The sequence below is a fragment of the Lycium barbarum genome, chromosome 3, assembly GCF_019175385.1.
Source record: "Lycium barbarum isolate Lr01 chromosome 3, ASM1917538v2, whole genome shotgun sequence".
Taxonomy (NCBI): domain Eukaryota; kingdom Viridiplantae; phylum Streptophyta; class Magnoliopsida; order Solanales; family Solanaceae; genus Lycium; species Lycium barbarum.
The window spans coordinates 94,211,378-94,333,660 of NC_083339.1; the positions used below are offsets into that span (position 1 = coordinate 94,211,378).

A 122,283-nucleotide genomic window follows, 5' to 3' on the forward strand; every position below is an offset into this window, starting at 1 on the left:
TGCTGACATCTAGGGAGTTTTCCCTACCAGGTGCACTGAGGAAGAACAAACTGCTGAACCTGTAGGCTAAACCCCAACTCAACCACTCATCGACGGGCAATCTCTCATCATGTGCCCAACTTGGCCATAAGTATAACAAGCATCCGAACCCTGGCGACACTGTCTGGAATGTAATCTACCGCACTGGCTGCATCGCGATACTGGGGGTCTCCTCTAGCTATAATCTTCCCAGAACTGGGAATCTGAGGCCCTCGAACTCTGGCCCTATCCTGAACGGAAGGAGCGATCAAATCTCCCACCTGCGAATCGATGAGGTGCACTGGTCACCGACTGGCCTGAGTTTCTAGAATATGTCTGCCTTGATCCCCCTCTATAATCACTGCCTGCTCCCATAGATCTAGCCCTCTTGCTTTGCCTCCTATCAATGTCGCGATCACTCCCTTGTGGTTACCGTCACCCCTCTAAGTTCTGGGCATGGGCTTGTATCCGGGAAATATCCATTCCATCTTGTAGCGAAGCTGTCAAGTAATCTTTGAATAAATGTGGCCCTAAGCCACTCACGAATCTCTGTACCCGGTCTCCCATGTCGGCCACCATAGTCGGGGCATACCTAGCCAATGAATTAAATCGAAGACTATATTCCCGGGCACTCACATTTCCTTGCCTCAAATTTAGAAATCTATCCGCTCTAGCTCGGCGGACTTCGGGTGGCAAATAGTGACAAATAAAAGCACCCACGAATTCTTGCCAAACCGGAGGAGGCAATTTTCTCCTCTCGATAATACCAGTTATTATACCATAAGACTTCCATGTCCCGGAGTCTATAAGATGCCAACTCCACGGATTCAGTTTCGGAGGCATGGACAATTTTTAATGTCCTCAACATCTCATCTATGAAACCTTGCGGGTCTTTATCCGGCTTTGACCAGAAAAACTCTGGAGGATTTAGACTCATAAAATCGCGGGCTCTAGTACTAGCCGACCGATCACTTGGGCTCGTATTCTGCCGCTGTGCCTGAGCGGCAACCAAATGTGTCAATAGATGTATAGCCTCGGTCATTTGTTGACCCGAAGCAACCGGTGGAGGAATTGAAGCTGGAGCTCCTCCTTGTCCTTCCACATTAGGCGGGGCGGAGGAAGTATTAGATAGGGCCTCATTGTGTGACTCGTCCTCTTCCACATTCATCGGAGGCTCTCTTTCCACCCGCCTCTTTGTCGTAGTCTTGCCCTTCTGGGCGGCTGTAGCTTTTCCCTTCAGCGGCATTTCTGGAATCACAACACACTATTAGAGGGGAAAAATCTTATACATGGCTCTATCGCACGATCTCATAAGAAGAAAGATGGTCATTTTTCCTAAATGCCCTGTAGCCTCTCGTTTATTGATGTGGCGCGCAACACACCATAAACAAGACTCTACTAGACACGGCTCGTAGACACTTCCTAGGACTGAACTGCTCTCTTATACCACTTTTTGTCACGACCCAGCTAGGGGCCGCAACGGGTACCCGGGGGCTAACCACCGAGCACCGCTCATTCTATTACCCATCTTACTCATTTAATGCTCTGCTATCACATTTATACTCAAATCGTAGGAAAATCATATTTCATATGGAACATAAATACTTATATATATACATATGCCTCACGGCCATCAAAATAATATATATATATATATATATATATATATATATATATACATAGTAACAATCTCGTGAGACCATCTAACCCACACTGCGTATCTACGAGCCTCTACTGGAATGCTAAACATAAAGACGGGACAAGACCCCGTCATGCCCAAAATACATATACATGAATATACACAAAAGAATAATCAAGCACCTCCGGAAAAAAGGAGTGCTTTCAATCGGCTGACAGCTACTACGAATCTGGGTCAAGCTCTCATCCCTGTCTACCTGTGGGCATGAACACAGTGTCCAAGGAAAACGGACGTCAGTACGAACATTGTACTGAGTATGAAAGGCATAAACAATGAAATAAGACAATGATATAAAGGAAAATATCGATATGAAACATCTAAATCTGATTGTCAAGTGCAAAGGAAACAATGCATGCTGGCTTACATCATAATCATCATCATGTCATGTATGCATAAATATATAAGCTGCCTATCCAAATAGGTACGGTGTGATACTGCATAAGCTGCCCGTCCGTATCGGATCGGTGTGATAGTCATAACATTAGCCTGCGTCCAGGCCTCCCGCGTCCGGGGTACCATCTCATGCCGCCCACCAGTGGTGTCTGCCCATGCCCTTTGGCCATGGTGTATAGTTGTCCGCCTTAGCGGTGCCTGCCCGGCCATATAGGCGCGGTGTTATGTCATCGTCATACATGCTCATCATAGTATGCTTATCATTATATACTTATCATAATATGTTTATCATAGTACGTACATAGGGCTCAAGAACAACTACACTTTATCGGGGTGACGTAAGGTTCTGATCCTCCGATTTCATTATGGAACATTCATCAATATCCTGCCTCACCTTGAAGGAATTAGTATATAAGGTGAGTTTAAGCAACAATTAACATTATTAAAATTATAGGATCTCTAACATATCTCTCATCTTATATAGCTATTCATGGATATAGACTTGTAGCTTTCCGGAATGTAGGAACTCATGAAGAAAATAGGAAGTCATGCTTTAGGATTCATGCCATTAGAAGGAAAGGACTAGCCTCACATACCTTTTACGTTTAACTAAGTTGTCATTTGCTTGTTCTCCTTCAATGTCACGTTTCTACCTTCAAGAGAATTTGTATCGACATTAGTTAACAGTTATAAAAACGGCTTACTAATGCTAGAGGAAATTGGACAACATTTCCTTCATTTATGCAACTCTTCCCATATTCTATATCAACTCTCAAATGTTCATAACAACATTCTCAATATGATAGACAACACTCATCGTTCGTTTACAATATCCGTATTTCATAATTGTCTTCAATTTCTCCATAATCATGGCCATGGTTCATTGTTGCATTTTTTTCTCACATAGGATACTTATTCCATGTTCTAAATGTCATTCATAACATTTTCATAATCACAAATTATCAATGATCATGGATCAATTCAAACCTTTACTCAACAATGTTACTATTCACACTTTCATGACCCCTTTCTTACATCCTCCTACAATCCAAGTGTTTCAACTCTTCCATACCCTAAATAACATGTCAATGCCGTAAAACTTATCGTAGATGTTGTAGGAACGAGCCTTGAGTGGTATTAATCTTCTTGCACCAAAACCCTAGTTTACTTCTCTTGAAATTTCTTAACTTGGATGAACTTTGATGGGTTTCATACACTTGATTCACTTGGATTCTTGATGTTGACCTTTGATTTCATTTGTTTTCTTGTAGATGAAGAGTAGAGAATATTCTAGAGGTTTCTAGAGAGAAGTAACGTGGAAATGAAATGAATTAATGAGCTTGAGTCCCCTTTTTAATGACTTAAAATCTGATCCGAAATGAACAGTAGTTGAAGTGCACAGTGGTCGTAAACCCAGTTTACGGTCCGTATTCTGTGGGCGTATTAAAGGATGACAGAACCAGAAAGTCAGGCTGAGGACATAGTGATTTACGAACTCAGTTTGTATTTCAGTTTACGGTCCGTATTTCAAGTCGTATTTAACCATTCAAGTCTTTGGCAAAAAATTGAAGTTTGGGGTTTGAAATATGACATGGCGGTTTACGGGCCGTATACCACTTTACGGTCCGTATTTAATCGACGAGACCCAAGTGCAAATCTGCAACGTTTCACATTTTCAGAACCTATAAATAGTCGTTGGGCTCATAACCTACCTCTTATTCCCATTGCCTTTTAAATTTTACTTAGGGTCATCAAACGTCATTCCCTTCTGATTAAAACATCGTATACTCGTATTCTTCGTTAGTCTATTCATTGTACGAGATTGGAAATTTCCAAGGTGTAACAGAGTGGAGCATCCAGCTCGAGTGGTCCTCAGCACCGCGTGTATGCATTGGCTGGTAGACAGGATCGGGAGACGACTCCTGATGTTGTTACAGGTATATTATCAGTTTCCTCCTATGAAGTTTATGCACTGATTGATCCAGGTTTCACTTTATCATATGTTACGCCCTTTTTTGCCGGCAAGTTTGGGATAGAGCTCGAGTTGATTAAACCTTTTGAGGTGTCTACGCCAGTTGGTGATCCGGTTATAGCTAGGCGAGTATACCGGGACTGTGTTGTTATAGTTTGTGACCGCCACACTGTAGCAGATTTGACTGAGATAGATAGATTGATTTTGATATTATTATGGGCATGGACTGGTTGGCTTCTTGTTATGCTAATGTTGATTGCAGAGCTAAGATGGTTCGATTTCAGTTTCCAGGCGAGCCAGTCCTAGAGTTGAAGGGCAATGCTGCTTCGCCTAGAGGTAGGTTCATTTCCTACCTTAAGACAGAAAAGATGATCAGAAAAGGTTATATTTTTCACCTAATTCGAGTTCAAGATGTGCAAGCAGAGTCGCCGACTCCTCAGTCTGTTCCTGTGGTTAATGAGTTCCCAGAAGTGTTTCCAGACGAGCTTCCAGGCATTCCCCTAGAGAGAAAGAGGATTTCACTATTGACCTATCGCTAGACACTCAGCCAATATCTATCCCTCCTTATAGGATGGCATCTGCGGAGTTGAAAGAATTGAAGGAGCAGTTGAAGGACTTGCTCGAGAAGGGTTTTATCAGGCCTAGTACATCGCCGTAGGGAGCGCCGGTGTTATTTCTAAGAAGGAAGGATGGCTCTTTGCGAATGTGTATTGATTATAGGCAATTGAATAAAGTGACTGTAAAGAATAAGTATCTGCTCCCGAGGATCGATGATTTATTCGATCAGTTGCAAGGCGCTAAATATTTCTCGAAGATAGACTTGAGATCAGGATATCACCAAGTCAGGGTCAAGGAAGAGGACATTCCAAAGATAGCATTCCGGACTAGATATGGCCACTATGAGTTTCGTGTTATGTCGTTCGGGCTAAATGATGCCCCAGTCGTATTCATGGATTTGATGAATCGTGTATTCAGGCCCTTTCTAGATTTGTTCGTGATTGTGTTCATAGATGATATTCTGGTTTATTCGTCGTCAAAGGCTGATCATGCAAAACATCTACGAACAGTGCTTGGAATTCTTCGAGGTAAAGAGTTGTATACCAAGTTTTCTAAGTGTGAGTTTTGGTTGAACTCTGTGGCTTTTCTAGGTCACATTATTTCGGAGGAAGGAATTAGAGTGGATGCCTAAAAGATTGAGGCTGTGAAGAATTGGCCAAGGCCCACGACACCAACAGAGATATGTAGTTTCTTGGGCTTGGCAGGTTATTATAGAAGGTTTGTAGAAGGATTTTCCTCTCTTTCAGCTCCATTGACTAAGTTGCCTCAGAAATCAGCCAAGTTCCAATGGACAGATGCTTGTGAGTAGAGTTTTCAGACGCTGAAGGATAAGTTGACTTCAGCACCAGTTTTGACTCTTCCAGAAGGAGCAGATGGCTATGTGGTATATTCTGATGCTTCAGGTGTTGGATTGGGCTGTGTGTTGATGTAGCACGATAAGGTTGTCACTTATGCTTCTAGATAGTTGAAGATGCACGAGAAAAATTATCCAACCCATGATCTTGAGTTAGCGGCAGTGATTCATGCCTTGAAGATACGGAGGCACTACTTATACGGTGTCCATGTCGATATCTATACTGATCATAAGAGTCTCCAGCACATCTTTAAGCAAAAGGATTTGAACTTGCACCAGAGGCGATGGTTAGAGTGGTTAAAAGACTATTATGTGGATATTCTGTACCATCCTGGGAAGGCTAACGTAGTAGCCGATGCCCTCAGTCGTAAATCTATGGGTAGCTTGTCACACGTGCCACTAGAGAGAAGAGAAATGATTCGTGAGGCTCATCGATTAGCTAGCCTCGGGGTTCGATTGATAGATTCAGGCGATGCAGAAGTTACTGTTCAAGACACAGCGGTGTCATCCTTGGTAGTAGAGATAAAAGAGCGCCAGTATGAGGATCCTGTTTTAGTCCATTACTGAGATACAGCACCTCAGAAATAAAAGACACCCTTTGTGATTACAGGCGATGGAGTACTCAGGAATCGAGGTAGATTATGTGTCCCTAATGTTGCAGGGCTCCGTCAGCAGGTTATTGGGGAGGCACATTACTCCCGCTATTCTATTCATTCAGGCTCAACAAAGATGTACCATGATCTCAAAGAAGTTTATTGGTGGGATGGTATAAAAAGAGATGTAGCAGAATTTGTTGCTCAGTGTCCAAATTGTCAGCAGGTCAAAATAGAGCACCAGAAGCCCGGAGGTCTGTTGCAGGCTATGAAGATTTCGACATGGAAGTGGGAGGTGATTAATATGGAATTTATTACAGGGTTGCCCCGTACTCAGTGGAAGTGTGATTCGATATGGGTCATAGTTGATAAGATTACAAAGTCAGCTCACTTTCTGCCTGTCAGAACTACTTATGCAGCCGAGGATTATGCAAAGCTTTATCTTAAGGAGATTGTATGACTTCATGGTGTTTCTGCAACCATTATTTCAGATAGGGGAGCATAGTTCACAGCCAAATTCTGGAAGTCTTTTCAGCAAGGATTGGGGACTCAGGTGAGTCTTAGTACTGCGTTTCACCCCCAGACAGATGGACAGGCAGAGCGTATTATACAGACCCTTAAGGATATGCTTAGAGCTTGTGTACTTGACTTTCAAGGCAGTTGGGATGATCATTTGTCTCTTATCGAGTTTGCATATAACAACAGTTACCATTCCAGTATTCAGATAGCTCCTTATGAGGCCTTATATAGGCGGAGATGCAGATCGCCCATAGGATGGTTCGATGTCGGGGAGAATCAGTTAGTAGGCCCAGACTTAATTCAGCAAGCAGTTGATAAGGTGAAAGTGATTAGAGGGAGATTGCTAACAGCTCAGAGTCGATAGAAATCCTATGCGGATAATCGGCGACGTAAGCTAGAGTTTGAGATAGGCGATTATGTGTTCCTGAAAGTTTCGCCTATGAAGGGAGTGATGAGGTTTGGCAAGAAGGATAAGTTGAGCCCTCGATATATTGGCCATATAAGATCATTCGTACAGCGGGCACGGTGGCATATGAGCTAGAATTGCCTTCTGAGTTAGAGTCGGTGCATCCAGTATTTCATGTATCTATGCGTCGTAAATGTATCGGAGATCCTTCAAGAGTGGTACCAGTAGATGATATCCAAGTGACCGAGCAGTTATCATACGAAGAGGTATTGACGTGTGGCATCGACAGGGTCCCGCAGCCTTACATCTGCAGGCGTAGTTCGACTGAGCAAGTCGACGGGCCGTCGACCCGCTCATCGAACCGGACCGCTGTAGCCTTTTTAATTTTGAGTATAAATAGGCGGTTCACGACCCTATTTCATATTTTCCTCCATTCCAAATCAGAAAAACCCTAATATTTTCTCTCCCAATATTTCCATCATATTAGTAAAGATTTGACAAGACCCGAACCCCGTAAACCCGAGCTTGTGAAGAAGAAGGTTGCTTCTAGGGTTTCTTCAAGGTTGTAAAGCTAGGGAAGTTGGAGTTGAAGTGATTCTTGGAATCTCAAACCCCTTAAGGTATGTAAATGATTTCTACCCTTGTATTTAAGTTGATTATCAAGAGTTTTAGTGATTCTAAGTAAAGAGAGGGTATTTATGAAAGTGGTAAGTTGATGAAGGGTAAGATAATGATTTGAGGCTATTTTAAGAGATGATTGGGGATGGATTTAAGTATATTTTAATATATATATATATATATATATATATATGTGTGTGTGTGTGTGTGTGTGTGTGTGTGTGTGTGTGTGTGTGTGTGTGTGTGTGTGTGTTTTCATTGTGTTGTGGGTATTGTGGTTGATGTTGGATCGAATGAGACGTTGAAGAGTTGTTAAGCTTATAAGGAAAATGTTGCCCATAAATTGTCAAGCTCTATTCGTGTTTAAAATGATTAGTAAGCGAGGTAAATAGTCTAATTGAGGCCTATGTTATTTTAATTGTAGACTTGCAAGTTCGAGAGGTAGAAATTGGACGATTTGATATACGTCAAGGTATGTTAAGGCCACCCTTTCTTTCCCTTGGCATGTTCCTATGGTATGATCCAACAAGTGAGTAAGCGAGCTTCCATATTACTCTATTCCTAGAAGCATTATGAGTACTTCAGTCTTTGATGTTCATGTACCCTATTTATGAGTGATTCTTCTGTTCATGGGTCTAGTCTTATGTAGCCAGTTCCATGCATACAGTTTATCCATGCATTACATTCTTTATATATTTATGGACATTGACCCGTGACCAGAAGGCGTTATATATGCGAATATTAGATATATGTAAAGTATGAGAAGAGATAGAGGCGTTATATACGCATTACCATTATGATGATGATATGAGAATCAGGCTGCAAGTACCGCAGCAATGTATATGATGATAGCTGCAGAGAGGCCGATATGATATGAGAAAGTAGACAGGCGTTATATATGCACATATATCAGGCGTTATATACACGCATGCAAATATAGATGTATGACATTCATTGATAGGCATGAGCATGCATATTATGCGCCCACAGTGGCATTGTCAGTTACACAGATTTATGCAGATACAGGTAGATACTAGTTCATACAAGTACATACAGATAGTCATTTCAGCTTATAAGTTCAGATCTTATTCATGATTTTTGTATACATATATACATATGTTGTTCCTATGCCTTACATACTCAGTACATTATTCGTACTGACTCCTCGTTGCTCGGAGGACTGCGTTCATGCCCGCAGGTACAAGTAGACAGATAGGTGGTCCAGCTCAGTAGGACCTCTAGATCTAGCAGTGGTTAGTGCGCTCCATTTGATCCGGAGCTACAGTCAGTTTTGGTATGCCCCTTTTGAGATGTGTATGCATATGGGAATGACGGGACCTTGTCTCGTCCTTTCTAGAGCTTTCATTCCAGTAGAGGTCTGTAGACAGTTGTATGTAGTAGTCAGATGATATAGCCTTGTCGGCTTCTATTCTTTTGTGTACAGTATATGTAGCAGCCTAGCTGGCTCGCACTGTTCTTCCGCATGTTGCGTATATATGCAGATTGTACAGAGTTTTGATGTTTCCCTTTTATGAGATCAGTTTATGCCATTATGGGCCCTGGATGTTTAGTAAGATTCGGATATGAGTATAGGGGTGTTTGGTCGCTAGAGGTCAGGCACTCATCACGACTCATCGGTTTGGGTCGTGACAATACTAAGGCTCTCCCACTTAAAATGTTTTACTCATGTTATATATATTCATGTCAGATATGCTTATGTTCATGCTCAGCTTTCAGTTTCAGTTTTAGTTCTATTATTTATGTGCCATGCTTTATTTCATTCAGTTGCTTTACATACCAGTACAATTCAAGTATACTGACGTTCCCTTTGTTTGCCCGGGGGCCTGCATTTCACAATGCAGATTTACAGGACGATGGATCAGCACGTTAGGACTTGCTTGTATCAGCTTTTGGTGAGCCCTATTCTATTCGGGGTGTTATCTTTATTTATGTTTATTTCAGTCATGCAGTTAAGGTATGTCGGGGGCCTTGTCTCGGTAAATAGTTTAGTAGTCAGACTCATGTCAGAGGTTTCATAGACTAGTCAGTTATGTTATGTCAGATGCTCAGAGTCGTATAACCACTGTTGACTCAGTATTTATCATGTTTATTCCGACTATTTTCGCATCATGTTTTTAACCAGTATTTTCATTACTATTATGAGATTTCAAGCTTAATCAGATCATCCGTGTTTTATATTATATTCTGCATCAGCTCATGCCCCATGTTGATTCAGCAAGCCATGTGGTTCGCTCGGTCACATGCAACAAGGCACCGAGTGTTGTGTTACGCTCAGGCCAGGGTTCGGGGCGTGACAATAGGGTTATATTTATAGATCATCCAAAACTTTAAAACCAAATCTTACAAGAATTGAGACTTTCTATTTTACATGTCTTCAATAAATCGATCATAACCATTTTTACAAACCTCATATTAACCTGAGGGCTACAACTTTGATGTTTTACGTTTCCCCAGATTCCTCACAGATTTTAAATTATACTCGTTCGAAGTCAGGTCGAGAGAGCTACCTGTATTTACGAATTTGTGTCACCACATGCAGCTGATATGCGACACGTAAGTGAAATCTATGGTCCGCAAGTGGCTCAATAAGTCAACTTCATAGACTTGAAATTTCCAATTTGTGGGGTTCCAACATAAGATTCACATAAATGAAATATGTGGTTTGCAAGTGCTCGGTAATTCAACTTCAATGACTTAAAATTTCCACTTTTTGGGGTTTCAACATACGGTCCACATGTGACCCGTAAGTGAAATCTATAGTCCGTAAGTGGTTTCATAAGTCCATTTCAGAGACTTAAAATTTCCCCAACCTTTGATGGATTTTTAGGACCCCACATACGGCTCGACATGCAGCGGCCCGTATGTTAAACATATGGTAAGTCAGTGTCACGACCCGACTAGGGGCCGTGACGGGTACCCGGGGCTAACCACCGAGCACCACTCGTTCTACTACTCATCATACTCATTAAGCGTTCTTTTATCAAATTCATACTCAAATCATAAGAAAATCATTTTTCATTCGAGAGCATATATACTTTTATATACATAAGCCTTTCGGCTATCAAAATGAATATATGTATATAGTAGTAACATCGTGAGACCATATAACCCACACCTGCGTATCTACGAGCCTCCACTAGAGTGCTAGACATATGGACGGGACAAGACCCCGTCGTGTCCAAAATACATATACATATCTACCCAAAAGAATAAACCAAGTAGCACCTCCGGAATAATGGAATGCTCCCGTAAATCTACTGGTGGCTCCTATGGATCTGCACCGTCTCCCTGTCTACCTGTGGGCATGAACACAGCGTCCAAAGAAAACGGACGTCAGTACGAATATTGTACTGAGTATGTAAGACATGAATGAAATAAGCATAATAGAAGAATCATAAACCATAGGAGGAAGATATAACCTGCATGAGATTTATAGGTGAATACATTTCATACATATATCGTATACTTATATAATCATAGTACAGGTATCATCATAGCATATATATATATATATATATATATCATCGCGTCATCATCATCATTGTTAACCCGCGTCTGGGTAACCATCATAAGCAGTCCGCTTTAGCGGTGACATGTCCGGCCATTTCGGCATGGTGGAATCATAAGCAGCCTGCATTAGCGGTGACATGTCCGGCCATCTAGGCACGGTGTAATCATAAGCAGCCCGCATTAGCGGTGACATGTCTGGCCATCTAGGCACGGTGTAATCATATCGTCATATACCCTTCGTAACTCAACATTTTCATACATGGCATAGGCATATTATAAACTTACATTATTAATCATCTCATAGACATATCATGACTAAACATCATTATACATTTATCATTAAAAACATACATTAGAACTTGAAGGCAACTATGGCTATGTCGGGGTGACATAAGGTCGTGAACCCCCGATTCCATTATGGACGTTTATAAGTATTCAGCCTCACCTTAAAGGAAATAGTGTATAAGGTGAGTGTATACAATAAACAACATCATTAACTATATAGGAACATCATACCATGAACTCTAGGATCTTTAGACTTAAGCTCATTATCATCATTATTGGGCTCGTAATGTATCTCTTATCTCATGTAGCTATTCATGAACATAGACTCTTAGCTTTCCAGGGTATAGAGGACTCATGGAGAAGAAGGAAAAATCATGCCATCGGATTCATGCCATATAAATAAAGGACTAGTCTCACATACCTTTTCCGTTTAACTAATCTATCGCCTACTTGTTCTCCTTCATTGCCCACGTTTTTACCTTTATGAGAATTCACATTAGCATTAGCTAATCGATTACTTAAACGTGCTTACTATTTCTAGGGAAAATTGGGCAGCATTGCCTTTGTTTATACAACTTTCCCTATTTTCCATATCAACTCCCAAACATCGATAACAACATTCACAATATCACAAGCAACAATCATCATTCATTTACATTACCAACATTTCGTAGTTTCATTCCAATTTCTCCATAATCATGATCATAGTTCATTATTGCATTTTCTTACATATAATACTTATTCCATGTTCTAAATGTCATTCACAACATACTTACAATCACGACATACCAATATTCGTAATCAACCCCAAACTACTACTCAACAATGACACTATTCACGCATTCATGACCCATTTTCTACCTCTTTCTACAATCCAAGTGTTTCAACCTTTCAATACTTTAAATAACATGAATTGATCATAAAACTTACCTTTGATAGTGTAGGAATGGGTTTTGGATAGCAATACTCCACTTGAAGAAAAACCCTAGCTTCAATATCCAAAGAATTCTTAGAGCTTATTAACCCTAGCAAAACCTCTAGCACATGGGTATCTTGATTTTTGCTTATTGATATTTAATCTCTCTTGGATTTCGGCTTGGATTAGTTTATGGAGTGGAAGAGAGGGTTTTTAGAGAGCTTTTGGATCTGATTTGGTAAGATGAAATGTCCAAATGAAGTGGACTAAATTATATAAAGCGGAACTTAAAATCCCGTCGGGCAATTCTGCGCCAATTTTGACGGGCCGTCAAAATTCCTACGGACCGTCAAAATGGTCCGTAGAACTGCCCAGTCAAATATGGGTCACTGTGACCATTTGACACTGGGCTGTGTCAATTTGACGGACTACAGAATTTTCTGCGGGGCGTCAAAATTCCTGCGGGCCGTCAAATGGTCCGTAGAAATGTTCTGCTCAAACAGTCTGTCGTAGAATGGCCATAACCTTTTACTTAGACGTCACATTGACAAGCGGTTTGTTGCGTTAGAAACTAGACTCGATGAACTTCAATTTGGACAAAATAAACTCACCAAAACTACTCATATTCTAGGAGATATGCCCCCACCAATTTGGACCAAAATTCTGTCCGAAAAGTTTGTCAAGTTTTACCAAAGTTCCCACAAACTCCATTCCTTTATTTGTTTGCTCTTAAATCCTTCCATAGCTCATTTCATGGGCTTAAACCCATATAACCATAATATGGGAACATGTAATCTCATATATCCTAAGGTAACTCCCGTTTCCGCGATTAGGACAACTAACGCCTAACGAATCTCAACGGACGAAACTACGAGGTGTAACAGTCAGTTGTATCTTGACCCAGTTTTTCCAACTTTAATTCTTTTCCATTTTTATCAACTCCAATCTCTTGTACACTTGGTATATGTCCCGATATTGACTTCCACACATAAATACACATAATTTATCATCGTTCGGGTCTAACCACGAGCATTCAATGAGCTCAAACCTAATCCAAATTTTGTGAGGTGTTACAAACGTGATTCGTCACCAAAGGTTCAACGTACTTCTATTTTATCATATACTATGATTTTGGTGAGTTGAATGAGTCGGTGATCAAAACGTGGGTTATCAATAAAAGTATATTAGATCTAATAATTCACTATGGGGTGCGATGTGTATTACTAATTATTAGGTAATTATTGGGTATAAATGAGGTAATGATTGCGGCAAATTATTGGGAAAAGGTTATATACTTAGTGGAAACATGGTAGGGGAATTCCAGAAAATCCAATTGCTTAAGGGATTCATAGTTGCTGCTTTATTTTCATCACTGCCACTTACCGGGATGCATCAATTGTTCTCTATGTTTAGCAACTTTGGAATGTAATTGTTAATCGATTGGGTATCATATTCACAAATTGAGTTTGAGTGGTGATACTAGTATGTATTCACCTTTAAAATCATGAATTTAGATGTAGAATATTGAGATTTAGCCTCAAGCTTGGAATTTAAGGAAAATTCAGATTTAACTCGTCAATTGATATAAAGATTGAAACTTGATTGTAGATTAAAACTCTATGACTTTATGAGTAGCGCGTGCATGAAACCAATTTTGAATTTCGAACCATTGACTGGAGGGGGTTTGAGTTGACCAAAAGTTGACTTTGACCCCAAGATGTCCTAAACTTATGGGACTAGATTCACTAAGACTAATTTGGATCCATTATTTGTATTTTTGAATAGATTGAGGCTATTGGAGGTTGTTGGGAGGCCTTTTACCATTTTCAAGAGAGATTTTCGTACTGGTAATAAGGCAGGTGCGACTTTAACTTCTTGATTACTCACTTTTCGAAATCTAGAAATTGCATTATTTGACTTCCAAACACCTTGTACGGTGTGGGGCGAGCGCGTACTAGGTCATGTGTACTATGTTATGATAAATCATGTGATGTTATTATGTTTATTCTATGAAATCATTCTGATTGCTTTTAACATTTGATACGATGAACTCTATAATATTCAAGCATGACCTTTGAATGATTTCGTATAAACTGCGCATGGTATCCTAGAAATTTAACTGCTATATCATGCTAGGGATATTTGACATTCTTATATGCATGTCTTGACTGGTCTTTCATGTCACTATTTAATGAAATGATTACTTGTACCACATATTGTACATGTTAGTTGATATCTGGTTGTTTGGTCTATCAGATCTTTAGTATCCCTGAGGGCCTATGGATGTTTGGACTATCAGATCTAGTATTGGTGAGGGCCTATGGATGTTTGTTCTAATCGGATCCGAGTATCTGTCAGGGCCTATATGGATCGGTCGAGTGGATCACTTGGAATCCACTAGGACATATGGTTTATAAGTATTGTTCTAGAGAGCTTAAATTCCGAGGGACTATGATTTACACGTGATGCGATTGCCTTGTGCCTATGTGCTGCATGTCTTATATGTCGCTTTAGTACAATATTAAATGGATACACACACACACCCTTTGTTGCTCTCATGCATTGTCTTTTTAAAACTTGCTCTACGGGGTATGACAGCGGGGCGAGTTGATGATCTTGTTGGGCTTTTTCTCACCCTTGTTGTTTCTATTTGTATAGATCCTAGCTTTAGTATCACAGTGGTTCCTCTCTGATCTGGTTTAATACTATTTTCAGTTGACGTGGGCCAACCACATTCCGATCGTGGTGGCACCTTTACTCTAACCTTCTTTTTTCTTTTTGTTATTATAGAGTTGTGTCCCTAGACTCTGGTATTCAAATTTGTATTAGATACTCCTTGATTAATCCGTGGGAGGTGGATTTCAAGATTGGGGTATTTATTGACTTCGAGGTATTTTCTTATTAGTATTGATAGTTGTGGATATTATATATTGGCTGGATTGCCGTTTACTTGACTACAAAGATTATTGAGATGCTCCTGTTGTAGGAGAAACTTTGCCAATTTTTATTTTATTTTTATATGTGGTCCTTTGATAGGATGAATATGGGTTCACTTGACATTGTTAGTTGCTCGCTAGGTGTCAATCACAACCCTTAAATTTGGACTGCGACATTTTTTGACCAAATCTTGAAAGGCTAGTATGAAAGAAGAAGAAGCGCATAAGAAGACAACAATGAAGGTGATAAATTTTAAAACATTGTGAATTGTGGTTATAATTTAGATAGCACCATTAAAGTGGCTACCTAGTGTCATTTCAACAGAAATGTTATTTGGTTAGTTTGTTATGGGCCACACTTTACAAAGTTGAGATCCCAATGGGCTTGAGTGCACAAGTAACCACTTTTAGGGTCATTTAGAATGTAACTAGTATTTGCAATATATATAAAATATAGCCACAACTTCTTCAAACTATCATGAAGTTCATTTCTTGCAATTCAACTTCAAGGCAGTATTCTGAAGTTCATTTCTTGCGGCTCAAACTTTCAGAACATTGTCTGAACTTCAAGATATTAATTTGTTTATTTTTACAATTTCTACCTTGTCTCTCCGTAGACAAAAATGAAGCAGCATTTCGAGAAAGAATCTACTAGAAACTCAAGAGAATCAAACTCAATAGTATCACTTATTAACGCTCCTAAGTATCAATTTCCTCAAAAATAGAATTATTACAACAACATACGTATCAATTAATTTTTACATGTACGTACTCAAGATATCTCACTATATGCTTGCGTATTTATGTTCCTTTCTTCTATATCCAAGAAAATGAGTTTCCAAAGGAGAGGGGTTGTAGAGAAAGCGAGAGAGTGGGAGGGTCCAAATTTTTATTTTTGAAGAGTGACTTAGAATTACAGGGTCATTCGCACAAATGCCCTTATTCGGGGGTGGTCTTTAATTTTTGTCCCTCAAATTGCTTGTCTTTAATTTTTTTCCCTTCGGCACTTTGTGGCCGAAAATACCTCGAGATTTTAAGTTCGAATCCCAGCAGAGTATAAAAAAATTCACAAAGCAGAATTTCGCAGCAAATTAGGCCTATTCGGGCAAAAGTTAGGCCTTAGCCTAACTTCTATAGAATCCCAACAGAGTAAAAAAATAAAAAAATTATAAGGCATAGTTTCTATATAAAAGTTATGTCTTAGAACTATAGAAGTTATGCAACTATAGAAGTTATGCCTTAGAACTATTTTAGTTAGGCCTTATCTAACTTGGAAGTACATCATAACTAAGTCTTTCGCAAAATCTTGCCTTACAAAATTATTTATTCTTTTTATTAAGTGATCCCAAAATTCGTGATATTTGCGATCACTTTTTTAGGCGAACAAGACAAATATTAAAGTCGAGCAATTTGATTTGAGGGACAAAAATTAAAGGACCACGGCGCTCGAAGGACAATCCGCGCAAGAAAATGGCTTTAAACGGCAGGCCTAAAAATGGCTATTTCTGCACTTCACCCCAGCTTATGATACTGAGCCGCTAAACCCAAAAAAAGAAGAAGAAGCTAATCTGAGAGAAATGGCGCTTCAGATACTGAAGCTACCAATATCTCGCTGTTGCAGCAATACCTTCTTTTTCTCCTCCAAATCTAGCCCAAACCTCTCTGGTATTACTTTCTTTCTCTTCTTTTACATAACATGACCTCAAGACTTTGTAAATTTGGAAGTTTCTTTGAAAAGATTGCAGTTTTTGACTCTTTAAGTCCAGGGGGGCTTAAATTCTTTATCCGTCTTGTATTGAGCTGATATGTATTTAACTTCTTCATTGTGGGTTTATACATTTATGTGAACTATATCTTTATTAATCGGTGCCAAAAAGAATGACCCTTTCTATATTGGGAAATTTTAATAGCTTATTTGGTTGGCCACCTGAATTTTCACCTTGTTGGTGAGGTTCATTCCCACCTTGTAATACCTTCCTCCATTTCCCCTTTCCCTATATACTAAAAATATTTTTTTAAAAAACCCCATCTATATTTGAAAACAATTTTTCAATGATTTATAGTCACACAAAATATATGTGACTCATTTAACCCTACAAGTTCAAAAGTCATTAACTCTATGCCCAGTCAATGAGTATTAATTATTTTTGTTACTTGTATTGATCAGCGAGATGGTTGGAGTTCAAAATGCGCAATCATCTATCTGTAAGAACCTTTGCTTCCATGACTACAGACAAGGACCAACCAAAGAAAAAGTAATCTCTCTTTCTTGCTTTGTGGTTATCATATCAATTTATGCTTTGACCAAAATTTGCATTCGTTTGAACTTACAGTAGTGTGCAATTTCTCAATGAAAAAAAATATCAAAAACATGAAAAAAGCATACTTGTAATTCGATTTGAATACTGACACACCAACTAAACATAATGGATGTTTGGAGGATAGAATTAAAGACAAATCAGTTGAGATAAATAGGTTTTATTGAACTCATATTTTTTAGAATGGTGACATTTTACTAGATGCATTTGTGTTTTACTATTTTGTGCAGATGCCATTCCCTGAAATTGTACTAAAGGCAGTTCATTACAATTATGTTTTACATGACACATGCCAGGCAACTTGTCTTAATTAGATGTCTCTTCAACCATTCAATTGCACAATTCTCATATTCTTTCCAGAGCATTATTGTACTTTAGTCATGCTTACTGTATGCATTTTTATATTAGAGATGTGATTTGCTATGTTCAATTGTACAAATGTTGTCTCGTGAACGACATAGTATTATGTAAAAGTTGCACATGACGAATGAGGTTTGCATAGAAGGATGATATCCACTTCATTAACTAGAGTCGTCGCATCCTGTCTTTTAACCTTCAACATTGAAGTAATACCACATTTTGCCTTTCCAATTTTACTTAAAGCTATAAAATTTAGCCAACATTTGCTTAACCTGTACATCTGGTTAGACTTGTTTATGGTTACAAGAACCTTCCTAGTTTTCACATTCTAAAAAACACACTTGTGCACATATGTACTACACAAATCTCACACATTCTGGTCAAAGATTTAATTAAAAATATTAAATAACTATGTCTCAATTCCGAACAAGTTAGAGTTTGCTATATGAATCCTCACTGGCCATGTTACTCCATATAAACTCATCACATGCTAATATTATAAAAATAAAATAAAAAGTACTAGAAGTTCTTTATATCTTCTACTGAGATAAAAATCTCTGAAAGGCTAAAAAACTCCTAAAGAAGCATATCCTGTAAAGTAAAAGTGCTAATATGACTGAAACGTATTCTCAACTAATAGGTATAGCCTATATATATCTTTTTCTTCCAATGTGGCTCTTTCTTTTACTACGTCTGCATGAATCCCAAGAGATTGTAGGTCCTTCGAGACAACTTCCTTCCAAGTGATTTAAGATCTACATCGTCCCATTTTGGTAGGCATCCTTCTATCACATAACACCCCGGTACCAAGTCTCCATTTCAACCTTCTGATTTTGATTCTTGTCTTGGAATAACGAGCCTTTCAGATAGAATTGTTTGCATTCATGCATCACAATCCCATTTAATCTCACCTTAGTTTCGGTCTTCCTATGTGGGCTAAACTTGCAGTGCATATATTTAGTTTTACTTCTACTTATCCTAAAAGCCTTGCTCTCTGGAGTGCTTTTCCATAGTTCAAGATTTTGGTTGACAACCTCGCTGGTATCGTCAATTAGCACAATATCGTCAGCAAATAGCATACACTATGAGACCTCATCTAATTTTGATTCTTCTCTTGGAATAACGAGCCTAGATATCTGAATTGTTTGCATTCAGGCATCACAATCCCATTTAATCTCACTTTAGTTTCAATCTTCTTATGTTGGCTAAACTTGCAGTGTATATATTTAGTTTTACTTCTACTTATCCTAAAAGCCTTGCTCTCTGGAGTGCTTTTCCATAGTTCAAGATTTTGGTTGACAAACTCGCTGGTTTCGTCAATTAGCACAATATCGTCAGCAAATAGCATACACTATGAGACCTCATCGGATTTTGATTCTTCTCTTGGAATAACGAGCCTAGATTTCTGAATTGTTTGCATTCAGGCATCACAATCCCATTTAATCTCACCTTAGTTTCGCTCTTCTTATGTTGGCTAAACTTGCAGTGCATATATTTAGTTTTACTTCTACTTATCTTAAAAGCCTTACTCTTTGGAGTGCTTTTCCATAGTTCAAGGTTTTGGTTGACACCGTCGCTGGTTTCATTAATTAGCACAATATTGTCAGCAAATAGCATACACTATGAGACCTCTCCAATTTTGATTCTTCTCTTGCAATGACGAACCTAGATATCTGAATTGTTTGCATTTAGGCATCACAATCCTGTTTAATCTCACTTAGTTTCGCTTTTGTTATGTTGGCTAAACTTGCGGTGCATATATTTAGTTTTATTTCTACTTATCCTAAAAGCTTACTCTCCGGAGTGCTTTTCCATAGTTCAAGATTTTGGTTGACACCCTCGGTGGTTTCGTCAATTAGCACAATATCGCCAGCAAATAGCATACACTATGTGACCTCATCTTGTATTGTATTGGTTAGTTCATCGATAACAAGGGTAAACAATTATGGTCTCAATATCGATCCCTAGTGCGAACTCACAGTCATTGGAAGCTCTTTTCTATCTCCTCAACTGTTCTCACGCTAGTGACGACTTCTTTATACATGTCCTTTATTTCATTTGTATTTTTAATATGAATTACTTTTTCCTCCAACACCCCCAAAGGACCTTTTTAGGTACTCTATTATATGGTTTCTTTAGGTCAATGAACCCAAGTGCAGATCTTTGTTCCTCTCGCGACAAACTTCTATCAATCTCCTTAGCAAAATTATAGTCTCCGTTGTAGATTTATTGGGCATAAATCTAAATTGGTTCTTTATCACTCTTGTAGCGTTCCTAAGGCTACACTCTATCTCTTTCAGAGTTTCGTCGTATGACTCATGAGTTTAATACCACGATAGTTTGCACAACTTTGAATGACTCCGTTGTTTTTATAAATTCGAGTGGTACTCTTTCTCCTCTTATCGGGTACCCTACCACTTCTCAATATAGCATTAAATGGTGTGCTAAGCTATCATACTCCAACCTCTCCAAGCCACTTCCAATTTCCAAACCTCCGTGGGGTTACCTTCTGGACTACATGCCTTTCTAATTCTTGTACTTTTTGTGACATCCTTTACCTCTGCCAGCCTAATTCTAATTGGAGTGGAGAAAAGGCCCAAAATCATCCACCATCTTTGAGTTTAGGTTCAAAATCATCCACATAGTTTCAAGTGGAGCACTAATAATACACAATACTTGCAAAAGTGGTGGACTTTTGCACACAACCCAAACAGCTGGTTAAGTTTTAATAGATTTGTTGTAATCTGCTCATCAAATGACTACTTCACCAAACAAAACAAAATAATAGTATTAGTTTTACAAGTACAAAGGGAAAAACAAATCAATATATATCTTGAAAATTAATGAAGAACCAGTTATATTTAAACATTTCTAGCCAAGAGGAAAACGGATTGGGCAAGCAAACGATGGATTCCCATTGATTTTTATTGATCAGTGTGTCTCCATCAAACAAAAGCCTCTTGCTCCTAAGTTTCTCAAGCAGTAATTTTGGAATAAACTTAAATTAGTATGTAAAATTAGTGTTCAAAAATTGGAGAAAAGAAAATAAAGAAATGTATTGGGTGTCTGACATTGTCATAAACCCATTGCCCCATACGAAGATCACAATCTTCACGTAGCGATTGAGTTTTTTCTTCTTCACCATCTTCAGTGAGCATTTTAATCCTCTGCCTTTTCTGCCCAGTCTCTATTCCTCCGTCATCCCTTTTTTCAGTTCTCACAACCTTCTGCTCTCATTTCATATGCCTATATATTCACATAGTCCATTTAATTTGATTCAAATTGGGAGCTGCTCGTGAATCCTCCAGAAATGTGAGAAACACGAAAGTGATTGTTCTGGAACATAAACCTCACTGCATGTGCCTAAGACAATTAATGGATACAAGGAGGCTATGACCCAAATAACATATTAGGACCGGGTAAGTGTGGATTGAACATTGGGTTTTGTTTGGTGAAATGGTCATGTGATGAGCAGATGAAAACAGAGTTAAAACTTAACCAGCCGTTTGGTTGTGTGCAAAAGTGCACTACTTTTGCAAACATTGTGTATTATTAGTGCTCCACTTGAAACTATATGGATGATTTTGAACCTAAACTCAAAGATAGTGGATGATCTGGGGCCTTTTCTCAATTGGACTGATACTCTTTCTACTCTTATTAGGTACCCTACCACTTCTCAATATAGCATTAAATGGCGTGGTAAGCTATTATACTCCAACCTCTCCAAGCCACTTCCAATTTCCAAACCTCCATGGGGTTACCTTCTGGACTACATGCTTTTCTAATTCTCGTACTTTTCGTGGCATCCTTTACCTCTACCGGCCTAATTCTACTAGTGTAGCTAATGTTTCTATGGGATTAGTTTACCTCTACCTCTATGAGCTTACTCATATTGCCGGTTTCAAGTCCGGCTAAAGGAGGAGGGTTACCGTAGTCTGACAGCCTGCGTAAAATAGCTAATTTCATGATGAATTCTCACAATTAAAAACGTAAAAATAAAAAATAGATTCAACTAAAAACATTGTGTTTGGTATCATCCTAAAAATAGCACTAACACTGGAATTGATGAGCATGAAACTGGACCAAAAAAGATATATGGAAAGACAAGCAGGAAAGGTCAAAGCTTCAATTAACATCAACAACACTGTTCCAAAGGAGCTTTGGAACCTTATTTTTGATATGAAGTTCAAAGATGGTGAACCTAGAACTAGAGGGAGGAATCTAGCTATTAGTCATCAATGAGAATACAAATAATGTCATGGAATGTGAGGGGGCTCAATGAGGATAGAAAGAGGGGAGTAGTCAGGAATCTGATTAATCAATGGGTAGCAGATGTGTACATTTTGGTAGAAACTAAATTGGTGGGCAGTGTAAATAATATTATTCAAAGCATATGGGACAATAGATGGGTGGGGGAGGTGCTTTTGGAGGCTGTTGGGACTAGCGGAGGAATACTGATCTTATGGGATAGGAGAGTTTGGGAAGGGGAGATGGTGGAGTGTGGCAATTAATGTATAACTTGTAAAATGGTGGGTGGGACAAAACTTAGGTTTTACTTGGTTTCTAACAACTGTCTATGCTGACTGTAAAACAATTGAAAGAAGGGAAGTATGGGGGGAGCTATACTCAATGAAGGAAAGGTGTGCAGGGCCATGGGTGGTGGGGGGCAACTTTAATGTCATCTGATACCCTATTGAGAGAACAAACTGTCTGAGAATCAATGGAGCTATGGCTGAGTTCTCTGAATGCATAGCAGAACTGGAGTTAGTGGATCCTCCTTTATTTGGAGGTTCCTTCACATGGAGAAGAGGTGAAAATCATAGAAGTGCTTCCAGAATTGATAGATTCCTCTACTCTTCAACATGGGAGGAACAATTCACTCTTATTAAACAATCAGTTTTGCCTAAGATAGGATCTGATCACAATCCTATTTTGCTGTCTTGGGGAGAGTTGAACTTCAAAAAGTCTTACTTTAGATTTGAGAACTGGTGGATCAGAGTAGAGGGGTTCAAGGAAAATGTGAAACTGTGGTGGGGATCATTTGTGGTAGACGGGAGGCCTGGCTTTGTTCTGGCTGAGAAGCTGAAAATGTTAAAAGAAAAACGGAAGGACTGGAGTAAAAATAACAGGGGCAACTGGAAACAGAGGAAGGAGGATATTCTAAATCAATTGGCTAGTTGGGAGGCAGTACAAGAACAAAGAATTCTTACAGATGATGAGGCAGTACAAAAATCAAATTTAGCTATGGAGTATGAGGAAGTAGCAAGAAATGAAGAAATAGCTTGGAAGCAAAGATCCAGGATACAATGGCTGAAACAGGGAGACAAAAATACAAAATATTTTCACGGGATAGCAACAGCTCACAAAAGGTTAATTCCATTGATAACCTGACAGTGGGGGGAAATGAGGTGACAAACCCTGAGGACATCAAAGAAGCAATCCAAAACTTCTACAAGACTCTTTACAAAGAAACAGAGGAATGGAGGCCAGATCTGGTGGTACATGAAGTCAGAGGGATTACTATGGAAGAGCAAGAGTGGCTTCAAAGACAATTTGATGAAGCAGAAGTTCTGGAATGCATAAAAATGTGTGCTATGGAGAAGGCACCTGGGCCTGATGGATTTCCTATGTCATTCTATTTAACTTTCTGGGAGATAATGAAAGATGACATACTGAAAACCATTCAATATTTTCATGAGAATCAGAAGTTTGAGAAAAGCTTTAATGCTACTTTTATCGCATTGATCCCCAAAAAAGCAGGAGCATCAGAGTTGAAGGACTTCAGACCTGTAAGTCTCATAGGTGGGGTTTATTAGATAGTAGCAAAGCTACTATCTGAAAGGCTCAAGAAGGTAGTTGATAATCTGGTGAACAAGCATCAAATGGCTTTTATAAAGGGGAGACAAATCAGGGATGCTGCACTTATTGCCAGTGAATGTGTGGACTCCAGAATCAAAGGGGCAGAAGCAGGTGTCGTGTAAACTGGACATAGAAAAAGCTTATGACCGTGTTAAATAGAAATTTTTGTTGAGCATCCTTAGACAGATGGGCTTTGGTGAGAAGTGGCTGAAATGGATAGACTTTTGCATTAAAACTGTCAGGTTCTCTGTTCTTGTGAATGGAGAACCTGTAGGTTTTTTCCCTTCCGAAAGAGGACTTAGGCATGGTGACCCATTGTCCCCTTTCCTGTTCATAATAGCAATGGAGGGTTTTGATAGCTTGATGAGGATAGCTTTGCAGAATAGGTGGATTAAAGGTTTTGAGATAGGGGATATTAGGGGGCAGAGAAAAGAGATATATCATCTACAGTATGCAGATGACACAGTGATATTTTGCGAGCCCAAGGTCGAACAGATTGGTTACATAAGACTTGACACTATTTGAAGCATCTTCAGGCCTAAAGGTAAATTGGGGAAAAACCAGTTTGTTTTCAATAAAAGAGGTACCAAACATACAAACTCTTGCTCTCATTTTAGGATGTAGAGTGGATATTTTGCCTACAACTTATCTAGGCATGCCTCTTGGCAGCAAACACAAAGCAGGGGAAATTTGGGATGGAATAGTAGAGAAAACAGAAAAGAAATTGGCAAAGTGGAAGGCACAATACTTATCTCTAGGAGGAAGACTTATTCTTATCAATTCTATCCTAGATTCTCTTCCCACATATGTAATGTCATTATTTCCTTTACCCTCCAATGTTCAGAAGAAATTAGATAGACTTAGAAGGGAGTTCTTATGGCATGGCTGCAGAGAGGGCAAAGGTTATAATCTGGTTGAATGGCAGACAACAATGAGAGGTAAAGAAAGGGGTGGATTGGGCATTAGAAACTTGAAAGCACAGAATAATTGTCTGTTGATGAAGTGGCTATGGAGGTACAACCGTGAGGAGAATGCATTATGGAAAGAGCTGATCAAGTGCAAGTTTGGTGAACTCAATCCTTGGTGTACTAGAGTGAGCACTGGCACTTATGGTGTTGGAGCATGGAAAACAATCAGAGCTTTATGGCCCAACATGGAAAGTAATATTCTTGGAAGGAGCTAGTTCCATTGAGGGAAATATTTCCAGACTTGTTTACTCTATGCAATAATCCAGAGAGCACAATAGATGAGATGTGGAGTGCACGGGGCTGGAACTTAAATTTCAGAAGACTGTTGAATGATTAGGAGGTGGAAAGGGTGGCCGACCTGTTAAGCAAAATTGGTGATTTCAATGGCACCAACAATGAACCAGACACCCTGAGATGGAAGCATAATAGTGATGGGAAATTCTCATTAAAAAGGGCTTACAAAAGGGAGTGTAATCTATAGAATAGAGAGCAGCCAAAGCTTTGGAGAAACTTATGAAGTGCCCAGTTCCAAACAAAGTGAAATGCTTCACATGGTTGGTGGCAAGGAGGGCTTGTTTAACTCATGAAGTTCTAAAGAGAAAAGGTGCCATCATAGTTTCCAGCTGTTTCTTGTGCAAGGAAACAGATGAAACCAACAAGCATCTATTTCTACATTGCAAATTCACTGCACAACTGTGGTCCTTATTTCTCAACATAACAGAGACACAATGGACTATGCCTGAACACACTGCAGATTTGCTTAGCTGCTGGATGAAGAGGGGAGGCAGTAAGAGTCAAAAACAATGATGGAGGACAATCCCACACTGCATATGGTGGACAGTTTGGAGGGAGAGGAATGATAGGTGTTTTGAAAATAGATCCAATTCCCTTCAGAAAGTCAAATAGAATTGTATAGTATCTTTCTACTTTTGGTGTAAAGAAATAGGATTAGAAGATATAAATCATTTGTAGATTTATTAAAATCTCAGTAAGTATTTCTATTTCCTTTTTTGATGTTCCTGCTGTAACACTTTTGAAGGTCTCCAGCATGTCCTAAATGCTGATGAATACACAATTACCAGTTTCAAAAAAAAAAAGGTACAATAGCACTAAAAGCGTTGTGTTCACGAATTCATTCTTCCTTTACGTATTGCTGGGCAGGAAGTTTAAGATACAATATGCATACTGAGGTTACAAACTAACGAAAGAACGCTAGATGTTAACTACGTGTACTCTACCGACATATTTGGCTCTTGGGTCCATCAACTACTAGGTGGTGGCATCATCAACTGAGCTTCAATTTTGGGTTATTGTAAAGGCTCTGGGAAAACTGTCCTTTCTTCTGCCTGGGACTGTTACACTTTTAGCTGCTTCAGTAGCTGTTTCACTATACCGAAGCTTGTATTAATGTTCCTCAAATAGAGGTCTAGGCTCTTTGTGTATGTAATTTTATTGATTATTTTGGTCCTTTTCCTGCCATCATATTGACTTAAGCGTTCGTATGATTTCATTAGGAAAAGGAGACTGGATGAATTGTGTCTTGAGAGATTTCAGCAATACAGCCGGACATTTATACAGTCATGGATTCTTCAAGGTAGTTGATATTCATCAAGTCTATTTGATACTTCTGTTTGATGTCTGGATTGCTGCCGATATGATAAATAGAATATCTGGATAGCTCAGTAACAATTAACTTTTGGTAATCAAACCTGATTTTAGCAATTCTCATTGCAGAGTGAAGAGACTTCCCGTCTGTTCTTATAATTTGGTTTGAGCTGTTTAGAGTTAGAATATTATTCTTTATGGAAGAGTTACAGGTAGAATAGCAAATATTTGAGTAGACTGTGTAACAATATTCTAGCTATCATTAGGAAGGACATCACACTAGCGGAGTAAACACTAAAATTTTCTAGACACAATGTTTCAAGAAAGATAATTTTATAACAGATTTCTATCAATTCTATCGTGCCTGGAGTGCTGCCTATATAATAAGTAGAACATCTGGATTGCTCAAACCTTGAGCTTTTGGTAATCAAACCTGATTCTCATTGCAGAGTAAAGAGACTTCCTATCTGTGTTCTTATAATTTGGTTTGACTTGTTTAGACTTTAGAGTTAGAATGTTATTCTCTATGGAATGAGTTACAAGGTAGAATAGCATTACTTGAGTAGAGTCTGTATAACAATAGTCTAGCTATCATTAAAAAGGACATCACCACACTAGTAGTGTAGACACTGAATTTCAGAGGTAATGTTTCAAGAAATATAATACTATAACATACATCTATCAATGCTTAATTATATTTTTTCGGGTGTCAATTTTTGTACATCTATGTCAAGTGGGCTTATTGAAGAGTATGTCTTTGTCTCTGCGAAGAAATGAACGTTGGCCTAACTAAATCCCAAAGCTAGCTCATGAGGGGATGATTGCCCAATGCTCTATATAAAGAGACTACAATCCATTTCCTCAACCAATGTGGGACTTAACATTTCCCAGTACACTCAAGACAACTAGAGCGTGGATAACATAACACGGAGGCAGCATTGAGAAATATAATAACAATGATCGATGGATCTTGCTGTGATGCCATGTGAGAAATCTAAATGAAAGAAAGAAATGAAGAATGTAGGTTATCAAAAAAAAAAAAAAAAATGAAGAATGTAATCATTAAAGACTATAATATTTGTAAATACAAGTGTGCTCTTACCTAAAAGTTTAAGCGGTTAGAGAGAGCACACTTTTATTTACTTAATTATGTTGTTAACACGCCCCTTCACGTGCAGGCCTGATTCTTTTTCGTGGACCAAGTACGTGGACCTTCTTTTGGATAATGGGTGACCTTTGTCTCCAACACTTTAGTTTCTCTTAATCTTTTGTCTTGTATCTCAACCTCACAAAATGCAAAGCTTCTCTTTGGGCTCATTAGTCTCCAACTATAAAAATTTATCCAGATCATCTTATAGTGGTTGTTGAATACCTTCTTTATGTCAGGTTGACAACTTATTGTAACTTCTTTGCTTAAACTTTGCTTTCAAGTTGATATATCCTAACTAGCGGTTGATTTGCTTTTATCACTCTGCCTCCATCTCCTTAACTCCCAACAATTTTCTAGCTTAGGCAAAGTGCTTGTGGATGGAAAAGTCGTTACCAAAGCAGGGACTCAAATCCCTGATAAAGCTGTTGTTGAGATCATGGCTGAAATTCCTAAATACGTATGCAGGTGAATATTCCTCCTCTGAGCCTATAATTTTATTTTTGACATACTTTGCAGAGATCTCTGAGCTCTTTGACTTGCTTGTTGATGTATCTTTAGAGGAGGACATAAACTGGAGGCTGCTATTGAAAACCTGGGGATTGATGTCACAGGAAAAGTAGCTCTCGATTCAGGCTTGTCTACTGGAGGATTTACTGATTGTTTACTTCAGTTTGGTGCTTCATTTGTCTATGGAGTTGATGTAGGATATGGACAGGTAATATCACCAGAATTAAAAGCTGATGCTTACAAGGCTTCTACTTTTTTGAATTTCCTATACTGGTATTTACTCCATTCAATTAAGCAAGTTAAGGTCCTGAGTCATCAAATTTGAGATGTCTGGAGACAAAAATGGAAAAGACACTGAAATATACCACAGTGCCTTGCTTGTTGGAGCAACTCTAGCAAGTAGCTTTTTGTATGTCAATAGATAGAGAAGGAACATTGGTGTAATGCATTGCCAAAATTCTAGTGCAATAGAAAAGGAGGGGAAAAACTTGCAAGACCCACCATAAAACCTCTTATAATAAAATTAAATTGCAAAAATATAAATCATAACTGAATAGTCAGGGTGCGCACAAGCTGGTTCTGACACCACTGTTATAAAAAAAAATCATAATTAAAAGTAGCTGTCTGTACGAAGTAGAGCTGAGCTCTGTAGCAGCTGGAAATGGTAACCAGAAATTACTTCTATAATAAAATAAGCGGTGCTGGTGGAACAAGGCAGCAATGGTAAACTTTATAAAAAATAATGCAGCGGTTGATGTTTTGAAGAATCAGTTTTTTGTTCTCTGTTCTCTTTTTGCAAAGTATACTAGTGGCACATAAAGAAAATTTCTACACACTAGAATCCTAGAGCATTGAGCAAGAAACCAAATCGAATGTATGGATGTACTGCCATTTTGAAAAACTTTCCGTATGCTTTGAATTTAAGTTCAGCGGTTAAAAATCCTGAATTATGAGATTTTCCGTCTACGTTTGGCCGCTAGATAATATCTTCTTTGAGATTAATTAGTGGCCAAACAGTCCTGGATCCATTTTACATTGCTGAACATTTGGTTATTTATATTTTAAAGGCTCACTGATTTCTTCACAGGTGGCTGATAAAATTCGTCGAGATGAGCGTGTAAGTGTTATCGAGCGTACAAACTTGAGATACCTTTCTGAACTCCCGCAAAAGGTCGACTTAGTAACTCTGGACCTCTCCTTTATTTCGATACTTCTGGTAAGCTTTTTCTTCTCCAAAAAGCTACCAATGTAATTGCTTTAATGTTGTTTCCTACATTAATGATTTAGCATATAAAACTAGGCTGTTCCATTTCTGTATATGGTTAATCAGCAATGTTTCTTACATAGACGGTGTTCGTCAATACCTAGTAATACTCAAATGTTCATTGCCCCCTATCCAGGTGATGCCTGCAGTTGTCAATTTGATGAAGCAAGAAGCTACTTTAGTGACTCTGATTAAACCTCAGTTTGAGGCTCGGAGATCCCAAGTAAGCATTTTTGAGAGATCCTGCCTGCATTTGTACAACATTAGTATGGCTTGAGAAGTGACCCTTTGCAGACCAAATATCCATATACAATAATTAAAGCACCCAGCCCCTATGCAAAATGTTAATCGGCTCTTGTACCCTTCGAAATACAGTCTATGTTGGATAAAATTGTAATTGTAAATACTAACAATTGGGTTTTTGGGGAAAAACCAAATGTTGTGAAATCTAGTGTAAAAAAGGTCTATTTTCCACCAACAATTGATGTCATTTTACATTTAACGAAATTTTCATTTTATTGTTTTCTCAATATTTAGAACTTTGAAATCAACTGAAATTTTGTTTACTAAATCTTTCTTATTTGAGTAATAATGTAGGAAGCCCTAATATTTAGGCGTTTAATCAATTAAAATTTTACCTTATATAAATCCTTTCCTTATTTTGACTATGCAATATAATTATATCCTTCAAAAAATGCAGTAAGGCAAGGCCAACAAGCTCCTTACCGAAAAATCACATAGAAATTTATGGGTGCAACATTCTCCTAAGTCCTAGTTGCCTTCACAAACAACTGAAGCATACAATTTTCTCTAGCAATTAAGCAACTAAGATAACTGGTAAATATGGAAAAGCAAATACTTGTACCAGAGGGACACAAGAAATTGTTATCTATTTACGAAATAGGAGTAATATTCCAAAAATTTACACTTTTTACTTTAAATTCGTATTTCATAACTCAATCATGTTTCTTCCCCTCCGTCCCAATTTATGTGACACTCTTTCTTTTTGTTCAGCCCCAAAAAGAAACTCTTTTTATATTTAGTAATAATTTCACTGTAAACTTCCCATTTTACCCTTAATGAAATGTTTTCTAGCCACACAAATATCTATGGCTTATTTTGGTCCACAAGTTTCAAAAGTCTTCCTTTCATTCTTAAACTCCGTGCCAAGTCAAACACTCTCACATAAATTGGGACGGAGGGAGTAATATTTATATGATTTTAAAAAAAATTGTACTCATTAATACGGGCTACACGCGCAATGTGCGTACCCAAAGACTAGTAAATAAATAGAAGTGTTTCTTCTTACCAACACTTTAAATCTCAAAGCTCTTATCCGCTAGCTTAGTGAGGGAAATTGATCAAGTCTAAGGCTTCTGTATCCATGCAAATTCATGTTTACACCTCTGATGGACCTCATTGGTGACTATCTTTTTCATGTTTTACATTACATTGGAATGTCATGTCTATGGTAATGAAAGCTGAGATGCTTCTATCTAAGTAATTTCATACCACACTGCTCCCCTCTGTCGCCCTTCTAAGCTGACCAATATTTTGACATTGGTTAATTGCATGACTACTCATCTAATAGCTTAATCTATTAGAAAAATGACTTCTATTTATTTATATTAGGTCAACAAGACGACCGTCATCCCCGTTATGCGGGTTTGATTCTTTTCTTGGACCAAGCATGTGAGAAATATTTTTGTTGATGGTGGCAGTGAGATATCAATATAGGATCTCTGCTTGCTTTGATACAATGTGGAATTAGGTGACGACCTCATCTGAAAGTGTAATATTTATATCGGTCTGCAACGAATGTTCTAAAATGGGGAATTTTGAGTGGACTAGACTTGGTATAGTACTTTTTTTTTTTTTTTTTTTTGATAAGGGACTTGGTATAGTACTTTGACTTGATGAATGAACCAATTTTGCTGAAGCTTCATTGTAATTGAAGTTTTTTCAGTTGTTGGTCAACTCCTAGCAAATGCAATTAAATGAGCTTCTTGAGGTGGTGCTCTCGTATGTGTTTGGATGTGAAGGATTCTGCATATGGAAATAGTAGGGTATAAGCATCAGCTTATCAATGTCCTTTTAAGCCAAGTGATGCCTCAATCTGACTTAATTTTTTTTTTGACAATGGTGACTTGTATATTGAGAAAAGGCACTAGCTTAGTGCCAAAACCATAGATACAGAGAAAATAGGACAGCAGATCCAACTATGAAATCCTAACAGTTACAAAGCACCTATCAGATCTATTAAGGATAACCCATCAACTGAAGCTTAATCATTTGTGCATATCTAGAGTCTTGTCTTAGTAGTTAGTACTGCTTTCATGATGCCTTGGCTTTTATTCTGCTCTTAAAGATATCTCTATGTTAATTTTGTGATGGATTTTGCATGTGAAGGATTCTATATATGGAAATATAGGGTATAAAAGATTGGTTTCACCGATATATCTTTCAAGCCTTTTGTTGATTCAATCAGATAAATAGTTGTAAATATTCCACTGATAACTCAGTCATTTGCGCTTATCTAAAATCTCTTGTATTGGTATTGCTTCCAAGATGCATTGGTTTCTATTGTGTTCTTAAGAGTTGCCTTGATTTTGCAAGATACTTCCATATTTTGATGTAAACTTTTATATATATATGTTAGGTTGGAGGAGGTGGAATTGTAAGGGATCCCTTGGTCCATCAAGAGGTAAGCTTTTTCATTTGTTTACTTTTGATGCTTTATGACCTACTCAAAAGCTGATTATCAAGACTTTTTTTTTGGGATTTATTTCTTATTAAAAAAACTGGTTATTAAGACTTTTGCTTTAATGCTAATGATATTAGTATCTTGGTACTTTGAGGAGGGACGATGGCTATATTGAAAGCAACTGATAGTCTTTCCAACTTTTATAATCAGTCCGAAGGTATGAAAAGCCAAGAAAACATTTGGTCAGTGGGAGAATAAAATTTTCTTTAGAAAGAAATGACATTTGAATCCATGCTATAATAATCTTTTGGACAACAGTTTCGACGAGTAGCTACATTAATATGTGAAATTTCTCTGAGTGCATTGCTCATACTGTTACTTGAACGTTAATTATGTTAAGATCTCTCATTTTCTTGTTGATTTATTCTCCTGATGTCTTGTCTTAACATGATGCATTTTCAAACAAATCCCCTTTTCTCTATATATATTACATACATAGCAGTTTGATGTTGAGGTGACTGCTTCCCATGAAGTTGTTCCACTTCTACAAGGAAATTAAACCTTGTATAAATTCACACTTGGGGAAAGCAGTAATAAGCTAATCACCAGTCTAATTTCATAAAAACAGACACCTTTGTGTTTTGTTAGTTAAACTGATTTGGCAGCTCATAGACAAAGTAAATCACAGTCGACACTGTTAATGGCTAGTCTTTGGTTATTTTATACTCTATTCACTATTGGTTATTAATGTTTTCCCCAATTTGGCTGCTCAACTAGAAATTGAGTGCATAGGGCACGAGAAGGCTGAACAAGTAGGTCAATCAGAGGGAAGTAGCCAATAAGACTGCTCAACTTCGTTCAGCACTCTACTGATTTTTGTTTTCTTATATGAAATACTCTGTTAAGTAAAAGTCATAGTGTACTCCCTCTGTCCCTCTCTTTTTAGTCCGTCTCAAAAAAATGATGCCTTTCTATATTTAAAAATTATTTAACTTTTAAGACTTTCCATTGTACCCTTAATCAGATGAGTTGTAGCCATGCAAATATCTATGGTTTGTTTTAGACCACAAGTTCAAAAAATCTTTCTTTCTTAAACTCCACGGCCAGTCAAAGTGCATCACATAAATTGGGAGGGAGGGAGTAAGATACAACAAATTTAGAGTATATTTTGCCTTAAAGTAATCAATCCAGTATCTCACATAGTTCTCTTCTTTCTGTCATTGAGTCCCAGAAAGGCACATTCGCGGATGCATATAATACAGGAGGAACGGGGAATAGGTGTGAACATTTTTTTCCCTTTGTACCTGGTTAAGTTTTTCTATGATATGCTGCTAACTAACAATGGGTGAAAGTGAGAGCTCTGACTAGATTAAGGATTTGGATAAAGAGAAGGGGACTTCTGTCAACATAGATAGGATGGGAAAATCAGTGATAGGCTAACCAGCAAAAAAGAGAGCTGAAATACACAAAATTGTAGCATTCCATTTGATTGTACATCTAGCTGTTTCGTGTCATGGAATAGACTAGGTCTCACGGGCATGTTGCTTTTGTCAGTCTGCTTGTTTGTGCTCGGGATGTGCCAGATGGCTGAACTCTTGGAGAAGTCAATTTTGGTTGAGTTATCAGTTCTCAATCTTTTTAGTAGATTTGCCAGTGTTTAATGGGATTAGAGCGGGAGGAGGAGAAGAAGAAGACGAATGACATGGAATGTGGTGCCACTTGCATTAATGTGGGTTGTCTGGAAGAGAGGAATAGAAGAGGTTTTAAAGGTGTAGAGTCGAGTTTCCCCCAGTTAAGGAGTAGCCTGCGTTCCCTTGTTTTCTTTTGGTGCACTCAGAAAGTTCCCTGTTGTATAGACGATTGGGTGGAGTTTGTAGAGAATCATATGTTTTTGTCGATGCTTTTCCTTTTGGTATACATCTTGTATATGGCCGTTTTATGGCCTTGTTTATGAAATGAAATACCTTTACTTGATCGAAAAAAAAAAAAAAAGGATTAGAGTATTTTTACCATCAAAGGAGATATCAGGAATCTTGGCTGGGTGAGGTACGATGAGTTTGATAATTTTCACTATAATCTCACTTGAGGGGAATCTGGAGATGCTGGAATCCCACTTGGTTCTACTGTTCCTTCTTCAACATCCCCATCTCCTTTTCCCGTCATCAAATTATTTTTGGTGTTTGGTACACAACTTTTAGCAAGAGAAATAATTGAGAACAAAAGAAGTTAATACTCCTAGTCACATCTCTTACTGTTATTGTTTCACGAGATGCTTACCATTACTGTCATGCAGGTGATTGAAAAGATCATAAATGGGGTACAAAACCATGGATTTCAATGCAAAGGTTGGATTGAATCTCCTTTGAAAGGAGCTGAAGGAAATATAGAGTTTCTAGCTTGCTTCAATCGAGCAGTCATCAGTGAAGAAGTTGAGAAACAGTAAGCCTACGTAACATATGGGATCAAACATGTATTGTACGGACATGCTGGATACCTACCAAAAATATTAAAGAGCACAACTTCTAGAGGAGCTGGATTCGATTCAATTACATGGAAGCATAATTTTGAAGTTGGAAGGCTAGATAGTTTTACGAGGGCCTTTTGAGTGTGGTCCTTTCTTCTCTATAAATAAACAATGAATGACTACACTTGCGATGACAATTGGTTAAAACCAAATATTCAACTGCTGTTTTCCTTGATGACTACCCACCTTCAAGTCGACTAAACTCTTGGACTAGATGAAAGGGAAAGAGGGAACTGTATAAGGTATTTTTTCACTTGTGGACGAGGACAGTGTTGAAGGAAGGAAGATGGGATTGGAGTTTCTAATTTATGTTGTGTAGCTTCTGCTTTACAAAGGTGAAATTGTAGTCCATTTGAAACATGTAGTTTATAGCGATACTAATGTTCTACCCTAGTCTCATGTTTATATAAAATGACGGTTAGACGGAAATGGAATGAAATGTACGTCCATATTGTTTATCGAAAAGAAAAATGTGGGTTACTCAAATACCTTTGCACAGGGTATATGGCTGTTCCTCCAATGCTTGCTAGCACAAAGGTATCTTTTAGCACAGGTTATATACTAGGGTTTCCTTGCATGATTCTCTTGCATCTTTGGATCGCTCAGAGTTTGACAAGAAATGCATGATCATATGTGAGTATAAATCACTAAGAGCTCCACGATGTGTTGCTGTTAGTTTTCATTTTTGCAAATGGACCAGCCTGCTTTATCTAAAATGAAGACCTCCACATTCGGAATCTACTGGATCCCAAAGTGTAACATGAATTCACTTTGAAAAAGTTTGATATTTTAATCCGACCCGGGGTGTAAACTGTCAAAAGTTGCCAAGGTTACGCATGGGATGCTGCTAGTAAATACCATCAAATAAAGAGAATGTAAATTGTTGCAAACATAAATAAGCAGATAGAAGTGCGATCATATATTTCAATATAAATAATTATCCCCTATTTTGACTGTTTTGCAACTGAATGTAATCCTCACCAGCGTACACCATAGGAGCTGTGAAAGGTGAGAGAAGCTCATTGAAGTAAAGAACCAAGGGATCCTAACATCCGACATAAAATAGTAAACACCGCACAAATTTTGCATCTTAGCAGATGATTTCATTTTTTTGCTACTGTGTTGTGAAGAACATTTACATTGAGAAGAAAAAACTAAATCTATATTATACTAGCGACATTTCTAGACCTGTTAAGTGTACAGCTCATACATCTAGAGACAACTTTAAGGGGATTTTAAGACCAAAGATAGGCAATACAACTGAAAACCACGAGGTTAGATATTTCTCAACTGCAACCCCCACTTGAGACACCACCGAAGGTTCATTACTGAAAAGTAGCTTCATCCAGTCACTAGTCCCACATGGATGTAATGTATACCATGGCCGATTCAGGTACGGGTGCTCCTACAGATAATTCAGCATTCAAATTAATAGGGATCTCATCGCTGTGCACATTCATCACATATATTATTTTCCACTGAAATTAACTTCATTCTAATAGGTAGGAGGCATAGTGGACAAAAGCAAACTGCACTACCAGGAAGCTTAAAAAAAGCTAAGAAATGTCTTAGCTGCACATATTTCTTTTGCTTTTTACTGGTGAAGGAGGGTTAGGGACGCAACAAAGTAAAAAAGAAACAGAGATACTATTTGAGAGGATATGACAAGGATCATCCAGGAAGATTCAGCAATTAAGGGAGTTTTGCCAGAACCTAGACTTCCGAATGGCCTTAAACAGAAATGAAAGAGTTGGTTTTTTTGTTATGTGAGAGAGAAACTCATGTATTGGATGATTTTCTATTACTTGGAGCCAAAGGATGCATCGCTTGGAGCCAAAGAATGCTAAGATGTGGAGGAGAATTGAAGAGCTCATGTAGCACACTTGGAGCCCAAGTCATTTTATGCCTATAAAATGAGAGGCAATTCTTCCTTGTCTAGCATCCCAAAAGTCATACAATACATTGTAGTAAGTAGAGAGTTGAAAGAGCAATTCTCTTAGGTGTAATTGAGAAATCTCCCCTTCCTTTGTTAATAATATAAAGACAACTGTTCTCTGGTGGATGTAGGATTATTTTGATCCGAACCACATTAAATCTTGTGTTCTTTCTTTTACGTTTCAGCTAACAATTGGTATCAGAGCGTTAGGAATCTTTGAAGATCCTAGGAGGAAGAACAAGCAAAGTCGAGTTCCATGAAGTTTGAAATCGATAGATTTAGTGGACGCAATAACTTTAATATCTGGAAGATCCAGATGATGGCGTTACTGCGGAGGGAAGGTTCAATCCATACTATTGCTGGAAAATATCTCGATGGTACATCAGCTTCCGACAAGGAGAAGATTGAAGGGGATGCACTGAGCGTAATCCGTCCCTTGCACCTAACGTACTTTGTGAAGTGAGTACAAGTACCGAAGAGACGGCCAAACAGTTATGGGACAAGCTACAAGAGCTTTACCAGGACCGATCAGTGACAACAAGGATGTTATAACAACGACTTCACACATTTAAGATGGGGTCAAGTACTTCGTTACAAGATCATTTAGACGCGTTCAATAAACTTGTCATGGACTTACACAGGAATTAAAAAGGACGAGGAGACGCTTGCATGTGCTTTGCTATTTTCATTGACTTCAGGATATCGTGATATCGAGAATTCAATAATGTATAGCAAGGAGCCTATCAACCTTGAGCAAGTGCGGCAAGCACTTAACTCTAGTGATGTGAGGAGGCATCTTGAGGGAGACAAAGATGATCAGGCAAGTGGGCTCTTTGTGAGAGGCCGGACTAGCTAACAGGGAAGAAGCAAATCAAAGCACAGATCAAAGTCTCGTGTGAACAAGAAGAATGCAGATTGTTGGGGCTGCGGCAAGAAAGGGCACTTTGAACGAGATTGTCCAACGTCAAAGTCCAAGGAAAAGGCAAGTGCATCCACAGTTGAACAGGTATATGATTTTGATAATGATTATGTACTTACAACATCGTGCAATAATGGAAGTTATGGAAACAAATGGGTGTTAGACTCTGCTTGTACTCTGCCTATGACGTTCCAAAGAGACTGGTTTAGCGGCTATGAGAAAAGTGGAGGAACCGTAGTAATGGGCAATAATGCAACTTGTGCAATAGTTGGCATTGGCTCAGTTCGGATTCGCTGCCATGATGGAACAGTGAGGACTATTACACAAGTCCGTCATGTTCCTGATCTTAAGAAGAATTTGATCTCCCTGGGTACTCTGGATAAACAAGGCTATAAGTACATGAGCGAAGGTGAAACTATGAAGGTGACTAAAGGTTCTTTAGTCATGCTGAAAGGCAAGCTGGAGGATGGCCTTTACACATTAGCAGGAAGCACCATTGTTAGCTCTGCAAATGCATCTACAGCACAGTTATCTAATGATGACAAGGCAAGATTATGGCACATAAGATTGGGTCATATGAGCGCACGTGGACTGGAGATGTTGAGCAACCGTAACCTTTTTATTTTTTGATTAGCGCCGGGTGTCCGAGTCTCTTTGAGCCCCGACTAATCCCGGGGGTGCACAGGCCCTCGGCAAGGAGTTTCCCGCAAATGCACCACGGGTAATTCAGGGTTTCCCCAGTCCGATGGCCCTCAGAAATTGTTTGCACCCAGCGGGTTTCGAACTTGAGACCTTGAAAGGGAGCACCCCAAGGCTCAAGTCAATTGCCACCAGGCCAACCCCTGAGGGTTTGAGCAACCGTAACCTTTTGGAAGGTGAGAAGATCAGCACACTTGAATTTTGTGAGCACTGCGTTCTAGGGAAGCAGAAGAAGGTCATCTTCAGCACTGGCAAACACAAGACGGGAGGGGTGCTAGACTACATCCATTCAGATTTATGGGGTCCCTCTAAGCTTCCATCAAAGGGCGGAAAGAGGTATCTTTTCACTTTTATTGATGACTTCTCACTAAAGGTTTGGGTGCGTTTTTTGAAGGCAAAAAGTGATGCTTTTGAAGCATTTAAAGAGTGGAAGATTTTGGTTGCGAATCAAATAGAGCAAAAAATCAAATATCTTCGCACAGACAATGGCTTAGAGTTTTGCAGTGAAGAGTTTAATGATTTCTGCAAGGTTCATGGAATCTCAAGACATAAGACTGTCAGGCACACCCCACAGCAGAATGGAGTTGCCGAGAGGATGAACAGAACTTTTCTTGAAAAGGCTCGTTGCATGCTCCTACAAGCCAAAATGTCCAAAGTATTTTGGGCTGAAGCAGCTCACGCTGCTGCTCATATTGTCAATCGATCTCCAGCATCGGCGATTGACTTTAAGACTCCGAATGAGGTATGGTCAAGTGAACCCTCTAACTATTCATACTTACGAGTATTTAGGTGTCTAGCTTATTATCATGTTAACGAAGCAAAGCTTGAACCAAGGGCTAAGAAGGCCATATTCGTAGGGTATGTGGATGGAGTAAAAGGGTACAAACTTTGGTGTTTGTCTTTACTCAAATTTATAGTTAGTAGAGATGTCACCTTTGATCAATCCTCTACACTTGATCCCCGTAAAGTTTCTGTGGAGTTTTTAGGAAACGAGAACAACGAGCAGGTGGAGCTTCCGGTGGAGCTTACCAAGGAAAAGGATCAAGAGACTCAGGTTAAAGATGAGTCAAAAGATGTAGATCTTGAAGAACTTGTTGTCAATGAACCATACACAATTGCGAAGGGAAGGGAGAAGAGGCAGATTCAAAGACCGGAACGCCTTATAGACCAAGCAAATCTGATTGCATATGTGTTCGTAGCTGTAGGAGAAGAGATTAAGGATCTTGAGCCCTCCTCGTATGTTTAAGCAACTTATTGCAATGGTGTTGCACAATGGCGGTTAGCCATGACTGAAGAGATGGAATCTCTTCACAAGAATCAAACATGGGTCTTAGTGAAAAGGCAAAAGGGGAAGAGAACAGTTGGATGCAAATGGATCTACAGAAAGAAAAAGGGAATTTCTGAAGTGGAAGATGCTAGATTCAAGGCGAGATTGGTTGCAAAGGGTTTTAGTCAGAAGGAGGGAATTGACTGCAATGAGATTTTCTCTCCGGTCGTGAAGCATAGCTCAATTTGCATGCTACTAGCATTGGTTGCACAATTTGACTTGGAGCTTCAACAGCTTGATGTCAAAACTGCTTTCTTACATGGTGACCTAGAAGAGACATTCTATATGGATCAGCCTGAAGGTTTCCTAGCTAAGGGAAAAGAAGATAATGTATGCCAACTGAAGAAGTCTTTGTATGGTTTGAAGCAATCCCCTAGACAGTGGTACAAAAGGTTTGATGCATTCATGACTACACATGAATTCTCTAGGAGTGCATTTGATAGCTGTGTGTATCACAAGAAGATGTCTAGTAACTCAATGATTTATTTACTGTTATATGTTGATGATATGCTTATTGCTGCTAACAATATTACAGAGATAAATGCTTTAAAGAAACTGTTAAGTAAGGAGTTTGACATGAAAGATTTGGGAGCTGCAAAGAAAATTCTTGGTATGGAGATTTCAAGAGAAGACGGTGTTGTACATCTTTCTCAGAAGAGGTACATTGAAAGGGTTCTCGAGAGATTCAATATGCATACATGCAAGCCTGTAAGTACGCCGTTAGCTCCTCATTTTAAACTTTCAGAGTTACAAATGCCTCAGTCCGAAGATGAGGTGGAGCATATGTCAAAGGTTCCTTATGCCAGCGCAGTTGGTAGCATTATGTATGCTATGGTATGCACACGTCCGGAGTGCATACCACGATGGGGATATCGACGACGATGTTTCACATCGTATTGGTGCAGGGTGGATGAAATGGAGGCTCGCCTCCGGAGTGCTGTGTGATAAGAAGGTTCCACCAAAACTTAAAGGCAAGTTCTACAAAGTGGTGGTTAGATCGACTTTATTGTACGGGGCGGAGTGTTGGCCAATCAAGAAATTTCACGTTCAGAAGATGAAAGTCGCGAAAATGCGAATGCTGCGGTGGATGTGTGGGCACACTAGGAGGGATAGAATTAGGAATGAAGATATCTGAGACAAGGTGGGAGTGGCATCGGTGGAGGACAAGATGCGGGAAGCGAGGCTGAGATGGTTTGGGCATGTGAAGAGGAGAGACACAGATGCTCCAGTGCGGAGGTGTGAGAGGTTGGCTATGGACGGTTTCAGGAGAGGTAAAGGGAGGCCGAAGAAGTATTGGGGAGAGGTGATTAGACAGGATAAGGCACAATTTCAGCTCACCGAAGGCATGACCTTAGATAGGAGGTTGTGGAGGACTCAGATTAGGATAGAAGGCTAGGTGGCTTATCCTTTCACCATAGTAGTTGTAGTTTTGCTCATTTGTTTATTGCTATTTGATTTCTGCATTTGATTGCTGCTTATATTTGTTGGGCCGTTGTACTTTGGTTATCTTATTTATCTATAATAGTTAATGCTCCTGTCTTTCCGGACTGTTCTACCATGACTTTCTCGCTTTTGTTATTCCTTGTTTTCATATTGTTTTCGATATGCTTGATCCTATATGACCTTTTGTCTTGTTTTCCTCTCTTGAGCTGAGGGTCTTTCGGAAACAGCCGCCCTACCTTCAAGGTGGGGGTTAGGTCTACGTACACTCTACCTTCCCCAGACCCCACATGGTGGGATTATACTGGGCTTGTTGTTGTTGTTGTTGTTGTATGGTATGCACACGTCCAGATATTGCTCAATCTGTAAGTGTGGTAAGCAAATACATGTCCAACCTAGGAAAGAGGCATTGGGAAGCTATCAAGTGGATATTGAGATATCTCAAGGGAGCTTCTGATGTTGGTCTGACCTTTCAAAAAGGTGGTGGAGGTATTTCAATTATCGGTTATGTGGATTCTGACTATGCAGGGGATCTTGACAGAAGGAGGTCCATAACTGGATACATCTTTACTCTTGTTGGCAGTGCCATTAGTTGGAAATCGACTTTGCAATCAATTGTCGCTTTGTCTATGACAGAAGCAGAATACATGGCAGCAGCGGAGGCGGTGAAAGAAGCTATCTGGTGAAAGGTTTAGTGGCGAAATTGAGTTTGGTTCAGCAGGAATCAACCCTTAGCTGTGATGGTCAGTGCTATTCATCTGATTAAAATTAGAGATTTCATGAGGGCACTAAACACATTGATGTCAGATTTCATTTTATTCAAGATGTTGTTGAAGAGGGAACTATCAAGGTCGTGAAGGTTACCACAAGCGATAACGCTGCCGACATGTTGACCAAGATAGTCCCGCTCGCTAAGTTTGCACATTGCAAGGACTTAGCGGGAGTACGCATCAACTGATGCAACTCCGAGAGAACAGTTGTTAGGTGGAGGTGGTATGTTCAACAATGGTTTGATTCTTCTTGTTTCTTACAACGGGGTTGCCCAGTAAGCTTAGAAGTTTTGGCCAAAGTTGTTCATATGTATGCTCGGAACACAAACCAAGGTGGAGATTGAAAGAGTTGGTTTTTTTGTTATGTGATAGAAAAACTCATGTGTTGGATGATTTTCTATTACTTGGAGCCAAAGGATGCATTGCTTGGAGCCAAAGAACGCTAAGATATGGAGGAGAATTGAAGAGCTCATGTAGCACACTTGGAGCCCAAGTCATTTTATGCCTATAAAATGAGAGGCAATTCTTCCTTGTTTAGCATCCCAAAAGTCATACAATACATTGAAGTGAGTAGAGAGTTGAGAGAGCAATTCTCTTACGTGTAATTGCGAAATCTCCCCTTCCTTTGTTAATAATATAAAGGCAACTGTTCTCTGGTGGACGTAAGATCATTTTGATCCGAACCACATTAAATCTTGTGTTCTTTCTTTTACGTTTCCACTAACAAGAAAATAAGAATAACACTGGGAATACTTGAGAATTACTAGATGTTGGCGGCGGTTATGATTGTTGACTGTAAACTAAGGGGGTTCATGGTCATGATATCATTTGCAAATACTGAAGCATTGCAAGTTGAAGTTTGGCCACCAGTACTTGCAAATATTAAGTTCACTCCAGTATTTGCAAATACCCGTGAACTAAGTTGCTCGAATCCTCCAAAAATATTATCGTACCGTGTCGGATCCTCCAAAAATGAATAACTTTTGAAGGATCCAACTCACATCCGACTGCTGAGCACATAGCTGGTGAAATAATGAAAAACTTGTTTAAGAAGTATTTCAGGTTAAGTACTGGTTCCCTCAAAAAAACTTCAAACTTTTTTCCAAGAACTTCAATACTCCCTGATAACTTAAACTGCAGCAATGCATTATTCCTCTCCTTCATGCAGAGAGAACCCTGATTTTTGTGGTCATGAAGAATGGTAAAGGCTAAAATGCAATGACAAACGAGATCATTTTTGTTATTAGAGTAATAGAGTCTGGTAGATTAATGTAGATGCATTACATAGTGAGGCATAATGGGATCAGGCCTTGATGGTTAAATGAATTTGAGAGGAAGAGGATATAGATCAGAAGTATTTCAGAAAAGTAAGATTGGTTGAGATAAATCTTCTTTTTAAATAGAAGGTGAAGCCACATAAACATACCAAGTGCAAATTGAAATTAAAGGTGAGAAAACATGATCAGCTAACAGAAAATAAATGAAGCAAACATACCTCCTGAGTTATAAAGGTCCATTTAGATATTGCTAGTTCCTTTGCAGTATAGGCAGGAAAGTCCTTTTCCAGGTCTTCTATTGCCAAGGGTTCTCCATCTATGGATGTAGCATGATCAGAACAATATATCTATGCTGGTATATAAATGATCATGTATTAGCTGAGACCTAAGTTGCTCGGACTCGGGTGTGGGTATCCGGGTATGGATACAAGTGCGGGGATTAGTCTAAGAAAATTCAAAATTATAAAAAGTAGAGCTATAAATGTTGAGAGATATTCTATGAATAACTTACATGTATATTCTCTGAAACACGAAGCAGCAAAAATGAGACAAAAGTACTATAATATTGAAGGTATGTCATTTCCCTTATCTTTAATTTTGAGAAATCAAAATCTCAATTTTCCCCCAAATTTGTCGATGGACTCCGGTCAAAGTATCCGAACTTGGTTGACCGTATCCCGCTCCCGACCCGTGTCGAGACGGGATCGGCACCAAAAATGGAGAGTCCAAGCAACTTAGGCTGAGACAGAATTGCATATTAGAAACCCAATACAGACTAGCTTGCTGTTTGGTTTGAAGTAATTAATGAAGCAAAAAGCTGATGACAATTGACAAAGAAGTATGAAGTATACGACAAACATGTAGTAGAGGCAGAATTGAAACTATGCAGATCATTGGATTGACCAGAGACTAGAACTAGTCATCATCTTTTCCATTTTATACATCAGACGTAAATTGTACAAGCATAGGTGAGATATCAAGTATCAAGTTCATCATGAGTCGTCTGGCCAAGATTTTCCGCTTACCTTAGAAATAAAATGTTACAAACTAGTGTCTCAGTGGTGCAGTTGTAAAGATGCTATCTTGTTTTCAATCACCACTAACGTTGTAGCAATCAAGTCGTAAAGAATGATTTTATGATCACAAGACAGCAGGTCGGTGATCCTATAAATGTATGATTCAGAAATAATTATATCAAGAAGCAAGAAAACTATTCTATTCAGAATTTTTCGGCATAAAATGACTACAAACATACCACTGCAGTATGCACGGAAATAAAGAACGGGAACCCTGAAAGAGGAGCTGTAGATGACATGAAAGTCGTAATGATGTCTTTCTTTGCCGTCCTTTTGAACCTTTAGAGGAAGATCATGTGACAGTGTTCAACCACTTTTAGTTCAAAGACAGATAAGAGAGGAAAACTGGAACAGATATATCAAAGCAAAGTATGTGGTATTGAACATGGAGCATGGATATGTATAAATGTTGACAGCCACATACTGCGATGGAACTATAAAAGATAATGAATCCAAAACTGCATCAGACAGAAAACTCCCCCCCCCCCAAAACAAAAATAAAGTAAGATTGAAGATTGATATTTAGTGAGTGAGGTAGAATACCTAAAAGAGGATCAAATTGTTGATAAGAGCACCAACATCTACCAAATTAGCATCCAATAGATAGCACAAAATTATCGGAAGTCTTATTTACAAGACTTCAGCAGTTAAAACCTTCAACGCACGTGAGTAAAAGATAGATATTTTGAAACTCAAGCACTCTATCAAATAAAATGTTGTTTCCTAGGTAAACGAAATTACTCCAAGAATAAAATGTGTAACATACCAATATGGCAGTATCATCAAATACATCTTCGCTAGAGCAAGTCAAATCTTCTATTCCATCAAGACCACATTGATGTTGATCTTCCTATAAGAAAAGAAAGAAACTAAATCAGCAAAGTCTTACAGGTACATAAAATCTTACTCCTTTAGTGCCAATTTAAGTGTTTTCATTTGATTGGGTACAAAGTTTAAGGAATAAAAGGAGACTTTTGAATCTTCTGGTCCTTAATTAAAGATGTGTGTAATGTACTAAAATGTCCTTTGAATCTTGTGGTTTTAAAAGGATGTTGAATTGTCAATTTACTAAATATAGAAAGAGACGCTCTTTTTGGACAGACCAAAAAGGAAAGTAAGACACTTAAATTGAAAAGGAGTAAGTAATAATATAAGTTAAATTGAAGTTCCAAGGATGGACCTCAGTGAATCTGGGAAGAATCATATTCTCCAAGGATAGATATCCTTGTACCTGCATAAATTGCAGAAAAAGAAAAAAAAAACAAGTTTAAATTACTATATATAACACGACGAAAGCATGTATAAAGCAAATGGAACAAGGACCAACACCGGTAGAAGCAAAACCAAGTCGCTTTGGAGAGTTGATCCATGACCAGTGAGGAAACCCTAGAACCAACTTGTTCCATAGCTCAGCGAAAGTAGAAGCAGCAATGTGAAAATGAGTAGATGTAATGGTACCATCCCATGAGGGGGAGATGTCAATTATGGCCTTATCTGATGACATTGATTTCTGCCCCAAATATAGTGGCAACAGAACATGTAATTCAAGACTAATGTATTGAAACATAAATAAATGAATTATGTAGCCATTGATTTATATATATCTCAAATTTAACACCAAGCGATACAGGATATTGACTTGCGCAAATATAGAGAAAGATGGCTGGGTATCAGAGGATTACCTCTTTGAAGGGAATTATGGAATCTCTGCTTAAGAGTTAATGTATTCAGTTACAGATTTTCAAGAAAGAGGCGCCAAACACGAGTCGACGATATGAAGTAATTGTCAACCCCCAACTTCACATTGTAACTTCAATTTCTAGCTCCAACACAAATATTCTCCAATTGCCTACTGTTAATGATTTTCATTTGTTTTGACGTGAAAAATCAAGAGTGTGTTTGGACTTTAGATAAGTGCTCGTAAATTGATAAAATCACCCAACATCATAATAGCTAGTTTGGTCAAGTTTATTATTCTAAAAAAAATGCTTATTTTAAAAAGATGTGAGGTATTTGACCAAACTTCAAGAAAAATAAGTGATTTTAGAGAGTAGCAGAAATTGTTTTTCAGAAGTTAAAAAAATAATTTTTCCTCGTAAGTAATTTTTTGAAGAGTATTTTTGAGAAAAATACATTTAAAAATATTTTTTTAAAAGCCTAACACTAATTGTTGCTCAAAAGTGTTATTTAAATTAATTAATCAAACACAAACCGCTTCTCATCAAAAGTCCTTTTTTAAAAAGCACTTTTGAAAAAAAAAAAACAAATTAAACTGATTTTGAAAGTTTGACCAAACAGGCTATAAGTTTGATCACTCAAGACTTATCTCATGACTTTTTAGCTTATATGCCATTTTTTTTTTCTGATCAAGATCTTTATTAAATTATTTATTTTTAATATTCTTTTGTAATTCATAAAATACTATTTCCAAAAGAAAAACCCCGACGCCATCTCCATTACATTGTTGTGGTCCTTCTCCATGTAAATAACTTTTAATTTATACTTTTAAAAATAATTTTGAAGATATTTGAGTTATTTTAGTAGAAAAAGTGTTGGTCTTACCGATATTTCTTAAGTAAATATATCAATTGCTTGTTATAAATTTTTAACCCCTCATCCAAACACCTAATTTTTTTATTCATACAGTTATTGTCAACGCTTGAAGGTACTTTTCATCAGGACAACAATGGTAACATTTTGCCCCAAAAGTCATTTGGTAGATGATAGAGTAAATGATGTCCAAATATATAATGCCCCTTTCTAAAGTTCATACGTTAATTATGTTTTTTTTGACATGTAAATCGTAGGTTAATTATGCTAATCAAGTCTATCTAATATTTAGCCACTTCGCCTCTCAAAGTTGTGTACTCTTTCTTTTGCATTGTGCTATCAATCGGAACAACATTTATTTACAGTTCAGGGTTCGTAGTCTTTTTTTTTTTTTAAAATAAAAAGAAAAGGGGAGGGTGTGGGGAGTAGGGGTGGGCACGGTACGGTATATACCGATCACCATACCGAAACCGAAATTTTTAATACCGCGGTTTTAGTATTATGGTATTTGGTATGCATTTTTGAAAAGTTTAGTATTTGTACGGTATTCGGTATTGATAAAGAAAATACCGAAATACCGAATACCATACCGAAGTATTCCATATAGTTACATATACAATTCATACATGTATATATATAATACTAACAAATATATAATTAGTATTAGTACTAACTAATTGTTTAGACGTTGGAATTGCTTGTACTTTATTTTGAATATTTTTATATGTGTAAGATGTTGGTATGATATAATTGATTGAAATGCCCTTTTTGTGTACCGAAATATATAGATATATCTTGATTGAAATGCCCTTTTTGTGTAATTGATTAACGAAGGGCATTGCTTGTATTTTCTTTTGAATATTTTTACACGTGTAAGGTGTTAGTATAATATAATTGAGACGTTTCTTGAATAGTCGAAGTCATAATTCTTTATTATATGTATATATGTAAGTCGTAGTCGAACAAAATATGGTTACCGAATTACCGTACCGCAAAATACGGTAATTAATTTGGTATGGTAATGGTATAGTATTTTTAAATACCGAAAACCGAAATTATCGAACCAAAGTTTCAAATACCATACCATACCGTACCATGCCCACCCCTAGTGGGGAGAAATGACAAGAAGATATTGGAACATAAACCAATTGAGGAACCACATCCCTTACACCCTGTTTGGATGGTCGTTACCCATGGTTTCATAATGTACAGTATCGTATTGTATAGTATGGTATTGTATTGTATTAATGAATAAAATGTTTGGATAGACTGTGTTGTTTGTTGTGGTTTAATAACAATTTTATTGTTTGGTTTGACTGTATAGTACTGTATAATAACATGTAAGTTTACTAAAATAGTCTTAACCTTTAAGTAGGTTGTTGGTAGGGGTGGTCATTGGTTGGGTAGTGGGAGTGGTAGAGGGGTGGGTGGTGTGGGGTGGCATGGGTGGTGGTGAGGGGTAGTGGGTGGTGGTGCAGGGGTAGTGGGTGGTGTGATGGGGGTGGGGGTGGGTGGATTTAGGTGTGATAGAGGGTGGTGGGGGTGGGGTGGGCGGCGGAGGGTGGGGTGGGGGTATTATGGGGAAATGAAATACGTAATCACGAAAAACCCACTAAATCCATGGTTACAAAAATTGGGCTTTTCATGATTATTTCACCACGGATTACAACGGGTTTACAACACCATACAACACAAATTTAAGAATAATGGAAACAAACATGCGGTTTAATAAAACAATACATTAATGAACCACCAGAAACAACCATCCAAACAGCAGGTTTGTACCTCAAAGTTGTTATCACATTGGTTTATTCTAGTTATCTGAGTGATTCAATGTATACGGCACCAAGAACATTCTATAAATATGAAAATTCTTCTGGAATTTGGATAGAGTTATGAAATAAACTAAACCCATTCGCATGTTTAGCATGTAAATATATAAAATCACGTAACAGAGTTAGGAAGCTAATTCCATTTTCTGTTAGTCATTCTTTCTTGAACTTGGAAAAACCATTCCAAATCGGGGGAAAACAGACATTAACGCACAAGGAAAATCCGATGATTCCAAATGCGTTTACAAGATCTATGAAAACCTTCTAGTCATTTGTTCAGGAAAACCAGTTTCTCTCACTGCCCTCTAGGCCTAGCCAATTAAGAGCAGATCATCAATCAATCATCCACAATCCCTGGGGGTATGGGGAGAGGAAGGAAAAGGACATTTAAGAGACATAGGCTGTAATTTGACAAAAGAGCTTGCTAAGAGGGAGCTAGTTAACAATTCTTTTTCATAATATTGTCATAAGATCACAACTCGTACACTTAAAAAATAAGAAGTTTACCAATGCCCAAACCTGGAATGTAGAAGTAATTCCGCATTCCATGGTAATCTGAGGAAAAATCAGAGCAGGCATTGTTTGCTTTCATTTTTCAGCGTGTATCTGCCATACTCTCTTCAGAAACATGTCAAGCTGCAGTTGAGACATGGCAAAGATTTTCACCATTCACATGATCAATGAGATATGAGGCATCAAAGGAATGATATGCAACTGTCATCAACTTTGAGGCTTTGAAGGAGTAGGGGATGATGGGGGCTTCAAATCTGGGTACTGCAAGATATATAAATAAATATAGTCAGTCTTTCACAAGCCTAAAGTTGTTCTCAGCAAAAAGCATTCTGACGGTTCTGTGCAAAGAGGAGAGATAAAAAGAAGCTTTGCAGAACCATTCTTAGCATTAGTACATGACCTAAACTGACTGACATCACCAAAACAGTTAAGGAAAGGAGACACAAGAATTAAGCGTTCCACTTTGGTGAGTTTGGCACTGTTGAACTGCTGCCTACCGTGGTGGTCATGTAATAATTTTCGAGAAAGAATTTAGATCAATTGGGAAAAAGAACCACGAACTAAAGCATAAAATGAATCCATCGCAGTCTCTATGAGACAGCCAACTTGGATACTGAAGAAGCAAGTGGCACATGGATAAATTCAAGAATCATCCCAAGCACCCTTCCACTACTCCTGAGGTGCACTAAATATAGTCTTTTAATCGCTTTGCAATATCAGACACTTGCTCATGGATGTGTAATCAGGGTGGGAGGGCGTGCACTTATATGTGTGCATGAGAGAGAGAGAGTTCATACATTTGGATATGGGGATGATGACCTAGGACCGCATTTTGTCACTGAGGTTGAGTCAGCAGACTTCTTAACAGAACCATTGCTTATCTGCTCAACTTGGGTCACGCCTATAGCAGATGGAGATTGACTATTAATTTCATTTGCTTGAATTACCCCATTATTGCTGTCTTGCTGCTGCAACCCTTTAACCTTCTTCTTGGGATAGATATGAACAGATGGAGGGAGAAGGGTTTCTTGGATCTCCTGCAAGAAAAATTAAATATTTTAACTGAAAAAGATGAAATTATTCTGCAAAGTTACTGGTAACTAAAAGCATCGAATTTCTGATTTCATTCCAAGACCAGCAACATAAGGAAAAAGACTACGGCCACATTTTCAGACTGCCAATTAGGTCAAGGCCAGGTAGATGCAAGTTATCATGACACAAAAACTATTTGAATCTCTTAGCATTTGAGAAACGACAGACTTCTACACAAAGAATATAAGCAGATTACTCGAGCTTAGCTACGCAAAATAGTACAGTTGAACATGAATGAAGAGATTAAATCAGCCTAACTCAAAGTACTTGGAAGAAAAGAAGAATACCTGCCATCCTTTCTTGCCTCGTATCCCACCTCGGATAGCATAAGCCTCTTTAAGTCCATTTTTGACCAATAGCTCAGCCACTTTAATTGAGTTTCCATCAAAACTACCTTCCACATCAAAGAAAGATATCCGTCAAACTCTTTGAACTACTCAAATAGCCAAGTGTTACTACGTTACTATCTGCTATTACAGCAGCTACCTTTAGAAGCATCCAGTGTTTGTCAGAGCAGAGGCCATAAAGGCAACTCTCAGTAGGCGAGAGACATATTCAACAAATACATGTTTACTAAGTGGGAAACTTAGCTATTCTCTTCTTTGCAGGAGCTATCTGATCGTAAAACACAGTTATAAGGCTAATATTGTATTGGGTTGACATCTTGGTAAGCAAAAACCCTCGTTATCCCCCAAGGAAATCATCAGAGATAGAAGGTGAGGTAACTTAGAAAGGAAAAACTTAGGTGGAAAGGGCATTTACACCTGCCACTACTTGGACAGCCAGGAAGCATCCTAATCGCAGCTCCACCCACCCCTCCAGCATCTACATGTTAGTTGACTGTGTTGACAGCCTCCTGGCATCCAGAGGGGGGACAGGTGCAAACATCCTTCTCACCCAAGTAATACAATCGAATTGCTACAGTCATGAAGAAGATACATTAGGAGCGAAATAGAGGCTAATCCAAATCTATCCATAACCTCCTCGACTAACCATAAAGGTGATGGTTAGTTGACATTATAGAAGATCTTACTTAACAATAACAGATGCACTTTTTTTAAGAATATTTTTAAAACGATGGTGTCCAAACCAGCTTGCAGGCACCTCGACCATTCCACCGGTATCTGCTAGTACAATAGCATTCGCACTTTTTGCATACAAAGAGAGTTATTTGATTTAACGAGGAGAAGGGTCACAAGAGAACTTGCAATATTATTTGGCAAATATAAGGGTGATAAAGAGATGTCTACTTACATACCCTAAGGTGCACGCACATTACACACCAGAGACAGACACACTGCGCACACAACATGCACATATGTACCGATATATTTATGGAATGGAAGATGTTTGATCCCAAACAGGAGCAGTCTAATAATTACAAGTAAATAGAAAAATATTATTCATAATTTCATATCTTTCTTCCACTATGAGCCAAAAATAGAAAATTGGATATTGACACAAAAGCTTGCCACATCTTTACTATGCCAAAGCAGCTAATATCTATTTACATGGGAAAACATCGACCAAAAGCTGCTTAGAAAAGGCCAATCAATACTGCCACTGGAAAAATTAAGTCATCAGTCAAATGCTTCACTTTGAACTCATCGTTAGATGAATAAGACAAGTAGAGAGTTAGAAGTGAAGGACTCAAAGTTAGTAACAGGCAGTTTAGTTAGGCCCCTTTACGTCACATATATTTATGGTTATAATGTACAACATATGATCCCAAACATGGAACATACGATGCCAACGTGCAACATACAATACCAAACGTGCAACTAAATAATCAATATACAGGATATACACTATCATCATACATGAAATACTTATGCTCACTGGCATGATAATTACCCCTACTGTGCAACAATACTTACTACTACATGTGAAGTCCTGCAAGTTTGAAAAGGCCATTTTGAGGTGACCATACTATGACTCATATAGGAAACACACCAAAGATGTTATTCTATCTTAAAAATAACTACTCCCTCTGTCCCAAAATAAATATCTTACTTTCCTTTTTGGTTCGTCCTAAAAAGAGTATCTCTTTCTATCAAACATTCTACATGGCAAGTTTAAAACCACAAGATTCAAATTGTACAACACACACATATTTAATTTAGGGCTATAAGATTCAAAAGTCTTTGTTCATTCCTTAAAGAGATTATAAAATAAAACAACATATAATGAAGCATGAGGCGTCAAAGGCTTAAATGTAAAAATTCACATACATATATTGGTTCAATCTGTACTAAGAATTCTACTAAACAAAATGTTGACCACACTTACTTGTCTATAACACAAAGTGTAGTATTTTCTCGCTCCTTTAAATTCTCAAACACCTTCTTAACAAAGGCATCGTCATCTCCTTCACGGAATTCAACCTGCATTACACTCTTATTCAACATTCTCAAATTAGGAGAAGGCAAATACTCCAAACTCTTTTTATCCCGAACATCTAACAGCTGCGAATTCGGGTCATCACGGAGCTTCCCAAAGGCATCAACGGCTGAGATGAACTTATACTTTTGCAAGTACTCTTCAGCTAATGGGATCACAACAAGCCAAATGAATGTAACCCCAGCAACAAAAAATGGATACTTGTTGAAGAATTCATCAATAGAGACCAAGATTGCTTCTATGTTGATTTTAGTGGGAATTTCTTCAGTGGGTATTGTAGTTTCAGAGGCAAGGGAAGTAAGAGGAAAAGAAAGACTCATCCAAAGGAAAGATAGATGGAGTTTTGGAAAGATTTGTTGGAATCTTGTAGAATGATGAATTGGGACTACAGTGGAATTGTATGGGATTTTTCTGGTTTTAGGGGAGTTGAATTGTATTGAATTGCAGGTGAATTTGGGAGAGGATTTGTGGGTTTTTAGAGGTAAACAAGTTAAAATGCCTACAGAAAGAGACTCCATTAGAGAGAGAGGACTGAGAAGGGAAATGATGTTTTGGATTTGGTAAAGAAGATAGGCGATAAGATGTGGCGCCATTTATAACTAGCAAATTACTGTTTTAGACCTTTTTGTATTATCTGCACTTTATAGCGAAAGAATACTCCTACTTATCAATAAATTGAATTAAATTTGCACTTGATTCACATTTAAAAAAAATTAGAAGTCATTAAAGCTAATTAGAATCCTTATGCCGAAGGTCTACCGGAAATAACCTCCAAGATAAGATAAGGTCTGTCCTCCCCAGACTGCACTTTGTGGGGATTCTACTAAGTATGTTGTTGTTGTTGTTGTTGTAAAGCTAATTAAAAGTTTCTCATAATTAGAGAGGGTAAAAGGAGGATAATTCTGAAGAAAAATCATGTAAGTGTTGTAATTAATTAAACTTCAAACAGGAGACATTTTAGCATGGAGAAGTTGAAAAAAGTTTTTTCGAGGATAAGTTGAATTCACATACGTGTAGTTTGGTCAACTAACAAAAGGATGTTTTCATTAAGTAGAAAATGCAACAACCAGATTATGTTATCATCAAATTCACATGTCATAATGAGATTAATTGGGGAACATTTTATTTTAGAAACAATTGAATTACAAGTTATCTACCTTCCAAAAGTAACACACACTATAACAAGTGAAGGTTACTGCGAATAAGTTTTTTCGGAAATTTGACTCCTAATCCTCTTGTTATTTTGTGCTTCAACTTTTTCATGTAAATTAGACAAGTTAGGCTATTATCAAGGAAACCTTGGATGTAGTATACGAAGTAAATGTGTTCCACAAGTTGTAAAGCCGGATAGGCAACTTTCACAAAATTACAACTTCAGCACCTGCAGTATCTATCCATGATCTTATGTGCAGAGAGGAATTTAGCGTCTGGATGTTTCTATAAACGTGCTTTGACAGTCATCATGCCCCTGATAATTTCTTCTCAAACCCTGCAACAAAATCTTCCATGCATGACCTGTATGTTTGCATCCCTGGGACTTTCTTGGCCAGGTCCAAACCCATAGACATCCACCTCTTTGCTTCATCCATATGCCCCATCCTCACAGGGACAGCTGCTCTATTCCATGCTGTCATGGCAAGCCATTTCGCTTCTTCAACCGGATATTCTCCTTCCTTCAAACCCACCATTATTCGATATGCTTGCTTGTACGTCTCCATTGTTGCATCATCATTAGTATCAACTCCATGGATGCTTCTTAGACTAACAAGTTTCCTCAGTATGAGTGCCACACTGACATAATCAGGCAAAGGCAAGGCCAGGAGGGTAGAGAGGCAGGTGCTTAATGCAAAGGTGGCCACTTCGTGGTTGGAGCGTGGTCCTTGTGAAGCGTCAATGCCAATCTGAAGTAGATGCTTTGGGTTGCAACATTTTGAGTCTGCAAAGCGCTTTATAAGGACGAGCTGTTGGCTTCCCGTGTCATCAAGCCTTGAATGTAGATCAAAAGCACACCAAGTGTACACAAACAAGAAATTAGGCTCGATGATGGCCTCTAGCTTCTCATATTCTGTTGAGCTTGACATTAACATCTGCATCAAGCATCACATGACAGTTAAAACCACGTCCTGGAGATAATAAGTATAATAGCTCCATTATGTTGCGGCTGAGAAAGCTCCAATAGATAAGAACCAAAATAACAAACAACAAAGCAATAAAATGTGAAGGGCAAGCAAATAAATGGAAAAAGAACTATCCTATGATCGAAATTGGTTACCTTTCCTGCTTTGTCTAGCAAAGAAATAGCTTCCTTCACTTCATTTTCCGATAACGTATTCGTTCTTTGCTTCTCATATGAGATTATCGCAGATACTGTCATAATCAGTGATTTACAAACCATTACATTGTTTCCTTCTTTCTTTTCATCAATTGAAGAACCATAAAACTCTGATGCCAATCTAAAGAACTCTGCACAAATTGCATATTGGTTTTCCTGTCCTGTTTTAACCCCCGAATTCCATGCATTCACTGAAAACCAATTCCTTTCCCTTCTTCCGATCTCACCTTTCCCAAAAAATTTGTCAGCACCCATCTCACATAGCCGAGAATGAGCTCGTTTCATCTGCTTTAGGATATCAGAATCACTCTGACAATCCTGAGAGAGAATCGTGACTAAAGTCCTGAAAACTACAACCTCAGTTGTTGGCATCTGTTTCCCCCTGGAGTAGAAGTTCAAGAGAAGTGACAGAGAAGCAGCAGCAACTGGTAGACAACGGCAAGCAATAGCTTCATGAGCTGCTAGAGAAAGGAATTCAGTGGTGAAGTCCAGGCAACTTGGCATTGCCTGCACCTGAGTAATAGCACCATCGCTTTCGTTCTTTTGCAGGTAGATCTTAAACTGCAACATACATATATATCTCAAATTTCACATAACCAAACAATTAGGAGCATCAAGCAAGTACACAGATTTTCAGAGAGGAGAGCAATCACACCTTCAGGAAGGCACTAGCTATATTCGGTTCAAGCTGTGAAAGAAGAAAAAGTATCAGATCAAATTGTTGAAGAGACCAAATGTGCTTAATCTATTGAACGCACCTTCTCTGCCTCGTTTATGTATTCTTGAGCACAATCAAGCTGTGAAAGGCCCATATAGCATAGACATAAAACTCTAAATCCCTTTGCTTTGAGATTTCTACTCTCTATGTCAGAAGGGACATAAAGCATAGATTTTTCAAATATATCAGCACTGGTCTGGAGATCTTTTGATCGGAAGCGTTCTGCTGCGCTGTGGAAGAATCAATAGTAGATGTTAAATGATTCATCGAAATCATTTCCATTTTATATACATTTGCAATAACATAAACAAACCAGAAAGAAGGTTTGCTCAATGCTCTCTTTTTTCTTTCTATACGTCCATTCTCTGCTCAGCTTTAAAACAATTATGATAGGCTGCTAGTAACAGCCAGAAGCTTTCTATTTCAATAAAATAGTATGCTTCTGTCCCGACTAGTTGAGGTCCGCTATATGAATCCTTAAAAACCATTCGACTACATCTAATAGTAATGCGTAATCAAATTGAGAAAGAAACTTCTTTTCTTAATCTGCTTGAACTCATAACTTGTGAGTTCAATGACAAGGATCAGAATATGAAAGAAATATTGAGCTGGAAAGCAATATACCAATTCCAGAGAAGAGCATGCATAGCTGTTCTCTCCTTGGAAGCATCCTCTCCACTCAAGAGCGTCCGAATCCTGTCATCAGACACCAGGTCAGATACCACCTTTGCCCTCAACCTTGCCTCTTCACCACCACCAGAAGGATCCCCTATTACCTTATTCACCACCCTAATTGCTGCATCAGCACTTACATGGCACCTTCCAAGAAGTCCTAAAAACACTCGTTTCACAGCTGCTCCACCAGCAGCCCCCACAACTTGAAAGTATGACTCAACAGCTGATACCCAAACACCTTCAGGAATTCCCTTATCCACAACCATTCCTCTTAGCTCCTTCTCCGCTTCCCCGTACCTCCCCAATCCCAACCATGCTTTCATCGCCAATACACTAAGACTCGGATGCTGATCCTTCTCACCCTCTCTCAAAACCTTTACACATTTCAACACGCTCTCAAATTCATCTCTCTGCAAATGAGATGCCGCTAAAAATCTAAGCGTCTTCGATCTCAGTTCCTTCAAACCTAAAGTCTCCTCTTTCCTCTTAACAACTGTCAAACCCCTTTCACACAATTCCAGTGCCTCATTCATAAGTCTCAATGCTTCATTCACTCCAGAAACTTCGTTTTTCGACAGCATTGCTTTTCCAAACACCAAATACTGATTAGCTAAAGCTTTATAATTCTCCGCAACAGCAAACAGCACGTTTTTCGATCGACTCAATAAAGCAATCGCTAAATTTCTATCAGACACTTCCCAAGCCGTTCGTGATCGTGCAATATTGAGATCTAACAGAAGCTTTTTCTCTTCATATTCTGAAATACTAGCGACATTAACTTTCAATAACAGATCCGAAGCTTTCTCGAAGCAATAATTCGCAAGTTCAAATTTACCAAGGTCATGCCAAATAAGACCTGTTGTTAGAAAAAAAAAAAAATATTTCAACATTGTAGGAAACGATAATTGATTATGATTTGGTATTTTAATTCATGCCTAAATAGAATTTATAGTCAGGAATAGATTTTCCAGTTTATAGTCAAAATAGGTTTCATACTACTCCCTCTGTATCAATTTATGTAATACCCTTTCATTGTTAATTTATCCCAAAAAGAATGATGCATTTCTATATTTAGAAATAATTTAACTTAAAACTTACCCTTTTACCCTTAGTGAAATAATTTACAATCACACAAATATTTATGACTTGTTTTAGACCACAAGTATCAAAAGTCTTTATTTATTTGTTTATTAAACTTCGTTCGTAATCAAACTATATCACATAAATTGGGACGGAGGGAGTAAATAACAAGAGATATAGTAGAGAGGAGTTTATCAATAAAATAGTTTCCATCACCTGTTTTGTAAAAGAAGGATGCGGATTTAAACGCCGGTGAAGGGATACCGAACACGTCAATAGCGAGGAAGAGAAGGTCAGCTGAGATTTGACGGAGTTTGGCGTGTTCCTCATGGTGTTTATGGGCAGCGTTAGCATTGGAGAGATCGACACAAGCATTCCAAAGGCGATAAGAGAGTTTCCAGATGTGGAGTTTAACAGAGTTATTAGGGAAAGGAGAGAGGGAATTGAGCTGAGAGATGCTACGCCTGAGGTCAGTGGAGAAGGAATCAGTTCCATTTCCAGGTACGTGTTTTTCGATGTCTTTGATTGATGATTCGATTTGAGAGCAAAGTTGATTGTGGAGATCATCGTTGTTCTGACGGAGATCCGGAGAAGAGAATTCGTCAATTTTCATATTTGAGGAGTGATGCGATCGCGATGGTTATGCGGATTTTGAAATGACTGGTAATGTGATAGTGCTGCGTTTTGGAGGGAAATGGGAAATATATAGTAGTACCTGGGTTTTTGGACATGAAAATTGTGAAATTAGAAAACAAGTACTCAAGTGTAGTATTTGTTTTCAAGTTGAAAAATCTTAAAAAGCCGAGTTGTGTTGGGATAGAAATACAAATTGGAGTTTTTAAATTCTTGTCAGTGATTCCGAAAATTGTGAAAATAACTTTTTCGAGTTTTTTGGATTCCGAAAAATTATATATTATTTCCTCCGTTTCAACTTATGTGATATAGTTTGATTAAATATAGAGTTTTAGAAAGAAAGAAAAACTTTTGAAACTTGTGGTCTAAAATAAGTCATACATAGTTGTGTGACTGTAAATCATTTCATTAAGGATAAAAAAAAAAAAAAAAGTTAAATTATTTCTAAATATAAAAATTTATCATTCTTTTTGGAACAGACTACAAAGTAACATGTATCACATAAATTGGGACAGAGGGAATAACAATTTTCTGTCCAAACAACATTTCGGAATAAAATTTCATAAAGGCAAAAAAAAAGAGTAAAAATTATCCATGGTCCGGAATAAAATTTCATAAAGGAAAAAAAAAAAGAGTAAAAATTATCTATGGTCCGGAATAAAATTTCATAAAGGAAAAAAAAAAAAGAGTAAAAATTATCATGGTCAAACGGGCACTAACTTAACCATATGAATACAAAAGTCTCTTTATCATTAGTCACTACGTCGATTCATGTGATACGCGTTAAGTAGCCCTTAACCTTTTTAAGTACGTACTGTATATCTTTGACAAATATTGTGTGAAACAGGTGAAGATTATTCTATCAGGAAGTGCAGTAGAGAATCTAATATTTGATACAGTAATTAACCAAGCAATCAAAAGAACGGAGCTTTAGAGCTTTTAATTTATGTAAAGCACATTCACTCTAACGGGTAGTTTTTTGCAGAATGAGTCAGTAAAAGGATGGCTTAAGCAATTAGTTATTATTAGATGTAATAACCGTGAATAGAGCCCGGAACTTTTTTAACCCAAAAAATAACGTTTGGAACCAAATTAACTATTTAAAAAAAAAAAACCAAACTAGGCTTCACGCACAGTGTACGTGAAAGGGCTAAAGTGTACATTTACACTTTGGTCCTTTCACGCACAGAATCTGTGCGTGAAATCCTATTTTCCCCGACCCCAATCTTTGTTCTTTGGAAATCAAACTCAAAATTAAGTTTTTTTCCGTACTTTGACAGAAGATTAGTTACGTTTCAAAACATTAGAATATAAATATTTTATATAGAACTTAATATTTTTTTTAGCGTAAAATAATGTCGGCTCGTTACATCAAGTATCCATATATGTTTGGATCGTTGTTTTAGGGGTTGTAAAATGCCTCGAAGTAAGTTTGGAAACTTGTTATCTTTAAGTTTTTTTTCGTACTTTGACTGAAGATTAGTCACGTTTCAAAACGTCGGAATATAAATATTTTATATAGAACTTAATTTTTTTTTTAGCGTACAATAATATCGGCTCATTATATCAAGTATACATATACATTTGGATCATCGTTTTAGGGGTTGTAAAGTGCTCCGAAGTAAGTCTGGGATGCATGGCGTGTAGTCAAATCAAGCATGGGGTGTAAATACACTTATATTGCGCAATATGAATTAATGTCTAATAAAACGGTCAAATAATGCAGCATTGTATTGTTAAATCGGTCCTTTAAGTGTCATAAAAAAGCTGAAATTGGCATGCATGATGTATTGTCAAATCAAGCATGGGTGTCATAAAAAAACTGAAATTTGCATGCATGATGTGTTGTCAAATCGGTCCTTTATGTGTGATAAAAAAGCTGTAATTTTCAACCATGATGTGTTGTTAAATCATGATATATTGCGCATTGAAATGTTACGCAATATGAATTAAATTCAAATAAAGCAGTCAAAAAAGGCAGTACTATATATAACATGATTGACAAGCAACTAGTATTCACTTTAAAACGAGTTATCATGACATTCTACACCCAATTTGATAATCTTGATTTTATTACATGTTTTACCCCAGCAAACATATTTGAAGCAATGGGCAGGACATGGGAACTAGATGATGATGATTTTCATTATTCAAATAACCCTAACAAAAGATTCAGTCGAAAATACAATAAAACAATGAGAGAGGAGTGAAATTGGCGTGTTAGGGAGGCTGAAGCACTAGAGCAAAAGTTAGCTTCAGTAGGGCTTAAACGCCCAAAAACGTGCTATGTCAATGCCTCGTGCAACTCCACAAGAGCTTAATTTTGCTCTTAATCGTTTTCGCAAAGAGAACAATCGGATGCAAACACGTTACCATAGGGTAGAATATGGTGTACAATCTAACACAAGATTTAAATCCAAGTGGGATTCGAACTGTGAAATGTCCGATGAAGATTAACATTTTTCTTATAATAAGGTAACTAGGTATGGTCATAAAGACCCCCCCCCCCCCCCCCCCCCCCCCCCCGCCGAGGGTATTTGGGATTTGCAAACTATATAAGTAGCTCTTTCTTTTGTTATTAGACTACAACGTATTCAATGTCGAGTAGTAGAAACGTAGCTTGGTCTTTACTCCTTCCAAAAGAACCAAATAGCAGTGATGATGAGAGTTCAAATCATAGTAGTTTTTCGAGTGATAACAGTGAATTCAACTATACGAATTGAATCCTCACTTTCTTATAGAGCGTATGATGATTTCTACAGTGTGAAATATTCAAATCCGCGAGAATATTATTGCGGGTTACGCCGAGAATGGTCATATCGGCTTGCCGAATCAGAACGTCTTGTTCATGACTTGGAAAATCTCAACGCTCCAATCCCAACAAGGTACTCAATAACCATGCCTCGAATAGGTCCAGAAACCTGCGAGTTTGCCGTACAAAGGATTAGAAAAGAAAACAACAGAATGTTAGCAAGACGTTGTAGATTCTACATGCTAAAGTTCACCGAAGAACAAGCATCATCAACCGGTAGAGAACTAACATCTCCTGAAAAAAGATGTGTGTTAAGAGACCACCAATATCGTTCTGAGGACGATATTGAGGACTTCTATTCTGATGACGATTAGGGTCTATTTAGGCTCACTGTCTTAGATTATGGGTCATTTAAGTTTCGGACTAAGGCTGTTAATTTGTATTTTTATTTTATGATGAAGTTATCAATTTGAATTAGTTTGGCATGTTTTTAATTTGTTTTATTGTTAAAGTCTATTATTAATTTATATAGGCACCTTAGAGTTAATAGTACATAAAAAGTTCAACAATTGACAATTTAACAAAGAAACACAAATAAATTAGTACATAAAGGGTGCGAATTACATTATAGGGGAAAAGGTACAACTAGTAAAACACATAATCCATAGAAATATTAAACTTAATAAACAAAATACATATAAATAATAAACAACAACAAGATAACACAAATAATCTTCCACAATTTAAGTTTTTCTTTCAAAGCTATTTTCTCGTGTTGAGCGTCTCTAAGGTTAGCCTTGAGCAAAATTCATTTTTTTTTCGGAACCATTGAGCAAGACCTCCAAAAGTTCAATTTTTTCTTCAGCTTCCACAAGCTTAAATTGCGAGTCCAACTTAGTGGTATCTCTACAGATACGTGAAGTCGCGGTATCTCTATCAAAAAGTGGATTTTTGAACTTCACCGCCGCCGTTTTATCTACGTGAATGCTATCTTCCCACCGAAAGTGTTTGCAACCGCCCATATCCTATAAACATTACAAGAAAATCAGTTTTTTAAAGTAAAATATGTGGATAACGTGAAAAAAAAAAACACTAAAAAATGTAAAAACACTTATTTCGAGCACTTTACAACACCAAAAATGGCGACTCGGATTATCTTGGGTCTTTGATGTTTTTAGTTTACAGTAATAGCTGCATTCACAAATATCAGGTTGTATAGCAAACTTTGAAGTTTCGGAACTTTGAGACATGTTTTTGAGAGTGCAAAAGTGTGTTGAAAGGGTGAAAATGGAGGGAATGAAAGAGAAGAGTATGCTGGAAATGGGAGGCTTCTGGTGGGTTTTTGTTACGCCTTTCACGTAGAGATTCTGTGCGTGAAAGGACCAAAGTGTAAATGTACACTTTGGCCCTTTCACGCACATATTTTGTGCATGAAGCCTAGTTTGTTTGTTTGTTTTTTTTTTTTTTTTGAATGGTTAGTTTGGTTCCAAACGTTATTTTTTGGGTTAAAAAAGTTCCGAACACCCTTGAATAAGGCATGAGGGTGACAAAGTGGTAGGTACAACTACAAAATTGAGCAGTGTTGCTGCACTACTATCCCTATCTAAGTAGAAACATGATATTCCTCACTATTAATTCGTCCTATACCTCTTAGTAATTGGAGTATTATTTTAAGCATAAAATACTGACAAAGATAACACCTAGAGACGGTGGCGGATTCAGAATTTTCACTCAGGGTGTTTGGAAAAATAATTGAACCTAAATATACATTGTAATATATGTTGAGGGTGTTCAAAAGTTAATTTATGTACATAAACACATAAAATTTACTCTAAATATACACTGTAATTTTTTATCCAGGGTGACACCTTGGCTTTTGGTACATCCGCCCCTGCCTAGAGAACGCTTTCAAGATTTTCATGCACCAAAATCTGGTTACGAATTTTCACCTCTATTAGGAAGAAAATGAGGCAAGGACATGGACTCTTCTCTGATTTTTGCAGGAGGTCTACGAATAATCTTCTAATCCACCTAGTTTTGATTCTTTCTTTTTGTATACGGTAAAAATCGGATATATGCTAAATCGATAAAACCGGGGACCGAGAGAAGAAAGAAGCCAGTACGAGCATTTAGAATTTCTTTCGGGACCGAAGGGGTGCTTGAACCGAAGAAAGCGAAGAACATTATTTGGTCCGGTTTCTCCATAGCCGAGTTGATCGTGGCCGTTGGCCCGGTTGATCGAGGCAGTTGGCCCGGTTGATCGTGGCCGTTGGTCCGGGTAATCCGTTACATAATTGCCACGCGTCAAGACCGTTCTGCCACATTGTACCGCCAATCGTACGGGTATCAGACCGTACGACCAACCTTATCCTTTTAGGGTTTTTCTTTATTCAAAAGGGCTTTATGTTGTATGAGGCCCATGAGGCAAAAACTATAAATAGGGGTCATTATCCTACTTTTAGGGGTTGACTTCTTGAGTTCTAGAACATTTGTAATAGCAAAAATATATAAATCTCTCCCTCTTAGTATCTGATTTTGGTTCGGATTTATTGTGTTCCTCTTTAGATTTGTTCATTCAAACGATACTCAATGTATTGGCACACACGTTTAGTATAAATCATCGATTACTATTCAGATTATTCATAGCTGATCCTACTCCATTTTCTCTCAATCAAAATAGATTAAAGTTCAACCACATATCCTATACCTCACTCATAAATTTAATTGATTATCCAAATTCGGGGTAAACACTATTCCTTTTTTTTTCCTTTTTCCTAAGCCAAGTCGCAGTATCGATTGAACGAAAGAGCAAAATCATCGAAGTTCTTGAGCAATTCTGTTCACAGCTCTTCTTCTTGTTTCTCAATAAACTGCTACAAAGATCTCAAGCAACCAACAGAAGATAGCATAATTTGGCAAATAGGCCAAGGTGATTTGTCTTTCTGGTATGATAATTGGAGTGGAGAGGGTGCCCTATACAAACAGCTTCCACAAGAATATATTCCTGTCAATTATAAACTGAATGAGGTCTACATGAATGATGTGTGGAATTGGGATAGAGCAGGTTATAGAGTGCCTTTGATAATAAGAGCTGCTATACAGCACATTTCAATTCATTTCACCACAGACAGGGCTGATAAACCAAATTGGACTTTGAATCCTGAAGGCAAGTTTACAGTTTCATCAGCTTGGGATTTACTGAGGAAAAAAGCAGTTGGAGACCGGCATGATAAAAGAATTTGGCATAAGAATTGCCCATTGAAAGTCAATTTCCACTCATGGAAAGTCATAAAAAATAAGCTATCTACAACACCATTGGAAGGTTCAAAATTCATGGGCCTTCTATTTGTTGTTGCTGCACTATTCACATAATTGAAACTGTTGAGCACCTGTTTGGACAAAGTGATTTGGCTAAGGATCTTTGGTCCAAAATAAGTCAACCTTTGGGGATCAAAGTCCTAAACATCCCTCTTAGACAAATTCTGGTAAATTGCTGGAGTTTGAAAATCAAGAACCCTGTAGCAATGCTTGTCAAAGGCATTCTTCCTCAGGTGGTATGTTGGGAGATCTGGAAAGTTAGATGTAATATCAGATTCAGCTTCATCAATTTCAACAGTGCTATGTCATTTAGAAATATGTCATCACACATCTTCCAGATCACCAACTGGCAATTTCCCTTACTGCAACCAGAAGCTGACTGGTATACCTTCTGCAACAAACTGAATAATAACTATTCCAAGATGCCAATCAAGTCTGTCAAATGGTATCCTCACCCACCTGGTTTCATCAAGCTCAATCCTAATGGAAGTTGTAAAGGAGATGACTGTGGGGGAGGTGGTGTAATCAGAAACCATAATGGCAAGGTTATTCATTCTTTCAGTATAAACATGGGTAAAGGGACCAGCAATTGGGCTGAGGCAGAGGCACTACAACATGGTGTATGAGTGGTGTTTGAACATGAGAATGGAAAATTTCATCATAGAAGCTGACTCATTGCTGCTAGTCCAGGCTATTCAAGGCAAAACAAAGTCACCATGGAACATCTCTCAAATTATAACTTGGATGCAAAACTTACTAAGTCAGAAATTATTTCAAATCAAGCACTGTCTGAGAGAAGCTAATCAGGTGGCTAACAAGTTGGCACAGCTCAGCCACTCTCATAATGATAAGAGTCTCTCATAATACATTGAATGAACTGCCCAAATCTGTGAAGGGTTGTCTGAAGATGGATAGATGGGGTCTACCAACCATCAGAAGTAGAATTAAGAGTAACAACCTTTATCAATTTGATCCTCCTTGATCTAATCCTAGTTGGTTAGCTGCATTAGAGTCCCATGTAATACAAAGGGCACCAAACACCAACTAAAGATACGTGTTTGATGTCTTTTGTACATAGGAATCATGCATCATTTTTTAGTATCCCACCCTCTGTTCAGGAAGACTACTTCCACCCCATAGGACATGCATCATTTAGCTCATGATAGGTTGTGTATATTCATGCACCAAAGCTGGCCTGTCCAGCTTTCATTTTGCATAGGGGCAAGGTTTATGTCCTCCCCTTCATGTTTCTTCTTTTCTTATCAATAAAACACCAGAAAATACCACCCAAGTTCTGATTTTGGAACTGGGTGGTTCCCCTAAAAAATTTTTTAACTTAAATTAGAAAAACATTTAAAACAAAAACAAGAATTAACCTAAAAAAAAAAAATTAATTAAAAAAAAAAAAAAAACTCAAGCCATGCTTCGCACTGTAATTTCCTTTTTTAAGTCCTTTCGAGTGTGAGGACTCGAGATCGAGGGAACGAGAAAGGAAAGACATTCTGAAAACTAGAATTCAGACCTCAAGGACAGCCTTTCAATCAAGGTGCTAAGTGCTAACTATTATTGGCCAAATTCAGTGTTTCCATAGATACCAAACGAGCATAGTAGCTTTACACGCATTATTCTGTTTCTCTTTTTATTTACTATAACTTCGCTTATCATGAATATTTCTTCTTTGGTGCTAGTACTCCTCACACATCTTCCAGAGCAAATAAAAGGAGGAAGAATATTTTCCTGCAGAAATCATTGAAACAAGGCCAAGTTAGAGCCTCCAGTTGCTCACAAGGGTGTCTTCAGACCACAAGAAACAACACATGAAAGAACCTACATTAGGAACTTGATGATGAAATATAAACATCGAAACATAGTGCACATATTAGAAGTATCAGCTGTTACAACAGACTAAAATTAACAAGGTTATATTCAGCATAAAATCTGCCCACATGAGCAAATTAAGCAAACTTCCATGGTTAACACTACTGGCTAAAGAGATCATTGTCAAAGTCTACTGATTAGTGCAGGTAAGCGGCCTGGTAATGGTAGCCATTTCCAAAGAAGTTGCCATGCCCAGAGGAAACGCTGTAAGCAGGAGTACCCAAAAATGATGGAACATGGGTGTCACTTGCAACGGGGTAAGCATATGGTCTGTCATACACATATTGCGGGTACGTATCAGTCACCCTAGCAGCATAGAAGTTCTTGTCAGCAGCAACGTTAGTGACTCGGGGCCCATTTCCTACACCGTTGGCACGAGGCCTCTTGGTTTGAGGTTTCACAACTTCGGTTGCCCTTTTCTTATCTGCCTTTGCTTTCTCCAACTGAAGAATCCTTTTCTGGAGGTTATCCGCTGGGTATTGCTCCTGAAGCTTATGGTCTTCAATGCATTTAATTACAGACTTTAAAGCAGCCAGTTCCTTCTCATTGACATCATTCTAGAACAAGAGAAATACAATTGGATAAAGGTAAGCAGACAGTTATTTCAGGAAAAAAGATTCTCTCATCAGACAGGTTACATTAGTCACAAGAGCATGGACTGCGAACCAGTGTCAACCACCATTCCTCCACCCCACCCCAAGGGAACTGGTGGAGGAGCAAGGGGTTCTTGAACATAGATATGATGTCACCATAAACACTTTCATCATCTTTAGAAATACATACCAAGGAAGAGGGAACAAACCTGTACAGTAGGCGAAGCATTTCCAGATTTCACAGGTGAAGATGCTTTACTTGCTTCGTTCAAGTAGGATTTCAGTAAGGAAACGGGTGAGAATCGCTCAGTCAGCTCAAAGGCAAAAGTTAGATTAACAGCATCTATATGCCTCCCTTTACTAACCAAGACATCAATAACACCTGTAGAAGTGCAAACAGAACGCAACAGCTATGTGAGAACGTAATGTATGCACAACGGAGTTACTGAGCATATGCAATCAAATCAAACGAATATGGTTCCCTACCATAGCAGTTGGTTCACACTTAAGACAGGATAAGAATTAATGGTATGTGATGTAACCCTAGGAAACACTTTAACTTGCATAACCTCGTAACGCTGGCAACAAGGGCAGGAATGAGGAAACATCTGATTCTGTATAAAGACACCTTTTTCGCTGCCCCTGAGACAGCTACTTAGATTTGCAATTGTTTAGAAGATAAAAATGATGCACGACCAGATGAAAGTTTTAAAAAATGGTGTTATGCTAGGAGTCTAGGACTCTAGCTGCCACAAGGAGATATTGACAAATCTCTGTAGCTAAGAAATTCACTCAAGATATTCTCTACCAAGGTGGTAGAACAAAAGGGAGTGTTTTCGTTCTTACTGTACATATTTATATGCCTCCCAATTATTTTCCCTTTGGAAGTGAAATCTACAGTTTGCCTCTTTTGACCTTAACAACCATTCTTTCATTAGATCAAACACAAAACCAAACAAAAACAGGCCAGGAGAATAACAATTAACTGACATTACTCTCTGGTTAAACTTCCAGCCCCCAAACTTTCCCCCACCTACGCTGCTCTTGGAGGCAAGTAAAAGATGAAAAGAGATACCAAAAGAAATTACAGTGTCTCTAAAAGGAAAAGAAAACTGGTTGCAGTCAGGAGTATACAATCAACTGACATGACTCTTCTGGTTAACCTTCAAGCCCAAGCATCCCCGCACCCCACCCCATCCCAACACACGCACATAAACCTCTGATGCTCCTGGAGGGCAAGTAAAAGATGAAAAGAGCTACCAAAACGAAATTTAAGTGTCTCTTTTAAAAAAAAAAAAGAGAGGGGGGGGGGGGGGAGGGGAGGGGAAGCGGACTGCACTCCACAAATTGCAAGCAAGGAACAGTTAACAGATACTGCTCCATAGAGCGGAATTAACTAGCAGTCTAGCATACAACCATTTCAGAAATATATATGACATGCAGATCTCTAGGTGACAAGAAGGACCACCTTGACATTGCGAACTGCTGAAGGAAGAAAATCGGAAATAAAAAGTAAGGAGATAACAAATGAATAAAATAGCATAACAATGTCAGTATCAAACAAGTTCTAAGGAGGTTATTATCAAATTCCGAAAAAAACTGACTCCATTTTTATTTTCTTTCCTAAAAAGCAGTGATACAAATAGGACAAAGAGAAACATGCATACAACTTGAAACAATGTAGTGGTAGCTGAGAAATGAATCATATGATTAAGCTTAAGGAATGTGTGTAAAGTTTGATTTTTTAAAGAAACGAGAGTGACGAAGTCTTGGGCAAGGATATAACTATTTTACTTCTTCTGCCTCACAAAGATTGTCCTCATTTTCTTCTTTTGTGTTGAATCTACGGTATGCATTTAGCCTTGACAAATAGTAAATGACAGCTAGGTACACCATATGAATCCTTTAAAACACACTTGAAACATACTAAAAGTTGAATATACAGGTTTGGAAATCTTACCCAAATCTGTACATACACACAGATCAAACCACTATCTATTTACATCAACTATATACAACAGCATGATGCCTAGTGTGGTCCCACAAGTAGGGTCTGGGGAGGGTAAGATGTACGCAGACCTTACCCCTACCTTTATGGAGTAGGGAGGCTGTTTCCGATAGACCCTCGGCTGAAAGAAAAGACTGATGTGACAACAAATATCAAGGTAAAAAGCATGGTATCAAGAGAATTATGGCACCAAAAATAGCACAATAAAAAGCAAATAAGGTATAAAAATTGTAATACACTTACATTACCTATATATATATATATATAGCACGACGCCCGTTAGTGAAATGTCATCTGTCTTTTTTACCCTTTTAAAATAGACACACATCTGATAAAATAGTCATTTAATTATTTTCCTAATAATTAGAACTTTGAAATCAACTAGAATTTTACTTATTAAATCTTTCCTTATTTTAATTATGTAGAAAGTCCTAATATTTAGAATTTTAGAATCCATTTAACTTTTACCTTATATAAATTCTTTCATTATTAAACTATGTAACATAATTATACTAGAAGAAAGGGAGGAAATCAAATAGCAAATAAGAAAAGAAAAGAACAACGAGGGATACAAAACAAAATTGAAAACTAACTTCGGTTTTGCCATTGTCGAGTTCCACATTACTAAGTCACCTTCTTATTTTGATCTTATTTAAGAATGCATATCAATGTTTATGTCATTGTTTTATTTACGTCATGACCTAAGTTACACGGACTCGCCATTTAGGGTGTCGTCCCCGTCTGGGATACGGTCGGGTGCGGGGACGGCAAACGTCCGGTATACGGTCAATTACATACGGATACTTCGACCAGAGTCCATCGACAAATTTGGGGGAAGAATTTGAGATTTTGATTTCTCAAATTAAAAATAAAACAGATTTAACAATTTAAGATAAGGAAAATGACATACCTTCAATATTCTAGTACTTTTATCTCATGTTTCCTGCTTCATGTTTTAGATAAACCAAGAATACAAGGTTGTGTTGAGTTCGGATGGAAGAGAGAAGCAGTGATATAGATGGAGGGTTTGTTTTCGGCCTTGAATGACTTTCTCTTTCTATCTTAAGGAAAGAATGAAAGAATGTGAAAGAGACGACCTCTGTAAAAGGTTTGCTCTGTAAAAGCTTGAAAAGGAAATTTGGGGACTATGAAGAAGACGACTGCTTACAGCTGGAGGAGACATGTAGTCGTGTACAAGCTGAGTTAGGACTCTTAAAAGTCTTAATTGTATTAACGCACAAAAATGACCCCTTTATTCTTCATATGTGCTATTTTTATCCCCTTTATTTTCCATTATATGCTACTTGTGACACAAAATTGAAAGGCACCTAATTATGCTATTTATAAATGTTTCTTTCTTATACAATATAGGGATAATTTTAAAATTAATTATTAGCATGTCAATTTTTTTATAATTAATTTATATTTTTAATCGCACAAAAGCACGAACATACTTACTGGTTGAACATAATAAAATTGACCCCTTTGTACGACGGATTATTCTTGGAATGTATTTTTTCATATGCCTTTTATATTTTTTCATATTTACAGCCGAATCCCCGCACCCGTATCCATAACTGGATACGCACCCCGGAATCCTAAAATTTAGATTTTGCCGAATCCGACACTCGAATTCGTACCCGTATCGGATACCCGCACCCGAGTCCGTGTAACTTAGGTCATGACTATTACAGTAAAGCTTCTCCTTGATGTGATGTGTCATTGTATTGCACATCTTGATAGAGAAGATTAGGATAAACCTAGATATTTTTCTTGAATTATTTTAAATTGCTCTTTTACATCTTTGAGCTATATAATAAGATAATGAGTAGTATTTTTTACATTTCGTCATTCCCAAAAAAAAATGACGAATAATTATATCTTTTTATTTGAATTACATAGGAATTAAGTCCAGTGTTATCAAAAGCGAAAAGCGCAAAAAAGCTCTAAGGTCAGCTGGGCCTTTAAGCGCAAAGCGCAAATAAAGCGTGTACTTTAATGAAAAAAAGCGCAATGGTACAATAATACAAATATATATATGTTTAGTCCAAGATTAATAATAATAAGCATGAATAGCAACTATATGGACAAAGAAATTGTAAAAATATTGCGATAAAGTGAAATATCAATCATCTAGTGTCACCTCATCAAGAGAGGCTCATTGGCAAGGAAAAGTATGTCTTAGAGCCTTGATCATGACACTGAAGCGCACATAAAGCGAGCCGAAGCGCTCAACATGTTTTGAGCCTCACTTTAGGGCTTAAGCGCGCTTAAAGCGCGCCTTTGATAACACTGATTGAGTCTTAATATTTAAACTTTAAAATTAATTAACATGTTACCTTATATGATTTTATTTAAATAATACAAAATAACTGCAATTCTATTCATATTACTTTTGAACTATTTATATGAACTATAGTACATTTCTATACTACATTTGAACTCCTTTCCTTCTCAAATAGCGTACACTCCACCCTCCCCAGATCCCACTCGTGGGATCACACTGGATATGTTGTTGTTATAATAGAAAACTACACTCAACAATTAAAACAAATAACTAAGAAGAATTTAAGAATATAAAGGGGGGGAGTGGGAAAAGAGAGATACGGGGGGGGGGGGGGGGGGGGGGGGTAAGAGAGGAAGAAAAATGATCGGCGAAAGTCAATAGCACTAACAACTGTACGAACACAAAGATCCAAAAGTGAAATGTTGATTGGTTTTCGACCATTTGAAAATATAATTCTTATTGGAAACTTTTTTCTTTGATCAAGCATGAATCGACTCATGACCCTAAGGAGAATAGGAGATTATGAACCCCATTGACCGTTGAGTTAGGCTAATGGGTTGTTAGGAAAAATTATAATAATAAAATTAAATATTTAAAATTTGGAATGAACTAATATTAAAATTTTGAATCAATTAAAGGCAAGTTATTTCCTATTAATGTTGAGAGCAAATGATTAAGTCTTTGAATTTACTAGTCAACAAAAGAATCTCAAATACTTCATTAAGAGACCAAAAGATTCAATTTTTTAAACTTTATGTCACTTGACTAATATTTGATAAAATTGTAAGAAAAAGTATGTAATAAATTTCACCACGGTTATCAAACAAAAAAAAACCGATCATTTTAGATTTAGTATTGGATCATATAAGTTAAATACCAATAATTGTCATAGGATATCCATAAGAAATCAATGTTGCGTCCTAATTCCTATTGAATCATATCTTTTGCATGTGGATTTTAATTTCAGGAATTTACATATTTGCCTTTATTTTATAATCCAAACACATTTTTATACTATTAACGGAATTTTTAAAAAAATGTATACTCATTGTAGAGGTGGCAAAATGGGTAAAAAATATGATTATCTGCTCGATCCAACCTATTTTAAATGAGTTCAATATGAGTCAATCCATATTATCCACTTAAAATATGGGTAAATTAACGGGTAAAATGGATAAAACCCACAACATGAGTGTGTTTGGTATGGACGAAATATTTTCCAATTTTCCCATGTTTGGTTGGTCAAAATGTTTTGGAAAATACTTTCTCTAGGAAAGCAAGTTCCTTAACCACCCCTTCCTTAACCCCCCCCCCCCCACCCCTACACCCTCACTACCCCCACCCCACCCCACCACTTAACCACCCCCACTACCTCCTACCCCCACCCCCTACCCTATCACCACCTACCCCCAACCCTTACCTCTCACCTCCCTACCACCACTACCTATCTCTCAACTTTGCAAAACTAGACATTTTGTGAAAGTAGTAGCTTTCAAAAATAATAACTTTACAAAAGTAATCACATTACAAAAGTAGCTGCTTTTTCAAAATATTACTTGCGAAAAGTAGCTACTTTTCAAAAATAGTTGTTTTGCAAAAGTAGTCACCTAAGAAAATAGTCACTTTTAGGAAATAGCCACTTTGTGAAAGTAGATACTTTTTAAGAATAGTCACTTTTTGAAAGTAGTCAATTTTCATAAATAGTCATTTTGTGAAAGTAGTTACTTTAAAAACTAACTACTTTCCAAAAGTAACCATTTTTCAAAAGAGCTTCTTTGTGAAAGTATTAAAATAACCATTTTTGCAATGTGCCATCCCTAAGATAGTGGTCACTTTTGTAAAGTAGCCATTTTTTTAAAGTGACACAAAAATGGCTACTTTTGTAAAGTGGCCATTTTTTGAAAAATAACAAAAAAGATGCTATTTTTGCAAATTTGCATTTTCGGTGGTATTGCGAGAAATATATTTTTGCAAAAATAACAATTTTTTTCACTTTTCAAAAATGGTCAATTTACAAAAATAGCCATTTTTTGTGTCACTTTTAAAAAATGGCTAGTTTACAAACATAGTCACTTTTTGGGGTTGTCTTCAAAGTGCAAAGTAGTCATATATGAAATAGACGCTTTGGGAGGGGGGTGGGTGAGGGTTGGGTGGAGCGGTGGTGTGGGATGGGGTGGAGTTGGGGTGGGTAGGTGAAGATGAAGTGCGTTCGAGGGTGGTCGTTGGGTGGGGCTGGGATTTGGTTGGGGAGTGGGTGGTGGGGGTGGGGTTGGGTGGGTAGTTTCCAAAAAAGATTTTCTTGGAGGTCGTGTCATTGAAAAGTTACGAAGTTCTATTCTTCCCACAAATGTTGAGGCGCAACTATGTACTATGGATTGGATTTGTGGACAAAATGCTAAATTAATCTTCTCTACATTGGCTACATGAAGCCAACATCTTTAAAGTAGTTGTGGATAATATGGATAAGATGGATATCCATATTATCCGTCGGGTAACCCATTTTTTAACAGTGTTAAATATGAGTGGGTCGAGTAATTGATCCATTTTTTGTCACCCCATTTTTGACCCGGCCCATATCCGACCCGACCCGACCCGCCCGTTTGCCACCCCTAACTCATTGATATGAGGTAAACAAAAAAAGTGTGTACCTAGAAACTAGAATATATTTGTCTTCCCTTAATGTTTAGAAGTTTTAAATCAGCTAAATGTTGTGCATTAAATCGTTGCTTATTTCAAATATATAAGATATCTTGTATAAATCTTTTTCTTCTTTGAGTTATGTAACATAACAAATTTACAGAAAATAAAGAAACCCTAAAAGGCAAATTCCACAAAGAATAAGAACTAACTATCAACCCTTAGGGGTTGGCCTGGTGGTAATTGGCTTGAGCCTTGGGGTTTGCTCCCTTTCAAGGTCTCAAGTTCGAAACCCACTGGGTGCAAACAATTTCTGAGGGCCATCGGACTGGGGTAAAACCCTGAATTACCCGTGGTGCACTTGCGGGAAACTCCTTCCCGAGGGCCTGTGCACCCCCGGGATTAGTCGGGGCTCAAAGAGACCCGGACACCCGGTGCTTAATCGAAAAAAAAAATAAGAACTAACTATCACTAAAGTCGGTTATATCAGTCGGCAAGTCCAGTAACGAAACACATGAGACTGGCATGGAAGTGACGCTTGATACTCGGGCCATCCATAAGAGAGGAAGTTTCAAATATCTTGGGTCTATTATCCAAGGTATTGGGGAGATTGATGATGATGTCACACATCGTATTGGTGCAGGTAAATGAAATGGAGGCCCGTTTCTGGAGTCTTGTTTTGCCACAAAAACTTAAAGGCAAGTTTATAGAGTGGTGGTTAGACCAACTATGTTGTATGGGGAAAAGTATTAGTCAGTCAAGAACTCGCACGTTCAGAAGATGAAAGTTGCGGAAATGAAGAAGCTGAGATGGATGTGTGGGCTTACTAGGAGAGATAGCAACAGAAATGAAGATATCTTAGACAAGGTGGGAGTGGCCTTGGTGGAGGATAGATACGAGAAACAAGGCTGATATGGTTCAGATATGTGAAGAGAAGATGCACGGATGCCCCCAATGCGGAGGTGTGAAAGGTTGGCTATGAATGGTTTCATGAGAGGCAGGGGTAGGCTGAAGAAGCATTGGGAAGAGGTGATTAGACAAGATATGACGCAACTTCAGCTTACCGAAGACATGACCTTAGATAGGAGGCTATGGAGGACATGAATTAGGATAGAAGGCTAGTAGGTAGTTGGGTGTTGCCTCGCTTATCCTGTCATTCTAGTAGTCGTAGTATTACGCTTGTAGCTTCTTGTTCTTCGATTTTTGTTACTATCTAATGTTTCTTGCACTTTGATTAGCATATTATTTTGTTGTAGTTACTGTCCCTTTTTTCAGAATGTTTTGTCATACTATCTTTAGTATTTTGCTGTGGCTTTTTCACTTCCGTTCTCTCTTTTCCCGAACTGCTTTGAACTGTTTTTCCTTGAGTCAGGGCATATCGGAAACAACCTCTCTACCTCCCAAAATAGGGGTAAGGTCTGTGTACATTTAAGTTCTCAGACTTGGTGCCTTTTACTTTGTAAACATATATGATGTTTGAATCTCTTTTTAAATGTTATTATCATTAGTGCTAAGCACGTACCCTAAAACTAGTTTATTTACTAAACCAAAAGAGTACTATTTTTATATTGAAATGCAAAAGGTTACAACTTATACCAATTTCATTGAAAGTTCTAAAGGACATAATAATTACCATAAACATGAAAAAGTTGAACAATAAAGCAGAGGAAACAGAACTGGACACAGGCAGTATGTAAAAGGTAAAATGCTAAATGACTTAAAGTGAATAGGAGATTTGATTACTATTGGCATCAACCACATCGAAGCCAACTTCATATAAGGCAATTCACCTGGCACTTGAGTGCAAATGAATCAATATACAGGCTACAGCTGCATTGCTTAACAATCTGACTCTATACTTGTGAAATGAACCTGAATTGGGTGATCCCGACATTATTCTAATAAGATTATTCTTCAACGTTGGTCAGTCAGAAAATAAGGAGTAATAGAGAGAGCAAATCAGAGAAGCAGTACAAAGGAGAGGAAGAAGATTAAAGGATCCTTGCAAAACTTGTCAAAAATACTCAAAATGAAAAAGTAGAAGAATATCCTTGAACAGTAACTTAGACATGTTATGGACACCCACCTGGCATTCTGTCAGACAGTCCAAGGGAACGACAGAGATCAGCAGCTTGGCGACGACGTGAAACCATTGGAAGCAACTTGAATAAATCATCCTGGTTGAAGTTAGAACTAATATCAAAAGTAGCTAGAAGCTGTAAAAATGCCTGAGCGTCCAAGGAATTCCCATTATTTGCACCAATGTCAAGTTCATCTAACTTAGGTTTCCACCCTTTAGCAATCACTTTTGCACGTTCCTTTACATTTTCAGATATTATTCTTGACATAGAATCAATTTCCAGGGTGGTTAATAAAATGCTAAGGCATTCCATTAGCATAATACAAGTTCGTCGAAGGCCTAAAAGATTTGCATCCTTTTTAGCATCAGAAATTGACACTTCTGAGGGATAGAAACCCTTGAGTGAGTCCAGAACAAGAGAGGCAGGGTCATCTGCAGCTCTTAAAGCAAGTGGAATCTCCTCCCTTACAGCAGCCAGGTTCCTGAGGTTGTCTGATATAAATTTATGGAGGCTGTCTGAATCCATATCTTGGCATAGCTTCACTAGCTCTGGATAAGACTTGACTTCCACAATTGCAGTCTCAGAATGTTTTCTATTATCCTCTGTATAAGTCTCATTTGCCCCAGAAATGGGCTTTGCCTCCAGAAAAGATGGGCCACCTTGCTCCTCCGCACTGTTAATAACTACAGGCTCTGCTGAATAAGGTTTCCGTTGCTTCTCCAGAACAATAGCAATGGCAGAGACGGCTGCATCCCTTTTCTCCTGGAGCCTCTCAAGTGAAGCTTGCTCCTTAGCAATAACAGCTGCTTGACGCTTCTCCATTAGCTCATTAGATTGAACTATTTTTGTTTCAAACTCCTTCTCTTGTTCTTCCAGTTCAGTGAAACGCCTTTTCAAGGACCTCTGCAGCCCATCAAAGTGTTCTTCAAGTTGCTTCCATTTCAGGTTGATAGTAATAGCACGGTGACTTTCCAACTCAGCAAATGCTTTCTGTAGTTGATGTATCTTAGAGGTTGTAGAGTCCATCAATGTTGCAACTGATTGTGTGTCTTCCATGATAGTAAGCCCTAAAAATTATTTCAGACTTTAGGACAAGAAGTATCGAGATGAAATTTAATAACATGACAAAAAGAGCATTCACTTTTAACGTCGAAGAGAACTAGGATGACTTTTATTTCTAAACTAACTTTGCTGCATCATCTGAAAAAATTGTTGAAAAGTTCATAAATATCTCACACCTACCAATCGGAAGATAAACCTAATCAAGATTTGAGGTCAGAATGTAAACTACAGAAACTACCATTATGTATCAGACGTTGAAATTCGGTATATTGCACAGCCGTCCATAAATGCTCCTTAACTGGATCTTCTACCCATCAGGCCATTTTATTTAAGAGAATTTTAAGAAATGAAACCATGATTTAGTACTAACAGGAAAATAATATGAACCATTGAACCTCATGAATAAGAAGAAAAAGAAGAAAACAGAAATGCCGGTGATAGAGCAGGAGAGCTTAAGAAACATAAACAACATAAATGCCAGTGATGAAGCATGAGAGCTTAATTCAGAGTTCTATTCATTCACTTGTGCTTAAGCTTGATCATGCATATGACCTTTTCCTACTTTCCTTGGATAAAAGTGATTGATCTTTTTAAGTTACCAGTTTAAAAAAAAAAAAAACAAAAAAAAAAAAGTGATTGATCTTTTTAAGTTTCAATGGAATCTTCTATTGTGACATTGTGTTTATTCAAATTCCAGCAGTATCAGCTTTTCCGCATGATCACCTTTTACCATCTACATACTAGTCTGCTCAAGAAGAAAAGGAAAAAAGTCAAAGCCTTATGTTATTCTTCTTATTCATTTATTTTTGAGAAAAGACATGTTTAACCCCTGAACTTGGCACGAAAACTCACTTTAGCAACTAAACTTAAGTTGTATTTATTTACCCCCCTTAACAACTTACGTTTCAATTATTTTCCACCCCAAATGCTGACGTGGCAAAAAAATAATAATTAAGAGAGTGAAAAACAAAAAAAGTGGACCCGCTCATATATATTATTATAAATTAAAAAATAAAATAAAGCTGCTTCTTTTTCTTCTTCACAGCCCCCCCCCCCCGCCACAGCTGCTTCTTCTTCACAGCCCCGCCCCCGCCCCCACCACCTTCCTTCTTCTTCTTCACAAATCCCTCTTTCTCTCTATATTCTCATAATTCTTTTCTTTTCACCATTTTTTGGTTTCTTGATTTTGATTTTTGTTTTCTTTCAAAAATAAAGTTATGGAAGAAATGGGTTTGCTAATAATAATACTAATAATGGCCAACAATAACAACCAAAACAACCAATTTGGACAAATTTAAGTGTAAGTGGGACTAATTTGAGAAGGAGTTGGATGAAATTTGTTGGGGGAGATGATGGTGGTGGTTGTGGATGTGGGTTAAAGATGGTGGTGGTTGTGGATGTGGGTTAAAGATGGTGGTTCTTGATTTTGATTTTTATTTTCTTTCAAAAATAAAGTTATGGAATAATGGTTATGGAAGAAATGGGTTTGCTAATAATGGCTAACAATAACAACCAAAACAACCAATTTGGACGAATTTAAGTGTAAGTGGGACTAATTTGAGAAGGAGTTGGATGAAATTTGTTGGGCGAGATGATGGTGGTGGTTGTGGATGTGGGTTAAAGATGGTGGTGGTGATTTTTTTTTGGATTGATAATAATAATGATTTTTTTTGCGGTGGTGGCGGCGGAGGTGGCGGTGGCGGCGGCGGCGGTGGCAGCAGCAGCGGCGTAGTGGTTGTTAAAAGTAGGGTGAGGATGAGAAGAAAGAAGAAGAAAGAGAAAGAGAAAAAATAATAAAAGAAAAACAAAAAATGAAGTGTTGGTAATTTTAACATGGCAACGACGTGGCAATGATGTGGCAATGACGTGGCGCGAGTGTAATACACCTCCCATTGTGAGAGTGGTATTATTTTTTTAGGGTGAAAAATAATTGAAACGTAAGTTGTTAAGGGGGGTAAATAAATAGAAGTTAAGTTTAGTTTCCAAACTGAGTTTTCGTGCCAAGTTCAGGGGTTAAAACATGTCTTTTCTCTTTATTTTTTTGAATAAGTTAAAGCCTTATGTTAAACTTTGTTTTCTTTTTTTGGGATAAAGCCTTATGTTTAACATTTACCAGAAATTTATGATTTTATTCCATCGAGTGGTATTAATGAGGACAAAGCACAGATTATATTGCAGATAGCCATTTCAGTTAGTAAGTGGAAAGTAAAACACTGTTCTCTTCTCCAAGAAGCAACTCATCGAGTACCAGGACATGTTAGCTGTTAGAATGTCCTCCATCGGCTGGAAAAGGGATAGGTCAGATCCGAATGACCAGCCTAACCCCAAGGAAAAACGATCAGTGCTGGAGACTACCAGTGAGAGCGTTGGGTGCGTGAGATGGTGCGCTGCCAGAGATTTGACTTCTGCTGGCGTATGGTGGTGTGTCAGAGGTTGGTTGCCAGAGAGTGGTGGTGTTGATTTTCGCAGAACACTCATGAAACAAGTAGGTGACACAAACAAAGATGAGAGTCACCAGAAAAATGCACGGTGATTATCTTTTCATCTATCAGACGTCGTAGGTTACTGCACAGCAAGAATTTTCTCAACAAGGCTTCTCCGGTGTATTTTCCTTTCTAACGTGGTTTAAGAGCAGACAAAGATTCTAGGTTCAAATCTCATCAGCACCCCAAAAGAAATTTTTTTGTTTGGTCCATTAGAAAAAAATAATGTCCACACATAGGAGGGCACATTGAGACATAATACAGCGGTTTACTCTCTCCAGCAACTTAAACTTTTAGATGAGATGGTCACACAGTTCAACAAGCTCCAATTCTATTAACAAAGTATTAGAGCCAGACCCATTCATATTCTTGGGTAACCAAATGTTGCACCCCTCTGTTATAATGTCCACGGTCCAGACGTCTAGCGCTGCATATGCAGAAGGGTTGTTAAAGTTTCCCACATTTGTTGAGGGAATAATGTTGTCTGTATGATCTTGGACAACCCTCACCTTAAAAACTAGCTTTTGGGATAAGGCCTGCCCAAATCATATAACAAGACAACTTATTCTTTCAACCAATGTAGGACATTCTAACATTGCCAACACTAGGAAACAATGTGGTAGTATCATATCCTGCCACAATATATTTCCATGCGACCAAAAGCAACTTATAATTAACATTTGGTTTGCCAAAAATTCAAGTTCTTCGTCAGAGGAAGATGACAACATATAAAGATAAAATAAAACTAAAATAATATAAAGGGGCATGGAAGAGAGAGAGAGGAGACAAGTTAACGTGACTGTCGCAATACTATGGAACAAAAGGACCTCTCATTATTGTCATCATATCACGACACCCTATATTACAAGGTCAAATCTGCAGCTACCCTTGGTTGTCTGAATAAGTTCCTCCATCTTATTAGTATGGGGTTAAAATCAGTAAAAGAGACTAACTTCCTTAGCTCATTTCACTTGACTTATCAATAATGTCAAATTTTTAACATACACATCCGAAATATAAAATTTCTAAAATTTACACAATTGTTGGCATCTTTCTCCTATGCATTTGACATGAGAGAGGCAGCAAGAGAGTCATCTCCAATCAACAGAGATGTAGCTTTGCTGCAGTAGGTTCTCATGGTCGCTGCCTTTAGCTCAAAGAACATCTACTTCTTTCAGCTCGAACTGTTTATACAGTTGAAATACTTTTAAAATATAAATCCATACTCCCTCGGTCCCATTTTATGTGGGTCTTCTTTCACTAGAAAGGAGTTTTAAAGAGAAATCCGAAATTTTTGGTCTAAAACACGCCATAGACATTTGTGTGATTATAAATCATCTCATCAAGAGTAAAATGAAATTTTTTTAAGTTAAATTATTTCTAAATATAGAAAGGTGTCAATATTTTTAAAATAGACGAAAAGTTAAGTGGCCACACAAATTGGGGGAAACAAAGTACTAATTCACATCCATTATTAGAAAAGGTTACCAAGTTATTTAAAATCACGGATCCGCCCCTAGCGCTCAGAGATTCCGGTTTTCCTTCTTTTGGCATTTTCTTCCAAACATATGAAATTATCTATAAAGCCAACAACATCTGATATGCTACAAATGTGCCATAACAGAATTACTCATGAAACTAAAAGAAGTAAATCAGAATCAAGAGGCAGCAGATAATAGTTCCTTATAATAGAAAACACAGTATAAAAGACTTCACTGATGAATTCCAGAAACAAGTACTCCCTCTCAATTTATGTAATACATTTTTCTTTTTAGTCTGTCCCAAAAAAATGATATATTTCCTTATTTGACAATAATTTAACTTTAAACTTTACTTTTTACGCTTAATGAGATGATCTATAACCACACAAATATCTTTGACTTATTTTATGCCACAAGATTCAAAAGTCTTTCTTTATTTCTTAAATTCCGTGCTCAATCAAACTATATCACATAAATTGAACGGAAGAAGTGACAAAAAGGGGGAAAAGACAAGAATGAGAAGCGGTTACAGCATACCAGCCAAACGGGGCACTATAATGTCAGGTGACCTAAATATTAGGAGTTGAAAAAGAAATGCAAAGACATAACAAATGACCAAGATGAAATGTCAAAACTTAGCTATTAACATAACCGCTTTGATAAGCAATTTGGTAAAATAATAGGACTAGAGTCTTGAACTGAAGGAACAGAGTGAGAGCAACGTGAAAGTGGACTTACTAGATTGGTAGTGACAAGTGGAACAAAGTGAGAATTTGGGGGGAGAATCAGACCATTTTTGGAGTCGAGGGTTTGTGTGTCGGGATGCCGTAGAGAAAGAGGAAAGTGTCTGTCAGTCCGAATGTTAGACTGCTACTTTATGACAGCTTCTACACAGAGACCACGCGGCCGCAGACATTATTACTCTCTCTCTCTCTCTCCTATTTGCTTTTTTATTTAATTTTTTATTTATTAGTATTATTTACTTTATTTATTTACGGACAAAGGTGTAAATATACCTCCATTAAAAAAGTAGTGTGTACATACCCTTGTCGTTATAAAATAATGCAAATATACTCTTTTGACTAACATAATTTTTTTTAAAATCATTTAGCTAATTTTTTTAATTAAAAAAATCCATGTGGCTTAAAAAAAAAGTCTACTCATTTTTTTAGTAGACATATTTTTCTAACGCGACATGGTAATTTTTTTCTAGTGAGTCGGGTCTGATTCGTTTAAAAATATATCTCCATGGCTTTAAAAAAATAAGTCTACCCACTTTTTAAACGAATCAGACCCGACATACCAGAAAAAAATTATCATGTGGCTTTAGAAAACTATATCTACTTAAAAAAATGAGTAGACTTTTTTTTAAAGGCACGTGGTATTTTTTTTAATTAAAAAATAAAGTAATTAATTTTTTTTTTTAAATCCGTCAGCAAAAAAGGTATATGATAAGTCCAGGTGTATTTGTGTTTTGATGATTGTCAAACTATTCCAGAACTAGATAAAGACTTGGTCTGTAACCTGCTCTCTATGCACCTTGCACCGTTAGTAGAGAACAGCTGTAAAGCCGAGCCACTTGTTGTACACAAGTACAACTGTGAGTTGGCCCATGCTTTAGGTCAAAGTGAATGAGTGGTCTTTATCCAGCCCACATGCTCCCACTATATATACAACATGTTGCAACATAATTAGTATCACTTGAAAAACCTAATCTAACTTGTGCAAAAGCTGTCGCCGCAAGGATTCAAGTGATCACAAGAACAAATCACTTGCAAAACTGAAGAACCATATCCAGATACAGATTTACTCTATGTTCTTTATGTTGTTGTAAGTCTTTATTCTGTTGTGCTAAAATTGTAAACTTACTCTTCCCAAAAAGGAAGTTGTTATAGGTATTTCAAATTCTTAGTAGTTGTTAGGCAGTTTACCTTTCAATCTATTAAGTGATAGTCTTGGCTAAAGTTAGCTTAGGTTTATTAGTTGGGTTTGGCTAGAGATAGTCAACCTTAGTTTCCTTGGCTAGAGTTAGTCAAGTGGAGGTATTTGCAATCCGAGTATTGCAAAGGTTGAGGGATTGTAAGAGTTAGTTCCTAGGTTGCTACTATTGTAAGGGCTTGAGGGATTATGAGAGTTAGTTCCTAGTTTACAATAGATTGTAATCTGAAGTTGCTCGTGTAGTAGAGTTGAAATCCCACTAGGATAGGTCGTGATTTTTAATCCTTGAGTAAGGAGTTTTCCACGATAAAACAGTGCCTTATTTATTTACTGCATTGCATAAGGGAACTGGTACTCAACCAGGTTCTCCATATACTGTTTGGTGAATGCACAACTTATAACAATTGGTATCAAAGCATGTGCTTTCTAAAAGTTTAACAGCTAGAAAGAATCTATAAAATGGCAGCCCCACCAAATATGGAAGAAGGATAGTCTCTCACCAGGCCACCCAGATTTAATGAAAAATATTATGGGTGGTGGAAGACAAGAATACACGACTTCATTATAGCCGAATATTCAGAGCTTTGGGATATCATCTGTGATGGTCCCTATATCCCAGTTCACACAAGTGAAGATGGTAAAAAGACCACTGTCAAAACAAGAAAAGAATACAATGAAGCTGACAGGAAGAAAGTGGAGAAGAACTATAAAACCAAGAAGATTCTTGCGTGGCGAATAGGACCGGATGAGTACAATCGAGTCTCAGCTTGTTCATCAGCAAAAGAGATATGGGAAGCTCTCCAAACTGCTCATGAAGGAACAACTCAGGTAAAAAACTCCAAGATCGACATGCTCACTGATACGCTCAAATTACACCTATTAATGGTATAACGCGGACGTTGTCAAATATAGTAACCCAACAAGGTTGGGGTTAAATCCCACAGGGAGTATGGTGTGAAAAGGTTACTAAAGTCGTAGGATGCTAAGTTCTAGGTCTAATGTCTTAATCCGATGATTTTGGTAAAAGTTGGTTTTTCTATAACTAATTGCTATTTATTGCTTTGGTAGAAATTTATGGTAAAAGAAACTAAGGTTGTGTCCCCGTTGGATAGAGTGTATGATCATGGGTATTGATCTTGATATACTTATAATGGATCGAATGCACTTAATCTGTATGTGAATCTCTACTATTTCCCAATAAATAAAGATTATGTCTTTCTATGATTTTTCCAAATATAAGAAAGTAGCCATGAAGAACGATTAATCATGCTAAGTAAATTCTTCTTATTCCTAAGTGAATTTATTAAACAAAGTTTAAAGCTTTGAGTTCTTGTTAGTTATTCTTACCAACCCTAATTATTTTCCCAAATAAATCAAGGTTTATGACTTTAATCAATGTTTGCAACCATTAATTATGAATGAAGAATGAAGAATAACTAAACCCTAATAATCCATTATGTGTATATCAATCACAAACCCAATCACAAAACACCCATCATTGGGTTCACAACACTAGTAAGGGAATTTAGCTACTCATGACAAAGAATAAGAAATAAAAAATTGAAGAATTCATAATTGCTTACTTTAGAATAAAAGATGAATTGATAATACTTGAATTGATGTTTCAATCTTCAAAAACTAGAGAGTATTTAATGTTCTAATTCAAGAGACAAAAATATAATAACTGATATCTATTAAAAACCATACAATGACTATTTATAGGTTTTGAAAACATAAAAGTTACAGATTTGCACTTTGGTCCCGTCGTCACGAAATACGGTCCGTAAAGTGAAATACGGACCGTAAATCAGTTTACGACCAGGTCGTCCTTCTACTTGTGATCAACTCCCGTCTTTTGAAATACGGACCGTAAAGTGGTTTACGGGCCTGTAAACTGCCTGGTCGTCTTTCAACTTCCAAAACTCAAACTTTCTGCCAAATGCTCGAATGGTTAAATACGTGTTGGAATACGGACCGTAAACTGAAATACGGTCCGTAAACTGAGCTCATACATCACCATGTTCTCAGCCTGCCTTTCTGTTCTGTTTATTCTTTAATACGACCTGGAATACGGCCCGTATTGTAGAATACGGACCGTAAACTGAGTTTACGACCCGGTTCTGCACTTTCAACTGTTGTCATGCCAAATCTGTCCCGTCGCCTGAAAACACTAAAAACCACGTAAAATCACATAGACTTGCTTAAAAACAAGTAAAACTTATAGCAGAAAAGCATCGATTTGTGGCGTAAAATCACGTCACATCAACACCCCCAACTTAAAGTCTTTGCTTGTCCTCAAGCAAGTCATACAAAACAACGACTCAATCTAACACCTAAATATCATAGAATAACAATGTCTACATTGGTTTTGACTCTGAACCACCGGCATGCATGTTTTTCTTCAAACGACCACCCCAATTTTTTATTTCAAAGCAATATACACAACTCAAGAACGCTATGACTAACAATGAAGCTTCAATGCATGACATTACATTATCGAACATATTATGATGCACACAAACGCTACTTTAGGCGGTCACTTTCTATTGCTCAATTCTCATCCTTATGCCCTCACATAGACGAAAGAATGTCCCAACACACATACATACAACAAGAATGGGACGAAGATGAAAGAGAAGAGAAAAACACTCACACTCACAAAGAAATTCATATTTACACATGCAAATACCATAAGCTTGCCCTTATTTTCTATGTTCTCATCCTAGGCTCGTTCGGTTGTGATCTCATTAGGACTTGTATCGGCTTGTAATGTAGGCTTAGGGACGGGTAAGATACTTTTTGGATATTAGTGACTCACCCTCCTTGACACTACAACATCTCTTCACCTTGATTCGCCTCTTTTCTTTCCAACCCCTTTATTTTCTTTCACGTTTTCGACCTCGATGTGGTTTTATTCCTATCCAACTGGCAATTCTTTTTGTGTTTCAATTTTCTGATTTTTTTTTATTTATATATATGCAACTACCACATCGACTCTCTACTAGCAAACTCCACCACCTCCAACATATGTTCTTACATCTACTTCACATTCAATTCACCCCCAACTTAGGTGCTTAGCCTCGTCTTTCTAGTAGCATCAAGGAGGGAACGGGTGCGAAGAAGGATATATTTCACAACGGGTGAGGTTTCATTCGGCTTATCAAGAAAAAGGTCAAAAGGCTCAAAAAGGGAAACTAGTGATCTTTTCAGCTTTTGGTGAGGCTTATTTAGGCAAAGTGACTATTTATACAAAGAAAGCCTAAGATCATTTCACAACCAAACTAACTTTCGGATTTCAAACAAGACCAACCAGGCAAGTTCTAGATTATACATGCTTAAACAGAATTAAACTAGCAACTCACACACACATTGGCATAAGGACAATCATTTTTACACTTGTGACCTCCTAAGTAGTCATTCATCACACACAATACCCCAATAATCACAATGTCATATAAAGAATCAATCATGTCAAACAATAACTGTTCTAAGTATGCATTTTTCCAAATTCCGGGGGGTCTAAAATTTTCAACAAACCACAACACATGCCATCAGTTACAAAGTAACACCAAATAAGTCAAAATTATTCTACTCAACCTAAGAAACATCCTAAACATGCCAGTTTCAACAAAATAACCCCCCCCCCCCCCAGGAAAAGAACTCTGGCAAAGAAAAGCCGAGGGGGTTCCTAAACACATATTTACATTATACTACTTTCAGATAGGCCCACCCCCAACTAAAGAATCAAGCACTGTCCCAGTGCTTCACTTATAAGAACGAGGGAAAAAGAAGTGGTACCTTGGTGCCCTTGGTGCTGTGCGAAACTCATGACTGGTCCGCTGCATCCGGCGGTTGATTCGTGGACTCTCCCGGTTGGCGCTGCGGCTCAACCAACGATTGAAGGATTGCCTGCTGCATTTCCTTCTTCTCTGTCTTCTTCAATCTCTTGTCCAACTCCTCTGGGTTCTCAGATGGCCCACGGACCCTCTTTCCCGTATCGCGAACAAAAGGTTCGGCATCCTCCGCCTCCTCCTCAGAATCCAGCAGATCCAGCACCTTAAACGTAGTGGGAAAAATGGCACGTGGTGCTGGCACTGGTGCGGCTACCATCTCTTGCACCTTGAGTGCTTCAAGCTCTTTCTTTAGTTTTTCCAGCTCACTCCTCAATGAACTAGACTCCCCACCGGGTGTGGTCTGCTCTCGAATCAACAATTTCGCCTCAAAGCTGTCTAGTCTAGCCTGATACACTTCGTGCTTTTTCTCAAACTCCGCACGGATTTCTGTGGTCGCTTCAGTAACCAACTGCTGCACTATTCTCACCACCTTTGGTCTAAATTATTGCAAGATTTTTTCTACTTGCCTTTCCGTCCTCACCGCTTTTACTGCAATGTGGCTGTAGTTAGTATGGCTGAAGCGCAGCAGCTCCAGCTCTGGATCAGCAGGCTCGGCTGTCGCAGCGGTAGTGGCAGACCCCGAAGGAAGGCCCTGTGTGGCCGGAGGTGGTGGTGGGGGTCTTGCCTCAGAAGCACCCAATGTGGCTGCAACAGCCTGTGTATCGACAGCCTCTGGAACACCTGTCGTGGGAGCATCAGTCCCAGTAGTAGCAGCACCAATCTCGGACTCTACTGGATCAGTCCCATAAGCACGGCTCGGACTCAACTCTAGCTGAGTGTCGTCGTCATCACCGGAATAATCTGCCTCTTGGTCCTTCTTGCTTTTCACCTTATTCTTTCTCCAATCCGCCACATGAGCAGCTGTGATGGTACCGTCCCAGTCTGGAAGCTGAAATATCCTTGCCCGTCTACACAATTCCGTGATAAGACATAGAAATACCATGTTCTGGTTGGGCTTGTGTGCCCGCACATGCAACTCCTCAGCTATGAGCTCCCCAATATTCATCGGGTACCTGGACATCAATAAGTCAATAGTGACTGCCTGACTGGTGGAGAGGGTATTATCTGCCTGGGTTGGAGTGATCCTGTACCGAAGCAACGTCCACCAAAATTTAGCCTCTGTGGACAAACAACTTTTAGTAATCTTGATATCATTAGTCCATTTTTGCTCATGTGGCTCAGATGTGATAATTGCAGCAGTCCATTCCCTCACAGATTTCTTGTCTTTCCTGTCTCATTTGTCTAGGAATAGGCTCAGATCAGTAGGAGCCACAAAATCATCACCAAACAGGACTCTGTTAATAGCTTTTGAGGAAATGTCAACCAGTGAGTTCCGGACCGTCACATTCTCCAGCATGGGTATCTCATGCCAAGCACGACTCGGCTTCTTCATCGACATCAATACCGCACCATATGATGCATAGAACTCCCGCACAATGTGCGGAGCATACTCTCCCGGCTCATGCGTGAACACATCCAGCTTATACCCTTTGATGGTATCATCCAGCTATGGATGAACTGAGATACCATCGAAAATCAGTCGCCGTTCTTCAAATATTTTCCGCGGCGGCTGTCCTCCAGTTTCTGTCCTGGCCATCTATTGGTCATACAATTTCTTTAACCCTTTTACCGAGAACCGCAGTTTTTCTTCCTCCAGCCGTTTGGTCCTTACGGCCAGTTTACGACCCTTAGGCGGCGTACCATCATCCGGATCATTACCATCACTAGGCCCTGCTGAGTCACTCTCCGGATCCGTTTGGGTGGTTGCCCTCCTGCTTGATGTTTCCGCGTCAGAATCCCCCTCTTCAGACTGGGAGGCTTCAGACGCAGACTTGGACGGGGTCATAGGTGAGGGCTGTGATGGCGTTGCCGCTGTGTCTTGCGTGGGGGCCCCTCTGACCTTTGGTGGCGGTATAACCTCGGCGTACTTGGATCCTGATTGTTCCCCTTCCGAATTAGAAGGTTCATCTATCAACCTCGAATCCGAGCGCGCTTTCTTTCTTTTGCCCGTGCTTTGGGCCCCGCTTTCTTTGCATTCCTTTTCTGACCCATTCCTGCAAAAGACATAGCATATTAGTTACCATGGAACATCCAACCAAAGATAAGACAACTTGACTGTGCACAAAATATATGTTCTGTCTGTGGTCGTAAACACAAAAGACGGACCGTAAACTGATTTATGGTCCGTAAAGTACGATCGTAAACTGAGCAGTTTCTTGGAGAACATTTTGTCACTTCATGACTTGCTTAAATACGGACCGCAAACTGAAATACGATCCGTAAAGTACGATCGTAAACTGCTCAGTTCTTTGGAGAACATTCTGTCCATTCGCGACATGCTTAAATACGGACCGTAAACTGAAATACAGTCCGTAAAGTATAGTCGTATTTCGCATCACAGACAGATACATATTCTGATTTCAAGATTTCGTTGCACATCTCAGTTTCACATTGTTTTGGGGGATTAGGTTACTCAGACTTCACCCATTTTCTACCAATTTTTCAAACTTCCCGCAAGAGTCAAGCTATTGGTGGGCAGACCAAAACTTCAAACTATGAATCTTAGAGTATGGAATGCCCTCCAACCCATTTGGGTTTTATTAACAAATTCCCATGAGAATTGAAAGAATTTAACACATCTATCCCCTCACAAGATCATTAACCAAGGTAAACAAGCACTTAATTTCACAAACCCAGCCTAATCAACACTTACCACCAAGTTCAAACTCACAGATGTAAAAGAAGAATGGGGAGTGTCAATCATACCTTTCAATGATGAAACAACAGATTACAATCAGCAAAGACTTGGAGAACACACTTCAATCACAACCAACTTTAAACCTAGGGCAGAGAGATACGAATTTTGGCCAAGAGATATGGAATTTGCTGATGGGGGTTTATTTTTGGGTGTGAGTTGTGTATTTATGGAGTTTAGAGAGGAGGAAGATGATCGGTTATAGTGGGAAGTTGTGGGAATGGAACGTTACTGGATGGGGAGATCGTGGGAATGAAGGGAAGATGATGTTTTCTCTGCCCTTTGATTTAAATCGCTGGCCTTTATTATATTTAGATCGTCCCCCCCCCCCCCCCCCCCCCTTTTTATTTTTTTTATTTCTAAATTCGGTCCGTAAAGTGATTTACAACCCGTATTTAGAGATGTTGATGTGGGCAGTACACTGTATTGTCTCATGATAGTTTACGATTAGGTTTACGGACCGTATTGTGAAATACGGTCTGTCCTCCATGGTCGTAAACTAGCATGTTACATTACAGTGCTTACTGTTTTGTAACTTTGTTAAATACGCCCTGGTTTACGGTACGTATTGTGGAATACGGTCCGTAAACTGCAGGCGTATTTTGCAATGTTACGAGACAGTTTTCTTACAACTAAACTTACCTGCTTTTCAGCAATATTTTCTGCAATATATTCCTGCACCAAAACAACCATTACCCTATATGTAATAAAAAACAAACTAAAAAAATAAACATTACACTTGGGTTGCCTCCCAAGAAGCGCTTGATTTAACATCGCGGCACGACGGTGGTGATAATTCACTCCTTATCTTGGTACACCAGATCATTGTTCGTTCCTAGGTGCTTCAACCTGTAGCGATCAACAATCCTATCCTCCGAAACCATTCCGTGATAGTGCTTCAATCTCTGCCCATTCACTTTAAATGTCCGAGTTCCATCTCTGGACTTTAACTCGATTGCTCCATGGGGTGAAACACCTACCACCTCAAACGGACCAGACCACCTTGATTTAAGCTTACCAGGCAGCAACTTCAACCGAGAGTTAAACAGCAAGACAGGGTCACCCTTGTAGAACTCTCGCTTCAGGATCTTCTTGTCATGGTATTGCTTCATCCTTTCTTTATAAAGTGCTGCACTCTCATATGCCTGGTACCGAAACTCATCCATCTCATTTAGTTGAAACAACTTGAGCTTGGTTGCTTCCTCCCAATCCATATTCAGTTTCTTCAGCGCCCACATGGCCTTGTGCTCAAGTTCAACCGGCAAGTGACAAGCTTTTTCGAATACAAGCTTGAAGGGTGAAGTTCCAATCGGAGTCTTGAAAGCAGTCCAGTATGCCCATAGAGCATCATCGAGCTTGTGGGCCCAATCAGTTCTATTTGCATTCACTATTTTTGCTAGAATACTCTTGATCTCCCTATTGGACACTTCAACCTGTCCACTTGTCTGAGGGTGATAAGGTGTTGCCACCCTATGTTTTACACCATATTTCTCCATCAGTCCCGCGAAAGCTCTATTGCAAAAGTGGGATCCACCATCGCTGATTATAGCCCTCGGAGTACCAAAACGAGTAAATATGTTCTTCTTGAGGAACCCCATAACACTCTTGGCCTCATTATTAGGTAAAGCCACCGCTTCTACCCATTTTGATACATAGTCCACAACAACCAAGATGTATTTCATGCCACCCGAACTCACAAAGGGTCCCATAAAGTCAATCCCCCAGACATCGAACACTTCCACCTCCATAACAAAATTCATAGGCATCTATTGCCTTCTGCCGATATTCCCTTGCCTCTGACATTGATCACAGGACCGCACCAATAGATTAGCATCATGAAAAATAGTCGGCCAGTAATAGCCGCACTCAAGTACCTTAGCCGCAGTCTGGTTTCCGCTATGATGACCCCCAACAGGAGAGTCATGGCACGCCTTTAGAATCACCATCACTTCATTTCCCGGAACACAACGCCGAATGATGTTATCAGCGCATGTTCGGAACAAATAAGGCTCGTCCCAATAGTACTGCCGAGCATCCCGCAAGAATTTCTTCTTTTGGTAGGCTTTGATATCTTTTGGAACTGGGCCTGTTACCAAATAATTGGCAATGTCAGCATACAACGGGGCCACCTCATTTGACACAGCCAACACCCTCTCATCTGGAAAAGCATCATCTATATCAAGCTCATCAGAAGGTCTCCCAGCCTCTTTAAGCCGAGAGAGATGGTCAGCAACCTGGTTTTCAGCACCCTTGCGGTCCTTTACCTCAAAATCAAACTCTTGCAGCAATAGCACCCATCTGATCAGTCGCGGCTTTGCTTCCTTCTTTGCCATGAGGTAACTCAAGGCTGCATGATCAGTGTAAACCACTACTTTGAACCCCAACAAGTAGGCCCGAAATTTCTCAAAAGCAAACACAATGGCAAACAGCTCTTGCTCCGTCACTGTGTAATTCATCTGAGCAGCATTCAATGTTCTGCTTGCATAATAGATCGGGTGCATGATTTTATTGTGCCTCTGCCCAAGCACAGCACCTATTGCAAAACCACTAGCATCACACATTAGTTCAAATGGCAAGGACCAGTCAGGAGCAACAATAATAGGAGCAGTAGTAAGACGCTATTTTAACTCCTCAAATGCCTTCTGGCACTTATCATCAAACACAAATTTAGCCTCTTTTTCAAGAAGCTTGCACATTGGGTTAGCAATCTTGGAGAAATCTTTGATGAAGCGCCTGTAGAACCCAGCATGTCCCAAGAAACTTCGGACACCTTTGACTGAGATAGGTGGAGGAAGTTTTGCAATCACATCAATTTGTTCTTGATCGACCTCGATTCCCTTTTCAGAGATTTTGTGACCGAGGACGATTTCTTCCTTCACCATAAAATGGCACTTCTCCCAATTTAGCACCAGATTGGTCTCCTCACACCTTTTTAGCACTTGACCTAGATGGCCAAGACAATCTTCAAATGAATCACCCACCACAGAAAAGTCATCCATGAACACCTCCAAGAAATCCTCGACCATGTCAGAGAAGATTGACATCATGCACCTCTGAAACGTGGCTGGTGCATTACACAAACCAAAAGGCATCCTCTGAATGCAAACGTCCCATAAGGAAAAGTAAAAGTGGTCTTCTCCTGATCTTCTAAAGCAATGTTGATCTGATTGTAGCCCAAATAACCATCAAGGAAGCAATAGTAGGAACGCCCCGCTAGCCTATCAAGCATCTGATCAATGAAGCGCATAGGGAAGTGGTCCTTGCAAGTGGTTGTGTTGAGCTTGCGATAATCGATGCAAACTCTCCATCCAGTGACAGTTCTGGTCGGGATCAACTCATTCTTTGCATTCGGCACAACAGTGATGCCGCCCTTCTTAGGAACACATTGGATTGGGCTCACCCATTTACTATCAGCAATTGGGTAAACCACGCCCGCGTCCAGCCATTTGATGATGTCTTTCTTGACGACCTCTTGCATATTCTCGTTCAGTCGCCTCTGATGCTCTACACTCGGTTTGCTACCCTCCTCCAACTGAATTTTGTGCTCACAGATCCCAGATGGAATACCTCGAATGTCTGCTATGGTCCAACCAATAGCACGGCTATACTCCCTCAACAGCTCAAAAAGCTGTAAAATCTGCTCCTCAGTCAATAGGGCTGAAACAATCACCAGTAATGTATTGTCCGGACCAAGGAACTCATATTTCAGATGTGATGGGAGCTGCTTAAGCTCCAACTTAGGTGGCTCAATGATAGAAAGCTTTGTTGGAGGAGTTATTCTATTTTCCAGATCAAGATTCAGCTTCTTTGGGTGGTATGTATATGGGCCCAACTCAACAAGTGAATTAACTGTCTCCACATAGCCTTCCATGTCTTCAGCATCGAAATTCATAAGAATACCAGCTAAAGCCTCACCCAAACTCTCTTCTTCCATCTTGAACTCCACTGCTTCGTCAACAACATCGAATGAATCAATGACCGAAATACTCTCGTAAGCACTTGGTAACTTCATCCCTTTGCTAGCCTGAAAAGTCACTTCTTCATTGTTGACTCGGAACTTGATTTCATTTTTCTCCGAATCCATCAGAGCCCTCCCTGTAGCAAGGAAAGGTCTCCCCAGAATGATAGGATTGTCCCGATCAACAGCACAGTCAAGAATCACAAAATCAGTGGGCAACATAAAATCACCAACCCGCACAATTACATCATCAACCACCCCAACAGGTCTTTTGATAGACCTATCAGCCATCTGCAATCTCATTGTAGTCGGCCTTGGCATCCCCAAACCTGATTGTTTATATATAGCAAGGGGCATCAAATTTATACTCACCCCATTATCACACAAAGCACGAGTAAAATCATGGTGCCCAATAGAACAAGGAATGGTGAACGCCCCAGGATCTCCCTTTTTCTGCACAGTTGTAGTTGAAATGATGGAACTCACAGTGTGAGTCAAACTCACGGTTTCATGCTGCACCATTTTCTTCTTGGTCAACAGATCCTTCAAATATTTTTTAAAATCGGGCATCTCCTTGATAGCTTCCAAGAAGGGAAAATTCAGAGATAACTGCTTCAGCTGATCATAAAACTTCTCAAACTTAGCATCTTCCTTCTTCTTTACCAACCTCTGAGAAAAAGGAGGTTTATATTTGAAAAGCTGCGTCAAAGGGCGGAGAAACCCTTTTACAGCCTGCTTGCTTGTGTTTTCAGCTTCCTTCACCATCTCTAGAATATCAGCAACCTTCTTGTTAGTATGATTCTCATCAGCAATAATGGGTGCTTCAGACTGCACCTCATCCTCTTCATCTATCTGCTCAAGATCAATCACCTTCTCAGCAGCCCCCTGGAGTGTCTTACCACTCCTAGTAGTGATGGCAAACACACGGTCTACACCGCCTCCCTCATTCTTTGGATTTGGAATAGTGTCACTCGGAAGTCCTCCCTTTTTAGGAGGGTGCTGCTCTCTAGAAATATCCCTCATCTGCGACTCAAGCTTCTGAATAGCTGCTATATGGGAACCCACTGTTTCTGTCAGCCCAGATAAAGTCCTTTCAGACTTAGTTTGATTTGCCTGAATCTTCTCAAGCATTGCTTCAACTTTCGAACTACCTTGCTCTGTTGACTGCCCTTTCGATGGTATATAAGGATTGGAACTCTTGTTCCCAAAATTGTTGCTGTTGTTGTAGCTCCATTGGTTCGCACCACCATAATTGTTATTGTTGTTCCCAGAGTTGTTGTAAGCATCTTGACCTTGCTGAGGTCTCCATTGATTCTGATTCTGATAGCCACCTTGGTAATTCTGTCTTTGATAACCCCCTTGAGAGTTATTAACATAATTAGCATCTTCAACCTGCATAGGTGGCCCATCAAGGAACGGACCATCTTGAGCATGGTACATCCCTTTTGGCAAAACTGTATCATCCTCACAAACATTTACCTTCTTGATTTGAGATTCATCAAACTTCTTCGTCAGCAAGGAAATATTTGTTGCAAGTTCTGCCAATGTTTGCTGGGTGTCTTGATTCTCCTTCACTATATTCTGGATCATAGCACTACCATACGGTACCACGTCAGCATTGTTTGAGTGCCAAGCCTGATTATGAGTTGTCAGCTTATTAAGTATGGTGGTCACTCGTCGAAAGGTCTTGTTCATGAAACAACCTCAGCTGCATTATTAGCTACTGACTGTGTCACTGGATCCAAACCTCGGTAGAACTTCTCCATTAATATATGTTCCGGAAAACCATGATTCGGGCTCTTCTGCAAATACTCCTTGAATCTCTCCCAGGCTTCATATAGTTGTTCCCCTGGTCGCTGCTTAAATTCATATATCTTGTCACGAATCTCAGCCTTCTTGCTAGGGGGGTACCACTTTGTGAGAAAAGCAGCTACCATCTCTGCCCATGAAGTAATTGAATTCCGGGGCAGCTTCTCGAAGCATGTTCTTGCCTCCCCAGCTAAGGAATATTTGAATAACCTCAATCGAATAACATCTTGTGGAACGTTGTTTTGGATGTGATTAGCACACACATCCACAAAATTCTGCAAATGACGTTGAGGGTCATTCTCGGTAGAGTTTCGAAAGTATCCCTCAAGTTTCAACAGCTAGTATAGAGAGGAGTCAATTTTCACAGTAGCAGCTCCAACTCGAGGCTGAACAATAGCAGATGCATAGTCCTCCTCTGGAACAAGTTCAGCGAAAATATTCTCATCATCCGAATCAGTCGCCTGATTGTTCAACCGATTCCCCTAGTTACCAGCTCGTTGATTTTGCTGATTTTGATTCATGTTCACCTGGTTTACACAGAGTAGCAAACAAGGTGTGATGGAATAAGAAAAAGACTTTAATCAAAGAAAACACTATTTAGTAATTTCAAAACCGTATTCCCCGGCAATGGCGCCAAAATTTGATACGCTCAAATTACACCTATTAATGGTATAACGCGGACGTTGTCAAATATAGTAACCCAACAAGGTTGGGGTCGAATCCCACAGGGAATATGGTGTGAAAAGGTTATTAAAGTCACAGGATGCTAAGTTCTAGGTCTAATGTCTTAATCCGATGATTTTGGTAAAAGTTGGTTTTTCTATAACTAATTGCTATTTATTGCTTTGGTAGAAATTTATGGTAAAAAAAACTAAGGTTGTGTCCCCGTTGGATAGAGTGTAAGATCATGGGTATTGATCTTGATATACTTATAATGGATCATTATATGAATGTCTATGTGAATCTCTACTATTTCCCAATAAATAAAGATTATGTCTTTTTATGATTTTCCCAAATATAAGAAAATAGCCATGAAGAACGATTAATCATGCCAAGTAAATTCTTCTTATTCCTAAGTGAATTTATTAAACAAAGTTTAAAGCTTTGAGTTCTTGTTAGTTATTCTTACCAACCCTAATTATTTTCCCAAATAAATCAAGGTTTATGGCTTTAATCAATGTTTGCAACCATTAATTATGAATGAAGAATGAAGAATAACTAAACCCTAATAATCCATTATGTGTATATCAATCACAAACCCAATCACAAAACACCCATCATTGGGTTCACAACCTTAGTAAGGGAATTTAGCTACTCATGACAAAGAACAAGAAATAAGAAATTGAAGAATTCATAATTGCTTACTTTGGAATAAAAGATGAATTGATAATACTTGAATTGATGTTTGAATCTTAAAAAACTAGAGAGTATTTAATGTTCTAAGTCAAGAGACAAAAATATAATAACTGATATCTATTGAAAACCCTACAATGACTATTTATAGGTTTTGAAAACATAAAAGTTATAGATTTGCACTTTGGTCCTGTCGTCACGAAATACGGTCCGTAAAGTGAAATACGGACCGTAAATCAGTTTACGACCAGGTCGTCCTTCTACTTGTGATCAACTTCCGTCTTTTGAAATACGGACCGTAAAGTGGTTTACGGCCCGTAAACTGCCTGGTCGTCTTTCAACTTCCAAAACTCAAACTTTCTGCCAAATGCTCGAATGGTTAAATACGTGTTGGAATACGGACCGTAAACTGAAATACGGTCCGTAAACTGAGCTCGTACATCACCATGTTCTCAGCCTTCCTTTCTGTTCTGTTTATTCTTTAATATGATCTGGAATACGGCCCGTATTGTAGAATACGGACCGTAAACTGAGTTTACGAACTGGTTCTGCACTTTCAACTGTTGTCATGCCAAATCTGTCCCGTCACCTGAAAACACTAAAAACCACATTAAATCACATAGACTTGCTTAAAAACAAGTAAAACTTATAGCAGAAAAGCATCGATTTGTGGCGTAAAATCATGCCACATTACTCACCACTGAGTATGAGATGTTCAAGATGAATGAGAGTGAATCCATTCTTGAGATGCACACCAGATTGACCTTCATAATCAATGAGCTCCACTCTCTCGGAGAAGTCATCACTACTACCGAGCCGTTGTATTACCTGACTGCTGGGATTGCAAGGTAAATGTTATCTCTGAAGCCAAAGATCTTGATACATTGACTGTCGATGAGCTTATTGGAAACCTCAAGACATATAAGATGAAGATGATCATGAAGAAGGCAGAAAAGAATGAGGTGAAGAAGGAGAAGAGTCTGGTTCTCAAAGCTGCAAATGGAGAGTCAAGTGATGATGACTCTGGAATGACTTATCTCACGCAGAGGTTTCACAAGATGTTAAAGAAAAATGGCATGTTCCCCATAACAGGAAATCCCAGCAGAAACGACTACTCCTGTCACAAGTGTGGGAAACCTGATCATTTCATGAAGGATTGTCCTCAAAACAGGCAGGATAGTTATTACAAGACTGCAAAGAGGAACTAGGTTCTCAACAGGAGTTTAAGAAGGAAAGAGGCCACTGATGAGATTGTGAAGCAAGCACTTGCAGCCTGGGGATACTCCTCAAGTGAGTCTGAGGATGAAAATGACAAAGGGGACTTGTCCATGATCCCAATTGAAGATGAAGCAACTGAGCATAAGTCAGACCTTGCACTCACGGCTGAATCTGACATGGGTGATGTTTATAATGAGAACATAGAGGTAAATTTCTTCGATATAAATAACTTGAGAGATTACTCTTAGAAAAAACTCATATCACTATCACGTGTGTTAATTGATGCTTATCATGCTCTGGTTGCTGAGAGAAAGAAGCTGAATCTTGCTCTTGCTGAAATAGAACTAGATAAGGAGGACCTGTGCGTGATAACAAAAGAAATGGAGAAATAGGTGTTTGAGACAAACCAACAAAATATCTTGTTGGAATGTTACGTGAGAAAAGAGATAGAAACCTCCTCCAAAAGAATAGTAGCAAGTGAGACTTTCTTAGAGCTTGAAGATGAATTAAATAAAGTAAAGTCAAGTCAAGTCAAGTATTACTGCTGAAATTGAGAAGAACGAACTGCTAAGAAAATATCTGGAAAGGGCTAAGTTCAACCTTGATAGAACTCTCAAGTGGACCTGGTTTTCTGATGCAATCTCCTCCCAAAATGAGAAAAATGGAAATGGCAGAAGAGGACTTGGCTGTGAGAAGGAGAAGATGGTCTATGATCTCCACAGCAAATGGCTGTGAGAGCAGCCATTTCCTCCTTGCGGGCAAACAAGTTGTCTCCAAGAGTCCTACAAGATAAAGGCTGACGTTGTTTAAAAGAATATAAGTGTTGTCAAGAAGGGAACTAGAGTGAAAGGAGTAGGTCCTCAAAAGAAAGGACTTTTGAATAAGAGAAGGAATGTGTTGCCCGTATGGGTTAGAAAGAGTCCGATTCACCCCTTTTATAAATATAAAGGGCCTAAGCTGGTTTGAGTTCCCAAATCCAATCACTAGCATCGCTTAACAAGGTGGGAGAAGGAAGGAGTAATCAGCATAAACTGATGAACAGTGACTTCTCCAAGGTGCAATTATAGTTATAAAGTCTTCCCTCAAAGCCCTTATAACAGGATGTGTGTGGTGTGATGATAAAAGGAAAGATCTCTGATGAACAATGCTGCAGAAAGACATCACTCAAAATGGCTACAATAAGTGAAAAGGTACACTGCTGATGGCTATATCTAACTCACTTCTGTACCATTATAGGTATACATGCATGGAAGGATCAGGAGAATTCAAGCATAAGCAATTCTACACAATTCACAGTGATAGCCTAATACTTCAAATTTTTTTATCAGAGACTAGGTCTTTGTATCTCAGGTCAGTAATTCTTTTAGTACTCATAAATGTATTTGAACTGTGAAAATTGCCAAATATGTCATGTGTCTTTTGCTCTTCCAAGAAATTTCAAAAGAGTGCCCGTGCCAAATCGTCACTTCCTTCTTGAATAAATCAATTGCTCCCTCTTACACCTATCCTAAAGTGCCACCTCTGCCTCTTTAAAATATATTTTCCCTCATCCTTCTCTCTTTTCACTTTCCCAAATCTTTGAACTTCAGGACTTCATTTGAACATCTCTCTCGTACAATACTTGCCTAAGCTCTTCACATTTTTGTCCTGTCACCAAGTGCTTATCAAACATCACCAATCCTCATCAAGCATGAGCAAATGGAGTCCAAATTATCACCCTCAAGGCACTCAACTTCCTTTGATCATGGCATAAATGAAACAACTTCAGCCTTCCCTATACAGTCAAACCTCTCTATAATTGTCATTCGTTATAACAACATTTCACTATAACAGCCTGATTTTCTTCGGAATCGATTTTTTATGTTATATTTTACTTCTCTATAATAGCATTCTGTCTATAACAGCAATGACATTCATTATAGAGGTACACTCTTTGTAAAATTACCTCTCTATAACAGCCACACTCAAATATTGTGTAATAATATTTTGTAAGAAATATATTATCTATAAAATAAAATAGTGAAATATTTATGATAATCATCATTAATTTCATGTACATAGTAAATTTCAAGTATGAATGTCTAAAAATCTTCAATTATACTACTAAGCTCATAAACAGCCTTCAAGGGAAAGCTATTAAATTCTCTTTTGCTGAAAGTTTGAACAAAAATCTTCGTTAGTTCAAACATCATATTATTACTAAGAGACTGAAATTTATCAAACAATCTACAATTTTAGAATTCTTACATCAAACTTGAAAATTTAAATGCATATGTTCCTTAGCTTTTAATTATTTATCGGTATGGTATAACTAGTTATGGATTTCTTAGTAATTTATTAGTCTTTTCAATTTTTAATTAATGAAATATGAAAATCAATTGGGATTTTAAAATTAACAAGTATTTTTGGTTTTGTTTATACTAGCATAAAAAGGTTTTTTTTAAAAAACTTTTGTACTTTTGTTTATAACAGTTAAATGAAATCTAAACATAAAATGTCAGTATACATACATAGCAGCACCTCACTAAAGCATTCATAAAATTTTCGGACAAATGCTGCCATTATAGAGAGGTTTGATTGTACCCGTTCCTTCAAAACCCAGCAAGCATAGAACGACTAGGAAGTTTGCATCCCTGTCGGCTGGCTATCTTTGGTCAAAAGAAACATATGATCATATGGGTGGCAAAACTAGAAAATCAGTGAAAACAAAAGGGGGAAACTATGATGCAAGAAAGCCATAGGCTGAGAAAAGGAAATTGAGGTCACTCGGTAGTGATTTAACTGGATTTGATGACTCAAGCTCTCGCTGTACCGTAGAAATGTCGAGTGTTGAGGACTCTGAAGATGAAGAGGAGACACCTTTGATACGGAAAAATTCAAATAAAGAAATGGTGAGTGAAAATAAGCATTTGCTTGACCCAAAGTTTGAAGCTAATTTGAGTGAAAATGTGGGTCTTCAAAGCCAAGAAGCGAAGAGAAGAGAGGAACCCAGTGCCCTATCGTTACTCAAGAAAAGAAAGATGAGTACAAGTGAGAGACCAACTTCCTCCAAGAGGAGAAGTAGTGAATTAGAAGGAAGAAAGAATAAAGAGAACTTACAAAAACAAAAGGTTCTTTTTGGAAGAGTCTTTGATGTCAATCTGAAAGAGGAGCCTGGCATGAAAGATTTGATAGAAATGGTGGAGTTCCAGGAGTGGAGCCATCTCTTTACTCAACCACCACCATGTGTATATGAAGCCGAAGTGGTTGAATTCTATAAGAATCTGCTTTGTATAAATGATAATGCTCTGGCCCTACCAATGAATCTGAGAGAGTTTGTGCTTACTGAGTCGGTACTTGGGGAAATCTTGGGAGTAAAGACGGTGGGACTAAGAACTGTAGCAGACAAGAGATCTCTAGATTTCAAAAAGATCATCGTCAAAGTTGCAAAGTCAGCAACAAAAGCTAGTCTCTGTAAGAATGAGCTTAAGCTTGAGCATTAACTAGTCTTCGAGTTTGTCAGCAAAGTGCTTTTGCCAAGGATGGAGGGACGAACTACCATCACGGTGACAGATGTGGTTCTGATGGAAGCTTTGACATCTTTTGAACCAATCAACTAGCCGGCCATCATGATTGAGAGAATAAGTAAGGTGGCACGAACCGTGCAAGAAGGACCTAGTCTCCCTTATGGATTTTTTTTAACGAAAGTCCTTGCACACTTTAATGTAAGAACTGGTAGAGCCTCCTTGAGAACTGAAGACCATGTGTTCTCTCTAGCCACCTTGAAGGAGTGTCAGTTTGTGTCACAGGGACCAGGTGTTGGAAGTCCATCCACCTTCTCAATTATAATTAAAGCTCAAGAAGCGGAAAATACAGAGATCAAACAACTCAAGGAGGAAAATGCCCTTCTAAAAGCCTAACTGGCTGAATGACCAAAAGAACCAGGTTTCTGTCGAGAAGCAGAAGAAGAAATTGAGAAGCTACAGGCAGAGAGGGATCAGTTGAGAACTCAAGTGGATGCACTCAGAGATGAGATGATGAAGGATCGCCACGTCCATAGATATTGACCTAGACTTGTTCAGCCCCTTCAAGTCTCCACACTGTCCAGAAAATCCTTCTTAGCCCCATCCATTTTGCATAAAATTGAAGTCACATTTTCTTGAATTTTGGTAGATTTGCAGTTTAACTATCATTTGTGTCTATTGAATTGATTACTATCTGCACTTATGTTGATCTATCTATTGCCATATTGTTGTGTTCCTGTGCATTATTGCTAGCTTGCTTTCATCTATCTTACTCATGATTATGTTGCCCCTGTAGCTCTGAGTTAGTATATCTGAACTTCTTGTTGGCTGTGCTTTAATCTTTTTGATGATGGCAAAAGGGAGAAGATATAATTGTGTAGTGAAAATGAACTGAACTGAATATGCGGTGATTAAGGGGGAATACATGCTGATGAACTAAGGGGGAAGATATGCTGTAGAAATGCATTGTGTTGTTGCTAACATATTGCAGGTTCTCTAAAATGATGGTGTGCTTCGCAGGGGGAACAAGTGGGAAGCTGGTTTTCAGGAGGAACATCGTCTATTAGTTTGTCATCATCAAAAATGGGGAAATTGATAAGTCCAGGTGCATTTGTGTTTTGATGATTGTTAAACTATTTCAGAACTAGATAGAGACCTGGTATATAACCTGCTCCCTGTGCACCTTGCACCGTCAGTAGAGAACAACTGTAAAGCCGAGCCACTTGCTGCACACAAGGACAGCTGTGAGTTGGCCCATGCTTTAGTCAAAGTGAATGAGTGGTCTCTATCCACCCCATAGGCTCCCACTATATATACAATATGTTGCAACAAAATTGGTATCACTTGAAAAAACTAATCTAACTTGTGCAAAAGCTGCCACTGAAAAAATTCAAGCGATAACAAGAACAATTCACTTGCAAAATTGAAGAACCCGATCCAGATACAAATTTAGTCTAAGTTCTTTATGTTGTTGTAAGTCTTTGTTCTGTTGTGCTAAAATTGTAAACCTACTCTTCCCAAAAGGAAGTTGTTGTAGGTATTTCAAATTCTTAGTAGTTGTTAGGCAGTTTATCTTTCAATCTATTAAGTGGTACCCTTGGCTAAAGTTAGCTTAGGTGTATTAGTTGGGTTTGGCTAGAGGCAGTCAACCTTAGTTTCCTTTGCTAGATTTAGTCAAGTGGAGGTATTTGCAATCGGAGTATTTCAAAGGTTAAGGGGCTATGGGAGTTAGTTCCTAGGTTGCTACTGTCATGACCCAATGCGATGAGTCGTGACGAGTGTCTGACCTCTAGTGACCAAACACCCCTATACTCGTATCTGGACAACACTTTCTAACAAGGGCCCATAAATAACTCAATTTGGACTATACTACCTCAAGAAAGGTGGACCTCATGATCTCTGTACAATCTGTATATATATACACATGTGAATTGGAAAGCAAAATGCAGCCGACTAGGCCGCTACATACACCGTACAAAAAAGAATAGAAGCCGACAAGGCTACATCATCTGTCAGATATATACTACTGTCCACAAACCTCTACTGGAATAAAGCTGTAGAAAGGACGGGACAGGGCCCCATCATACCCATGTACATATACATCCAAAAAGAATGGCATACCAAAATAAACTGCAACTCCGGATCAAATGGAGCGCACTGACCACTGCTGGATAGAGGTCCTACTAAGCTGGACCGCCTGTCTGTCTACCTGAACCTACAGGTATGAACGCAGCTCCCCAAGCAATAGGGGAGTCAGTACGGAATGTACTGAGTATGTAAAGCATAAGAGTAACGCATAAAGAATCATGAATGAAATCTGAAACTCATGAGCTGAAATGACTGTCTGACTACATCTGTATGACTAAATATCTGATCAAAGAAGATATTGACACTCCTTTATCTCTGCTACCAAAGAAGACATCGCTGTATTCTGAACTGTAACTCCTGCATCACTTGAGTCTATCAATCGGACACCCACACCAGCTAGCCGACAAACATCACGAGCTAGCTCCCTTTTCTCTGGCTGCAAGTATGACAGGCTACCCATAGACTTACGACTAAGAGCGTTGGCTACTGCATTGGCCTTCCCAGGATGGTACAGAATGTCGACATCATAATCTTTTAGCAACTCTAGCCATCGTCTCTAGCGTAAATTTAAGTCCTTCTGCTTAAAGATGTACTGGAGGCTATTATGATCGGTATAGATATCAACATGAACACCATATAAATAGTGCCTCCACATTTTCAATCATCACGATTATATTATGGAATAATCTATCTCACCTTGTAGGAACAATTATTATAAGGTGAGACTAACAACAATGAATAAATTTGAGAAAGTCAAGAAAATAGCTCAATATTCTCACATCATCACTAATCTCATAACATGAGACTTTTAACCATAAAATCATCATCATCATAATCATCACAGAAAATATTCTCATCTTTTGACATCATCATTATCATTGTAAAACATGTTCATCACTGTTATCATAAGAGCTTACAGAATCATACATCTCTATTTCGGAACATACGGACATTTTGGAAAACATTTAAGGATCATCAGGAAAGGAGTCATGCCTTTGAGTCGTGAACTTCTAGCTTTTGAAATCATGGTGGACATGGAAATATATAGTTAAAAACATTACATAGGATCATGCCTTTGAAAGAAAGGGACGAGCCTCAGCATACCTGTGCGGCCTCCTATTACCTACACTTATCCGTCCGTACTCGTAAATCTACATTTGAGAGAATTCACACTATCATTAGGCTCATCGTTGCATACGTGTACTAAGCTTTCAATTTAAACTACTTTATATCCTGCCGAAAATCGGATAGCATCTCCCTTGTTTATATGCTTAGCCCGAAAGCATAATCCAGCAACCAACAACACAACAACAATACCAACATCAACAACATCGTTACCCATACTAATATATTCCATAAAATATCCCACACGATGTTTTCCCAATTTCTCAACCAACCATAACAACATCCATAATACCAAAATCAAAGAATTATATTCAATTTAATCTCAAATTAATCCAAAATTCTCTTTCAAACTCACCTCATGGCCATCAACTTCAATTCAACTCTTTATGGTTTTTCTCCTATGATTGTTTCCTTTCTAAGAATTGCTAAACCTTTACATCATCTCAATCATGTAAATAATAATAGGAAGAACATACCTTATAGTAGAAGAACTTCACTCTATTCACCCCTTTCCAAGATCAAGTTCATCACCACCTTGAAGAGAAACAAGAACAATTATCTTCCATAAATTTTCCTTGAGGTTTTGATGTCTTTTGATGATATGGAAATGTTTTGGAAGATTATGGAAGGTTAGGAAGGATTATGGAAAGGTATAGGAAATTATGAAAAGTTATGAAAAATTATAGAACTCTCAAGAAGTGTGAGGGATGAGAAAATGGTGAAAAATGATGAAAATTAATGGGTTAGAGGGTGTATTATAGGTGTGGTTCGGGTCGGTACTGTAGCACCCCAGTACTGTAGGAATCCGGGTACTGTAGCAGTGCGTTTCTGCTCCGTCAGCCTAACTTGTAACGTCATAATTCTCTACTCCGATGTCGTATTGACAAGCGGTTTGTTGCGTTGGAAACTAGACTCGACGAACTTTACTTTAGGCTTTTGAAACACCTTAAAACTCCTAATATACTAGGAGGTATACCCCTCCAAAGTTGACTAAAAATGTGCCCAAAATCCTGCCAACTTTTTCCAAATTTTCGTCAAACTTATTTTCTTTGATTTGCTTGATCCCAGAATCTTCCGAAACTCTCCATACATGATATTTATCATTAATCATACTTGATAATAGTCATGTCCTTTGGTTCCAAGGCTGTCCTTCCCGGTTACGACTTACAGGATCATAAGTCATCCTTTACTTAAACAATATACTCAATAATGCTTCATTCCTTACAATCTAAAGTTGTTTTACCTAGCCATAGCTCGACATAATTGCATTCAAATTTAACCAGTTCTTCTCTTAGGTACGGGGTGTAACACTCTATCCCAAACTTGCAGCAATAAAGGGAGTAACATAGGATAAGGTAGATCCTGGATCGATTAGTGCATATACATCATAGGAGGAAACTGATAATATACCTGTGACGACATCAGGAGACGACTCCTGATCCTGTCTACCAGCCAATGCATAAACGCGGTGCTGAGGACCGCTCGAGCTGGATGCTCCACTCCTCCCTCTACCACGTCTTGCTGGTGCTTAAAAACCTTGCCCTGAAGGGCGTACTGCAGAAGAAGAACTAGCTACAGACCCTATGGGCTGAACCAGACTCCCACTCTCTCTCATCGAACATTGCTGCATCCTACGACCTTGCTGGCCAGAAGCATAACAACTATCTGAGCCCAGCCGACACTGACCTACATGTAACTTGCCACACTGGGCACACCGCGGAAAAGGGGGTCTCATCTGGCCTGACTCTGGTCTGTGCTGAGAGCCTGATGCTCTAGAACTCTGGACCGCTCCGGAATAAGAAGACCGATCAAACTTCGGAACTGAAAATCGCGGAGGCGCACTTCTACCGAATGGAATGGATATTGGGAATACTGTTGCCTCTGTCCTCCTCTGGACTCGCCCCCGATATCAAAAGATCTAGCCCTCTTACCATGGCCCCGGTTACGGTCACGCTCTGTCCTCCTCTGACGCTTACGATCTTCCAGATTCTGTGCATATCCTTGTATAAGGGAGATATCCATGCCTGGCTGTAATGCGGCAGTCGTACAAGCATCTATCAAATGTGGCCCTAGACTAGGCACAAAAACGATGAACTCTGTCCTCCATCTCAGCCACCATGGCTGGGGCATATCTAGCCATAGAATCAAAATACACGCAATACTCCTGGACACTCATACTGCCTTGCTCAATTCGCAAAAACCTATCTGCTCAAGCTCGTCGAACTTCTGGGAGTAAATAATGGCAAATAAAAGCATCTGAAAACTCCTGCCAAACAGCTGGAGGGGCATTCTCTCCCCTAGATAGCTCCCAAGTCTGATACCACAGTACTGCAATATCACGAAGCCTATACAAAGCCAGCTCCACAGACTCAACCTCATCCCCGTGCATAACCCTCAAGGTCCTCTGCATACTATCAATGAAATCCTGGGGGTCCATATTTTGCTTTATCACAAAACACTCTAGAGGATCTAACCCAAGGAAAGTCTTAACCCTCGAACTACCAGCCCTGTCTGCCTGATCAACACCAACCCCCTGCCGCTGAGCCTGAGTGGCTACCAATCTGGTCAATAACTATATAACATCCCGCATATCCTGGCCCGGTGCATTTGGCTGAGGAACTGGGGGCACCGGGGCAGGTGCTGGAGGCGGGGTATGCGAAGTCTCAGACGGGCTCTCACTCTAAATCTCATCCCGAGCCCTAGTAGCCTGCCGAGTATGTCTAGTGGCCTCACCTGCCGCTCTCTTGCCCTTCTGGGCAGCTATAACTTTCTTGCGAGGCATCGCTGAAATCAGAACAAATCATTAGAAGGCAAGCTCTTAACTCATGGATCTATCGCACGATCTATGAGTGAAAGAATGATATCATACTAAATGTCTCGTAGCCGCCTGTTTATGAGTGTGGTGCACAACACACCCATAAACAAGACTCTACTAGACTCAGTCGGTAGACAACTATAGGACGGAACTGCTCTGATACCACTTCTATCGTGACCCAAACTGATGAGTCATGACGAGTGTCTGACCTCTAGTGACCAAACACCCCTATACTCGTATATGGATAACACTTTCTAATAAGGACCCATAAATAACTCAATTTGGATTATACTGCCACAAGAAAGGAGGAGCTCATGATCTCTGTAAAATCTACATATATATACACGTGTGAACTTGAAAGAACAATGCAGCCGACTAGGCCGCTACATATACTGTACACAAAAGAATAGAAGCCGACAAGGCTACATCATCTGTCAGATACATACAACTGTCTACAAACCTTTATTGGAATAAAGCTGTAGAAAGGACGGGTCAGGGCCCCATCATACTCAAGTGCATATACATCTCAAAAGAATGGCATACTAATATAGACTGTAGCTCCGGATCAAATGGAGTGCATTGACTACCGCTGGATAGAGGTCCTACTAAGCTGGACCACCTCTCTGTCTACCTAAACCTGCAGGCATGAACGCAGCCCCCTGAGCAATAGGGGAGTCAGTACGGATAATGTACTGAGTATGTAAAGCATAAGAGTAACGCATAAGCATAAAGAATCATGAATGAAATCTGAAACTCATGAGTTGAAATGACTGTCTGACTACATTTGTATGACTAAATATCTAATCATATCTATACAACTCTGCATGCATTTTTATGAATGAGTATCTGTTAGTATTTGCATAAATCTGTATAACTGACAATGCCTCTGTGGGCACATAATATGCATGCTCTCAATGATAATCATGCTCATATACATAAATATAGGTCATAGTGCTGAGGAACATTCAGCCCGATCCATATCCCATATAATAGTCCCGAGGAACGTCCCGATCCATATATCATATAATAATGCCGAGGAACGTACGGCCCAATCTATATATCATCATCAAGGTGCACCATCTGATCATGTGGTAATTCGTATATAACGCCTATCCCTTTCCCCATACCCCATATACATATAATACACGCGTATATAACGCCTTCTGGTCATGGGTCAATATGCATATGTATATGTATGCCATGCATAACTGTAATGTATACATAGAACTCTCGGAGTGACATAAGGTCATATTACCTCCGATGGACAACCTTTGAGCTAACATCATCAACATAAGTAATCTCAAGACCCATGAACAGAAGGAACAATCATACGGGGTATAGGAACATCAAAGACTGAAGTACTCGTAGTGCTTCTAAGAGTAGAGTAATATGGAAGCTCGTTCAATCGCTTGTTGGCTCATAACATAGGATCATGCCAAAATGAAGAAGGAATAGCCTTAACATACCTTAAAGTGTATCTAATTGTCCAACTCCTACTTCTCGAACTCATAAGTCAACAATCAAGATAACATAGGCCTTAATTAGACTTATTTACCTCACTTACTAACTATTTTTAATATAAAAAAATCTTAATGAATTGTGGACAACATTCCCCTTGTAAACTTAACAATCCTTCAACTTCCAATTCAATCAAACATCAACCACAATATCAACAACAACAATGACAACACTTACTTATCAAGACATACTCAAATCCATTCCCAATCATCTCTTAAAACAACCCCTAATCACCATCTTACCCTTCATTAACTTACCACTTTCATAGCTATCTTCTCTTTACTTAGAACCACTAAAAATCTTAGTAATTAACTTAAGTACAAAGGTAGGATTCATTTACATACCTTGAGGGGTCTAAGATTCCAAGGATCAACTTTTACTCCAACTTCCCAAGCTTCACAACTTTAATGAAACCCTAGGAGCCACCTTCTTCTTCACAAGCCCGGGTTTGCAGGACTCAGATCATACCAAATCCCCACTAATATGATGGAAATTATCGAGAGGAAATATTCTAGGGCTTTCTCTGATTTGGGGGTGGAAAATAATGAAATAAAATGTGAGGCTCCATATATATAGGTGGGGAAAATTAGCCCCAGCGGTAGCGGGTTGACTAGCAGGTCGACGGTCCTGTCCACACATCGACGGTCCGTCGACTTGCACCATCCCTGCTCCACCTGAGATTCAGAGATGGCAGCGTGCTGACAGCGTGGGTTGACACCACCGTCGACCGTCGAAGGGGACTGGTTCCTGCTAGTTCCCTGAGTCCCCCAGCTTGCGACGATTCGAACCGTTTAACTCCCAATCCTATTATATTGCGAAGGACACTTACCCATACTTTGTTGCACACGAGGTGAAGCACTTAATATCTCAAAACTCGTGTGCGAATTTCCATACTAAGGGCATATAGCAGTAATAAGCCAAACTTTCTTACGACAAAAACGGGAGGTGTAACAGCTACTATTGTAAGGGGTGGAGGGATTATGGGAGTTAGTTCCTTGCTTACAATAGATTGTAATCAAAAGTTGCTCATGTAGTGGAGTTAAAATCCTACTGAGGTAGTTTGTGGTTTTTAATCCCTTAAATAAGGAGTTTTCCACGGTAAAATAGTGCCTTCTTTATTTACTGCATTGCATAAGGGAACTGGTACTCAATCAGGTTCCCCCATATACTGTTTGGTAAACACACAACATATAACGGTATATTTGCAACATTTTGTAACGGTAGGGGTATATTTACACCATTTTTATAATTGGGGGTAAATATGCTCTATATCGCAAAATTGAGGGGTATACACCTTTTCCCTTCATTTAGTAGCGAATGTGCCCGCACAAAAACCTCATTAAATTTACGAACTAATTTCAATATTATCACGTGAAACATAAAAGGAGACAATAATAATAAAACCTTACAAAAGAAATTCAATTAAATTTTCTAGAAAAACTACTGTCTATTATAAAGTGAAGAAAAGTTTGGGGATCATAAACATGAACATCATATTTAAATAACATCAAAAGTTACAATAATTTATAAGTGGAACCAAAATTGCCCAATCTTAAATGAGATAACGCTGATAAAAATTTAGAATAATTGGTAAACAAAAGAATGAAATTACTATAGCCACGTTATTTTGAAGAGTATTTTTCCTTTGAAACAGACAATACTATTTGGTCAATCTTTCTTGTACAACCATAGCAATATAAATTCCCGATTTTCAATAAAAAAGGAGTACAATTTAGCAACCACATCTTTATGATGCACCTCAAGAATCAGTACACCACTGTAATTTAGCAAAAAGAGTGGCAAGTTTTAGTATGCTTTAAGAGTGGTGAGCCAACTAAGGTACCAAAATATATTTGTTTCAATAACATAAAATAAATTAATATTTATTCAACTATAATTTCAAAAAACCAAAGAAAATAAAATAATTGAAAGATAAAAAGTATCACTGAATTTATGTTTGATTTAACTTCTTACAAAATTTAGTAAATTGAAGAGATAATTTTTTTTGTTTTCTTTATTGTCTTCTCTCTATTCATTTATTTCCCTCCCACATTCTCCATCCCTTAAATAAGTTATATATATTCCAGAAAAGTCATATTAACTACTTGTAACTACCCATTTGGTCGTTATAGTTCTTTGTCACTTTCGCCCACTCCCGAGCATTGATTAGCTCCCTTTTTGACCTGAGGGGACCGTTGACACCCTTCCCGAGGTGTCTAGACTGGATTCAGGTACCTTTGGTGAAAATATAGACTTAAAAGTGAAAGTGGTTGACCCAAAGTTGACTTTTGGGCAAACGAACCTTTTTCGAAAATTTCTCAATTTCGAGAGGTCCGGATAGTCGTTTAGAACTTGTGTGTGCATTTGATTCGGTTCCCAATGCATTCGGATGCATTTCGGGACATTGGATGGGAAATAGAAATTAAGGCATCAGTAGTTGACTCGGTCAACGAGACCTCCGTTGGGAATTTCGAGGCCACAAGTGCGTTCGTAGCGCATTTTTATGCGGGAATAGGTATCTGGTATGTGAGCATATGGCCTCGGGAGTTAGTAAAAAAATCGGATCGAAACGAAAAACTTAGGCCAAGTTTTTGGTGTCTGGTGCCCGCTTTGGCGGCATAGCACCGCAGCAGCGGCACCGCTGGGGCGGTGGCCCTGCCACTATAGCGGTACCAACCATTTTGTCTTGACCACTGAAGCGGTTAGGTGGCCATTGGGGCGGCGCCGCCGGGCGGTACCAGCCATTTTGGCGGCGGCCCTGCCGCTGAAGCGGTACCAGCCATTTTGGCGGCGGCCTGCCGCGGAAGCGGTACCAGCCATTTTGGCGGCGGCCCGCCGCGGAAGCGGTACCAGCCATTTTGGCTTGACCGCTTGGCCGTTGGGGCGGTCCAGTTACCGCTACAGCGGTAACGGGCAGTGATTGTGCATTTAATGAGTCTTAAATGAGTTTTACACCCTCATTATTTCATATCTCGATATTGGGGCTTGGGAAGGCTGTTCTTGGAGACAAATTGAAGGAAATCTTAGAGGTAAAGCCTTGTCTAATCTTTTACTTCTCTTAATCACAATCATCTTAGACCTTTCCCTTCCCTTTTCAATCTTTTAGAAATGGAATTTGAAGGAGGGTTTTGGGAGATTTTTCTCTAAGAGTATACTTGATAAATTGATGATGTTAATGTTAAAATGTGATTAATCTAAGCTTAGTAATCATATATCTTTCACTTTTATGGTTGAATTTCGGATTTGGAGAATTAGGGTTCATACCCAATTTGGGGGTTTTTACTAGAAATCAGATTTGGGGATAATTCTTGAGCTAAATCAATAATTAATGATGGGGTTATGATTACATAGGATTCAATTTGGTATTTTACCCGTGAATTTCCCGTTTCGCCCTTATGGGCTCGTTTCCCCAATTTCTAGGGTTAAAATGGACCTAATTGATATCATAGCAATATTAGTATCATTATTCATAATTTCTAATTTAGAATTAGATTGTGCTTCGACTACTTTGGTTCTAAGCTTCAGAGAAAGGGCAAGGCGATAGAGTAACTTGTTGGTATTGCAGTTCGGCAGTCCAGGTAGGTTATGGTTTACCTTTGGTGAGACTTAGTATAGTGAATCACATATTTAGATTTGATGTCGGAGACAACATGTGAACCTTCGGGTGTGAATTTGGGATGGATATTGTCTTAGTTTGGGCCCTGATATGTGTTGGGACTAGCCACCCTGTTATATGTGTTTGATTGTTTAATTGTGTTGGCTTGATGCCATGTGTAGTTGGTAGATAGCGAATGTCGCTTGTTGTCCTGATTTGGGATAGGATTGACATACCCGTTGTTGGTATTTGTACTATGATATGTATATGTATATACATGTATATGTATATGTATATACATGTCTATGTCTATGTATATGTATATATATATATCGGGGTACCTACTGTTGGTACTTGAGTTATTGGTATGTGTTGGCATACCCACTGTTGGTATTGTGATGTGATATATTGTTGGTGTACCCCGTTGAGGTACTTGTGATATTGAGCTTACTTGTTGATGATTGACATATGCATTGAATGCATTCTCTCATATTATCATGCATGGCTAATATCCGGTGATGATCCGATATCGTTGATTGAGCGAAACTGATATTTGATAAGCTCTTTTACTTGAGTGATTGTGAAAAAGGCCGATGTCCGAAGATCCATTCCGGAATCATTGTTTATATGAAACTGATGCTTGATAAACTCTTTTACTTGAGTGATTGTGAGGAGGCCGATGTCCGAGGTTCAATTCCAGAATCGTTGATTTATGAAACTGATAGTTGACAACTCTTTGAGTGATTGTGAGGAGGCCGATGTCCGATGGTTATATTCAGGCATCGTTGTGCATGTCCATTTTTTATGTTATCCAAGATTCAATTGTAGTGCATGGGCTCCGCGGGTCCCCTAGAGTGGTGCCGGTGAGACTCCCCATGTGAGCAATTCGCTAGGGTCTCGTCTGTCTGTTTGGCAAAGATCCAGGACGGGTGGCACTTAGACTTCGTGAGTCACACTGGGTTGTGCTTCCGAGACATCGATATTTCCGTCCGGAGTACATGTGTACATCTCATTTGCATAGCATGGCATGGCATCACATTCATACCATTATTGCATTGCATTGCATTATGACTTGAGTGAGATGTCGAGGTGACTGTATTGTGATGGATTGTGTTGTTGATTCTGTTGTGTTGATTGTTCCAGGATTAGATATGCTCAGAATTATTACATTGGGGTTAGATACTTACATAGGTGTTGATGGATACTCTGTTACAATTGTATTGTTCCATGCGTGATTGGTTTACTTGTTTATCTGCACTTGCTGCATTCTTTTATGAATGCAGAGTTCCAGGTTGGATCTTCTTCCGTCTCTCGTGGCTGATAGTCGCTATCAGGACTGCTAGAGTCTACAGGGTGAGCACGAGTCATCCGCTGTCTTGCAGACTCTTCTGATTTATGTCTTACTTTCTATTCTGAGACATACTCGGACTTGATGTATTATTATATTCCAGACTTGTATGTTTATAATTAGATGCTCTTGTATGGATTAGACCAGACTTTGGGGTGTATTTCTTTATTTCCGCACTTGTTCTTTATTATTATCATCAGAATTATGTGATTTATTCTCTTCAGCTTAATTATTTGTTTATTTACGTTTTTACTATCGTTGGGTTGAGGGTTCACTTACCGAGGTGGGAAAGCTAAGTGTCCGCAGGACTTAGCTAAATTGGATCGGGACAAGTTGGTATCAGAGCTCTAGTTTACCCGGTCTATGATACAATAGCGTATTTAGTCGAGTCTTGTAGATCGGTACGATGAGCTCCGTAGTTATCCGTGAGAGGCTATAAGACATTTAGGAAACTTTGAATTCATTTATTCTCTCGTGCGACTTTATTCAAATTAGCATCCAGTCGGTTCCAATTTGTATCTAAACATTCTTATCTCAATCACCCACGGAGGGTGGAAACTCGTCCTTAATTCTTATGCGAACGGTAGATCTATGGCGTGTTGTGGAATGGTATGAGATATGTTATCCTGATTCGGACGCGTGATTCAGTTTATTCACTAGTTATGGCCTGAGGTTTCGATTGTGTGAAGTCGCGACTAGACTCGATTGCTGTATGGAGTTGTGATTAGACTCGTTTATTGTGAGAGTTCGTGAGAAATGGAAAGATAGTTCAAAGGGTTAAAGGGTCTCCATGTTTTAGCATTGGTTGCTCGGAAGTGACAAAGTGCATTTATGGCTTAACAATAGCAGGTTGCTCGATGATATGATCGGTTTGACTTTAGCTTCGTCAAGGCTTTATGCTGGTGTGCGTGACACTGGGGAACCAATGGCGGGTCGACGATTCAACAACGGTAGAGTATTGGACGTCGGTATGTGAGAACAAGCATAAGTTCAGTGATGATATCGAATGTGGCAAACATATCGCAATCGTGGGTAATAAAGAAAAGAAGTTGACATGAGGACATAAATGAAGACTTTGGTGGAAAGCATGTAGCGAAGTGAGACTTAATAGAATATCTTGGGCATGAGTACTTTTCGAGAGTTTAGGAAGGGAAAAATTAGTATCTGGCATGGTTGTCAGGATAAGATTGCGACTGGTGCTAAAGTTTATTCTTGATATAAGTTAGTGGATGTTAAAGGACTTCTTGGTTATTAAGTGAATGCTACGGGCACATCGTTTGATCGGTAAATTTGAATGGGTGTTAGACTTCCGAGGAGTTAGTAATTGACTGATGGAAAGGATTTCAAATTCGGGCGTATGCAATAAGTTAATGACTTGAGGAGTTACTGGTTGTTCACTTAGATGGGAGGAGAACCATTGATATTTTTTTGTGGTTTGTCGGGCTTAAATAGATGATTAGTTTAGAGGATCGAGTGGATTTGAGTGTTTGTTGGTTAATAGTGATAAAAGTGATTTGAAATGAAATATGGGAACTGAAGGATTACAATGAGGCATCTTGCTATCGGGTTTAGGAGATTAAGATTCGTAAGACTTGAGGTGAGGTAACATGGGTACGTGGTTCATGTTTGGATTACAGAGGGCTAGATCCCCCTACTAGTGGTGTTACCACTCGACTTATGTGATTGAATAAAAAGGGATGGTCACGCGAACAGTTAGAGGTGTTCAGATTCGATAATTGAGGTAAGAGGTGATTCTTGGAGGACTAGTAACGTTAACGATTTGAGTAAGGGGTTGGTAAACATGGGTACTTGAAATAATAGAATGGATGATGATGGGTTGACTGAGTTAAGTTCAATATACATTTCAGGAATCGAGTAAAAATACGGGCAAGGACGATTTAGTGGGATATATAAGGATATTAGTGATACTGTTGTGTGATACGCCGAATTTAGAGAGTGTTTAGTTTATAGTGGTAAGCGTTAAGAAAATGCTAATGTGCAGTGTGTGATACGATCCTATCCCTAGGATTAATTCAGCTAGTTTGCAAGATTTATGATTATGTTGTATTCGATGGAGTAGATTCGAGGATTGATTACGGTATCGATGATCGTGACGTGATTAGAAAATTGGGAATTGACGAATCAAGAAAAGGTAGATATGATTGTGAATCAATAATAAAAAAGGTACACCTTAGGGATTTCTTAGGTCAGTATGGATTGTGGTGTCGTCTTTTTGCATATTCCAGTTGAGATGTGTTTGTTGCGGGAACTTAAGAAGGAAATCTGCTAGGATGGACTAAGTGATATGACAGAGTTCTGTGAGGTTCGTGATCTGCGACTAGCGAGAAGCATATTTCAGTGAACCGACTTGTTGAGGTTTATAAAAAGTGGTTGGTGGTACACCGTCGGATAAGTTTTGTGACCTTCTACAGTGAATGAGTCAGCGTGACCTAAGAGAAAGGATTGTGGAATTCCTATCATGTGAGGACTAGAGTTATATTTTTGGGAGGGACCTTACTCGTGGTAATACATTATGATTGCAAGTAGTAATGACTGGATAGTTTGGGTAGGAGCTTTGGTTATTAAGGACTTGGGGGTAATTGCGAGAGATTTCGAGCGGCAGTGTAAGATTAGATACTTTCGGAGAATTTATGAGCATATCGAGGTGATATTGTGAGAGGTTCGATGGTTATATAATTGCTATATGAGGCTTTATGTTTTGCGTCAAAATGTCCAGGGTTGTATTGGATTTGCGTATCGGTAAAGGTTGAGAAACATGAAGTTTGAAATCATAAGGTATAGCTCTTCGGTACTAAGTTGATAAATTGGATAGGATTCAACTTATGGAGTCAAAAATGATAGACAAGATTTGTTATGCGCGGTATGACTGTATTTGGTTTTGAAATTCGGAGTCAGTTCTAATGACTATTGGTGATATTCGAGAGTTATGCATTTGTTCAGGGTCAGCGTTGTTCGAGTTAAATTGAAAGGTCTATGATTACACTTCCAGGAAGATATCTAAGGACTCGAAGTGCTTCAACTCAGATTTGAGGTATGATAGAATTACTGAGCTTGTCAAGGTTTTCTAGTGGATTTGATGATTCTTTATGAGAACAGTTATTGGGATAGAATGAGGGTATCCAATGAGCCTAGTACAGATTTGCGGAGGAACTGTCGTGCGAAAGGTCTCTATAGTGATCAGTTGTTTGCTCAGCGAGATATTCAGTGGTATGGTTACTGCATCGTGATTTGAAGGTTTATGAAGATTCGGAATTGGCCAAGTTGGCTGTCGGTAAGATCAATTTTTGATGGAATTGGGTAGAGATCGCAGATGAATCAAGGATTCTTTCTGGCGAGAGTAAGTTATGGGTTCAGAATTTTGGTATGTGTGTTCATTTGTTTCTAAGGAATCGCGGTACGAGAAACGACTCTAGTAATTGCGAAGGAGAGGTTAGTGGAATCATAGTATTTCATCGGTTCAGAATGGGCTATGGTTGTGACCATGTTTTAGAGGATTGCATTGGTTGGGAAAGTAGTTGTGGGGCCTTTTGATTGCATTCAGAGTTGCAGTTTTATCAAATCAGAGAATTCGAGTAAAACGATTCGTTTATTTGAGGATTAGTTACGAGGGAAATCCGAATAAGGAGATATGAGAATTGGAGCTTGAGCTAAGTTTAGAGAGTTGTGACTGGTAAGTGAGCTGAGGTGCTTGGGCCTGTTTGAGACTACCCGTTGTTGGACCCTTGTTCTATAAGTTAGTTTTTTTTCACCAGATCTGTCAAATGTTCATCCGGTTTCCCATGTTTCTGTGTTGGAGAAATACTGTTCTAGTGGTTTCTGTATCATTCATTGGGGTTCAGTTTTGTTCAATGAGTATCTTTCCTGTAAGGAGAAGTCCGACGTGCAAGGCCGATATCTTCAGTTATTGTCGATTTGAGCATTTTTCCGTCCTCTCATCCTTGTCGCTCGAGGAAGCGAGTGTTTAATTGGTATCTGATGTAACAGCCCATTTGATCCTTATTGCATTTTCCAACACTTTTGACCCTTTCCCGAGCTTGGTTAGCTCACCTTTGACCTGAAGGGACCATTGACACGCTTCTTGAGGTGTTTAGATTTGATTCGAGCGAATTTTTGTGAAATTTTGGCTTAAAGCGAAAAAGAGTTGACTCAAAATTGACTTTTGGGTAAACGGACCTTTTTTGGAAATTTGTCGACTCCGAGAAGTTCGGATATTCTTTTGGAACTTGTGAGTATATTGGGTTCGATTCCCAATACATTCGGATGCATTTTTGGGATTTGGGTTACGATGTTGGAATTGAGGTATCGTGGGTTGACTCGGTCAATGAGACCTCTGTTGGAAATTCCGAGGCCATGGGTGCGTTCGTAGCGCATTTTTATATGTGTCTGTGTATGTGGTTTGTGAGCAGATGGCCTCAGGAGTTAGTAGGAAATTCGGGTTGATTTGTGAAATTGGGAATAGTTTTCTGGTGTCTGGTGCCCGCTTTCGCGACACCAGCATCGCTGCAGCAGTACCGCTGTAGCGGTCACCCTGCCGCTAAAGCGGTCTATGCCAATTGGGCATGACCGTTGTAGCGGTCATGGGACCGCTGGGGCGGCACTGCTGGAGCGGTAATATTGTCGCGGAAGCGGTGATCGGGCAGTGACTGGGGTAGTTAATGACATAAACCCCAAGTCTTTTCATTCATTTTTTATTCGTAAAGTGATTCATATTGGGAGCAATTCTAGAGGACTCTTGGAGAAGATTCTTGGTGGTAAGTCCTTCTAATCTCCTTACTATTCTATTATTCCTAATCATCTTAGAATCCATTCTCTTATTAGTTCATTAAGTAATGGAAGATTAAAGTGGGTTTAATGGATATTTTATCTAGGCTTCTAAATCAAGATTTGTTGGTTGGGTTTATACTAGATTATGATGTATCTAAGGTTGTTAATCAAATACCTTCTATTAATAGTGTTGAATTCTTGAATTTAAGATTTAGGGTTTATAACCAAAATTGGGTGTTTTGCTTGGATTTCGAAATTGGATGAATCCTCGAGTTAATTTAGCAATTAGTTGATGGGTTTTCATCACCTAGTGTTTAATTGGATAATTTAGCATCAAATTTCCCATTTTTCTGTTATGGGCCCCGTTTCCCAAATTCTAGGGTTGGTTTTTGACCCAATTTGAATGATAGCAATATAGGTATTGATTTTCATGATTTCTAATCTAGATTTTGAATATGAATAGACTTTCTTGATCTTAAGGCCCAACGGAAAGGGAAGGCTAAAGAGTGATTGTTGGTGTTTGTTGTTCGGCCATCCAGGTAGGTTATGGCTTACCCTTGGTGAGACTTCGTGTAGCGAAGCATATATTTAGATGATATTGTCGAAGAAAGCATGTAAACCTTCGGGTATGAAGTTGGGTTGAATATTGTCTTAGGTGGGGCCCTGTTGTGTGATTGGGGCTAGCCACCCCGTTGTGTTGTTACTTGATTGCTCTATTATTATTGGCTTGATGCCGCGTGGTGATAGTAGATATTGGAGACTATTGATATGTCTTGTTCATGATAATGTGGTACCTTACTTGTTGATGTTTGATATGAGGATAATATTCTTTATGACTTGTGTAGTCTTTCATGATATTGTTGGTGTACCCATGCTTGGTACATGTGATATTGATATGATTGTTGATGTTGACTCATACATTGCACACATTCTCATCCTTCATGATACACTATTGATACATTGATGATACTTGAGGAAACACTGTGATGAGCTGGGCTCAGTTTGGATGAGAGTGACGTGAGATTCCGATATCCGATGGTTGTCCCGAAACCGTGGATTGAGTGGTAGCGGTTGCCGAGGTTTGTGCCGGAGCCGTGAGGTACATGGACTCCGCGGGTCCCCCTGGGTGGTGCTGATGAAAATCCTTCGTGGGCAAAGATCCGGAGTCTCGTCTGTCTATTGGGCAAAGATCGTGGACGAGTAGCAGTTAGACTTCGCGAGTCACCCTGGATTATGCTACCGAGACGTGGAGGTTTTTGTCCGGAGTACATGTGTACACAACATTGCATTTGTATTCATACATTATTGCATTGCATTGCATTATAGCTTATACTGTGATGATATGGTGATTTACTTATGTTAATTGGATTCGGATTGGATATATTGCGACTTGGCACACTTGGGTTTAGATGTTACAATTAGGTGATGACGTGTATTTGGTTCTGACTTGTGTTTGACTTATACTTGATGATTTATCTGCTTATCTTACCTTATTGTTTGGATTATGTCAGCTATACTTAGTCGGCTTATGATACCTACTAGTGCTGTGGTTTTGTACTAACCTGCACTTGCTGCATTCTTTTATGAATGCAGAGTTCCAGGTTGGATCTTCTTCCGTCTCCCGTGGCTGATAGTCGCTATCAGGACCGCTTGGAGTCTACAGGGGGAGCATGAGTCGTCCGCTGACTTGAAGACTCTTCTTATTTATGTCTTACTTTCCGTTCTGAGACATATTCAGACTTGATGTATTATTATATTCTAGACTTGTATGTTTATAGTTAGATGCTCTTGTATGGATTAAACCACACTCTGGAGTGTATTTCCTTATTTCTGCACTTGTTCTATATTATTATCGTCAGACTTACGTGATTTATTCTCTTCCGCTTAATTAATTATTTATTTACGTTTTTACTATCATTGGGTTGGGTTCGCTTACTGAGGTGGATAAGGTAAGTGCCCGCACGACTTAGCTAAACTGGGTCGTGACAGAGTTCTTGTTACTTCTCCCTACCAAACCCTAACTCACTTTCCCAAGTAAAGTAAGATTTTGTGGCTTAAGTTAATGTTTGCAACCATCAACTAACACTGAGGGATAAATAAGAAGTAAACCCTAACAAGCCATTATGCATATATCAATTACAAACACCCAATCACATAACACCCGTCATTGGGTTCACAACCTTAGTATAAAATTTAGCAGCTCATATTAATTAATGCGAAACAAGGTATTAAAGAAGTCATTAATGCTTACAATTGAATAAAGAAGATGAAAAGTAATATTCTTATTCTCAAAATCTTTAAAACTATGGAGTATTCAATGCCCAAGAATAAAGAGACAAAAATTTGATTAAGAATGACCCACACAAACCCTACATTGAGTATTTATATTGGCCCAAGTCGTGGAAAATAAGTTGACAAAATTGTCCCTGTTGGCTCAGTTATACGGGCCGTAAAAGATTATACAGTTCGTCAAACTGCACTCTCTAATGTCAATTTTCTTTTATTCATTTTCTACTATTCCTTTTTGGCGGACCGTAAAAGATTATACGGTCCATATAGTTGCTTCGTAGAATTTCCCTCAGCTGAGATGCAAACTGTGACTGATCTACGCTGGGTTTTACGGTCCGTAAAATATTCTACAGACCGCAAGTTCTGCTGTGAATTTTTCTTTGGTTGACAAGCTCACTGTGACAATTTTACGTTACATTTCATGAGCCGTAGAATAATCTACGGTCCGTCTTTTGTTCCGTAAATTTGTCTGTTCAGATACTTCACCTTTTTACACTTTTTTTTGCAATCTTTTCACATACTTCTCCGACTTTTGCCATGTGGAAATTAAACACCTGAAACACAAAAAAAAAATATCAAATCGAAACAAACTTGCTGGAAAACAAATAAAACTCGCCGTTAAAAAGAATCAAATGTGCCGAAATTATAAGGCACATCAACACCCCCGACTTGGAGTCTTTGCTTCTCCTCAAGAAACACAACACATACGACTCTACTAAAGCTTAGACATAACAAAGTAACAATGTCTATAATGGTTTTGGTTGAAAACTACCGGCATGCATATATCTCAAGATCCGCCCCTTCATATTTTAAACACGTTGTATTACTCACAAATGGTTATGACTCACAATGAAGCTTCAATCAATGACATCATGTTATTGGTAGTGTCTATGTGCACACAAATCCATTTCGGGTAATCAATTATTTTCAACGATCTCCTCAAACCCCCTATGCCCTCAATGTCCCAACACACATGTACACGAATAATAGGTATAGAGACAAAAGAGAAGAGAAACACTCACAAAGGATTTTGACATGCTATGAATTCAATTTCCATAAGCTTGCCCTTATTTTCAGTACCTTCAACTTTAGATGGTTCGGTTGCGGTCACGCTAGGACTTTTCATGGTTTGTAATGCAGGCTTAGGGATGGATAGGATAGATTTGGATCATAGTAACTAACCTTCCTTGAACACTTACAATTACTTCCCTTATTTCCCTTTCTGTCCTCTTTCTATTCCTTCCTTTTGTTCCTAAAACCCTGATGTGATCCATCGAACTGCTTAATTTTTTTCTTTTTATGCAACATTTTTTTTCTTTCAACCACATCGGATTATAGACTAGGTAACTTACATTCACCCTAAACTTATGCTTTTAAGCCTCAATTCTCACATTTCTAACATTTCACCCCCAACTTAGGCTTTAAGCCTCTTATTTGTCATTCATAGTGTCTAACGAGGGAACGAGTGCCAAAAGTGGGAATATTTTCAAAAAGGGTAAAGGTTAATTAGCGGCTAGTCAAAAAAAGGGTTTTAAGGCTCAAAATGGGTGACTAAGGCTCATAAATTAGACAAGGTAGGCAAAAAGGCTTTAGAGTTTCAAAATCATATCAAAGACAGCTTCAGATCATATCAACAACCAACTATCCTCAGAAAAACGGCACGACTAACAAGGCAAGTTCTAGATTGCAAACATAGCACATGAATATCATACTAGCATACAAAATTGATTATCTAGTTTTCAAATTTTTATTTGACTTCCCAAGGAAGTACTCATCATCCACACACACACTCCAATACTTATGATGTCATAAAAATAATCACGCATGTCAATCCATTAACACATTCAGAGTATACACAATTTGGAGGGTGCTCATTTTGTCTAACATA

The 122,283-nt window shown here is 38.6% G+C and overlaps 5 protein-coding genes and 1 non-coding gene across 16 annotated transcripts; 2 read left to right on the forward strand and 4 right to left on the reverse strand.

Moving 5' to 3' along the window:
• Positions 1-16,747: 16,747 nt before the first annotated feature.
• LOC132631627 (uncharacterized) lies at positions 16,748-35,042 on the forward strand. Of its 11 annotated transcripts, none has more exons than XM_060347277.1 (11): positions 16,752-16,962; positions 17,465-17,552; positions 26,317-26,396; positions 27,586-27,636; positions 27,920-28,022; positions 28,116-28,272; positions 29,152-29,280; positions 29,465-29,551; positions 31,988-32,032; positions 33,264-33,310; positions 33,587-34,261. In XM_060347277.1, the coding sequence occupies exons 1-11, from the start codon at positions 16,875-16,877 to the stop codon at positions 33,621-33,623; spliced, it is 912 nt and encodes a 303-aa protein (XP_060203260.1). In that variant the 5' UTR covers positions 16,752-16,874; the 3' UTR covers positions 33,624-34,261. The 11 variants fall into 11 exon arrangements, 10 of the variants coding, with proteins under 10 accessions (XP_060203264.1, XP_060203260.1, XP_060203262.1 ...); XM_060347279.1 differs by lacking the exon at positions 33,587-34,261 and adding an exon at positions 34,326-34,463 and having other exon boundaries at positions 16,754-16,962; XR_009578943.1 differs by lacking the exons at positions 33,264-33,310; positions 33,587-34,261 and adding exons at positions 30,961-31,099; positions 34,326-34,415 and having other exon boundaries at positions 16,756-16,962.
• Positions 35,043-35,452: 410 nt separating this feature from the next.
• Positions 35,453-45,940, reverse strand: LOC132631628 (ubiquitin-like-conjugating enzyme ATG10). Its single transcript, XM_060347284.1, has 7 exons — positions 45,683-45,940; positions 45,328-45,510; positions 45,181-45,231; positions 44,767-44,850; positions 44,180-44,279; positions 43,143-43,240; positions 35,453-35,961 (listed from the first exon to the last, which is right to left on the reverse strand). The coding sequence occupies exons 2-7, from the start codon at positions 45,502-45,504 to the stop codon at positions 35,761-35,763; spliced, it is 711 nt and encodes a 236-aa protein (XP_060203267.1). The 5' UTR covers positions 45,505-45,510; positions 45,683-45,940; the 3' UTR covers positions 35,453-35,760.
• Positions 45,941-48,803: 2,863 nt separating this feature from the next.
• On the reverse strand, positions 48,804-52,995 carry LOC132631629 (rhodanese-like domain-containing protein 4A, chloroplastic). Its single transcript, XM_060347285.1, has 4 exons — positions 52,277-52,995; positions 50,275-50,377; positions 49,693-49,932; positions 48,804-49,156 (listed from the first exon to the last, which is right to left on the reverse strand). The coding sequence occupies exons 1-4, from the start codon at positions 52,978-52,980 to the stop codon at positions 49,103-49,105; spliced, it is 1,101 nt and encodes a 366-aa protein (XP_060203268.1). The 5' UTR covers positions 52,981-52,995; the 3' UTR covers positions 48,804-49,102.
• Positions 52,996-53,488: 493 nt separating this feature from the next.
• Positions 53,489-57,966, reverse strand: LOC132631631 (TPR repeat-containing protein ZIP4). The gene is made up of 6 exons (XM_060347286.1): positions 57,409-57,966; positions 56,062-56,968; positions 55,478-55,667; positions 55,375-55,407; positions 54,660-55,280; positions 53,489-54,474 (listed from the first exon to the last, which is right to left on the reverse strand). Exons 1-6 carry the CDS (start codon positions 57,803-57,805, stop codon positions 53,848-53,850), a joined length of 2,775 nt encoding a protein of 924 aa, XP_060203269.1. The 5' UTR covers positions 57,806-57,966; the 3' UTR covers positions 53,489-53,847.
• Positions 57,967-65,704: 7,738 nt separating this feature from the next.
• LOC132631632 (FRIGIDA-like protein 3) lies at positions 65,705-81,312 on the reverse strand. The gene is made up of 4 exons (XM_060347287.1): positions 81,144-81,312; positions 75,385-76,446; positions 66,576-66,748; positions 65,705-66,330 (listed from the first exon to the last, which is right to left on the reverse strand). Exons 2-4 carry the CDS (start codon positions 76,433-76,435, stop codon positions 65,911-65,913), a joined length of 1,644 nt encoding a protein of 547 aa, XP_060203270.1. The 5' UTR covers positions 76,436-76,446; positions 81,144-81,312; the 3' UTR covers positions 65,705-65,910.
• Positions 81,313-94,731: 13,419 nt separating this feature from the next.
• LOC132634428 (small nucleolar RNA R71) lies at positions 94,732-94,837 on the forward strand. Its single transcript, XR_009580154.1, has one exon. It is a non-coding gene; the product is annotated as a small nucleolar RNA R71 (small nucleolar RNA).
• Positions 94,838-122,283: the final 27,446 nt, after the last annotated feature.

Coding starts and splice junctions, on each gene's coding strand:
- LOC132631627 (XM_060347273.1), top strand. CDS start 16,875: ATGGCGCTTCAGATACTGAAGCTACCAATATCTCGCTGTTGCAGCAAT. Junction 28,023..28,115: donor ATTCCTAAATACGTATGCAG/GTGAATATTCCT, acceptor ATGTATCTTTAG/AGGAGGACATAAACTGGAGG. Junction 29,552..31,987: donor TTGAGGCTCGGAGATCCCAA/GTAAGCATTTTT, acceptor TATATATGTTAG/GTTGGAGGAGGTGGAATTGT.
- LOC132631628 (XM_060347284.1), bottom strand. CDS start 45,504: ATGTCATCAGATAAGGCCATAATTGACATCTCCCCCTCATGGGATGGT. Junction 44,851..45,180: donor TTCTTCCCAGATTCACTGAG/GTCCATCCTTGG, acceptor CTTTTCTTATAG/GAAGATCAACATCAATGTGG. Junction 43,241..44,179: donor TTTCCGTGCATACTGCAGTG/GTATGTTTGTAG, acceptor CTACATCCATAG/ATGGAGAACCCTTGGCAATA.
- LOC132631629 (XM_060347285.1), bottom strand. CDS start 52,980: ATGGCGCCACATCTTATCGCCTATCTTCTTTACCAAATCCAAAACATC. Junction 50,378..52,276: donor ACACTTTGTGTTATAGACAA/GTAAGTGTGGTC, acceptor TGTGGAAGGTAG/TTTTGATGGAAACTCAATTA. Junction 49,933..50,274: donor GAGGCAAGAAAGGATGGCAG/GTATTCTTCTTT, acceptor TTTTTCTTGCAG/GAGATCCAAGAAACCCTTCT.
- LOC132631631 (XM_060347286.1), bottom strand. CDS start 57,805: ATGAAAATTGACGAATTCTCTTCTCCGGATCTCCGTCAGAACAACGAT. Junction 55,408..55,477: donor ACATAAACGAGGCAGAGAAG/GTGCGTTCAATA, acceptor CTTCTTTCACAG/CTTGAACCGAATATAGCTAG. Junction 54,475..54,659: donor TGCTAGACAAAGCAGGAAAG/GTAACCAATTTC, acceptor TGCTTGATGCAG/ATGTTAATGTCAAGCTCAAC.
- LOC132631632 (XM_060347287.1), bottom strand. CDS start 76,435: ATGGAAGACACACAATCAGTTGCAACATTGATGGACTCTACAACCTCT. Junction 66,749..75,384: donor ACTGTCTGACAGAATGCCAG/GTGGGTGTCCAT, acceptor GCACTTCTACAG/GTGTTATTGATGTCTTGGTT. Junction 66,331..66,575: donor ATGCTTCGCCTACTGTACAG/GTTTGTTCCCTC, acceptor CTCTTGTTCTAG/AATGATGTCAATGAGAAGGA.